This window comes from Daucus carota, chromosome 6, assembly GCF_001625215.2.
Source record: "Daucus carota subsp. sativus chromosome 6, DH1 v3.0, whole genome shotgun sequence".
NCBI lineage: Eukaryota > Viridiplantae > Streptophyta > Magnoliopsida > Apiales > Apiaceae > Daucus > Daucus carota.
Window position 1 is genome coordinate 29980427 of NC_030386.2, and position 110390 is coordinate 30090816.

The 110390-nt window shown below is 33.7% G+C and overlaps 14 protein-coding genes, 1 long non-coding RNA gene and 1 other non-coding gene across 24 annotated transcripts; 8 read left to right on the plus strand and 8 right to left on the minus strand.

The window, feature by feature from the left end:
- Nucleotides 1–1184: 1184 nt before the first annotated feature.
- Nucleotides 1185–6367, minus strand: LOC108193056 (zinc finger protein CONSTANS-LIKE 10). Of its 4 annotated transcripts, none has more exons than XM_017359625.2 (6): nucleotides 6195–6366; nucleotides 5683–5763; nucleotides 4754–5515; nucleotides 4060–4278; nucleotides 2324–2622; nucleotides 1185–2030 (listed from the first exon to the last, which is right to left on the minus strand). In XM_017359625.2, exons 3-6 carry the CDS (start codon nucleotides 5321–5323, stop codon nucleotides 1901–1903), a joined length of 1218 nt encoding a protein of 405 aa, XP_017215114.1. In that variant the 5' UTR covers nucleotides 5324–5515; nucleotides 5683–5763; nucleotides 6195–6366; the 3' UTR covers nucleotides 1185–1900. The 4 variants fall into 4 exon arrangements, with proteins under 4 accessions (XP_017215114.1, XP_017215115.1, XP_063935429.1 ...); XM_017359626.2 differs by having other exon boundaries at nucleotides 5645–5763; XM_064079359.1 differs by lacking the exon at nucleotides 5683–5763 and having other exon boundaries at nucleotides 6228–6367.
- Nucleotides 6368–19287: 12920 nt separating this feature from the next.
- Nucleotides 19288–21788, plus strand: LOC108225084 (probable glycosyltransferase At3g07620). Its single transcript, XM_017399897.2, has 4 exons — nucleotides 19288–19751; nucleotides 19875–20116; nucleotides 20286–20634; nucleotides 20921–21788. The coding sequence occupies exons 1-4, from the start codon at nucleotides 19542–19544 to the stop codon at nucleotides 21581–21583; spliced, it is 1464 nt and encodes a 487-aa protein (XP_017255386.1). The 5' UTR covers nucleotides 19288–19541; the 3' UTR covers nucleotides 21584–21788.
- A 2753-nt stretch (nucleotides 21789–24541) lies between these two features.
- LOC108227019 (heavy metal-associated isoprenylated plant protein 16) lies at nucleotides 24542–26745 on the plus strand. Its single transcript, XM_017402011.2, has 4 exons — nucleotides 24542–25056; nucleotides 25525–26041; nucleotides 26141–26222; nucleotides 26313–26745. Exons 2-4 carry the CDS (start codon nucleotides 26036–26038, stop codon nucleotides 26588–26590), a joined length of 366 nt encoding a protein of 121 aa, XP_017257500.1. The 5' UTR covers nucleotides 24542–25056; nucleotides 25525–26035; the 3' UTR covers nucleotides 26591–26745.
- A 263-nt stretch (nucleotides 26746–27008) lies between these two features.
- Nucleotides 27009–27920, plus strand: LOC108226224 (heavy metal-associated isoprenylated plant protein 16). Its single transcript, XM_017401172.2, has 3 exons — nucleotides 27009–27348; nucleotides 27440–27521; nucleotides 27594–27920. Exons 1-3 carry the CDS (start codon nucleotides 27343–27345, stop codon nucleotides 27896–27898), a joined length of 393 nt encoding a protein of 130 aa, XP_017256661.2. The 5' UTR covers nucleotides 27009–27342; the 3' UTR covers nucleotides 27899–27920.
- Nucleotides 27921–28040: 120 nt separating this feature from the next.
- LOC108227911 (protein DETOXIFICATION 14) lies at nucleotides 28041–30862 on the minus strand. The gene is made up of 7 exons (XM_017403303.2): nucleotides 30421–30862; nucleotides 29326–29870; nucleotides 29155–29241; nucleotides 28981–29037; nucleotides 28660–28898; nucleotides 28348–28553; nucleotides 28041–28264 (listed from the first exon to the last, which is right to left on the minus strand). The coding sequence occupies exons 1-7, from the start codon at nucleotides 30679–30681 to the stop codon at nucleotides 28208–28210; spliced, it is 1452 nt and encodes a 483-aa protein (XP_017258792.1). The 5' UTR covers nucleotides 30682–30862; the 3' UTR covers nucleotides 28041–28207.
- Nucleotides 30863–31578: 716 nt separating this feature from the next.
- Nucleotides 31579–34656, minus strand: LOC108227910 (protein DETOXIFICATION 14). The gene is made up of 7 exons (XM_017403302.2): nucleotides 34211–34656; nucleotides 33145–33689; nucleotides 32824–32910; nucleotides 32645–32701; nucleotides 32323–32561; nucleotides 32011–32216; nucleotides 31579–31876 (listed from the first exon to the last, which is right to left on the minus strand). Exons 1-7 carry the CDS (start codon nucleotides 34469–34471, stop codon nucleotides 31820–31822), a joined length of 1452 nt encoding a protein of 483 aa, XP_017258791.1. The 5' UTR covers nucleotides 34472–34656; the 3' UTR covers nucleotides 31579–31819.
- Nucleotides 34657–40927: 6271 nt separating this feature from the next.
- LOC108224415 (cytochrome P450 724B1) lies at nucleotides 40928–45093 on the minus strand. The gene is made up of 9 exons (XM_017399035.2): nucleotides 44741–45093; nucleotides 44304–44628; nucleotides 44013–44165; nucleotides 42881–43129; nucleotides 42689–42775; nucleotides 42491–42569; nucleotides 42275–42381; nucleotides 41762–41883; nucleotides 40928–41260 (listed from the first exon to the last, which is right to left on the minus strand). Exons 1-9 carry the CDS (start codon nucleotides 44947–44949, stop codon nucleotides 41161–41163), a joined length of 1431 nt encoding a protein of 476 aa, XP_017254524.1. The 5' UTR covers nucleotides 44950–45093; the 3' UTR covers nucleotides 40928–41160.
- Nucleotides 45094–51596: 6503 nt separating this feature from the next.
- On the plus strand, nucleotides 51597–57264 carry LOC108228012 (glucose-1-phosphate adenylyltransferase small subunit 2, chloroplastic). The gene is made up of 9 exons (XM_017403463.2): nucleotides 51597–51970; nucleotides 53107–53403; nucleotides 53972–54241; nucleotides 54350–54529; nucleotides 55274–55377; nucleotides 55490–55601; nucleotides 55846–55944; nucleotides 56118–56237; nucleotides 56633–57264. Exons 1-9 carry the CDS (start codon nucleotides 51725–51727, stop codon nucleotides 56747–56749), a joined length of 1545 nt encoding a protein of 514 aa, XP_017258952.1. The 5' UTR covers nucleotides 51597–51724; the 3' UTR covers nucleotides 56750–57264.
- A 2066-nt stretch (nucleotides 57265–59330) lies between these two features.
- TRNAG-GCC (transfer RNA glycine (anticodon GCC)) lies at nucleotides 59331–59401 on the minus strand. The gene has a single exon. It is a non-coding gene; the product is annotated as a tRNA-Gly (tRNA).
- A 1865-nt stretch (nucleotides 59402–61266) lies between these two features.
- On the plus strand, nucleotides 61267–66371 carry LOC108224821 (elongation factor Ts, mitochondrial). Its single transcript, XM_017399552.2, has 9 exons — nucleotides 61267–61374; nucleotides 61474–61739; nucleotides 61820–61992; nucleotides 62189–62275; nucleotides 62676–62850; nucleotides 63077–63261; nucleotides 63894–64019; nucleotides 64807–64895; nucleotides 65865–66371. The coding sequence occupies exons 2-9, from the start codon at nucleotides 61487–61489 to the stop codon at nucleotides 65908–65910; spliced, it is 1134 nt and encodes a 377-aa protein (XP_017255041.1). The 5' UTR covers nucleotides 61267–61374; nucleotides 61474–61486; the 3' UTR covers nucleotides 65911–66371.
- A 729-nt stretch (nucleotides 66372–67100) lies between these two features.
- Nucleotides 67101–68445, minus strand: LOC108226459 (DNA-directed RNA polymerases II, IV and V subunit 12). Its single transcript, XM_017401422.2, has 3 exons — nucleotides 68286–68445; nucleotides 68115–68207; nucleotides 67101–67371 (listed from the first exon to the last, which is right to left on the minus strand). Exons 1-3 carry the CDS (start codon nucleotides 68323–68325, stop codon nucleotides 67349–67351), a joined length of 156 nt encoding a protein of 51 aa, XP_017256911.1. The 5' UTR covers nucleotides 68326–68445; the 3' UTR covers nucleotides 67101–67348.
- A 3951-nt stretch (nucleotides 68446–72396) lies between these two features.
- Nucleotides 72397–79513, minus strand: LOC108227697 (uncharacterized). 6 transcript variants are annotated; one of them, XM_017402990.2, is made up of 9 exons: nucleotides 78326–79513; nucleotides 78072–78227; nucleotides 77843–77884; nucleotides 77639–77719; nucleotides 77425–77544; nucleotides 76457–76540; nucleotides 76300–76379; nucleotides 74386–76200; nucleotides 72397–74238 (listed from the first exon to the last, which is right to left on the minus strand). In XM_017402990.2, exons 1-7 carry the CDS (start codon nucleotides 79370–79372, stop codon nucleotides 76320–76322), a joined length of 1590 nt encoding a protein of 529 aa, XP_017258479.1. In that variant the 5' UTR covers nucleotides 79373–79513; the 3' UTR covers nucleotides 72397–74238; nucleotides 74386–76200; nucleotides 76300–76319. The 6 variants fall into 6 exon arrangements, with proteins under 6 accessions (XP_017258479.1, XP_017258484.1, XP_017258481.1 ...); XM_017402995.2 differs by having other exon boundaries at nucleotides 74386–76011; nucleotides 78326–79512; XM_017402992.2 differs by having other exon boundaries at nucleotides 74386–76048; nucleotides 78326–79512.
- Nucleotides 79514–81326: 1813 nt separating this feature from the next.
- LOC108224740 (endoplasmic reticulum oxidoreductin-1) lies at nucleotides 81327–86150 on the minus strand. Its single transcript, XM_017399456.2, has 10 exons — nucleotides 85620–86150; nucleotides 84886–85017; nucleotides 83934–84192; nucleotides 83489–83599; nucleotides 83054–83172; nucleotides 82674–82778; nucleotides 82370–82572; nucleotides 82011–82134; nucleotides 81691–81872; nucleotides 81327–81587 (listed from the first exon to the last, which is right to left on the minus strand). The coding sequence occupies exons 1-10, from the start codon at nucleotides 85794–85796 to the stop codon at nucleotides 81569–81571; spliced, it is 1431 nt and encodes a 476-aa protein (XP_017254945.1). The 5' UTR covers nucleotides 85797–86150; the 3' UTR covers nucleotides 81327–81568.
- Nucleotides 86151–94815: 8665 nt separating this feature from the next.
- LOC108203566 (uncharacterized) lies at nucleotides 94816–95978 on the plus strand. Its single transcript, XR_010284497.1, has 4 exons — nucleotides 94816–94965; nucleotides 95235–95289; nucleotides 95390–95476; nucleotides 95834–95978. It is a non-coding gene; the product is annotated as an uncharacterized LOC108203566 (long non-coding RNA).
- Nucleotides 95979–96084: 106 nt separating this feature from the next.
- On the plus strand, nucleotides 96085–102215 carry LOC108206281 (uncharacterized). Its single transcript, XM_017376530.2, has 10 exons — nucleotides 96085–96286; nucleotides 96389–96622; nucleotides 96735–96860; nucleotides 96960–97016; nucleotides 97107–97181; nucleotides 97282–98193; nucleotides 98552–99010; nucleotides 99097–99349; nucleotides 99447–100459; nucleotides 100576–102215. The coding sequence occupies exons 1-10, from the start codon at nucleotides 96085–96087 to the stop codon at nucleotides 102213–102215; spliced, it is 4971 nt and encodes a 1656-aa protein (XP_017232019.1).
- Nucleotides 102216–103630: 1415 nt separating this feature from the next.
- On the plus strand, nucleotides 103631–105553 carry LOC108208755 (uncharacterized). Its single transcript, XM_064080173.1, has 7 exons — nucleotides 103631–103635; nucleotides 103825–103965; nucleotides 104215–104374; nucleotides 104467–104621; nucleotides 104715–104835; nucleotides 104939–105389; nucleotides 105486–105553. Exons 1-6 carry the CDS (start codon nucleotides 103631–103633, stop codon nucleotides 105179–105181), a joined length of 825 nt encoding a protein of 274 aa, XP_063936243.1. The 3' UTR covers nucleotides 105182–105389; nucleotides 105486–105553.
- The last annotated feature ends 4837 nt before the right edge of the window (nucleotides 105554–110390 follow it).

A 110390-nucleotide genomic window follows, 5' to 3' on the forward strand; every position in this document is an offset into this window, starting at 1 on the left:
ATCAAACATGAAGCCATCATCTGCTGCTTCATTGGGATCGAAAAGGAATGCTGCTCCATCTGCTACTTCATTGAGATCGAAATGAAATGTATAATCCATTTCCAAACAAACAGAGAAAATAAAGTTTTTAGTTTAAAGGTGTTTGATGCTTGATGTTGCTGCTGAGATTTTCAATTTGGTTGTAAAATTTGGTTTTTTAAGTCTCAGAAAATTTGGTTGTATAAAATTTAACCTAATCTGTGTATATGTAATCATGAATACTGATTGGTGGTTTAAATTTATCCATGCATTCTAATTGGTTTACTCCATCAGTGGTGGATTATGCATATGTTTGAGCTGATGTTAGCACCAGTTAAGCGTTTCTGTAATCATTGTATGGGAATAGAAGTCAATGGTTAAGTATTTCTGTAATCATTGTATGGGAATAGAAGTCAATGATAGTTACTCTGCTAGAGTACTCATTACTCACACTATGATCACCTAAAAACCTGTGTCATTCAGGATTTCAAATAATGGGAAAAGTACAAAAATACAGAGGGAGTAATAAAGAACAGATTACATCTAAACATACATGTACAAGATTGATATTTTGCCATCTTGTGGACCCTTGCCCACAAGAGCATGTGTAAAATAGTTGATGGACAGCTACTAAATACAATGCTGTCTGGTGATTAATTTAAGAGCAGGGACTTGGTAGGCTTACATCACCTCATCCTTTAAGGTTTAAAAGCCTACACAGCATGTGATGAAACCATACGCTTAAATAGTCTTGTCTGGGTGAATTCTAGTAAACTATCGGACCATTTTGGTAGAGGTGTTCCTAATCCAAAAATTCACACCTGGTTGAGGTTCCGAGGTTCCCCCATGATTCCGAGATTCAGATTCATGTTAACTAAACTCACTAACCATGCATGAACCTTTATATCATGAAATTTACTATTGATAGTATATGTTATCTTAGCCAACTAAGAGCAGGTTTATGGAGTTGGATCGTTTCTAACCCCCTATCCGGGGCCCCATAGGACCTGTATCTGGGGCAGGTATTTACTTCCAGTCTACAGACACTGCAGAAACTGCTGTAAAACCAATGCCATATTATAAGTTGTATCGTTTCGCTAGGTGTATCATTAACATTGTAGACAATCACAGCCATAGAGAAATCTCCACACTCAAACCAGACAAGATAATAAAATGAATCTTGAATTATTTAATCCACTGTAAGTCTGTATCGTAGCTTACTTTCCTTTGTATCAAAATCAACTCCAATTCAGAAAACATAGATCTAGTTCTAAACTTCCATGACAACCTAATTCTGTTTTCAAGCAGATAATGCAATATGCAAAATGTTCCACACTTAATGGATGTTCTATACAAGACAAGCTAAAGGGAAAAAGTTACAAATGCATAGCCAGTATCGATCATCATGTTTTCGAATCCTTATCAGATCCTGCATACATGACATGCAAAAATGGATAATAAGAAAAGCAATATTTGACAGAACAAAAAATCTCATGCCTGACCTCACAACTGAATTGGCTGTTCGTCACACCAAGTCAATTAGTTCATAGATCTGCAACAAGTAGGATGTAGGGTTCATATGAACATGGAGCCACCAGAAGATTACAGACTCCATCGACCCTGACATTTCCCCTGTTTCCTGTATGGAGAAGAGGTTTCACCATGCAAACTTTACAGAGTCCACATGCCAAAATAACTCTTCTTTTTCCTGGTTATGACTAATTTAAGGCCTTTCTACATGAATCTGAACGAAAATTCTAAACGCCCACTTTTCCAGATTCCCTAGATAATGATCAATTTCATGCATTTCCACCTAATATTACATGTCTTCTAAGCCAACATTGATCATTCATGTCTCGTACTTATAGTAGGGACATCAGTTTCAGAAGCTTCGAGTTTGGCTCAAAGGATCATAATCAAAAGCATCACCAGCCTTCACAAAACGTCCTTTCACACGCTTTCTTACATCAGCTCTTGCCTTTCTTGTTGCATACCTTACTCTCTTTTCAAATCTACAATTATATTTATAAGAAAAATAGGAGTTGGCTGAGTTAGAGTAATGCAGAAACTGAAGAGTAAAATCATATAATAATTCTACAACAAAACAACTGGACGCTTGGTATGATTATTAAAAATTCACATGCTGAATTGAAACTACAGACAGACCTACTGAAATGTCAAAAACACATGACTGCATGTCACAGATATTGGCAATTTCGAAAATTGGTTTCTCTTGATAAAGTCAGTAAAAACTATGGTTTAGCTGTAAATATTTTGAAAAAATATTTGACAGTGAGTATCTTACTTGCGTGTTTTCTTCTTATCCTTGTAACGCTGGACAGCACTACTCCTGCTACTTGAAGCCAAGGAACTTTCAGGAGTACACCAAGGTGGTGGCTCTCCCATAACAAGCATTGGAGAGGCTCCACGATCTTGGTATTCACCACCAGTGCTGCTGTCTCCTGTAAGACCCGAAAATGAGAGATTGGAGGTTTGCCTAGCAAAGCAAGCAATTGGTTCAGTCTTACAGCTGATCATGGAATCAGCAGATTCAGCATTGCTGCCCGTAGGCTGCACTATATTTTCCAATCCAATTAAAGATCCCTGAAAAAGAAAAGATAAAGCATACATAAGAAGATCTTCGTTGAAGTGAGGCAGAAGTAATCAATAATCTGTTAAAAAATCAGGGTGGCGAACTGACAGGATGTTGTATAGACATGTGAAAGTCATGACATCTGTGACTGACACTTGAGCACATCTCTGACTGACAGCAGATATTCACAAAATATTAAAATAATCATGAACGAGACGGTGCTCTCAATACCTTTCTCAACTTGAACAATTGTTTTCCATTTATTACACCATTATGTACAAAAACAGGAGAACACATCTTCAAGATATTAAAATCTATACCCCAAAACATTATAATTATAGCTGCGAATGACAAGAAGAAATTTGACATATGACCCTTGCATGCTCTTGGCAGTAAGGACAAGTTAAAGGATTTATTAAGGTATTAGAAGCAGACAAATAATGGAGTGCAAAGGCCACAATACTACTCACGGGGTAAGTTACTAAATGATGTGAATGTAGTCCGCCAATGCACGAAGTTTCTGTTACAGTAAAACATCTATCTAATAATATCCTTGGTACTGAGAAAAAATTTACTTTCAAGAGGTTTTTCTTGAATAAAAGTTGACATATTAATTTAAAATTTTAAAAAATAATTAATGAAATATCTACTTTCTATCTAAATTACGTGAATTTAAAAGATTTATCATAAGTTAAAAAAATCACAAATATCTATTTATATAATAAAAACTTAAATTTGAAAGATATAGCATAAAATTAAACAAGCACTAGTCACTATTGGACGCGCAAGTTAAAGGAAACTGTTTTAATCTGGACGCAAGTTAAAGGAAGCTGTATGAATGAACCCAAACGATCAACATACAACTTCAAAACATGTAAACAAATATTTACGTCATCTTAAATTTTTATATAAAACACTTATATATTTTATATATATACGCAATTTTAATCTTATATAGAGGAAAATTTATAAAGGATGGACATAAGAAAAGTATAGAATATTACAGTGTGAAGGTTATTCTTAATTACAACTAGTCCAGACTGTAATTTTTTTTTATTACTATAAAAAGGTTATTCTTGTATAGAGTATTACTGTAGAGAGGTTTAATTTCGTGTATAGCACCTTTAGCAAAGTCAATCCTTTTGTCGTAACTATTAGAATTTGGTAACTGTCAGGTAAGAGATGAGTAAAGACATAAAGCAAATACCTCCACCAGACAATTGTAGTTTAAGCATACTATTAATTAACGTAAAGACAGGTAGAATCGGCTGTATTATTTTTTTTTGAGTGCTTCAGCAAGGAGTGAGAAGAGGATAAGCTAAGTAGCAAGAACTGAAAGGGAACCCTGAAACAGCTAACATGTAACGTATGGAACATATAAAGGCATAAATATGACAGATAAGGTGTATATAAGGCTATAAGCAAATGAGCAAGGATTTAAAAAGGACCTCGGCTGCATATGCATCCTGGCAGTTGGAATCATCACCAGTTCTCTTCATATTAAACAAACTATCAATCCCATCATCATTGAAAAGGTGCTGGGGATCGTTATGGCCAACACCAAAAAGTTCTTCATATTTTTCAATATTCAGTTCGAGCTCATCCATATTGAAGTCCTCGTAATAGTCGTCATCTTCACATAAATCTAGCTCTTTTGTCCCACCGACCTACATGTTCATCAAAATGTTTTAAAGAACCTTAAGGAGGTTAAAGGAGCATTTATAGTCCTGAACCTTGAAATAAAACTACTGAATCCTTGTAAGAGACAGGAAGACATTATAATAAGCTGCGGAGCTACAAATATCAAAATATCATCTTCTGTCAAAATCTCAAGGAGTTCATAGATGTCGCTCCTAGGATTATATGCACGAACTAATATTCACATGACAAAGATGAACATGCAATAAAGATGTAGTTTCATGCATGTCTCACTGAAAATAAAATAAAGTTTTCTGTTTGGCTGTCAGTTCGGACTAGCACAGGAACTTTAATTGATGATATACCAATTTACCCAGGTGACTGAGGAATATTAATTTGAATACCAGGAAAGTTGAACATAAGACACAAATTTTATTGTGGAATGTTAGCAACCAACATTAGCAACCTTAAAAGGACAATGTAATAAATTATCATCATTTTTACCGTTGTTGGTGTGAGTTTTGCTGATTCAGTTTGCTGGTTTCCTTCAGCTCTCTTTTTGTCAATTTCAGCCATTTTAGAACCTTTCCATAAGTTTGAGTTGACATTTTTTGAGTCACTTGCATCAATACATAGATCTTGATGATTGTTAGTAGGTTTTCCAAAGTCTGCTTGACTTTTATCATTGATGGTCATTGAACCTATACCCTGCTCACAAGTAGAATCAACAACCGAAGGAAGATCCAAGAGAAAAGACCAGATATTGGAAAGTTCAGCAGCAGATGGGCAGCCTGAATAGCAGTTGACCGGTTGTGTCTTATGTACAGAGCCAGAATTAGAGCCACTATGCGCCATCCAATCACAATTCTGACAAAGAGATAGGCTTTCCTCAACACATCTAACAAATGAGGGCTGTAAGTTGCACCTTTCACACAGAAGTGTCCTGGAATGGCGGCGTGAAAGTGCATTTGCGGAATGCACATTGCGATCACAGGACAAGCATAAACAGGCTGCATCAGAACGACAATACACCATTGATCTTTGTTCCCCGCAATAATCACACATATAACCCATGTTCAAGTTCAATCAAATCTCCCTCTAGATCAAGGGTTTGTTAAGAATGATATGATTTCACCCAACAATTAGAAAGCAGTTTCTTATATAAACAGTGATGGAGGAGTTAGTTCTTGCTGTACTGAACAACACCCAATTATAATACTACAGCAAGAAACCCAATCCAGTTTTGTTCCTTTTATGTAAACCAACCTGCATCAACAAGGCCGAAACACTCAATAAGATTCAAATGTAAATTGATGTCTTTTACAAAAACAATATGAGAAAAACAGGGCAATCAAATTAAATTCAATCTCACTCCGATTTTTGTAGAAAGCATACTTGTGTTGAAAGTAAAGGCTTTAACAGACAAATAGTACCGTAGATTATTTTTTTTTCACTACAACAAAAAGGATGCACGCTAGATTGAACCCTCCTACCACACTATGAGCATTTAGAATCTGCAAAAATATTATCCAAGATGATTCAAATACAGGCATTTTCTAAATCAGAAAGAACCATTATCAAGAAAGAATCTAATGCTGGGTAAAAATCTAAAGGATCAAATTAGGCAAATCTAATCCCTTTTCTTTAACAAATATATAATCCTTATTTTAACATAAAATCTCATATTAATAAAATTCACAACACTTTTGCAGAAGACTTGAGCAATAATGAAATATCACCCAAAGCATAGAGGAAAAACTAGACTTCAACATCCTAAAGTACCAGATTCAAAGTAAAGACTCCCATGTATGTAAAAAAATCAAGTCTTTAACATTAAATCTATAAACACAAAGCACAACAGAACAAATTCAAGCAAGCCCAGAAAAACAATGAAATGAATATGAACATAGCACATGTAAAACAACTCAGAAATATAAAAAGTTACCAAATTGAAACAGCCAAAGTACAAAGAAGGTACAGAATAATCACAAAGCTTTTCTTTTTCTGCAGCTTTCCCAAGAAAAATAGAACCCCTTAACCCCTGTTACGGAAGATGGAGCAGTACTGTTCAAGGTTTGCAACTTTTTTCTTGGCTCTGTGGAACTCATACCAATAAATATCTCAAGTGATTAAAAGCGCAGATGAGATGAGCTTGGCGGGTTGTGAGGTGGGTCCCTGTCACTTTCTTGATTGTGATATAGGTCCCCACCCGTTCTTTCTGCTGCTTGGCTTGGGCCCATCTCTTTATTCTTATATAATAAATAATAATAAACTATTGAATACAGCCGCGCTTCGCGGCGATGTTATAAATTTTGATACGAATTAATATTATAATAACACAAAAAACTTGAGTCATCTTTCCGTTAAACATATCACTAATAAAAAAAATATTATAATTAGTAAAGAAATTTGTTTAAGTGGTCATCTTGTCAAACACAATACTAATAATAATAAAATTAATTTGAACCGGCCTCTTGTGAAAGACAATATTAATTCATAATTATTATTTTTATGATAAAATTAAATATTATAATTTAAATCAAAATTAATTTGAGCCGCTCTCTCGTCAAACACAATACTAATAACAAAATGTTATAATTTAGATATTAGTTTGAGTCGCCATGCTGTCAAACACGATACTAATAAAAATTATTCTAATTATGATAAAGTTAAAAATTATAATTGGATAAAAATTATTTTGAGCCGCCATTTTAACAAAAAAAAAATATTATAACATAGATAAAAATTATATTAGCCATTTTCCCGTCAAACATAATACTAATAGGAAAATTATTATTATTTAGATAAAAATTAGTTTGGGCCGCCTCCCGTGCCCGTCAAACACAATACTAATTAAGAATCATTTACATTATTATAAAATTAATATATGATTCTTATTTTATATATCCTATTTTTTTGTTAATTATTTTTATTTTATGATTCCTATTTATTAGTTAAAAATTATTATTCTTTTATGTACCCAATTTTTTTGCTATCAGTTTTGTAATGATTAATATCTTTACAATCCTTGATTTTCTATACGAAATCAAAAATAAAATTTTAAGACTAAATCGAAAATAAAAATCGTACGTATTACCCAACAAATCCTAAATATAAATTGTATTTTATCTATGATTGTTAATTTAAATAAATATAGTCCTACTCCTTTCAGGATTCTTAAGTAAGAAAAAAATTGTATTACCTTTAGAATCCAAAGAGAAAAGAATTGTATCATCTTTAAAATTCAATAAGAAGTACTAAATAAAAAGAAAAAGAATTGTATCATCTTTAGAATTCAATAAGAAAAGAGTTGTATTACTTTTAGAATTCTTGAACCTTATTTTTGAATTATATCTTTTTGTATCCTTAATTAATGTCGTTACCTGTACAATATTATATTAATATTATATTAATATGTAGTTAAAAGTAAGAATTCTATTACCTTAATGATTTTTTTTAGATGGTAGGGTATTATCTTTAGAATAGGATAAATAAAACACTTTTATTACTCTTAGAATTCTTGAACCTGATTTTTTAAAATTATAACTCTATTTTCTCTCTGAAATTTAAGAAAAACGAGAAGACCGAATCGAGCAATTCTAAGGACGCCCGCATCCTCCTTTATATATATATACTAGTCGAGAAGCCGCGCGTTGCGGCGGCCTATAAAAATTATATTAATAATTCAAAATTAATATTTGTAAAATAAAATAATTTTGTGGCTGTCTGTGACAGTACACGAATCCGGGGGCCTGGATTCTGATGTCACCACATAAAAACCATTTATAAAACACTTTTGAAAACCTGTATTTTTTTCTTAAAGATAATGAAAGCAAAGAATTTAAAACTTCAAATTCAAAACCAGAAAGCCATAATAACATATTTAAAAGAGAACAGTTCAACCCCCTAAAAACAACAGGATCGCATCCAGGTTACAGTATTGAAATTAGAATCCACCACTAATTATTACACAACATCTCTTACCAAATCAGATCATCTTCGATAAGAAGAATCACTGTCAATCGATTCCAACTATCACCTACATCTGAATCTCAATATCACAACTCTAGCTAGCACCAACCTTATCAATCTTCCTGCACACTTCTCGCCCACTGGATCCTTAACACCTCTGACTTCTCGCCTAGCCTTAGCCTTACTCGCAATTATAGTCTAGCCATTCATCTTTAATATTTTCTGAAATGGTTAAAAGAGAATAGCAAGAGTGAGCAACAATGCTCAGCAAGTAATAATAACAATGAAATACTGAATAATATAAAAGGAGTTCATAAGCTCAAAATACTTCATCAACAGATTCAATATGAGATCACAAGATCAAAGTATTGTATAGAAGGATTCACAATACCTTGCAGCAATGGAAATTGAGAAATTCAATTCTTCCGAAAGAATTATTGAATTGGACTATCACATTTTAATTAAAACCAAGGTTAGGATGCTGATCAGTCATACCTAACCCCGAGCAGGCCCCGCCATGCTCTATCGCTAGATCCAAGGCACTCATTGGCCTAACATGACCACTCATCTGGTCCACATGTTTATATAAAAACAATAATCCAATTCTATAATTCCATTCAACAGGTCAGTAAATCAATAGAACATTATCACAATCAATAACAATAACTGAATAATTTCAAATCAACTTTCAATTCATCTTTTCATAAGCCACGATCCATCCTTTCATAAATCATAGTTTAGGAAATCCTTAACTATTCAGTATCCTCCATTATCGGCTAAGCAACTGAATTTAGCCTGCTAAACCAGCATGACAATGGCGGGTTGAATAATCAAGAAGATCCCAGTTCATTCAAATCTCTAACTATCACTGAGCAACACATGTTTCAATGACAATCTGAACTTCGAATTGATTTGTATAACTGAAATTCTTTGAATTTTGAGGATTAGAAAAGGATGGATAAAAATATTTACACTTTCAAATATGGAAAAAGAGAGGAACGAATATTTGCAACACATACGAAAAGAATGGATCAGAATAATTGCAAGATATCCAAAAGAAGGGTTTAGGATACTTGCCTTAAATCTGATACCAGTCTCACATCTCAATCTCATCTTTCAACTTTCACACTCTATGCATATCATAGTCTCTAGACCATCTCTGGCTATACTCTATTCGCCACACTGCTTCGCTTACTCGATTCGTTTCTTATTCGCTTTGCAATACCACTTGATTTTCTGAACGTCTTCGGTCATACACGTCTCGTCCAATCCTTAACGAGAATAAGATAATAATATAATCACTAATCAATTGACCGCATATACATATCACGTATATCGATACCCACTTATATATCCCTTTAAACCTATCAGATACCACGTAACACATAAGCATGCTTTGACTCTAACATATAGTCAATCATATTCCACATAACATGTCACAAATCAATTATCATATAAATCTTTATCGAAAATCCGACATCGTCTCGTCTATGTATAAGACTATCCACCTGTTATCCTATCTCAATCATTAATCAACCAACAAAATCCAATCACTATAATCCATATATTCTTATCTAATATCAATCAACTCACGACACCATATCATATAAGTCATTTATCACATATGCACCATATTAGGAGTACCCACGTATATCACGTAATCATCAATTCACAGCAAACAAGTCACATATTGACACATATTACATATTACATAACATATAATCACATTCTAGATTCGATCATATTATCTTGCCATATTAAAATAGACTCCATGAGCTTTCATCTCTCTTTCGTTTCACTCGATTCCGCCCTACGGATCAAAAGATATGATCAAAACTGTTTTCTTACTCTCCTATCAACACTACACATCCAACCAATAGCAGACAACACATTTCACATAAGGTTTTCCCACCCCAATTGATATCAAATCAAGTCTCGGGTTAAAAATGATTTTTCAGAAATTTTCTGAAATTTTTAAACATTTTTTGGAATTCAAACAGATAAAAGAATCACTTTTCGGTAAATAATCAAGTCCCAGATACTCGAAATTGGACTTGAAATCATCCATAAACAATTATCGAGCCTTGAAAATAATTTAGAAAAATATTTCGAAACTCGAAACTATTTTTCGAGATTTTTTAGTCAAAAAGAATAATTAAATCTAATCAATTAATCAATTAAAATCAATTAATAATTAATTAAATTAATTAATCAATTAATAATTAAATTAATTGACCAATTAAAATAATTAATTACTAATCAAAATTAATTAATAAACTGATTTAGATTTATTTTTTTGAATAAATAAATAATTAAAAATCATATTTGGAATTAAAATAAATAAGTAAAAACAATTATTGAAAATTAAATCAAAAGGTTTAAACTGTAAAATTTTAAAACTTTGTCGCGGGGATTAAACTGAAACATTTTGAAAGTTCAGGGTTTAACGTGAAAGAAATCAAACTTCAGCGGCTGGACTTCACCACCTCCAAACGTTTAGGGACGATTGCAGTCGCCGACCAGGCTTCGCCGGTGGTGGCGATTCCGGCCTCCTTCGGCCTCCAGATGCTCCACAATCAACCTACACCATACCCACAACTCCGTTCATCCATCAGTTTCATCAATCGTGGCCATATATGGCCGTAAAAAGCTATCAAAATCCCGTCGGTGGCGGTTCGCTTCCCACACTCCGGCGAGCCTATCCGACAGCCTCCACAAAATCTACACATACCTAAAGATTCCTTTTAACACGCTCCTTGTAATGATACCAACCAATCATCCCCAGAATCCCTAGAATAAAAACCCCTAATTTGAATTGAAAACCTTCAAGAACGCGTATGAATCCCAGTCCATATAAATCGAAAATCAAACCCAAATTTAAACATGTTATTAGGCTCCAAATCAGTCATATAATATATAAAAACGAATGGCAGGAGATGCTCTACAACATGCAATCACCAAAACAACCAAACAATATCATTTACGAAAATTCATCATTAAAATTATAATAATTCGAATTTTGGAAAAATAATAGTAATTTACCCGTTGAATCTGCACACAAACGGATGATTTACCCGTCGATAGTTTCGTTTTGAGTATTCATACGTCTCCATCGGATTCCAATAACTCCTTCAAATCCTCGTTTGATTATGAAGAACACGAAGAACACCGTTCGGTTTCTCTCGGTATTCGTGAAAAGAAACTGATGAAATGATTTTACGGGTGAAAATAAGCTATAGAAAGGACTATTTATATTTACAAATAATTGGTACCCCTTTGGATCGTTTATGACATGAAAATACGATATCTACTCGTTATATATTAATAAAGCGGGGTCCAATCGGTACCGGTTTTCGAGATAATCATCAAAACCGTGCATTTTAAATCAATCATTGGTCTGCGGGTCCCATTTGCACGTATATCGATAAAAAGTAGTATATTAATCAAAATATCTGACTTTCACGTATATCGAGACAATTAGATAATTATCGACAATTAAAATACCCGCAAGACTCCGCCGGACCGACTCCGGATCGAAAAAGTCAAAATACGAAAAATGTCCGGAATATTCAAATTAGGCTAAAGGTGAGTTTTCTCGAAACTTCCGGAAGAAAAATCGCTAAAACGTTACGAGTGGACGGTTTTACGAATAATCAAATAATTAATAGTCAAATACAGATATACGCAATTTAATCCGTAAATCAATATACTTATATAAAGGAGAAGCGAGGGGCGTATAGGTGGCGCCTCTCAGATGGCTCCGTCCTATTTTTCTAATTTTCTGGAATTTTTTGATGAAAAATATCAAAAATAAAAAGTATATCTTGATATATAAATTAATCTGATTCTGTTTCAGATTATTTTTGGAATATAGTAACTTGCAAGTTTTTTAATCTGATTTTGTTTCAGATTATTTAATTATGGAAAATATTAGCATACAAGTCTCTCTTCACCTATAAATTCCCCAATAGGTTGTGGGGTTTTGGATCATCTAAACACAACATGACCCTACTCGCTGGTGGTGCCGTTCTTATGCAGCGACATCGTAAGTTTTTTTATCTTCTCCATCTAATACAATAATGAGTTACACTATGATAGATGTTTGAATGACGATAGAGATGATTGATTGACAAGAGTAAGAGTTTGTCGGATGTGGGAGTAGACTACTATCTCATGAATTCAAGTTGATGTTTTCGCGGACAATCAATCCATAAAAATTGGAAGAAGGAGTCACTAATATACACCTGCATGAATTGGAATTCGACATGATTAATGTTCGTATAACTAGACCATAATGTTCATCCCTATTAAAACTAGGAATGGTTTCAGAGTTGCATCTCAATATCTTTTTAACTTTTACGCACTTATGTAATTATGTTCTTGCAAACTTACTGTCTGTTTTATTGGTCAATCAATGTATATGACTAAATGTTGATTTTTATTGGTCAATCAATGTATATGACTAGATGTCATCAATCAGTTCCGTTAAAGAGCCCTATGTTTTTTTTACATGTAGGACATGTTGTATATGTCAAAGAAGTAGCGTTTTGAAATTAATGACAATGTGAGCGAAATACATGACTATTTTAAAAAAAAACACAACTAAAATTAAGATTCGTCATGCTTTAAAACGTTAATTATATGTAAAAATTTATTTTCATTTTTTCACTCATGAATTATAGTCTAATTTTGTAATTTTATATATTAATATTGGTATTGTATCGAGATGTTTATAATATAAAATTTATTTTATTCTACAAATGTTATTTTGAATCATTAATATAATTTTTTTTATAGATTTTCACACATTTATTTTTTCTTACAAATACTAATTTATAATCGTTAATATAATTTTTATAGACCGCCGCAACGCGCGGCTTCTCAACTAGTTGATTATAAAATCACATAACAATCCATAAATCGATATGAAAATATCCAAATAAATCATATTTTATTCTGAGAATATAGAAATTGAAATCTCTCAAATACGAACTTATATGAGCAGTCAACCCAATAAATCAGATAACATAAAATTCACATAATTCATATAATAACCCCTTAATATTCATAAATCATCATAAACAATTAAACGAAGAATACCACAAGTATCACTTAATCACATAACACATATATTCACATAATGGTCATCTAGAATTCTCAAAAACAATATATGAAACTCAGTTTTAAAAATATAATCATATATCAATAACACAATAACCTGGGGTTTAATATAAAATTTTGAAAACTGGAATAAAATATTAAATCTTATTCCCTTCTTTAATGAAAATCACTTTTATAATTAAAAATAGATTTTAAAAATCCGGGTCATTACACTGTCTATAAAAAGTATATTAATATTTCAAAATTAATATTTGAAGGATAAAATAAATTTTATATTATAAAAATTTTATGTAATACCAATACTACTATATAAAATTGCAAAATTGGACTATAATTTATGGTGAAAAAAATAAAATTAAATTTATACACGTAATTAATAATTTAAAGCACAATGAATCTTAATTTTATTTGTGTTTTTTTTTAAAGTAATCATGTTCTTACATTTTCACCTCCCCCAATTTTTTTGGATTGATTGTGCACAAAACTATCTAACTCAAATCCGTGAGATAGCAGTCTATAACTACCCTTACTTGTAACAACCTCTATTTTTTAATACTGTATATACACAGGCTTCACTTAAAAGTTGCTTGAACGGAGCAAACAGATAATGCATGAATAATTTTTTCATGTAGACAAAGTAAATCATATAAAATTTAACAACAAACATGTCCGATGAATAAAACAAATATTATAAAATATTAACCAACAAACATACATCAATAACAGTTAATTTATTGATATCATCCATCAATATTATGTCAAGATTATATTCTTTTGCTGTGTTTGGATTTGTCGACTCCAACGTATTGGTCTATAACTACCTTTGCTTTCAACAACCTTTTTTTTTTTTAATATTGTATAAACAACCTTCACTTGTCGTTGTAGAAGAACGGCACCACAGAGTTAGAAATCGAGCAAAAGAACTATCTGGTGTTGTGGTATTGGGAGAGAGGAGGTTGTATTTAGACTTGTGTGCTACTCTTTCCCATAATTAAATAATCTGAAACAAAATCAGATTAAAACTTTCAAACTACTATATTTCATAAATAATCTGACACAAAATCAAATTCTGAAAAGCTACTATATTTCATAAATAATCTGAAACAAAATCAGATTCTGAAACTTGCTTCTAATATATTCGAAACTAAAAAAAGTAGTTCTAATTTCTGCTATTTTTCATCAAAAAATTTCAGAAAATTAGAAAAATAGAACGGAGCGATGTGAGAGGCGCCACCTACACGCCCCTCGCTTCTCCTTTGTATAAATATACTAGTGAAAAAGCCGCGCTTCGCGGCGGCGTTATGAATTTTTTATAAATTTAGATAAGATATTGTTTTAGCTACTTTCCCGTCAAACATAATACTAATAAAAAAATATTATTATTTAGGTAAAAATTAATTTGGGCCGTCCTCCCCTTAAACACAATACTAATAAATAATCTTTTTTATAAATTTTGATACGAAATAATATTATAATTCCATAAAAGTTATTTTCAGCCGTGTTCCCGTTAAACATATCTTCAATATATTATATATTATCGAAAATAAGAATTGTATATATTACTTTACATAACTTAAATATAAATTGTATTTTATCTATTATTATTAGTTTGAATAAATATAATCCTATTTCTTTTAGGATTACTAAATAAGAAAAGAATTGTATCATCGTTAGAATTCTATAAGAAATACTATTGTATCATCTTTAGAATTTAATAAGAAATACCAAATAAGAAAAAAACTGTATCATCTTTAGAATTAAATAAGAAAAGAATTGTATTACTTTTAGAATTCTTAGACCTGATTTTTTGAATTATAATTATATTTTCTCTCCGAAATTCAAGAATTCTAAGGACGCCCGCATCCTCCTTTATATATATATATTGATTGATGATTGATTGATGATTAAGGAGTATATGGTCAAACTTAAATAAATATAATTTTTAAAAAAAACTTAAATAAATATATATAGTATCTTACAGTTAAATAAATATAATGAAATAGTATTCAAAGTTAAGTATAAATTATGATGTATTACTAAGTGTAATGTTCTCAAGATGATGTTTTAACTAAAATTTGAAATAATTATAATAACGAGTGTTTTCACAATTTATTTGTATTTTTAAGTATTAGTAATATTGTTGAAAATTTTAAATTAAAATAATATATTAAATCATTAAAAAAAATTTAATCATATAAATATATTCATAGGATAGAGACATAAAGAGTATATTTTGCAAGTAAGTTATATTAGAAATAAAAGCTTGTTTTTTGAAAAAATTCATATTTTTTCTGTTTTCAGAGATATATTAAAAAAAATTAGGGGAATCTACAAAACTACCTATCTTTTCTTTTATTGTTTTCAAAAATACTACCTTCCAGAATTATTTTTAAAAATATCTTTTCATAAATTTTTTTTTTCAAAAATACTGTTTGCAACTTTTGCAACCTCATTTGCAACTACAGGCGGCGCCAGCCGTGTTGCAACCTGATTTCAAGTTCCAGTTTTCAAATGTCATTTTCGACCTCATTTTCGGAATCGATATCTCATTTTCGGAATCGATATATATATATCGATTCCGAAAATGAGGTCGAAAATGACATTTGAAAACTGGAACTTGAAATCAGGATTTGTAATTGCATATATGGTTGTATTCAGTTGCATATGGTTGCATTCAGTTGATTCTATTGTAATCTAATGGCCCCGCCAGGGGCACACCATACATCTGTTGTTACTTACAGTTTTCAGTTGCATTTAGTTGCAACTGAGGTTGCAAAAGTTGCAACTGCAGTTGCAACCTCATTTGCAACTTTTGCAACCTAATTTGCAACGATATATAGTTTTCAGTTACATTTAGTTGCAACTGAGGTTGCAAATGAAGTTGCAACTGCAGTTGCAAAAGTTGCAACTGCAGTTGCAACTTCATTTGCAACCTCATTTGCAACTTTTGCAACCTCATTTGCAACTTTTACGGCTGCGCCGCCCAAGGTTGCAAATGAGGTTGCAAAAGTTGCAAATCGTATTTTTGAAGAAAAAAAAATTTTATGAAAAGGTATTTTTAAAAACAATGAAAAAGATGGTAGTATTTTTAAATAACTAATTTTACAGATGGGTATTTTTAAAAAGATCCCAAAAAATTATTGATATTTGTTACTTAGCAAAATAATTATCTATTTATGAATTTATTTTATTTACTGTTCAAAAAAAATAAAAAACTTGTTTGTGAAACACTAGCGTTGCTTTTAAGTGCTTTAAAGTATCATCCGGCAAAGTGACGGGATTTTATGCCTGTGTAAAGTTGTTCACCATTATTGTTGATAATGTTCCAATATGTTAAGGTGGGTGTATCTATAAATATCTCTGCCTAGACTATGCGCAAGTGCTTAGGTGGGCTACATTTGCTGTCTAAATTATGTTGATTCAAGACCACTCCTGAATTTTACTAAGCACCTTTTTCAAGCTAGTTACGTGTTCGTACCGGATTGTCAGAGATATAAAAGTTTTCATGTTTCAAAAAAAAAAAAATTCATTTCTAAATAAAATATATAATTAAAATTTCAAAAAAGTTAACTATAATTTTTATTATATAGTTAAATTATTCAAACTTACGTGTTACAAATTACTAAAATAAATTAAGCGCCAAAAATTAAATATCAAAAAGGTTTGAAAAAAAATATTATATACTCCTTCCGTTTCTATTTACTTTTCCTGTTTGAAATGTCGGGACTGTTCATAATATGAGACAAAATACTAATTTACAAGACTAAATATAGTCATGAATGATCTTGTTGTATTCGTATTGTTGTATTCGTATTCATGAGTACTTTAATACGGTTAAATTTTTATATTTCATACTAATACGAAATTAAAGATATTAACGATCAAAAATGTGTGTTGACTTCGTGATAAAAAGAAACAGGTTAAGTATTAGGAGACGGAGAAGTACCAACCAAGAAATATATTTTGACTGATGATTTGTCTGGCAATTTTAGACGTGAGTTTGGTGTCAATCACTCGAGGTTCTTAAAAGTAAATGACTAGTTGTTGGACTTGGGAGAATGTAACCAACATTTCAGTTTAAATATGAAGAAATGCACTAATTTTGTATAGTAATCTGATCATTTTTAATTCTCTAAAATTTTTAATTAAAATTTTAACAAATCATATTATAAATAAAAATTATATGTGATATATCAAAATCCATTCATTCCAACTACTCATTAATATTGTAAGATTCATATAATATATTAACATATTAACTCAGTATATTTTATTTCAATAACTTAGAATAACAATAATAATAATATATTATTTCTATATTTTATCAATATTGTTAAATTCCTTACATGTTGAGTGAATTTTACATATGTTTTACTTGTTCAATTTAATGAAACATCTTTAGTCAAAAATTATTTTTATATTTCTTTTTAATCATCTGAGTCTTAGAACTTAATCCTATTTGATACCATTATGTATAAATAGATAATATAGTCAAGAATAAAAGGACGATAAAGATAACTTTTTTGAAGTAAATGATAAAGAGATATATATTTACGGAACGGTATTCATTCAGGATTTTAAATTGTATTTAAAAATCTGATGGTATTCAATTATAATTGTTAAAAGTTCATTAAAATACGATGATATTCAAATGCTGATTTTTTTTTAAATTTCACAAAATGATGAATTTTATGATATTACCGTGTATTTCAAATTTTTGAAATCCGACCAAAACCCATGAGATTTTGAACCATTATGTTTAAATCCAGAAAAATCTGTATCAACTCCAACATTTTATCAACAATCTGCACGCAATCAAATTCACATATAATCCATTAAAATACATATATTAAAAACAATCTATTAAAATTCTAATGAAATACACCTCTTCCTACTTAATGATATGATTTGAGATAAGATGTTGTAACAATCTACAATTACAATAATGATCGGAAGAATTTATGCAAAGAAAAGAAGAAGACTTGATTTTTGAATTTTATTTTGAGTTTTTTTAATGACACACTAATCATACTGTATTTAGTTGGAATATTTTCATCGATATAAATTTTTCATTTTTTTATTAAATAATGGTGTTAATATAATAAAAAAATCAATAAAAGACATCTCGAGTCAAACGAACACTAAATTTTAACCGTTCATTCTCACAAACAAATAATTAAATGATATTTTGCAGATGATGTATATATAAATACAAGTACTCACTTCATGTATTCTCGTTGAATTACTGCTACCTTTTTTATAATGTCTAGTGAAGCTATCGTTTAAGCTATCAATCAGAATTACGATTTCATACAACATTCTATTACCAAATCAAGACCCTCGCGCTTACAATCAAGTAGCGAAAACAAGCCTCTCATTAAAAATATAAGCTAAAATCTGAAATAAAAGCAAAACCGAAAACAAATAGAAATGAAAAAAGTTTGATATGATATTCGAAATCATTAACTCTCGACTCCGATAAGCTATTCTTGGATCAAAGAAAAAAATAAACCGAAAACTCCAATGATATAAATTAAAAAAACAAACCAAGCCTAATGAAAAAGAAAAAAAATCCCTTCCCTGAAGATAAAGACCGTTGAAGAAAATAAATTGAATAAAACAAATAATAAAATTTGAGATTTTCCATCGATAAAAGTCGGCCGAAGCAAGACGGCTGCTCTAAGAATATAGAAAATTTTAGGATTTTTGAGAGACAGGGTTTTAAGTTTTTAACACTTTGTTTTTTTTTTTTTATTAACACTTTGTTTTATTAATCGTTAGTATATGTCGGTAGTCGGTGGGATTAGAAAATCTGTTTTATTTTTGAGAAAGCAGTATCAGATTAAAAAGTAACGGATGGGAAAAATAGAAAAGGTTGCAATTAGATGATGTAATGCATAGAGAAAAGATAGACTTTTCAAACTAGAGAAAAGTAAAGAAGACAGAACAGACAGAACAGACAGAACAGAATAGAACAGTTTCATCCATCTATCTCTCTCTCTATGCAGATGCAGAAGCTTCCTAATTGCATGCCGAATATATACAAAAAACTCATGTAATTTACACATCTACCACCAGCCGCAGACTACCCAACTCATAATTATCACTTACGAATCTCACTGTCATTTATATATTTATCTATTATCTATATATATATCAGAGAAACATCGTACTGATCAGTGATCAGCCTAGCCTAGACATGAGGGAGATTTTTAAATCAAATCCTTCATGCTTAGCTTTTACTCTTTTCGGATTTCTTTTTCTCGGTCTCATCACTGTTTTATTCTCCGCTGGTCATTCAAATTTTATCTTGTCGTTTGCTTCTCTTCCTTCTTCGACGGCCTCCTCTAGTTCTAATTCCACCTCATCGAGGCCCAATCCTGATACAGCTCTCTATCCATTTTTCACCGTAAGTTACATTCAATCCGGACGAGAATCGAATCCAGGACCTGTCATATATCGACGGATGATAAGTCGTAATTAATTTTATTGATTTGTGAGATTTATTATTGTGTTGGTGACGGTCGTGCAGGATAAAAAGAAACAAAAGGCGGTGGAAGAAATGATAAAACAATTGGAAGCTGAATCATTGTTGAGAAGAGGCAAGACTAGAGATGAGAAACTGGAGAAAATTGAATCCGGTTTGGCGAGAGCAAGGGCTTTGATCAAACAAGCTGCGGCTTCTAGGCTAAATCGCAGCCGTTCATCGCCTCTCAAGGATCCTGATTATGTTCCTCATGGTGATATTTACAAGAATGCTTACCTATTCCACAGGTACCAATCTATTTCTGTTCTTTCAATTCAGGAACTTAAAAGTCAATAATATACATGCATGACAATTGACGTAGTACATTGGCCTTTTGTGTAATTTCATTATGCATGATTGGAAATTGATAATGGGCCTGACAGGCTGACACTGGGAAATGGGCTTAACTTTATGCAGGAGTTATTTGTTGATGGAAAAGCGGTTTAAAATATATGTGTATGAAGAGGGAGAGCCCCCTCTGTTTCATTATGGTCCTTGCAAGAACATTTATGCTATGGAAGGACTGTTTCTCAACTTCATGGAAGTGGACACTCGTTTCAGAACGTATGATCCTGATCAGGCTCATGTTTTTTTCCTTCCCTTTAGCGTTGTCATGATTCTGGAGCACCTTTTTCATCCTGTTATTCGCGACAAAGCGGTTTTAGGACGTGTCATTGGTGATTATGTACGCATGATTTCGTCCAAGTATCCTTATTGGAACAGAAGTCTTGGAGCTGATCATTTTATGCTTTCGTGTCACGATTGGGTAATTTTTTATACTTTGATAAGTGCTTTGCTAGTGTCTCACTTGACACAAATTGATCATTGATGTACTTTATGGTCCGTTTGGAAACCTGGATTTCATTTAAAATTCTGAATTTGAATAAGTAACTTGTTTGGGAATATGGATTTGGATTGAAATACATGATATTCAAATATTAGTATAAACCTGAGAATTTGAAATGACCGCCCAAACTGTTATTTGAAATGAAATACACATTTTCCAAACACCCTTTAAATGTATTTCTGAGCACTATTATTGTGAAATTCAGGGGCCAAGATCGACATGGTATGTTCATCAACTATATTTCACATCAATTCGAGTGCTATGCAATGCAAACACATCCGAGTTCTTCAATCCAAGAAAAGACGCATCCATTCCTGAGATCAATATCCGATCAGATGATATCAGCACACTTACTGGAGGGTATCCGCCTTCTAACCGTACAGTCCTAGCATTTTTTGCAGGACACTCACATGGTAGACTGAGGCCTATACTTTTCCAGCATTGGAAAGGGAAAGACGAAGACATCCTCGTGTACGAAGAAGTGCCACAGGACATTTCCTATCAAGAAATGATGAAGAAGAGCAAGTACTGCCTGTGCCCGAGTGGTTATGAAGTTGCCAGTCCAAGAATCGTAGAGGCCATCTATGCAGAATGTGTGCCCGTGCTGATTTCGCAGAGCTATATCCCTCCTTTTAGTGATGTTCTTAACTGGGATGCCTTCTCCATTAAAGTTTCAGTGAGTGACATACCAAATCTAAAGAAGATACTAATGAACATTTCTGAGGAAGAGTATATAGAAAAATATAAGAGAGTGAAACAGGTGCAGCAACATTTTTTGGTGAATGATCCTCCCAAGAGATATGATGTTTTTAATATGATTATTCACTCAGTTTGGCTTCGAAGGCTAAATTTGCAAATATTGTATTAGCAATTTAACATTGTTGCATTGGGGAGCCTTACTTATTTGGGCTCAACTTGGACTTGTAAAGAGAGTTTGTATGTAGGTTCACCTTTGTTGTATTGTAGCCTCAAAAGTGAATGCTTGGGCTAATTTATTCCTTGTACAACTTTACATTAAAAAAGTAGCAGCAGCATTCAGAGATTGAGAAGTTGACCTGCGATTGAGGAATAAATCATCGGTATATCGTATATACAACTGCTACTCCCTCCATCCCAAAAAAATTGCGTAAAAAATGAATAAAATTAGATGAAAAGTGGATATAGTGCTATGACCCATTTATATTTAATAATAGATTTGAGATTGTGGAGGAAAGTATATAATAGTGTTTATATTATTATAAAATGGAGATAGCGAAAGAATGTAGTTGGTGTAATGATGTTTTATATTATAAAAATTTACTATTTTTGGAATGTATACAATTGGTGGGACGTTCCAAAACGAAAACTGTATACGATTCATTGGGACGGAGGGATTAAGTAAGTTGTTAGCCTACTTGCCTTGGTAGGCCAATGATGAATATTCCAACGGTTGACTATTTGTTTGTATATCTGCTAGTAAGTTGTTGGAACGGTATAATAGTGTGATTACTGATCTTAACATTTAGCATCATTTCATTTGTCTACGCTTTAAAGTAACAAGAAAACGTAGTAATAATGCTCTGAGTGATAACACTTAACAGTATCAATTTATTAATTTCTCATCCTAATTTTGTGTTAGGCTATATGGAGACCCAATTTTATTGGAGATTTGGAGAACACATCTCTCACCGTTAATTTATATATCTATTCAATGGACACGACTAAAGATACAATAATTTGTTTTTATATCAATGATCACATCACGTGCATTTAATATAAGTATTTAGTCGACATTATCATCAAGGGGAAAGCATAAACTAAATTACGAGAGAAGGGAAGATGAGAAATATATATTACGGATATCCAAAATCCCGCGCTTCCGTCAGCACAATGAAAAATTGTAAGTTATTACAAACTTATTAAACAATAAAGTAAAAGAGAAATAAAATGAGAAGATGATTATGGAACATATCTATACTCCCGATGAGTGCAGTATGAAGTTAAAATTAGATGAGAAGAGTGAATAATATCAAGTTGGGAGACAATGTGAATTTAAATTAGGAGAGGGAAAAATACAGGACAACCAAAGACAAATTAGAAGGTGGACAGGACAACCACAACCAAATTAGGTGGAAGGATAAAATTTTGCATTCAACAAAAAAGTTGTAGAACAAAGAGATGATACCGTGTTTGTTTGTGGAACATATTTATAGTTTCAATTGGTGCAAGATGGAGATAAAATTAGATGAGAAAGGTGAACAATATTATAATGGGAGACAATATGAATTTAATTCAGGAGACAAGATAAAAAATGCTAGACAACGAGGACAACTAGTTTCTAGAGAAGATAATATGAATTTAAATTATCTAAAAAGGGGATGTTTAAATTATCTAAAAAGGGGATGATAGACAAGCAGTGCGGCTAACTCAACTGGCAATTCACAACAAGGTAGAAGGATAACATTTTGAATTCAACAGAAAAGTTGCAGAACAAAGAGATGGTATAATATTCCAACAAACAAAAGATGTATTTATACGATTTCTATGATAAGAAAACTGGTCAAGGCATGATGATCATTTGTTTCGAAATCGTGTAATATTTTTGGTACTAACTGCCACCATCAGATATGCCATATATACATTTTGTTGTATTTAATTGAATGTTATTAAAATAATTATTGTTTTAATTGTAGACCGCTAGATTAAAGATTGTTGGACAGTTTAGATGATGGTCTCCAATACTCAAAAAAAAAGTACTCCAAAAAAATTTACTCATTTTGATATAATGTATTTTGAATTTAACATGCAATTAAATATTATAAATCAAGTTTGCTAGCTACATATCAACTATGAGCAGACCAAAACTAGATAGGTGGAGAGTTAAGTATCATTATGTTTAATATTCAGATTTGAAGACCGAATATGAGGCGAATGCATGCTCATTTCTTAATTACAACAAGCACACTGCAACTTGTAAAGAGTCGTTCCTGATGTCGATTTATGACGGGCTATATTATTCTCTACAGCTTTAAATGATTTACGTACGGTTTCCAACCATTGGAACTTTTAGTTTATAGGAGAATATGTGGGTGTTGGGCGGGGATTTTAAGCCCCGCTTCTGGAGTTTTAAGTTAGAAGCACTTATTCGTACTGTTTGTGTAAAAAGTCGGGAAACACTTATAAAAAGTTAGAATTTCTAGTTTTTGTTTCGATGACTTCTACATTTTTTTCCAAACACTTTAATCACTTATAAGTCTTAACTAACTTTTAATTTTTACTTCACTTTTTTTACTTTTAACAAGAAGCACCTATTTTAATGTCACTCAAACGGCTCCTATATATATTCCTTTTCAGTAGAAATTAATTACAGTACCAAAGACTGTAAAAATAAATGTCTAAAAACGTCTGGCAACAATGCTCGTTCAAGATGACATTATATTTATATTTATGAAAGTATAAAGATTAACAGGAAAAAAGTTTTGCGGCGATATTCTACAGATGTCTCACATTTCGAAGGGCAGATATTCTGAATTACAGAAAATAAAATATACAAATACACTAATGAATGTAACTGCATTGTCCTTATTCAAGAAATTAAGGTTTGCAACATGTAATTAACATTAGGACCGTGCTTTGATATTGTAATATTCCGTAATTTTTAGAATAATATTAATTGATTAATAATAATAATAAAGGATTAAAATTGAATTAGGATTTAAAATTGACTTAGGCTAATGGGCATATAATATGGATCAGACTTGTATTCGGATAACGGGTAGGTATAGAGTTAGGGTTTGCAGACTCTTTATATATTTATTCGTTCCCTCATCATTATTTAATAATCTTGTGAGAGCCTCGCAACCTTTTCTTCGTTTTTCTTACAAAAATTAGCAGGCCTTTATTCACACAAATCAGCTTTCTTGTAAAATTCGTAGAAAATTCAATTCTTATCGGATTTCGATGATTCTTGATGTTTCGGAAAGCTCTTTCAATTTCCTACAACTTCCGTTCACGATGTTTTCTTAGATTCGTTTTCGAACTGTTCTCAAAATCCCAAAACATATTCAGGTCCTGTTTTCGCTCTGAATCTGATCAGCAGACGTTTTATTTAATTCCCGATTCGTAATGAGTCCGTTTTTGACGATCCATACCTTTTCGGAAAGGTCTTTTCGTCCTCTACATCTTTTGTGTTTTGAGTTTTTCTAGAAAATATCGTTTAGGGGGTCAAAACAGTATATTAGTGATCTGGGCAGATTGGATTCATGGAGGCTTTTGGAGTTTTAGAGGAGATGATTGTGGTTGGTTGCTAAGGATTGATTATATGATCTAAGATGATGTTAATTATTGGTTTTCGGTGTTGTGGTAAGTTTCCGATTGATCTTTCTAGTGTTTTTAAACAGATGTGTTATATGTTTATATTTGATCTATAAATTTGGGCTAAGTGATTATATTTGAATTGATTTGTGTTCTCGTATATGTGCGGTGTTGACGATGATTTCGGAACTCTTATTTATGCCATGGTTTGTGAAAATAAGAATAAGAATAAGGACCGAGTCACCGGGTTATAGTGACAGTTTTCAGAAAATTCAGGACCGTTATCACCAGGTTGTAGTGGTCGTGGTATAAATTATGAGTTCTGGGTTATTGTTCACCATGTGATTGTGGCATCGAATAAGAATATGAAAGTGTTTTGAAAGTATTTGTTGCGTATACTGTTATCGTATAAAAAAAAGTATATTTTATCTTATATGTATATTTGTTACTTGGCCTGACTAGCTGGATCGATTAGTTGCTTGCTGGGCTGTATAGCTCATTACTTGCAATTTTCAGGTCTGATTTAAGAGCAAGTTGATGTGCATTGGATTTGGAGTTCGGTGATGTTAGATTTGGATTGACTTTTGGACTTCCGTTAGCTGCGCCTTTGTAATAGTCACCTTTGTAATAGAATTTTGGATTAATAAATTTGTTGTATTTTAATTTTGGATTTAGTTTTAATATTCCGAAAAGTCGGGATGTTTCAGATATTAAGGAGCAAGATACTCGAGACAAGTTAATTTGTTTCAGTCTAAAAAACATGTTCCTTAATATGTTCATCTAATTTCCGGACTTTCTAAGTCACATCCATATTATTCAATTTAATTCAGACCGGTGTTTTTTTATGTTGACCATTTCAGTTAGTTTGACATAATATCATTGTGCATGATTGCATCCTAGCCTCAACCCCTGCTATATATCTAGAGTGTACAAGACCACAGCAACTCCCATTTCGATCAGCATATTCAAGTAGTTCGTTATTTATATTTTTAAGAAGTTTCTCAGCACGCTAGCCACAACTTAAACGATGAAGGTATGTATGATCGATTTTTTTTTCGTCTCAATATTAACCCATTGATCAAAGTTTCGTAACACCGTTTCCAATTTGTAATTTTCTCAAAAAAAAATGCAGCAGAAGGTGGTGATCAAAGTGGCAATGTGCAGCCCCCAGAAATCTCGTGTTAAGGCCATGAAGATTGCAGCTACTAGTTACGGTTAGTCATAAATATCGAATAATGCTGCTTAATTGTTCCATTTATTTAAATTTTATTATCTGCTGATCATCTCAGACACATGTTTTGCAGGGGTAGAAGCAGTGGCATTGAAGGGGGACGACAAGGATCAAATAGAGGTGATCGGAGAGGGAATCGACACGATTGAGCTCGCGAAATCACTGAGAAAATACGTCGGACGTGCAGACGTGGTGAGCGTCGGTCCGTTTAAAGAAGAAAACAAGAAAGAAACGGAGGAAGAGAAGAAGGATGTGGTGGTTCCTATAGGTTATTATGGATATACTTGCCCTCCCTACAATTATGCTCCGCTGCCCTGCTACTATGATGAGCCTTCTTGCTCCATTATGTAATCACTTTGTAAACACGATCATCAGCCGATTGTGATCCATGCATGGATCATCGCATTTGAATATTTATTTTTCAGTCTCTTAATTTGTACATTTGAAACCATTGCAAAGGCAGTGCCTGATATTTCTGCGACACCTCTTAATTCATAAAAGCTCATTTCTGTAGTTTCAAGTCAAATTGTTAGTAGTGCAGTACAGGAAAAATAAGTAAAATTGGGAATTTAATATTAATTACAAATCTCACTTGACAGTTGACACAGTGAAAATGATTGGCGTTGATTAAAAAACGTCCATGTGTAAAGGAAGATTGCGACAGGCGAGCTGCTAGCTACTAAAATTTACAAGTGCAAAGAAGTTCTGCAAGCAACACTTCTGCCAAAACAAAATTTGCAAGTAGTGATATTAGTACATATGAAGGCCATAAAAAATGCGCCGGATCCAACCATTTGTCTTGTGAATATTCCTTTGTTTGGATGTGTAATCTATTTTCTGGTATCAATTCATCCATCATATGAATTAGATTAAAGGATTCAATAACAACGGTCTGCAACAGTGGTCTCCAAATTGTGGTTCTTTCTTTGCATGTTTATCCAATTTTCAAGAAATTGACACAGCTACTCTCTCTTAACATCTAGCAACAATCAATTGTCTTACTCATTTCCTCTATATAAATGTTGCAGATACAAACTCTGTTCAGTACAATAACTAACATCTAACTCCAGCTTTATTTTTCTGAATTATATCATACCAATACAATGAAGGTATAACTTAGCTAATAACACTTATTATCATTCAAATATATATATTTATCTTCCGAATTTACATCTGAATTTCTATGAATTATATGTGCAGCAAAAGGTGGTGATCAGGGTGGACATGTCTGATCCCAAGAAGTCTCGGGCTAAGGCCATGAAGATTGCAGCCACTTTTTCTGGTATGCACTTTTTTTGGTCATTGTGTTCTAGCTGCTGTTACATTGTCTGATATTATGTATACTCTTAAACAGGAGTAGAATCAGTAGCAATAAAAGGAGACGACAAGGATAAATTAGAGGTGATCGGAGAAGAAATAGACACGGTTGTACTGGCCAAATTGTTGAGGAAGAGCGTGGGGCGTGCAGATTTGGTTAGTATTGGTCCGGTTAAAGATGACAAGAAAGACAAGAAAGATGAAGTGAAGATCAAGCCTAAGCTCCAGGGTTATGGTTCAAATTACCCTTACAATTACTATTACTGTGAACCGGTTCCTAGTTACCAACATGTTTACGAGACGAGAGACTCCTACAATGATCCCAACTGCTCCATCATGTGATCAGCTCATGATCATCTGTAGTTTCTGGTTCTGTTTCTAATACTATCGCCTATTCGGCTTGCTTCTTTATAAAACGATGATCGGATGAATACTGCTTTTACAGATTATGTTTATATGTTTATAAAACTAACACAAGTGGAACTAAGGGAACAAAAGTAAGCTGTTGATTAACTATTTGTGTGTGTCTTCAAACATCTGAACCACCTGTTTCTATGTAAATATACTTGTAGCAGCGCCGAAAATTACATATAGACATTACAATAGCACTCAATATGCATTTACAGCTGAGGCTAATCACAAAACTTCTTCTCACTTCGTCTCGTCAGAAGCTTTCATTTCAAGCACCCGTTCCTTCGTGTCTTCAACCTGTAACATAAATTATATATTTAGCAGCTGAAATTCTCACTTCAATATATGCTAAAATGTGTTCTCAAAAGACAAAACAGAACCTCTTTTTTCCAGTTGGTAAAACTTGTTATAATAGCAAGCAGAATACTTTGCACCAGAGATCCTATGACTAGACCGATCCAAAGACCCTTGGCCCTCATATGCACTAGGAAACCCAAAAGTAGCGCCATCGGAATTCCTACTAGATAATATGACCCGAGATTCACATAAGCCCCTAGACGCTGCCATCCTGTTCCTCTTGCAACTCCTGCAAATACATCAATGTAACTTATTATACGAGGAAAATGGTAACACTCTTTTATAGAAGAGTTTACATTGCTTGAATAAAAAGAATAAGTTATGACATTAATTACCGGAAAGTATTCCTTGCACGCTGTCCAAGATCATGGTGAGACATATAAATGGAGCCATCCTCCTCACATAGTCTATAATATCCTTATCGCTCACAAATGCACGACCCAGAACATGGCGAAGGGAGTAAAGTACTACGGCTGCAACACTCACCTCTATAACTCCAAGTACCATAACTACCCAGACCGTCGTCCTAACAGCCTTTGGATTTCCAGCCCCCAGTTCATTTGAAACCCGAACACTGTAGATATTCAATATATTTTATTGATTTAGTGAGACAAAATAGTTGCATAGACACTTTGGCGAACAAATCATACACGCACCTTGCAGCAACACCAAGAGAGAACGGAGCAAAATAATGTAGCGCAGTCACTGTGACACTGTTGAAGATAATATTATTGATCATCAGAAGAGAGCAATTTTTTCTATTATACAATCATTGCAGTAATATATTCAGATTATCATTTTGAAAGTAATCCGAAAGAACGAAGCATTGCCTGATTGACAGCACTGAAGTCTGCAGTTGGGGATCTTTCATTACTCCAGCCAGCAATATAATTATCTCATATGCCCACCATTCAAGACTGCATACATTCACAGAAGCATTTGCTAAAGAACAAAAAAGGAAAAATGATAAATTTCATCGTTAGTGCAGGAACTGTAATTACCAAACCATGAGAGCAGACGGGATCCCAAACCGGAAGAAGTCCTTGATTGTACCAAAGATTTCCCAAGATAATGGAGCACGAGTATCAGCACATTTGGGTGAATACATGGCATAAAGGCCAAGAAAGATAGCATTAAACCAATACGATAAGCCCATAGCATATGCTGCTCCATCGCTTCCCATATTGAACTTAAACACAAATGCCCAACAAACCGGTACATGAAATAGCAGAGTTGCCACTGAGCTTGTAAGCAGAGGAAGAATCAAATACTGAGACTGCAAGTAGCGGACCAATGGCTGGAGAATAGCATAGGGGAACAAAGCTGGTATCATCCTGATCGAATACTTTCCAGCTTCGTGTGAAATCAGGGGATCTTGTTTCATTAGGACCAGGAGTTTCTCCATGAAGATCCACAGAATACCTATTGGTATGCAAATTATGAGGAGAGATATTATGGCCCCATAAGTATAGTGTGAAAGTTTTTTGTGCTGCTTCGCGCCATATGCTTGTCCACATAAAGTTTCCAGTGCACTAGCCATTCCAAACTGTTTTTAACAGATCAATATCTAATTATCAATAACATGAAACTCATCAATTTGGAACTGAAAGTACGTCATGGTGGCTGGGAGTTTATGCCTTTTAGCATCAGACCTTAGGCAGGACAGAATTAATCAATGCAAAACATGGTCTGATAAAACATGAAACACTTTCCTAAAATACAAATATTGCTTAAAGAATTTGGAAAGCAAAACTTATATCCTTCTAAATTCTGGGAATAACATCCGTATGATAAACATGAATAGTCAATATTTGTCTGTACCAGCACCAATAGGTCCGTTGACGAAGTGTTCTTGAAAAGTTGACTTGGATCATACCATTAAAAACAATGAGCTGAATCTAATCTTCAAAATTTTGTTACTAATCCTCAAAAGTTTTGTAATAACACTCATTTTCAATAACAGACCCTTCTCTACGAGCGGGATGTTTACAGAACAGAACAGACAAGTCAAAAATTCCCTTAAATAAGACCTGAAAACTTGTTTGCTTATGTGCTACTCAAATCTTTAAGAAAGAAGAGAAAAAGTAGAAACTCACAAGAAAGCTGAAGCCGGTGACATTAGTGAAAGACATGGAGACCACAGCACCGGAGAGTTGCAGTTTTCCAACATGACCAATCATTAAAGTAGACACAAATCTCAACATATACTGTGAAGTTGTCACAATTAACATTGGTGTGAAAATCATATTGATCTGCTTAGCCTCTGCTTTAAAATCACCCCATGTTGACTTTTTAAGCATCTGTTTCTCTTTGTTTTCCGGGGTCTTCACTGCCACAGAAGCCTCTGAGTCTCCCATGGCTTCTCCTTCTTCTGCTGCTGTAGCTAACAAGTGTTACTGTAACTAATTCTCTAGCAAGAGTAAAATGAGAGAAGGATAAATTGTCTAGGACAACAGATTGTTAACTAACTAAATTCTTATATGTCAACTGTTGGTGAGTCCATCTCCTGGCTGCGCTCATATGTGTTTGAATTGTATTACTATATTACACTACTTCATTTTCAACAATTATTAGTATTCGTTATCATTGTTAAATTTCCTAGTAAATGCATTGACAGTGACTCGGGGCCGGTCATAAATCAAACGTGTTTCAGGCTATAAATTATATGTGCAGCAAAAGGTGGTGGTTAGAGTGGACATGTCTGATCCAAGAAGTCTCGGGCTAAGGCCATGAAGATTGCAGATACTTTCTGGTATGCATTTTTTTCGCGGGAATTGTGTTCCTTGCTGTTGTGATCACCGTCTGATGTAATGTATATTTGCTCCATCATGTGATCAGCTCACTCCTGAGGATATATACATGATCATCTGTAGCTTCTGCTTCTGTTTTGACAAATCTATAGAAAAGCTAATGATAATAAAGATGTCTGATGCACCTTATATGTAACCGGCTCCTTGTCAATATTATTATTATTATCAGTTTGTATTGTGATCGCTCTAAAATTAATGTAGCCACAGATTCAGGTTCAGATAAACCATCAGTACTTCGGTACAGACTCAATTCTTGCTGCAAAAGCTTGTTATCGTTAAGGTGATATAAGCTGTTTGAATCGCGAATGCTGAATGATAAAGTATCTGTATCGAAAGCCACTAAGCATATTGGCTTGCTTCTTCATAACATGATGGTTGGATGAATACTGCATTTGGCTCTCAATGAGAGAGCTATACAAATTATGTTTGAAAAACCAACACAAATTGAACTAAGAAAAGGTAACAAAAGTAAGCTGTTAATTAACTGTTTGTGTCTGTCTTTAAACGAACATACAATCATTTATCCTCATTTGATTTCCTTTTAGCAATCAAAATAGGCATCTGAACCACCTGTTTCTATATACATATACATGTAGGAATGAAAACGACATATAGACATTACAATATCACTCAATAACTGGTCATCTCCTCTACTGGCACTCAAGGCTACTTGCAAAACTTCTTCTCACTTCTTCTCGTCAGAAGCTTTCATTTCAAGCACCCTTTCCTTCGTGTCTTCAACCTGTAACAGAAATTATATATTTATCAGCTGAAATTCTCACTTCAGGATCTGCTAAAATGTGTGTTCACTGTTTTCATATATTGTTTAATTAAATGGTTAAATATATGTTAACAAGTCGGTTAAAAGAATAGAACCTCTTTTTTCCAGTTGGTAAAGCTTGTTATAATAGCAAGCAGTATACTTTGCACCAGAGATCCTGCTACTAGACCGATCCAAAGACCCTTGGCCCTCATATGCACTAGGAAACCCAAAAGTAGTGCCATTGGAATTCCTACCAGATAATATGACCCGAGATTCACATAAGCCCCTAAACGCTGCCATCCTGTTCCTCTTGCAACTCCTGCAAATACATGAATGTAACTTATTATACGAGGAAAATGGTAACACTCTTTTATGAAAGAGTTTACATTGCTTGAATAAATAGAATAACTTATGACATTAATTACCGGAAAGTATTCCTTGGACAGCGTCCAAGATCATGGTGAGACATATAAATGGAGTCATCCTCCTCACATAGTCTATAATATCCTTATCGCTCACAAATGCACGTCCCAGAACATGGCGGAGGGAGTAAAGTACTACAGCTGCAACACTGACCTCTATAACTCCGAGTACCATAACTACCCAGACAGTTGTCCTAACAGCCTGTGGATTCCCAGCCCCCAATTCATTTGAAACCCGAACACTGCAGATACTCAAGATATTCTATTAATTAAGTGAGACAATATAGTTGGATAGATACATATAGGTAACAAATTTCACACGCACCTTGCAGCAACACCAAGAGAAAACGGAGCAAAATAATGTAGCACAGCCACCGTGATACTGTTGAAGACAAGATTATTGATCATCAGAAGGGAGCAATTTTTTCTATTGAGTTGTATATTAGTACAATAATATATTCAGATTATCATTTTGAAGGTAATATGATAGAAAGAATCATTTGCCTGATCGACAGCACTGAAGTCTCCAGTTGGGGATTTCTCATTACTCCAGCCAGCAATATAATTATCTCATATGCCCACCATTCAAGACTGCAAAGATTCAAAAAGCATTGGTTAAAGAATATAAAGCATATGCCTTGTGAACTAAATAACTACAATTGGAGCCAAAACCTGAAACTTATGGAGGATATAATAAAAACTCTAGGCTAAATAGGACAATTAGTTTATAAAAAAGGTACTACTTTGGAAATGTTAGGAAGTATGGCACTAGAACAAAAAAGGAAAAAAAATTAAATTTATCGTTAGTATAGGAATTGTAGTTACCAAACCATGAGAGCAGATGGGATCCCAAACCGGAAGAAGTCCTTGATTGTACCGAAGATTTCCCAAGATAATGGAGCGCGAGTATCAGCACATTTGGGCGAATACATGGCATAAAGGCCGAGAAAGATAGCATTAAACCAATACGATAAACCAATAGCATATGCTGCTCCATCACTTCCCATATTGAACTTAAACACAAATGCCCAACAAACCGGTACATGAAATAGCAGAGTTGCCACTGAGCTTGTAAGCAGAGGAAGAATCAAATACTGAGACTGCAAGTAGCGAACCAATGGCTGGAGAATAGCATAGGGGAACAAAGCCGGTATCAACCGGATTGAAAACTTTCCAGCTTCGCGTGAAATATCCGGATCTTGTTGGATTAGGATAAGGAGTTTCTCCATAAAGATCCATAAAATTCCTACTGGTATGCAAAGTATGAGTAGAGATATTATGGCCCCATAAGTATAGTGTGAAAGCTTTTTGTGCTGCTTCGCCCCATATGCTTGACCACATAAAGTTTCCAGTGCACTAGCCATTCCAAACTGTTTTTGACAGATGCAATATTCAATTATTAATACCATGCAACTCCATCAATTTGGAACTAAAAGTACATAATGATGGCTGAAACTTTATGCTCATTGCTTTATTTAAAAAGAAGAAATTTCAATATCTTTTAGCATCAGACCTTAAGCAGCACAGAATTATCAATGTAAAACATGGTTTGCTAAAAAACTAAACACCTTTCCAAAATACAAATATTGCTTAAAGAATTCCAAAGCAAAGATCTCCATCTTAAAAATTATATCCTTCTAAATTCTGGGAATAACATCAATATTTGTTTGTTCTAACACCAATAGGTCCGTTGACAAAGTGTTCTTGATAAGGTTGACTTGTATTACACCATGAACCCAGTGAACTGAATATAATCCTCAAAAAATTTGTTACTAATCCTTAAAATTTTGGTACTGGCACTCACTTTTATTAACAGAACAGAACAGACAAGTCAAAAATCTTGTTTGCTTATAAGCTACTCAAATCTTGAAGAGAGAAAGTAGAAACTTACAAGAAAGCTGAAGCCGGAGACATTAGTGAAAGACATGGAGACCACAGCACCGGAAAGATAGAGTTTTCCCACATGACCCACCATTAAAGTAGACACAAATCTCAACAGATACTGTGAAGTTGTGACAATCAACATTGGTGTGAAAATCATACTGATCTGCTTGGCCTCTGCTTTGAAATCACCCCATGTTGACTTTTTAAACATCTGCTTCTCTTTGTTTTCCGGGGTCTTCACGGCCACAGCAGCCTCTGAGTCTCCCATGGTAGCTAACTAGTGTTACTGTGACTAATTCTCTAGCAAGAGTAAAAAGAGAGAGAAGGATAGATTGTCTAGGACAAGAGATGTGTTAGTGTAGATTCATATGACAGCACATTATATATTGTTATGTAGTTGTCCTTTTTGAATATAATGCTGGGGTTAGCCTTGGCCATGTATAGAAATTGGTGAACCCATCTCCTGGCTGCGCTCATGTATGTTTCAATTATACTCTCCCTTCCACCCTCATTTCTTTATGTTATTTTCTAACCAGACTCATTTAAAATATATAACAAATTTAGAAAAATATTATGAAATTATATTTTATCAGATCGTCAAAATACGTGCAAACAGTGAACATAAACAATTACAGCAAGCGAGTATTGTTTTATTAATTTTAGTTTCTTTGTCATGCATTAACAGAGACAGAGACGACTCGGGCGGGTTATAAATCAAATATATTCCGTATATCTGATTTTATGAAAATTTAATTATTTTATACAATGTGTCCGAATATATTGATAAATTCCTGATAGATTCTTGAATTGTAAAAAATGTTGCGTAAATATTATATTTTGATAACTTAGAGAATAATCAATTGGCAGTACAGAGTAGAGGCTCCAGTATAGTAAACGAGTGATAACGTGTGATATGAGAAGATCGAGTCATGTTACGACTTGAGAGAAAGCGTTTCAAACTCGTTTCCTGATATCAATGATTTTGACGGTAATGAGAAGCGTTGAATACTGGGTTTTACATTTAATTATTGTAGTACTAGTAGTTAAATAACGAGCTCGACAGCCTACACATTTCGATAATTGTCCTCATTAATAGTCTTACTTAGCATAGGACAATTGCATGTACGCCGGTTGCCTTTATAGAATGAGACTCATGGGTGATGTGTTTATATGAATACATAAAATAATTAATTAGACTAATTATTTCACGAATATATCTCTGTGAAACATGCCAAGACTGATGGAATAAAATAATGCATATAAAAATATGTTATCACAAGATTTTGCGTATATACAAAAGATGCGTCACATGCGCCCCCACCCGGTATGCTGCTTTGCTTAATTGTAAGTTCTTGGAAGTAACAAGCTGGACGTGCACTTGACCTTGATTAGGTGAGAAAAGTTGGTTTGAAATTTTTTACGCTAATTCGACAAGATGTTTGGCTTATTTTTCTTGAAACGGCAGGCACAAAAGGATATTTTTTATTTTTATTTATCAGAGGATACAAAAGTATATAATAATTATATCAACATATAATAGCCTACATAAAGAATTTTCTTTTCTCAAAAGAATTACCCCCTCCGTCCCCTCATTTGTTTACATTGGGGACGGGGGCTCGGCATGCGTTCTAATATTCTCGTAATACATAGTTCGATAAATTACTTAATTTTTTTCTACTGAATAAAAATTTGATATTTAAATTTTTAAAAAACAAAAAATTTAAAAAATAAGTTATAGAACTATGTGTTATATGCGCCTTACAATGTGTGTCGAGCAGTGTGAAAAAACCGTAAAGAAACGAGAGGATAGAGGATCTAACCGACTGGTCATGCAAGATGATCGCGGATGTTTAGAAAATAAAATTTTAATATTTAAAATAAAAAGTTCTGAAAAGCCGTACATCCCATATATCCTTGATCAAGTCAAATTCTACAACCATACATAAAATCATTAAAATTAAATCTAAATAAAATCTAGTCCAGATAAAATTAAGAATATTAAATAATACTTATATTAACAAAAAATTATATTTGAAAACAACATTTCCAATTATGTGATCAAGATATCTTAAAATATGTGCTAAAAAGTTAAATATCATATATTCAAAAACGGAAGAAATATTGTGTCTGCCTCATGAAAACTCACAAATTCATATTGCATACTAACAAACAGACTTTTAAATCAAATTATTGACAAAATTATTTAATATATTTAAAATAATTTTTGAAATATTAGATTATATCCTACTCCTTCCGTCCCAATCAATTCTATACAGTTTCCTTTTTGGGACGTCCCATCATTTCTATACATTCCAAAAATAGTAACTCTTAATAATATAAAACACTATTACACCTACTACTTTCTTCCACTATCTCCATTCTATAATAATGTAGTAAACACTATTACACCCACTACTTTCCTCCACTATCTCAAATCTATCCTTAAATATAAATGGGTCCCACCACTTTACCCATTTTTCCTCTAATTTTACTCATTTTTTTACATTTTTTTCTTGGTCTCCGTGTCCAAACCATTTGTATATAAATATATACAAATGATCGGGACGGAGGGAGTAAGAAGTAAGAACTGTTAAAGGGGAGTGCATTCTTCCCATTAAATTTTACTCCTCTACACAGTTTTGGATTTGGACAAGATTTAGGTTTTACTGTCCTCGCAATGTATTTGTTTATGAGGATGTCAATTGTCAGGGATAAGACAACGAAAATAAGGAAAATAGGAAATGATACAAGGACAGTAGGACCGTTAGTAAAATATTGACCTTCATTATAAAATGTGACATGTGTATTATTATTATACGTGAATAAGCCGACCAGATATTATTATCAAGTTGTTACTGAGAAGAGGTCGTGGTCAAGATTGGAGGCCTTTCCTCTGGTTGTCCTGCTAAACATTAGTGTCATACCTAAAAGTATTTTGTATTATTACTGTATTATTCGTCATCGTTATCGTATTATCTTTATTTATATTATATTATATTATATTTATGTTATGTTTATATTATTATTATATTACTATATATTAATTAATTAATTAATTAATTAATACAACGCTGCATACTCTTTTCCCATTAGATCCGGTGTATCTAGGCAAGAGCGATATCAGGCCATAAGCCATTGGATGGTATTGTGATCTTCAAAGCTATAAAATATATTTACTCAAATTATGATGTTTAAGTGTGATATTCGGATTGCTTAAAAAAAAAAAAAAAAGAGAGTGTGATATTCGGATTTGATTTTCAATTTCTTATTATCTGTTTAAGTATGATAACAAATTATGATGCATATAATCAATATTTTAGTTTAAAATTTGAGAACGAATTATATAAGAAACTTTTATATATCAACCATTTTTTATATTAATCATGACAGACCAAACGAGGGAAACCATTATGAGCCCTGATGCAAAATAAGAAAGCAAACAATATATATGTCGGCACACCCAAAAAAGAAAAATCAATTCTTTAACCTAATCTAATCTAAACCACTTAAATTTGATTTTCGTTTTTTAGATTTGAGTTTCAAAAACTTACGAAACTTGATCTGATTCTTCGTTTTAAAGACAAATGAAACATAGCATGAATACAAGACATATATTTATTCTTATCAATTATCATGCACACATTACTAGCTATAATATAAAAAGGGAAATTGGCCTTGTTTGGTAGGCTTTGATGTCTGCTTGATTTTGGTTAATAGGATATTCTTTGTGAACAGGTTTGATTTATGCGGATTAAATTCAAGACCCATGTCAATTTCTGAACATGTGTCTTTTTTGTTGACTCATATTACGTGTGTTACATATGTGGCCTATGAAACTTGGTTTTGTGTTTTGTTTTCTCAACCGCTTCATTTTTTTCTGTTAAATTCACATCTGGCTTGTTTTACGTGTATCTACATATGGAAAATGCTCGTTTTTAAAATTTTTAAATCACTCCGCTAAAATCAGTCGTTTATTTAGAATCATAGCATTAGTAGATATCATGGAAAAGAGGAGCATTTAAGAGCATCTCCAACCTTGCAAAATCCTTAGGTAAAAAATGAGTTGGCCTACCATATATAAAAAATATAGCCAATCTGTTGAAAAAAGCACACTCCAACCACATGAAACTGTAGTCTATAATTTTAGCCAACCTCCTATGGATGGCTATATTTGTCGAACCTCTATAGGTCTGTAAAAAATCTGTAGGAAGATTACACATCATTTATTATCATACTGAACTGATATATTCTATTTTAACAAACTAAAATATTAATAACATACTATTTTTAAATTATAGCCAACCAATATAGCCAATACCATTGAAATATAATATCTTAGAGCATCTCCAACCATCTAAAACCCTTGGCTAAAAGATGAGTTGGCCTACTTAAAATAAAAAGATTTAGCCAACAGCTCTAAAAACTCAACTCCAACCATGATGAGCTGTTGTCCATAAATTTAGCCAATCTCCTATGGATGGCTAAATTTGTCGAACCTCTACAGGTCTGTAAGAAAATCTGTAGGAAGATTGTACATCATTTATTACCATATTGAACTGTTATATTCTATTTTAACAATTTAAAATATTAATAACATACTATTTTTAAATTATAGCCAACCAATATAGCCAGTACCATTGTAGCAAAATGTCTTACAGGTTCAGCAAATTTTACATAATGTCTTACAGGTCCAATTTAACCAACGATTATAGCCAACGCCGTTGGAGATGCTCTTACAGGTTCAGCAAATTATACATAATGTCTTACAGATTCAATTTAGCCAACAATTATAGCCAACCCCGTTGGAGATGCTCTAAATATAAACGTACGATAGTATTTGTGGTAACTTTATTCGAATTCTAAAGCTATTTCCCTGCAGAGGGATCCAAATGTGTTAGGTGCAATAATAACCAGACAAGTTCTAGGTGTCTCTGGCTGCCTGGATTAACATGCATACATTAAGATGGTAATATATGATTGATTAATAGGTTGTTTAGGCATAGTTTTCATTAATTAGTAAGAGCATCTCCAACGGCGTTGGCTATAATCGTCGGCTAAATTGGACCTGTAAGACATTATGTAAAATTTGCTGAACCTGTAGGACATTTTGCTTGAATGGTACTGCCTATATTGGTTGGCTATAATTTAAAAATAGTATGTTATTAATATTTTATATTGTTAAAATAGAATATATCAGTTTGATATGGTAATAAATGATGTACAATCTTTTCTTACAGACCTGGTTCGACAAATTTAGCCATCCATAAGAGGTTGGCTAAATTTATAGACAACAGCTGATCATGGTTGGAGTTCAGTTTTTGGAGCTGTTGGCTATATTTTTTTATTTTTAGTATGCCAACTCACCTTTTAGCCAAGGGATTTAGATGGTTGGAGATGCTATACAAATCTTATCCTTGTTTTAACGTGCTTTAGGTTTACCTGCTCCTCAATTGTTTATAAAACAATGGGGCTATTGTTCCTTTAATAAACACGTGGTTTCCCTCGGTTGTTATACGTACAAATGAATTTTGATAAATTAATATTTCATATTTAATATAAAAAAATTACAGTTTTTTGGTTTAATTGAAATATAGTTAAAGTCTTAAAAGTATATTTAAGTTCTACAAATTAATCATCTTGATATATTAGGATGTAATATCATTGATACATGCTTACCAACCTTAATCATCTTTTAAATTTTGATTATATTTATATAAATAATAATTCATGACATGTGATCCTCTTTTATTATCGTAATCTTTAAATATATGGTTGACCAAATTATAAATTATACCAGTTTTCACTCATAACAGTTTAATATACATTTGATATTTCAGACAGGTTTATTTGTACTATCCAGTGTGTTTGGTTTTTATAATTTTTGGGGTTTGCAATGCTGTGAGAACATGTGTTTTTCACAAAGTAATGTACACAGATGAATCGTTACAAAGTAATACACATTGATGAATTGTATTAACCTGACAAATTTCTTTTGTTTAAGAAAGTTTATCATATCAAATTTCTTTAACTAGACACCTATTCAAACAAAATTAACGATATAACTATAATTATTAGTCTAATTAAACTGATACTCACTATTAAAGTCAAAATCAGTTACTCGAAATGACACAAAATCAGCAGCTTAATGACGCATAATCACAGATGTATATGATAAAAACGTTATCAAATACACCAAAATATGTTCATCAATATCACCAAGTCATTTTAGATATTCATTTTGGAAAATATTGATTTGTGTTATAAAATTTGGTGATTTCTTTTAAAAAGGTAATGATTTCTATGCAATGTTGATAATTGGAGATTGATGATCTGGTTGTGATGAGGAATTAAAGAGAGTGAGTCGGTGTAATGGAGGGTGGTTGTTCTTGGTAGCTGTGGAGAAACCGCAGGGCTGTTGGTGACAGTTCAAAACAAGGACCGCTAATGGTATGTATGGGAGGCTGCCGCTGCAGGACGGAGAGGATTGATGCAAGGAAGCTAGGGGCCGTTGATTCTCCATGTAAAAATTAATGATATTCATTTTAGAAATTAGTGATAGTAGAATAATGAAATTTATAGTAGAATAAGACTCTCTCTGTATATATGTATAAATATATACGTATAGTAAAATAGTAGTGTTCACTAATATGTTTGATATGTATGACCTTATTTCTGATATTGGGAACTCTCAACGTATGGGATTTTTCTAATACTCATTAATCAATGAATTCCACTGATTTAAAACAGAAATCATATAGAAATTTTGTCTCCATATGTTTACACAGATAAGAAGACTTATTAAAAAGTAGTTGGCTTAACCAACTCAAAGAAATAAAATTCGAGGGGCAAATATTTAGGAAGCATAATTCAGAACAAGTGCACTTTGTAAATTATCAATGAATGAAATCTCTCAAACTATTAAGAGTGCTTTCATGGTATTCAGCCATTTACCGGTGGCTAGTCAGTTTTGTTGAGTGATTCCACTGCAAGTGGTAAGCCCTTCTGGAAATCAACATATGGATATGCAATAGGCTGATCAACATCTTTTGCTTCCCACCTGCATTCATGAAAGTTAATATACAAACCCAGTTCAATTGCCATGAATTAATACTCGCATGAAAGGTTGTAAGAGAGACAAAACTGTAAAAAAGCATCTTGTGGCTAGGCTCTGAATACTTAATAATTAGTGGCATGTCTAGACTACAAGAATAACTCGATAGAAACTCAGCTGCAATTTCTGTCATGAAGTAAAAATACAAAATTGACAGAAAACATTGCTTCCGTCACAAGTAAGATTATTCGCAATGAATACCTACGCCCTCCGGTATTAAATGAATATTTTATTTATTTATTTCATACGTGCCAATACTTTAATCATGTAGTGGCATTATATTTTGATTTTGGTAATTTTATATAATTTTCAATTCCGTATTTATTAATCTATATAAATGTTCAACTTATCGGTGTACGTGATTTCCATGATTAGAATATTAATCAAACAAGATTATGAATTTACAGAGGGATAATTGAATAATATATGTATTTACAGAGGGATTACCTGAAATTGTGGACAAGATGGTGGAGGAACACAGAAAGTTCTATCCTACCAGCTTCAGAACCTGGGCAATATCTCACGCCTCCGCCAAATGGGAAAAAGTTTTTGCTTTTTTGTTCTTGGTCCTGATAAAATACGCACGTTTGCATAATAATTAGAATATTATTATTATTATTATTATTATTATTATTATTATTATTATTATTATATATTATAAAAAATAATAAAATAATTAGTTTGTTGATGATGATATTTTAGATATAACGATTCAGGAAAAGAGGGTTCAGAGAGCTAGTGCAGTTAATTACTCCCTCACTTCTTGTAACTTTGACTTTTGCATATATGTTTGTATGAAGAAAAAAAAGATAGCTGCAAATTATATTTTTGAAAATTTTGGTTTCATATAAGAATTTCAGGATTAGTTTTTGTTTACGTCAAATAAGTCAAAATTACAAATGCTATAGGAAGGAAGGAGCACATTACAAGAAAAGTGTTAATCGTTGTTGGATTACTTACCTCCCATCTCCAAGGATCAAATTGGGAGGCATTTGCATGGAGAGAGTCATCTAAATGTACTGCGCTAAACACTGGCAGCACCTGCCAACCTGATGGTATTACATAATCTGTACAAAAATATAAGAGTATGTTTTAAAGTATACTCATTACTCAGGTGATATAATACTTCAAGAAAGCATATACGCGCATGACAGATTAAATATTGATTACTTATACCTTTAAAGCGTACATCACTGAGAGCTTTTCGGTTTAAGTACTGGACAGTGTTCCCGTATCTTATAGTTTCATTGATGACCTACAAATAATAAACTCAGTACTTCGGAATCTATACTTCAGGAAGATCACATTAAATAAGATGCCTTATACTTGGTAACCTAATAAAGTAATATATATGATTTGATTTATCAGACTCACATTTTGGGTGAATTCCATTTTCTTTACGTCTTCCAAAGTGAGAGAAATGTTATCTTTCTTTATGCTTCTTATGTTCCTATGCTCCACCTATATGCAGAAAGAAAAATGTGAAGCCGCTTACATTTGAATGTAATTTATTTTAAAGAAATGATAGACTACTTTCCACAAAAACAATGATAGACACAACATCACCTTTAATTTTTCAAGTGCGGCAGGGGACTGACTAAGAAAATGAACCAGCAATGACAATATTTTAGATGTTGTCTCATACCCACTGATAAGACAATCGAGGGCAAAACTAACTTTTTCATCTAAAGACAAGGCATCAAGATGTATCAGTTTCCCCAAGATATCGTTCTTGCCGTATAATGGATTTTCACTCTTTTCCCTCGTCCTTTCCTCTATGGTTGCTTTAATGATAGATGATATTCTTCTTCTACCCTGCACATAAGTATAAATATGTATATCAAATATTTTTTTGTACTTGATAGATAGAAATATATATTGCCTACCTAGACTCCTCATTTTATAACTCAGACTACACTACTACTGGTATAGGCACCCATATACATGTGTAAACTTGACACTGAACAGCTAGTCCACTCATAAGCTTTATTTAGAAATTAAATTTTCTGATTAAGGAAATTGATTACATCATCTTTTTTGAGAAACAAGATAATCTTCACAAACAAAGTATTATTTTAAAAGTTACCAAATAGTTGGTTAAATGCAGACAGGAGATAATTTATTTGAAAAATTCAAAATATAAGTGGAAATTACTTAATTTAAGGTCCATTTTGATTATATGCAGGACAGATATATCAAGATTCAATACACACATGTTTGTGTAAACATATATAAATTGTAGAAATTTACAAAGAAAACGTATATTGCATTGTTTTTAATACTCCAAGCCTCGGAGGCCAGCATAAAAATATTATCACAGATTCCCCATGCACGCCAACATAACAATGTTAGCATTTAAAGAAGTCCTGGCTATCAAATCGTCATCATTTATGTATATATGAGGAATGAACATCAAATGATATATAGTCTACTGTATATATAATATATTGCAATATTTGCAGCTAAATATTTAAAATTATATAAAATTATGGTGGTAACTTTTGTCTATATATATATATATATATATATATATATATATATATATATATATATATATATAGACTCAAACCCAAGTATAATTTCTTTATTTTGAATAGATAGCAGTTATTGTAATAAATAATTAAAATAAATGAGCCAGAAAAATTGAAATATTGCAAATGACTAATTCAAACAAAAAAAGCCTAAAACAGGAAGCAACCTTAACAGCTCTCGCATAAGGGGTCCCAGGAATGTTAATGGGAACCGAAATGAGTCCTCTCAATATAGGATGGAAATCTGTAAGTATTCTTGTTGTTCGAGGGTCATCTGGTGACAAACCTAGCACCTGCTTCACCATTACAAAGAAAGTATACTGTTGGGAGATATAACAACCCCCAACTTTTATTAGTTAAAGTAAACTGCAAAGGAATAGAAGGGTATATAAAAATAAAACATTGTCAGATATAATAAACATAATTCCTAAGATACACCCATAACCCCCGAAAAGTACCTTTCTTGCTTCTTCACAGAACCGGACTTGTTTTTTGTTTTTCCAAGAATCCAGAATCTGAATTGCAAAAGACTCAAGGTCTTTAAGAAAATAAGGATTTGCTTTAAGGGGAGTGACAAGAGAGAGGAAGGCACCCCTAAGCCTCTTGTGGGCGTCACCCACTGCAAGTGCCACTGAGTATTTCCCAAGAATTCCATAGAAGGTCCTTGGAAAGCTGGCCTGAAATAACTTCCCCTCATTTTGTAGAATGAAATGATTCAATTCTTGGTCACAAGAAACTATTGTGGGGGTAAAGAATAGATGGGACCTGAACACCTTTCCGTACCTGAAAAACACCAAGTAGATATACAAAGATACATTCATGTATAATTTATAAAAATAAAATCGTGTGTGTGGGTGTGTGAATGGTACTACATAGGTATACAGAATCCACTCACCTAGAGGAATGGTGCTGAAAATAGAAGCCTGAAGCATTTGAAGGATGGGGTTTAAGTAAAGAGAGGGTTTCACCGATTAAAGGCCAACTAAAACTCCCTTTAGGAAGGACATGTCCTTTAAGCTTGGCTATGAACAAAGGCAAATGATGGTTGAAGATCAGACCCACTAAAAAGCAAAGTAAACCAACAAGAATTGGATATTCAGTCATGGTGGCTTTCACGGAAGTATCTGGAAGTATTATTCTATTATCAAAGAGAATGAGGTCAACAGACAATCTAGCTTTTGACTCTCTCCAAATATATAGTGCTCAAGGGATATCAACCCTGCTACATTTTCGGGGTGTATTCGATTGGGATTTTAATGGATTGTTTTTAGTCTATGGATTTTAATGGATTGTGTGTGATTTTGTTTTTGTGCGGATTCTTGATAAAATGTCGCAGAGTTTATAGGACTTAAGCACAATGCTTCAAAATCCCATTGATTTTGGTGGGATTTCAAAAAACTTAAAATACACTGAAGAATGCTATAAAATCCATCATTTTATGAAATGCAAAAAAAACCATCAGCATTTGAATACCATCAGATTTTAATGGATTTTAAAGAATCCCAATTGAATACCATCGGATTTTAAAGCATAATTTAAAATCCCAATTGAATACCACCGGATTTTGTAGCATAATTTAAAATCCCAATTGAATACCTCAAGATTTTAATAGATTTCAAACAATCCCAATCGAATACCCTCGGATTTCATGAATGCAAAAAAATGCTTTAAAATCCCAATCCAATACACCCCTTTTATGTTAATTATACTCACAAAATTTATATTTTATAAATAAAATAAAAATTCCCAAGGATAAAAGTCAAAAGAGAATAAAAAAGGAATCTCAGATACCTTCTGATTTCACAATATCAACATTAATTCTATGTTTCTATATATGTCTTCTACACACTGGCTATGTAGATACATACTCTCAACTGTGATTTACTTCTATATATATGCCTTCTAATTAATGAGAGGTATTTATATTAGCGCTGAAGAGGTATCTGCCCTGATTCTTTTTTGTTAACAATATCAATGAATTTAATATTTTATAGGGAAAAAGATCAAAAGAGGATAACAAAGGAACCTCTAATAACACATGGTTCTACTTTTACCATATATAAATCTAATTATATATTCCTATACATGTCTTCTATATACTGGATACGTACGGCGTACCCCTGACTGATCTTCTTCTATTCAAAATACCTTCTCATTAATGGGAATGCTATTAATACTGACACTGTTTTTCCTTGTTAGAGCATCTCCAACCACGAAGACCCCTTGGCTAAAAGTTGAGTTGGCATACCAAAATTAAAAAATATAGCCAACCTCTTCAAAAAATCACACTCCAACCACGGTGACCTGTTGTCTATAATTTTAGCCAACCTCTTATGGATGGCTAAATTTGTCGAACCTCTACAGACTTGTAAGAAATCTGTAGGGAGATTACACATCATTTATTACTATATTAAACTGATATATTCTATTTATAACAATCTAAATATTAATAACATTTTATTTTTATATTATAGCCAACCAATATAGCCAATACCATTGAAGCACAATGTCTTACAGGTTCACCAAATTTTACATAATGTCTTACAGGTCCAATTTAGCCAACGATTATAGCCAATCCCGTTGGAGATGCTCTTATTACGTCACCATAATCCTATCTGTATTTCCCATACATAATCTCTAATATCATTATATCAAGGTATTGATTAGAGCTTCGTCAATGCTAGCATCTCCAACTATATAGAACTCTTAGCTAAAAAGTAATTAATATATACTATAAATTAAAAATATAGAGATTATGTAAAAAAAAAAAAAAGGAGAAGAAGTTCAATTTCAATAGGACATTCCCCTTGTCAATAATTTTAGTCAACCTCATGACGTTGACTATATTTGGTCAACCTCTAGAGACCTGTAGCAAGATTTCACATCATCTATTACCATATTATGATAATATATTCTATTTATAACAACTTGAAATAATACTAACATACCATTATTAAAATATAGTCAATCCATACTAATATAATGTATTGTTTTAATATGCTAACTGATGATGTGACATTTACCACAGATTTGTAGTGGTTCGACAAATATAGTCATCCATAGTAGCTTGGGTAAAATTATAGATAAGGGGGGTGTATGGTTGGAGTGTGAAATTTTCATGAGATTATCTATATTTTTTATTTTTGATATGCCAACTCCTTTTTCAGCTAAGAGCATCTCCAACCATAGAAAACTCTTGGCTAAAATGTGAGTTGACATACCAAAAATAAAAAATATAGCCAACCTCTCGAAAAATTCACACTCCAACCTATCCGTTGTTTATAATTTTAGCCAACCTCCTATGGATGACTATATTTGTCGAACCTCTACAGGTCTGTAAGAAATCTGTAGGAAGATTGCACATCATTTATTATCATATTGAACTGATATATTCTATTTTAACAATCTAAAATATTAATAACATACTATTTTTAAATTATAGCCAACCAATATAACCGATACCATCGAAGCACGATGTCTTAGAGCATCTCCAACGGCGTTGGCTATAATCGTTGGCTAATTTGAACTTGTAAGGCATTAGGTAAAATTTGCTGAACCTGTAAGACATTTTGCTTCAATGATATTGGCTATATTGGTTGGCTATAATTTAAAAATAGTATGTTATTAATATTTTAAATTGTTAAAATAGAATATATCAGTTCAATATGGTAATAAATGATGTGCAATTTTCCTACATATTTTCTTACAGACCTGTAGAGGTTCGACAAATTTAGCCATCCATAGGAGGTTGGCTAAAATTATAGACAACAGCTGAGTGTGGTTGGAGTATTAGTTTTTAGAGAGGTTGGCTAAATTTTTTATTTTTAGTATGCCAACTCACATTTTACCTAAAGGCTTTTGATGGTTAGAGATGCTATTACAGGTTCAGCAAATTTTACATAATGATTGGAGTTGTTTTTACAGGTGCAATTTAGCCAACCATATTTAGTCAACACCGTTGGAGATGCTCTTAGCAAAAAGTCTACGTGGCATGTGATAAATAGGAAATATAGATAATAGGTAAAAAGATGGGCACTCCAGTAGGACATTCTCCTTAGCTATTGGCTATATTTGGCCAACCTCAAGAGACTTGCAGCAAGATTCCACATCATTTATTATCATATTAAAATAATATATTCTATTTATAACAATTTGAAACAATAATTACATGCCTTTTTTAAAATATAGCCAATCAATATAGCTAATCCCATCAGAGCATAATGTCTTACACGTTCTAATCAATATTTTATATAATTTAGCCAACCATTTTTATCCAACACCAGTGGAGATGCTCTTAGAGCAAGTCCGAGAGACGCCTTATATGATGTCCTAAGTAAAAATTTAGGGCATCTAACAAACAAATTTGATCCAACAATGTCACTAGGATAACATCTTCCAGCCTTATTTTTTATGATTAATTATTACACACATTCTCTTTCTCTCTCTACTTTATATTGTCCTTTAATAACGAAAGAACATTTTCAATAATAAAATATTAAATATATAGTTGAGATAAGGCACTTAGGCACATTGTTGGAGTTGAAGTTAGTTAACTATGTCCTAAATCACTAGGACATCATTTTTTATATTATATTTAGGGCTTGAACTAGGATATTGTTGAACTTGCTCTTAGCCCTGTAACTGGTGGATTTACTTTTTTTGTGGATCACTTACTTGGATTTTGAACATCAATTTCATATGAAATAGAAGGTGAACATATTCATTATATTAATTCAAAAGAGATAATTAGAAGAAATGTTCGTTGGCAAAATCAAACAGAAGTGTTAAGCCCGTGTGTGTGGCTGTGTGCGCCAGATTATTGATAAAATCAATATATCAAACCCCACTCTATGTAAGAAGAAAGAGTATAATCTACAATCTATTCATTTATATATAAAAAAAAAGATCGCCACAAAAATGGCGAAGTCTCGTAGTTGATGGACTAGGAACTAGGATTACTTTCTCTGTCAAAGTTATCATTTATTGAATTTGATGACGCTTATAAGAAAATAAATCATTTTATTATTAATAATTTAATGCTATTTATCAGCTATATGATATGTGAACTTCTATTCCAGATAACACAATGCTACTCTATCTTCTTTTAACCATAAATGTGTGTTTTTATTGAGCAAGCAATAACATTGCGCTACAATAAACTTCTCATAAAGAGAAATCGACGTTTGGCCATGTGTCAAACATAAAATTTTGTTTTCTGATGACCCTTATAGTAATAGGCAGATTAAGGAAAAAGATCAATATCTAGGAACCTGCTTTATCGATTTAGAGAGGACACCATGGACCTCCAAGAGCCATTGAGCATCCGATCAAAAGCAACCGAGATAATTCTTTGAGCCCAAGAAAGATCCTTCTAGCAAGTTGTGAAGACATCATGCCTTGCTCGTCTTTGCAACAAAATCATCAAGAGCAGGAGTCGAAAAAGCATATGTCAGAGCAGCAAGTCCCGAAAGTTTGAGGCTACAAATATAGAGAGCAAGAGGCTTGAAGGGGCCGTTTAAGAGCATGAAATCTTGGATATTGCAAAGAAATTACACGCTTTTTGGATGGCATGCAAAAGATGGTCCATCTTCTATTTCCATCTGCAAAACGTAAACAACTTAAGGCTGGTCTCCATCCTTAACTTGAAATAAACAATGACAAAAAAAATTTACTGCTAAAGTAAATGTACATAATCTGATATATAATTAAAACTCTCACCCAATAATTTGTACAAGGCGGTGAAGAAAGAAAGATATCATTAGCTTTACCAGAGTCAAAACCAGGCAGTATTTCTACCCCGCCAAAAGGAGTAATTTCTGGTCTAGGTCCTGTTCAACTCAATAGAAGAACTGCTAACTACTGCTTTATTTGCACTAAGATCAAATAAAGGTAATTAAGCAAACCATTTATACCTAAACAACGGTACCATCCATATGGTAGATATGCTGTACAAGATTGTTTCACAAAATGTTCAAAGCCCAAGGCCACACTTAACAGAATTTGGAATTCATTTACAATTTAAGTTCCAGCATTAATATGCTAAGACTAGGTCAATTGTTCACAAAGGAATAAACAATAATCATGGTAACAAAACTATTAACTTCATGAATTTTCGTGGAAATTTAACAAAATTCAGGGAGCACAACATAAACTTTGTATAACAAGAGAAAATAACAAAACTGTAGTGAAAAAGAATACTTACAGAGCAAGAGTCATTAGAATTGATGGCGTGGATTTACTTGCTCGAATACAAACTGTGGAAGCAGCGTGTCATCGGAGAGGGAGCTCAGGTGGTTTTTACAAGAAGTAGGTAGCTTGTTGTTTCAGGTGTCATCAGACTGATTATTGATGGTGTAGAGTTGAATTCAAGTGTAATAAGTTCAGGGGATTTGTTGAACCCCTGAACAATGATGCCCAGGAGTTTGAAAGTTGAATGCGGGTTGGATTATTAGTTGGATCGGGTCGGTTTGCATATGTTTTTCTTATTGGAAGTTTTTATTTTTTGTGCCGATAGTGAGTTTTTATTTTGTTGCCGGATTAGAATTGACTAGCAATTTTTTGAAATTATTTTCCCAACTATGTGTGCGCTTAATCAGAGGAACGTTATATCTATATTTTACTACCTCTATTTTAAAATATAAAAACAGGAATCATTTTGATCTTGTTTACATAATTTGAAACATCTCCGACTATAAAAAACCATGAGCTAAAATATGAGTTGTCGTGTCAAAAATGAAAAAAAAAAATGACCAACCTTTTCAAAAACTCACATTCCAATCATACATATCTGGTGTCAAAAATTTTAGTCAACCTTCTATAGATAATTATATATGTCGAACATATACAGATCTGTAAGAAACCTGCAGGTAGATTGCACATCATTTATTATTATATTAAACTGATGTATTCAATTTTAACAATCTAAAATATTAATAACATACTATTTTTAAATTATAACCGATCAATGTGGCCAATATCATTGAAACACAATGTTTTGCATGTTCAACAAATTTTACTTAATATCTTGCTGGTCCAATTTAGCCAACGATTATAACCAACGTTATTGAAGATGCTTTTATAATTTGAGATGTAAAAAAAAAATTTTATTCATTATGTTTTATTTTTTTATTAAAATCTAATAATTTTAAACATACATTTAAAATATAATGTACGAAAATATTTTTTCTTATATATCAAAATAAAAATTTTAAAATAGTTATTAATTTAAAATAGAGAGTGGATTCTATGAATTCAAAGCAAATGTTTCGTTGTTCAAATATAGATGATACAAAATTTCATCATTACGGGTTTTTTACGACTCAGATATACTCTTCTTTCCCAAAATAAATATCGGTTTAACGTTTAAAGTGCAAAGAAAATATATGTCCACACATTATTTTTCAAATTTTTTTTCTTTGAATAAAATTTAATATCTGTATTTATTTAGAAAAAAAATTTGAAAAATAATTTGTGAAAGTAAATTTTTTTTACAACTCAATTTACGTGTTGAAAGTCAAAACGACACTTATATTGGGACGGATTTGAAAGTACAGAAGTAATGACACTTTAATGATTAAGCAAGTAAAACTAAAATAAGTAGTAAAGAAAATGGAAAAGATAGCCATGAAGTTAGGTATAAAAGCAGCATTATAGACTGTCACAGAGATCTTGCAAATGCACGTGAAAATTATTAATCTATCACACCCGACTATGATCCCTAGAAAATGATATCCTCCAAATTTCATTAGTATCCCTAGATTTTTACATTCCCCAAACTACCCCTTCCTTTCTCATAACATAACCTTCTGCTTTCCTTCTTTTCAAACAAACTCTTCTGTAACCAACTCTTCTTCTTCTTTAGTGCTTGTCCACAACAACAATGGCTGCCATTGGAACGTTGAAGCCACCTCAGAGCTCCTCCGCCGGGACTTGCTCATCTCCGGCGAGAGATTTTCGGAGGACGACGTCGTTGAGGAAATTGTCGTTTTCGTCTCAAGTCTCCGGCGCTAAAATCTCGCATTCTGTTCAACGACGTCGTTCGAGAGGTGCTGCGGTTGTGGTGTCTCCCAAGGCTGTTTCTGATTCTCAGAATTCGCAGACTTGTCTCGATCCTGATGCTAGTCGTGTATGATATAGTACTATTTAGAAATTGTGATGATTATTTGTTTTTTATTCCCACTGATATATTAAGCTAATTTTATTTTTGATTAAATGTTGTTAATGGTGAAAGTTTGATTGCAGATCTGAGTAGATGTTTTACTTAATTACAGTAGCTAATTGATAGAATTTAATTAATGAAGTTACTGTATAGTGAGTAGTGGCTGATCATACCACACTAAAACCGACACTAGCGCTTTCTCACTGCCTGTTGAACTTAATTTCAAGACTGCGATCCGTTAGAAATCTATTTTTTGGACTAAACCGTAAGTTGTAACACCGAAACAATGTACTGATCAGATGTAGGTGATCCGTGATGCTAATATCTCTGATATTTTGCACTTTGTGCGGTAGTATGTTTTGTTAGTCTCGACCCACTCTAGGATCAATTAAAGTTATAAGAACTTTACGTATTTGTACCTTCTATATCTGCGTGCATTTCTGGACTTTGTGGCCAGCATTAATGAGGAAATTGAATTTTGTTCGGTACTTGGATATATTACGAAGTTAAATTTGGGAGTTGGCACCTTAAGCAGTGTTTCCCCCCGATACGAGAAGTGAAATGATGAGAGATTCATGTGTTCTTTACTTGAGTACTAATTCAATGCATATGAACTGGTTTGGAAATCAGGATGAGGGAAGTGACATGTACATAGATAGCTATCCAATCCTTAAAGATGTGTGTGCACTTCAGTTATGATAGTAATGTATGAAAACATGACCTTGATGCATGCAACATACACAAACTGTGATAACTTACAGTTGGATGATCTGATGTCTTGAAAGTATAGAGGAAAATTGTTTAGCAGAAATGTTATTACATATTCAATGAGAATTCATGCTCTGCTGGCAGGCTTCTGGAAATTTGTTGGCATATTCGTAGATAATTCTTAATTAAGTCACTCATATGATAACACTCTACATTATCATGTTACTCATATGGTAACACTCTCTATATGGTTTTACATCATGTTTCAATTTTTAGTTTACTTGTATGGAAACAAGTTACATTATTATGTTACCTTCCAGTTTTACCCTATGTTCTAAAAAAAGCTTTTATGAAATAAATCTGAAATCTATTGCCATCTATCTTATTTTCTACAGAGTGTCCTGGGAATTATACTTGGAGGTGGGGCTGGGACCCGTCTTTACCCTCTAACAAAGAAGAGGGCAAAACCAGCAGTTCCCTTGGGAGCAAATTATAGGCTTATCGATATTCCTGTCAGCAATTGCTTGAATAGCAACATCTCAAAGATTTATGTTCTTACGCAATTTAATTCTGCATCTCTCAATCGCCATCTCTCCCGGGCTTATGCAAGCAATATGGGTGGTTACAAGAATGAGGGGTTTGTTGAAGTTCTAGCTGCTCAGCAGAGTCCAGAGAACCCCAACTGGTTCCAGGTATTCTTAGTCTGACCCACTTACAGTGTCTAATTATCCAAGTTCTGCAGCATGCGCCTGCAAGCACTCCATGAGTCCAATATTCTTCACTAAATTGCGATTCCATTGCTGAGATTAGAAATTTTCCAAATCGATTTCTTTGTACATATCATGGTGCAACTACTTTGTTGGAATTGTGTTGCATATCATCTGGATATATAACTAGAATTAGATGTTACTATGACAAACATGAAAGTTATATGCACCAATTTCCTTGCATGCAATGTTCCTTTTATATTTCTGCAGGTTATGGCCTTCCCTTCTTTTGTGTACTAAGTACAGTTATCTTTGATGCATCATCTCCCTGCTAGTCTTCTTGCAAGACAATATTAGAAAATGATATTCTTATTTAAAAAAAATTCCAAGACATGTGGAAGTAAATAAGGTCATTTTTTTAAAAAAAATCAAGCCCTCTGGGTATTCCTTGATTGCATGCATGTAGAGAATGAAATTCAAGCATGCGTCTCCTCTTCATATGTTCTGATTTATAATGAAATCCTTTTTGACTTCCATTTGTAATTTGTTTTAGGGTACGGCTGATGCAGTGAGACAGTATTTATGGCTGTTTGAGGAGCACAATGTTCTAGAATATCTGGTTCTTGCTGGGGACCATCTATATCGTATGGACTATGAAAAATTTATTCAAGCGCATAGAGAAACTGATGCTGATATTACTGTCGCTGCCCTTCCAATGGATGAGAAGCGTGCAACTGCCTTTGGTTTGATGAAGATTGATGAAGAAGGACGCATAATTGAATTTGCAGAGAAACCCCAAGGAGAACAATTAAAAGCTATGAAGGTGAGACAACTTCCTAAAATTTATGTGCTAAATTTTTCCGTCCAAGTGTTGTCTAGGATTGGTGATTAAACTTTAATCTGTTAACTTCAATTAATTTATTTGTTTTAGGTTGATACAACAATTTTGGGCCTGGATGATGTGAGAGCTAAAGAGATGCCTTACATAGCAAGTATGGGTATATATGTTGTCAGCAAAGACGTGATGATGAGTCTGCTCCGCGACAAATTTCCCGGGGCAAATGATTTTGGAAGTGAAGTTATTCCTGGTGCAACATCCCTTGGATTAAGAGTAGGCATTGTTACCATTCTCTAATATGATTTACTGTTATATATTTCAATTTCTTGAATAGATTAACGCTCACAAATACACTTCTGCATCAACACTGTTTATACTTGTTTTCTTTGTACCATCTCTGTCTGTTAGAAACAGATTTATAAGAACTAAGGCTGAGTTCACTTGGATGGAATGGAATGGAGAGAGAATGGAATGAAATTTGTACTTAATTTGGGGGAGCTTAGAGAAAATGTTTATAACTTTCATTCCTTTCATCATTTTATTCTCCTCTATTTGAACTAGAAATCTAACCCACATGTTTTGAAAGGAATGCTCCATTCCGTTTCTTCACTATTTTCCCAACAATCTTCATCATAGAAAATTTAGACTCATTCATGTTTTTAGTTCACTCATGATTTTTCTCTAAACCAAAGATTTGTAGTGCTGAAATCTTGGGCAAGCTCTACTGCGCATAGCATACCTATTTAAATGAGACCGTCTTCAGTTAAATATTTATGGATACCCAAACTGTCAAGAGAAAGATGGCTGGCGTCAATTTATCAGCTGATTTATAAACTAGCAAGACAGGAGTATACTTTTATACCAACTGTCAAGAGAAATATAAAAGAATTCTTAATTTGATTTGTTTATAAGATTCCACATATCTAATTACTACTAACTACTCAGGTGCATATAAAAGAATTCCTAAAATGATTTGTTTATAAAATTCCACATATCTAATTACTACTAACTACTCAGGTGCAAGCTTACCTGTATGATGGTTACTGGGAAGATATAGGTACGATTGAGGCATTTTACAATGCCAATTTGGGAATTACAAAGAAGCCAGTGCCAGATTTCAGGTAATATTTTCCTGGCGAGGAAGATTTATATATGCTGAAAATTTTATGTGCTGGAGAATTTCGAGTTTTGTTTGGTACTAATGGAATATAATGCCTGGAACTCATTGTGCAGCTTCTATGATCGTTCATCCCCAATCTACACCCAACCTCGATATTTGCCTCCGTCCAAAATGCTTGATGCTGATGTCACAGATAGTGTTATTGGCGAGGGTTGTGTGATTAAGGTATAATGTCAGTAATTAGCTTAGCTTTCTACGTGTATCTTGGTTCTATACAATAGAAACGAATGCCGGAAATTTATCTTGGTTAACCAAGTGAAATAAATCTAAATAATAGTATTATTTTCATATAATTCCAAAAAAAATAAGTTGCAATTTTTTGCCAGCAAAACTCACGACAAGTATTTAACCACCAGATATGAAGGTTTTGTCATCGTGAAATTTGATATGCATATTTATTTCTGTGCAGAACTGCAAAATTCACCACTCAGTGGTAGGTCTTAGATCTTGCATCTCAGAAGGTGCAATTATCGAAGATACTCTTTTAATGGGCGCAGATTATTATGAGGTAATATCTTTAAAGGGGAAGTTGGTTTCCCCCCCTTTTTAAAAGAAGCTTCTGTACTTTCATGATCTGCTTGTATCATTTCCCTATTACAAATTGGTGTGACCTAGAGTTTTCTGTTCTTGATCTTGCAATCTCTGTAATCATCTTTCTAAACAAATTTTGTTGCCATACAGACGGATGCTGACAGGCGATCACTAGCTGCAAAAGGTGGTGTTCCGATTGGTATTGGCAAGAATTCACACATCAAAAGAGCAATTATTGACAAAAATGCCCGCATAGGGGACAATGTGAAGGTAATATATAAGTTGTTTGCTTTTATCATCATTAGTTAAGATATGCTACAACCTTGGTAACAACCATAATAAATTGCCTTGGATACCATAGGTAAATTTGTGTCCAGACAACTATACGTCTTAATCTGAGCTTAATTAAAAGATAGAGGTTTTGCGATAAAATTGGTGTTACAACCACAAATCAAAATATATTTGATGCTTTTTAAATTAATGGAGGCCCTCCTCTCTCTCCTCTTCTCAAAAGAGACAGGTGGGTAAGGATGGATGAGAAAAATTATATATAAGCTGATGTAGCTTTGGATGTACATGCATAATTCAGTTGCAATATTCATTATTCGCCTAATTTGCGTACATAAGGTCTGTAGGGAGCCTTATGATAAAATTTATCATTTCAGATAATTAATAGTGACAATGTGCAAGAAGCAGCAAGAGAAACAGACGGCTACTTTATTAAGAGCGGAATTGTGACAGTGATCAAGGATGCTTTGATTCCCAGTGGTACTGTAATCTAAATGTCATTCTTCCATATGTCACAGTCAACTTTTGGGATCAGTCCCCACTTTTTGGTTAGATGAGTGTAACCATAACGATGTATAATACCATATGTTAATCTTCTAATAACACAAGCACTGGATAGCGAAAAAGGGGACTCATCAAATTGCACTTTAAAGGTGTTCTTCAGTTGCTAAATCACTGTAAAGGTTATCTTCAATCAATAAATCATAGTCTACAACTTGTTGGGAACGACCTTGAAGTCTTTGCTGATTGCTTGAGTGGGTCTGTGCGAAGCTTGGTAGATATTATAAATGTTATGTTGTCCATGGAAATTTCGTGTATAGACTTGCGCTGTATTCCCTCATACGTATCCAGAATGTCATTTTCATTAATTCCTTATGAAACTTCAAAACCTTATCACATAGCTATGTTTATGTTTATCATTTTTATGTCTTTTGTAATTTCTCAGAACATATCTTTGTAATTTTTTACTTTGAAATTTCTTATCTGCTAAGAGTGATTCTTACTTGGATTTCCTTTTGTTAGTATTTGACGGTGTAATCACGTGTATTTGAATCTTCAAAAACTCATCACATGGGAACCACGATGCTATTATCTTTACATCGTCTTTTGTAAATTTTCGGAATATTAGTAATTGATATTCTTACTTTAAAATTTTGATGTTATCTGCTGTCAGTATTGACTGTATTAATGCTGCAGATTTACTATTCAAAATGATATTTATTCAAACTCATAAATTGAAAAATTAGGAGAGGATGTTTCTTAGAGCTCCCTGCAACTCTTAAAAGGCTCTTTGATAATTTAAAGTTTGAACTTTCACATCAATTTTATAGGATTTGTAGTCTTAAAAACAGATGTTTTATGATGAGGTGGTTTAGTTTGAGTCATTTAAGATTTCAGCTCTTGGCATATTATTTACTACGTCTCCTTTTACATGTTTTATTTTAGCTTTTATGCTTAATTAACGATCTCCATCTGCGGAGAAAGAAATAATATCTGAGACACTAATCTTAATAAATTCGAATGCCTGACCTTCGATATATGACAAAAAAGACAATAGAAATATCATTCACAGAGAAGGTTACCAAGTGTGATTCTTTAAAATTTGTATGTAGCATATGACTTATGCTCTACATTTGCGGGAGTAAGAAGAAACATAGAAATTTACTACGTATCAAATATCACAGGATCTTCCAAAGGCTTGTGTGCACGCAAACATTTGTGTTTTGACTGAGAAGAGTAGAATGAGAAGGAATAAAATAAAATATTACAGGTATGAGGGATGAATAAAATATTATTTATATTTTAGTCTATGTTTGGAACTTCCTAAAATTCTTAAAAACTGAATAAAATTAAAATTCCTATTGTATTTTAGAAATCAAAAGCCAAACTTCCTCATCAAAAACAATTTATATATTCTCCCTTAACTCGTATGGAGCAAGGTGTATCATTACACCCTTACCGTTCTCTTAAGATCCTAAATTTTAATTTATGAAAATTATACTCCATAATTCATGATATTTTGTAAACAATAAAAAAAATACCAAGTGAAACATGTGCATCCAGAAGTCTCGGTCTTAAGCTGAATTACTTGGAAAAATCAATAATAATATTACAGTATTATTATTGTCCAACTAGTTTGTTATATATAGCGGAGTCAATACTGCTGAGGCCTGGAGGATAATATAAATAGCGGGCCATTCATCAAATTGTAAACATAATCACCTGTAGACTTGTATTACAGAGAGTAGTAGTAGTGTATGAAGCATGAGTAGACTAATATACCTAGAAAATGTCAAGCATGATGCGAGTGCAGCATCAGCAGGAGTTGTCCTTATGCTTTTTATGATTCTTGTGTCCGTCTCAATCATCTCCATGATCATATTTGCATGCGGTGATCCCGGTGATTCCGGAAAACCTCGTCCCCGCAGAGGTGGTGGTGGAGGTTGGGGTGGCGGTGGAGGAGGAGGAGGAGACTTCAGTGGCGGTGGAGGAGGAGGAGGCTGCGGTGGCGGTGGAGGAGGAGGAGGCTGCGGTGGCGGTGGTGGCGGAGGAGGATGATGAGCTACTTGACAGCTAGAACTAAGATCACTTGTATACATTAGAGTGTCCGTCTACGTGCATGTATCTAAGACCAAGTTTCAGTTAACCAAAACAATAAAGATTCAGTGTTTTGATGAAAATCTATTCCCTTATACTGTGTTGTACTAGTATGTCAATTGTCAAGTGATGCAACTTATAAGTGCCTGTTCATTCTGTTTTAAACAAGAATGCGTTGAGTGTTCGTTCGTTTAAACTTATTTTCCGGGAATAAGAATTTATTTATGAAAAAAATATATACAAACTCTACTTTTTTCAATAACGAATATAAAACACATTCTTAACATTTTTATATTTAAATATATGCAGTTTACTATTCTCCTAAAAACCCCACACACACAGCCACACGTACTCCAGGTCTTGAAGTCAAGCAGCAAAAAGATAAAGCTCAGAAGCATTCTCGTTTTTCTGAACAGATCTTCAGAATAAGCAGCGGACCCTATCCAACTGCGTCAAATGCAGGTTTCATCATAGCTTTGCACCAGCCGGGAATCGAACCCGGGTCTGTACCGTGGCAGGGTACTATTCTACCACTAGACCACTGGTGCTGTTGTGAAGAGTGAACAAGTTACTCGGGTTCACCGAAGACAATAAACTTCTGTTACTTAAATTCAAACTAATTACTTAAATTCTGTATCACAAAAGACACGGGTTAATGCTCTATTTCATCACTCTACTCGACTAAAACTTTCAGTTGGCCTACCGAGTCAAAAAAGTTTTCAGTCAACTAATTGTACTATTAAAAACTTTCAAATAGACCACTCCGTCAGTCTCCGTTAAGTTTCTAATGCGTTAATGTTCTATTTCATCACCATACTCAATCAAAACTTTCACTTGGCCTACTGAGTACATGACAACTATACAAACAATCTGGAAATAGATGTTTTTTCTTATAAGCTCGCCAACATCTGCAGTGCAGTTCATCTCATCAGTACATATCAGGTGATAACATGCGTAGTACACAATCTTCTTGAACCAAATTACCCACTGAATCCAAGGTAAGCACATGTCGAATAAGTTTTGCTCTATCACAAACCATGCAACCCATGAAACCTAACCATCTTAAGGCAAGATCAACATAAGCATCCTTGATATAAACCATTAAAACATCACTAGCACTTACATAAGTATAAGTACCGGGTTCCGGTCTTAGACCAGCACACTACATCGAATTATACAGCTTCATGGCAAAATCTATTTGGCCAGTAGCAGCATGCATTTCCAAGAGACAAGAATAGGTAGATGGAGTGGGCAGATTAACGAAACAAACATGGTTGCAGATGGCCTGAGCCCAAACCCTTGCATTTCCATGTACACTTTCATTAACTGAATCCCATCAAAATCCCGGCTCCCATGCAACGTATCAAACAAAGTAGCATTTTCAAAAGTTTTTACATGTTTTATTATTTAAATGAAAACTTTTTTGATTCGGTAGGTCAACTGAAAGTTTGATCAAGTAGAGTGATGAAACAGAGCATTAATCCTTAAATTCCGTTAAAGTTAACATTTTCCGTTAAAGTCAAAGACATGTTTAACGGCGGTGAAATATTTTTTTTCTTAATCTCGTGATTGAAAGTTTTTACGTACTTTATTATTTAAATGAAAACTTTTTTGACTCGGTAGGCCAACTGAAAGTTTTAGTCCAGTACAGTGACCAATTAGAGCATTAATCCCAAAAGACACAATCCAATTTCATCGGAGGTCCTCAATGACATCCGATAAAATAATCATATTCAAATTATAACAACTTAAGTACGGTTAATGAATATAATCCGTATCATAAAATTAAAATGTCTTACGAATTCAATAAATTTTACGATATATAGAGTACTTTTTTTTTCTACCTAATATTTATACTTTCTATTTATTATAAGCAAAATATTTTATAAGTTCAAAATTTTTCACAATATCACGAGAGTGCTTATTGTTAGGAAAATTATTAAAACTATCACTTCTTCTAAATCTTTTTGCGATATTATTATCTTTCGAAAATATTTACAAAATGTTCACCGATTTATTTTTATTTTTCAAATTTGATTTTCTAAAAATATATAAATATTATAAAAATTAATTTAATATGTAATTTTTATATTACTGTTTCTGTACCCAGTAAACCGTAAATTTCAAATACAGTTAAATTTCTTTAAGGTAATAACTTTGGGACCAACGAAAAAAATTATTTTATCGAGTTTATAACTTTATTGAGAGTAAAATTACACTATTTACATTATGTTGGGACTAGAAGAAAATATTATTTTAGTGAGAATATTAGTTTATCGCTTATTACTTAATCGAGGTAACTGTCCATCAAAACAGATTAGTTGAATTATTTTTTCATTCGTAAGTACTCTTTTTATTTATAAACAATAAATTTAAAAAGATTTTATAAATAATAAAGAGGTTTTTTAAGTTGAGCTAAGTGAACCATTGTGCGTAATTTTGTTAGACACCCTCTTGTTGCTCTGAACTCATTCAAGAATCACTAAAAACCCTAGACTACTTCACACTTACAGAGTAACAGGTCAGTATGTATTCTTCATTTTCAGAACGAGTTATGCATCCTTGACTCACTTGTATCTATTCTGTAAGTATCAATTTGTGTGTTTTTATGTTTCTGTAGGTTATATTGCAAAATGATTTATTCTCAATCTGCTAAGCGTTCAATTGACATATTGTGTAAGAGCCTGAGAAATCACGTGCAATCTCCACATTTTAGAGCTTCAATTGTCCCTCAATATGCCAATCAAAATAGATTTATGGTTCGAAATTACGGTTCTGAAGCCCCGGTTTCGGAACAAATGAGTTTGATTAAGCAGTTGAGGGAAAGGACTAGTGCTCCTATTAAGGAAGTTAAGGCTGCTCTCGTTACCTGCGATTGGGATATCGGCAAGTCTTTTTTTGTTTTGTGATTTGGTTTATGAGTTTAGTATACGTTTTGCGGTTAAGAATGTGAGTGTTTAATGTAGATGCTGCGCAGAAGGATTTGAGGAAAAGAGGGGTGATTCTTGCGTCTAAGAAATCGTCGCGGACGGCTGCAGAGGGGTTACTTGCGTTGGCACAGAATGAGAATAAGGCTGCTGTTATTGAGCTTAATTGTGAGACTGACTTTGTTGCTAGGAATGATATTTTCCGATGTTTGGTTAGTATTTTGATAGTAAAATGTTAATTTTATATTTGAGAGTTAATATTGTTATTTGATGTAAAATGTATTGCTTACTTGTAAAACATATCTAAAACATATCTAGTGTTCATGCCTCATGCGTGTCATGTCCAAGTAATATACTAATATGTGTATATTTGGTTAAGACATTTCTTAGTAATTATTATTTATTCAGGCCGCGTCCTTGGCGAAATTAGCTCTTTTGGTGGACAATTCTCAACAACTTTCAGGTGCTTTTCCTATTGGACCAGAGTACTTTGAGGTAAAAGGTTTATAAATTTCGGTACCTATTTATCTTCTATTATACTTGTTAGGGTGCTGTGCTGTAATCCATGAAAAATGTTAGGGACAGGAACTATAACAATATACCTTGTAACTTGTTCATGTATAAACCAATATTGAAGTTCTCTTTACTATTTTTAATTTTAGCTTAATTAATAGCACTGACCCATACAATCTTGATAGATTTTTTCCAAGTCATTTAAATAATCAAAACCGCAAATTATACAGTTGTTTTTTGTTACTATTAAGTATTTAATTCCACGGTCCGTCTGTATGAATTTTTTACTCGGCAAAAAATGGTGAATTTAACATTTATAATTAACTCAACAGATCAGGAGTCATTTGATCGTAAGTATCTCTTATGTTGTCGTCTTCTTTAGGGTTTGAAATTAGATGTTGAGCATCCAAAATTAAGTGGAGAAAGAACAGTTCAAAATGCTATTACAGAAGTGGCTGCCATGATGGGTGAGAATGTTAAACTTAGAAGGGGGTACGCAATGTCCATGTCTTCATATGGAGTCATGTCCACGTATCTACATGCAAGCCCACAACCAGGTAAGGTATTGTCAAATGCTTTATTATTACAGCTAGAACTCAGTCTTACATTTACATAAAGATGATATTACATAATGCTTCTCTGAGCTATTTATCATTTTGTCAGAATCTCCACGTTGTTCTTAGTTCTTACATTATAATATTTGACACAGAGGATCTAAGTGTTTTGCTGGACTAAGATGATATTAATCAATAGTGTAGCTGATTGCGCCTAATTGTGGTGCAGGTCTGGGACGAATTGCTAGCATTTTATCTCTCGAAGTGGAGGATCAGAATGCTCCACTTGATGCCGTGCAACGTGTTGGGTCGGAACTGGCAATGCATGTAGTAGCTGCAAAGCCATCATTTTTAACAAAAGAACTTGTTTCATCTGAGGCAATAAATAATGAACGAGAGATTCTCAAGTCTCAGGTAATTTTATTATATCAGTGCTTTACAAATTAAAGTAGGGAAACTGTGAAATGGATGTCCTGATGCTAAGTTTCTTATTCCAGTCAATGGCATAGATACTCAAGGACATGTCTTTGGTTAGCTGAAGAATTTGAGTGATGTTAGTGTTCGTAAGAATGACTTTTTGGGTTAACTTGCTTAGGCAATGATAGGTATCAATCATGAATAATTAACAGATGATATAATTTTCTTTAAGCTATATGTATTTGCTCCAAGAAATTTTTTTAATTGTGAAGTTTATAAATTTGGAACAGTTGATCCCTATTTTTAGAGGGATTTTAATCCATGAAATAGTTGCTAATGTACACTAGTTTTAAAAGACCTTTTTAATGAACATTTTAGGGGTTTAAGAACTTGAATGAGGGAGGGAAATAGTTAGGTCTATTGAGATCGATCAGCAGCTTTATTATCTATTGTATGAGTCGATCTTTTAGCCTTTTGATTGATATGAAGTACAGACTGATGTGATTGTCATTCAAGGAATATAATTACGGAAATAACTACCTTAAATTATTTCACTGGTATGTTAGGTTTTTGAAGTGATAGTTGTGTTCTTTGCATACCTTGATCAACCCATTTAACTTTTTCATCAGGCCGAAGCTAGCGGGAAGCCTCCGATGGCCATAGAGAAAATGGTAGAAGGTCGTCTCCGGAAGTACTTCGAGGAAGTTGTATTGATGGAGCAAAAATTTGTTGTGAATGACAGTGTAAACGTGAAGGTATGCTGGTGTCATATGATTTGACCTTTTACTACTTTTATAGTACTGTGTTCATTTGGATATTAATACATGATGGTTTTGCGCATGCATTGTATAATTTGTAGAGTCAAATATTTTACTTAATTGAGTCATTTTTGAAACCAAATTCTAATAGTCACCGACGCGGTTGTTTATAAAAGTCCGTTCTAATATATAAAGTTTGACTAAGCTTTGATTTGCTCCCAAAAATAGCACTGATAGGCATTTGATTGATGTAAAAGTAGAAATGCTTCCAAGTGAAATTCCATATTAACCAACTTACAGTAATTCAAATAAATTAGATCTGCTTTTCGAACTTGGTTTATTGATAAAGTTGCTGATTTGTTAGATTTCCCTAAACTTCTGAAGGAGAATATTAGGCAATAGTTTGCAGGGTAGTTTATGTATCTAATAAATACTTTATTATATTAATTACATTTACTACATGTAAAAAATTCGACGCGTCATCCCACTCTGAGGTTGACTTCATTGTTAAGCATGTCATTTTCTCAAGTCTGTATATTACGTAGGAAATGCAGTGTTACCTTTGGATCTTAAATGTTAGTTTAACTGAAAGTTGTAAAGCAGCTTTCATAACAGTCTCTGTTCCTTATTTTCGTATATATCTGGTTCAAACGCTAACATGCCTTTAAGTATGCTCTGCCAGGCAATTTAAGTGTCTTTTAATGACTAATGTTTTCTAATATCAAGCAACAATGAATGTATTGGTAGTGTAATAAAATGTGTTGTCCTCTACTAACTTTTGCAGACGCTATTGAGCAATCTTTCCAAAGAAGTTGGCTCTCCCGTGAAGATTGGTAATTTCTTAAGAATGGAAGTTGGAGAAGGCCTTCAGAGGTGAACACTTCAAACCTGCTCCACTTTATCATATTCTAGCTCCTTAAATGTTTTGACTTTTTATCTCGTAAATAGGACGTTATACCAAGTTTTCTTATATATTAATTTGTTTTTTTTATACTAGTGAGTGTTTGTTTTCCCATCCTGGGTATGCATTTTGTACCAGGGGTTGACATGTTGTAACAAACCACCATAATCTCTTTAAACTGCAGCCTGCAATTTGCTAACCTGCGTGATGGTTTAAAATAAGTTTTCTATAGAATTTTTACCCCTTTTCTTCTCTCATCGTATCATTACACTCTAGCTTGTTAAATGTATAGGTTACAGTGACTTCTTATTAAAAAAAATCTGTTTAACTTTATTTCTTGATTGAAAATGAATAGTATATATAGTTATGTTTGTTTTTTACTTATTTTTTTATTATAACTTTGGTTCATGTGTTTGGTGATCTACTTAACTAAACCTGTTGCGGAGTATTTAATATTGCTAACCAATAAATAGATGTTTCCTGCCCTCCACAATATCATGCAACACCTCAGTTAATGTTCCCTTTGTGTGTGTGTGTGTGTGGGTTGGGGGGGGGGGGGGGGGGGGGTTATGCTTCACCGCCATTATGTCATTGCTTTTCTGCTTAAGTATCTTGAAAACGGTAATGTCCAACTCTGCATAGGCATCAGTATATTGCTCAAAGCCTCATACATACTTGTGTTTAAGACTTCAAGAAGTGCAAATGTGAGATTACAGATTTACAGTATAAGTTTATTAAATATGTACAATCTGTGGTAGGGTACTTTTTTGATGTAATCTGTGGTAGGGTACTTAATATCCCAGTTCATTTTGCCATGATTTTAATATAATTGATGATCATTTATTTTTACCTCAGCTAACATCTGTTGTAGGCTATTCTGATTTCTTAATTCATCTTAATACTATTCAAATTTTATTGATGTTCATTTACTTGTACCTCAGCCTTGAAGCAGCTGGTGCACCTGAAGATTTGGCCCAAGCAGCCTGATTCTAATATATTCTTTATCCCGTCTCAAGGAGTTTATATTTGTACTCCAAAATTTTGTACGTTGTGTTTCTCTCAAAGTGCTTATTCTTGTACACATGCACTGATGTGTAACTATAAAGCGAAGTTGGGGCCTCTCAGTAGGTGACGTTAGGCATGCTTGGATTCTAGAGTTTTACTATTTATTTCGTGACAATAATGGAACTTTACTCCTTTGGAGAAGATAGATGCATTGTGATATTGCATAAAATGAGATACAGAGTAACAGAGGACAAGGAGGATGGGCGTATAGTAGTGTATTTAAAGAATTATTCTGGAACCAATATTAGTTCTACTGAGGTTAGGATGGGCATAACCCATTGCTGTCTACCAAGTTTGCTTACAGTTTCTGAAAGACTGTATTACACTTTGGGTCCCTTTGGTTTACCCTTGTTACACATCACACTCTTGAGTTTGTGGATATGTACCTCACATCTCAATTTTTTAATCCGGTCAGACTATTTCTCCCTTTAACAAATTTTGAAAGCTAATATCAGTCAAACAAATAGGTATTTCAATTTTTAGGAAATTAAAATAACTAAGCTAATGATGTATATTTTATACAAATAAATGTTTTTCATAAAGATTAAATAACATTTGTAAATATAATATGACAATAGATATATTTTTCTCTAAAGAGCAAAAGTTTTCCATTTTTTAAGAAGAATCTTTTTACTCAATATATTTTAAGATTCAGAAAAATAAACATTTTTTCTCCTACGGGTTCTTTTTAGAAAACATTTAAATATTTCTTGTTTTAGGTCAAAAATTAAACGAACCATTAAAATGTTTATTAAAATGACTGTTGAAATAAGAATACCAATAATTACCCCTCACAAGGAAAAAGTTAACAGTTAACTTTGAAAATTTTTACCCCAAGGGCTGGAACATGTGCATCGGTTGCAATAGTCGCAGGATCTGACATGTTAATTTCCGACCATCAAAACCAAAGTGATTATCCACCAAATTATAGAGATGCAAAATGTAAATATGTCTTTCCCAAAACATATACTCTATATGAAACACCACAAGTCCACAACATCTTTTACAGATCAGGTGGGCAAATCAGCATCATGCTCCAAGAGTTAGATACTCAGATGTGCGTTGGTTATATAGCCAAGGAAAGATAGCACATAAGGTCAATGCAACCATAGTAATCTTGTAAAACCCATGAAATTACTGCTTCCAAGGCAAACACGACTTCAAAGTATCAATGAAGACAATTAACAGAGCAAACATTTGTCATATCAATCAAGTGAACACTGAACATCCACATAATGCTAAGTAAACAATACATAATATATTGTCTTGAGGTAATAGAAGACATGACATTAGAATTTTTCAATCCCCTTCATATGTAGCACCCTTCTCATCTTCTCAATGACACTCCCCTACCTAATCTTCAGCGGGCTTCATATTGAACAACTGCAGTGAAGAACAACAAAATAAAACAATTGTCACATGGTCAATTGCAACCACTAACTAATGTTCAATGATTGAACAGAAATGTAAGCTCGGTTATGATACTAAAACATGTCAGCAGCCACCAAAGCCATTTATGTGCTACAAGTAGGAATACCACAGAACACTTGTATCAGATATACACATAAAAACCCATAAGAATAACTATAGCGAAGGCACAAGTAAACAATTTATTTGTTGGAGCAGAACAAACATCGGTTAAAACATCCTAATTTGACAGCTCCACATACAAATCTCATTTCTAAAAAACCAAACCTTAAAGAAAGGATCAACCCAGATATTTATTTATTGACATATATTCTGTCAGAGAGCATCATCGAAGTTCGAGTGCAGTTGTGCAACCACAAAATACAACGAAAGACAGTAATCATCAAAAAGAATCCGAAGTATGAATGAAGACCTAAAAGCTCAACAAAGAGATAATCAAGTCTTAACATTCATTCTAATAAAATCATAAGATAAGAATAAAAACAGAAAACCGCATTCTGTTTTGTCCCGCAAATCTGGTATGAAACAACAGACAAATCTGAATTGCGAAGTAAACATTAACATATACTATATGACTGGTTTCAAAAAAAAAACGTATACTATATGATTAACATTTCTATATTCCGAATAGAAAAATAAGAAAGGCAATCAATTAAAATGTTAAGTAAATAAAACAGAAATTGAGGGAGAGAGATTACTTCTGCGAGTACGTTTTTTGTATAAAATACGGTAGCCACACTCGCGGCACTGAATAACATCGCCAGGCTTGAGCGTATTCTCCTGCCCACAATCTAGAAGCAACAACAATAATGGAACCTATAAATTAAGAGTAGTCATGTAGGGGGAAGGAAGAGCAAAGCAAAGCAAACCTCCGCAGATGTAGTTGACGGGTTCCGGTTGAGTATCCATCTTGATTGATTTCAAAGATTAGAGTCAGCAAAAACCCAACCCGAAAACAACAATTACTCCTCAGGAGTCAGCCGCCCCTCTTTTAAGTTCATACTCCCTCTGTCCCTATGTGACCCTTATTCCTTTTTGGGACGTCCCAAAAAGGATGAACCTATCATATTTACTATTTTTGAACACTACTTTTCACTATTACACCCACTATTTTCTTCCACTATCTCCATTCTATAATAATATAAACACTATTACACCCACTATCTTCCTCCACTATCTCAAATCTATTATTAAATATTGATAGGTCCCACAACTTTACCCACTTTTCAACTAAACTTACTATCTTTTTCTTAATCTCCGTGAAAGTCAAACCAGCTCACTCAATATGGGACGGAGGGAGTAGTTGCTAAATACACTTCACTTTTGCTTTGTGCAGTTCATAGGATTACTAATACGGTTTTTTTGTGGTGTGCCTATGGGCACACAATAACCACTAAATTTTATGAGTTTGGTGCATCTAATCATAAATAAGGATGACCTTGCATTTACACCAAGTCCACCAATCAAAATCCACTAAACTCCTCAAATTTAGTGTATAATGTGTGCTCATGGGCACACACTAGAAAAATCCTTACCAATATATCCTTCATTCCTTCCTAAAGTTTTATGCTATATAAAATTAAATTCAGCCATAGTTTTTCGTGTACGTGAACAAGATGAATGCATGCAATAAATACATCTATACACTATCTAACAATATATTTAATTATCTTTTTCAATCTATAAGTGTTTACTAATCATTTATTAATATATGTTGATTATATCTTTTATTGGTTTTTGTTAAAACATTGCTTATTCATTCTCAACTTTAATTTAAATAACTTAAAATTTTGAGGCTATATTAGATAATATTTGATATTTTTATATTATAACTTTTAACTGGCCTAGAACCTTTAATATGTATTAAGAAAATAGAAAGATAATTTATATATATAATAGTTATTCATATAATTTTATTTGACTATATATATATATAATTTTATCACTAAAATATGTGATTATATATATAATTTTATCCACCTCTTTGATTTTTTATCGATGTGTTAGTTTTTTTTTACTTTCTCATTTAATCGAAAAAACTTAAAATTTTGAGACTATACTGTTAGGGCCTGGACAGATAATTGGGATGGGCTAAAATCCCAATAACAAAAAATTTAGAAAGTTAACAGTTTCTTACTTTATATATATTTTATAATCGAATTAAAATCTAAACATTTTAAAATTAAAAAAAAGAAGTAAGAAACTGTTTTAAGTTTACTCTGCAGTTGTACTAACGGATGCTACAAATATACATGATTTTATTACTTGAGAGTCCAAACACATTGTAATCCCCAAAAATATTTTGAACGCATTTAATAAGTTAAGGTTATACTTGTAATCTCTGCGAAGTGCACCAAGTAGATATGAACTGTATTTAGCAACACCCTTTAAGTTTCATCAAATAATTAAAGACCTCGCAAATAATTCGATTTATTTTTTTTTTAAATTTTCTTAAATCTTTAAATTGTAAATATGAAGACCGAAACTATTAACAAAATTTTGTAATACCAAATTATATATAAATATTAATATTTTGATGTAACGTTTCTCACATAATTTTGATCTTTTTTTAAATTTTTTGAATTTAAATATAAAAGATAAAATTTATTTTTTTAGGAATGAAAATAATATTATTTTCATTCCTTTTTTTTTACTTCAAAAAAAAAAAAGGAATGAAAATAATATATGGGGCCTGGGGTTGTAATTTTACTGCGTGCGATGACATCAAAAAGAATTAAATTAAATTTATTTAATAACTAATGTTCATTTAAAATTTATTTTGGACTTTTATTTAATCATTTGTCTATATATAATAAATGACATGAATTATAAAATATTTAATTTGATAACAAAGGTTAAAGTTAGGAACATTTCCATGTCCTCCTATCGACTCTACTAAAAGATGGAAATTGTATTTTGGGGAGTCTGAAGTCTGAACTTTGAAGACTATTCGCATTTTATTCAGGTTTCTCGTGATGGCATGCCACTGCGCGTCAGCTTGTATGAGATGAACTGAGATTACCCAAGCTAGTTTATCAAGTATTGGATTCATCTTGCTCCGATCTCTAAAGTTTTCCCTGATATGAAGAGTGATTTCTGCTGTTTTATAGGATAATACTCAGTGGACTATTTTCTGTTTAATATTACTGCCATGATATTGTTATCAAGGACAAAATAAAAATATTTCGCGAAGCAGATTAAAAACCAAAATCATATATACATCTAAACTCATCCGCTGCCCAGTATTATACTCATTGAAAATTAGAGAGTGTGCTTATTTTTCTACATAAGAACTGAGGTGAAAAAACAAATGACAACCACTGTTTCCCCTACCAATAATAAAATGTAGAAGAACAGGGTTAATTGAAGCTTCTGAATGACTCAGCTGTATCATGGTCTATAAAATATAGAAACTGAGTAATCATCCTTGGTTTCTCACAAAATCAGCACAGCATCTTGTCTTGTTATTTACTTGCTTGATAACTGGAAAGAGGAGGAAAGGCTTCGGATGACCATCTCATTCTCTTCCTCGTCGATAGTGGCCATTTTCTCCATTGGTCGCCTAACAAGGGAAATGAAATGTGGTGGAATAACTTCCGTCACAACCCTCATTTTTGGTACATTAGTCATCGCAGATTCTAAGACTGATGGGAGATGCTGGAAGCTAGAAACGACGGGTGTTTATGAGTTATTAGAACGAGGGGGAAATGAAATGTAAAGATACTGAGGAGCCATAAGGTTTATTTATAGGGTGAGAAAGGAAAGTAGAAATGCCTGGTACATTAGTTTGCTGCAAAGTAATGAAGTGTATTGCCGACCTTTGGCTTGTGATAAAATTGATGGAATGTGTCATGTCAGCGACAAAAACAAAAACACGTGTAGCTACTACAACGCCATCACTCGTCTACTTGCCCAAACGTGTCAGACATCTTGTGGAAATAGATATTTGATTCGTCGTATGCACACTGCTGTAATAAATATCAGTAGAAATATCTGCCCAACAGATATTTCGTACAACGTTGGAGCACTTGTAGAAAGCAGAGATGGGTATCATGGGCACCATGAATGCAAAAAGCCTTTTGTGGTAGCTCATTCATAAGCACCAAGTGGTGAATTGCAACTTGTTAGCATACAAGTTAAAAACCAATTCACGGCAGTGCTCTATCCACGTTGTAACTTTTTGTATGAACCTCCAGATTCCAGAAATTTGGCTACAGCTTCTGGTCCCTAGTCATGAGTGCTCGACTCGATTGACCAATTCAAATGTGGTCGATTAACTGTCAGTAGAGCCTCTTTGTAATGTTAACCTATATCCTCAGGCTTGTTCTTTTGCACCTTATTAGTAGCCATGATAATTCAATTTATTTCCGGGGCCTTTCGAGTTTGGGAAGCATTTTTGTAGTTGCTCGATCTTTTCTTTCCAGACTGTCAACATAAACAAAAAAAATATATAATCATTCATCACTCATTTTCCACAGCTCTTCCTCCCATATGCTAGCAGGTCATTACCAGCCTATTATTCCCCTCTCGTTTCTTTCTATTGAGTAAATTTATTATTAAATATAAATTGATCCCACCACTTTACTCACTTTTCATCTAATTTACTCATTTTTTATACATTTATCCAAATTCAATGTATATAATTCAACGGGATAGAGGGAGTAGCAACTCTCAGCTAAATTATGGTCGGTATAAAAGATAGAAACCGAAGAATGGAACTTGTGTCCTAAAAGAAAATCAACAAATATAGCATGCAGGCCAGGAGATTGTAACCGTAAACTGCTTGGCCTTGTTTATTATCTCGAATTCTCGATATATAGATAGAGCCACATTTCCTAGTCCATCAAGTTATTTCGCTGAGATTGTAACTTATGGTTGGATGGCGTTCTTTTGTTATACAGGACTGTAATACATAGCTAATTTCGTGGACCACCGGGAAAAGAGAAGTAGAACAGCATAGCAGAGACCATACATACAGGAGATTAAAAACCAAATCATCATTATTTATAAACTCATCCACTGCCTACTAGGATGTCGAAGAACATTACAAAATGTGCTTAATTATCTACGAAAGAACTGAGATACAGAAACAAATCACAACCACGGTTCCCCTATCAATTAAGAAATGTAGACGGGAAGGGTTAAATGGAGCTTCTCATGACTCAGGTACAACATGGCCTACAAAATTTAGAAACTATATAGTCTGACATATTTGTAGTCACATGAAACTAACAAGGTGGTTGCAACAGCAAACCGCTGCTTGTTATTTACTTTGTTGATATTTGGAGAAAGGCGGAGAGGCTTCCGATTCCCATCTCAGTCTCTTTCTCGTCGATGGTGGCCATTTTCTCCATGGGCCGCCTGATAAGGGAGATGAATTGCGGTGGAATAACTTCTGTCACCACTCTCATTTTGGGCACATTAGTCATTGCAGATTTCTATGGAAAAAGGAAATGCTGGAAGCTGAAAATGATGTATCTTATGAGTTTAGGAGGAATGAATTGTAAAGATACTAAGGAACAATACTTGTGAGGCTTATTTATACAAGTGAGAAAGTATTTGCCTGCTAGTCTGCTACTTACGTTGCAGCTGCTGAGTCAAATTGATGGATTTTGTCCGTGTCCAAAAAACGCGTATAGCTACCAAGTACCGGTACAGTCCACTTGCATGAATGCTTTATAAGAATGAAAAAGGGGGCACTACATCTTTCGGAAAGAGATTCGGTTCATGGTATGTTAGGTTTCTTGTCTGTATAGCAGATATTTTGATATACAGAGGAAAGGTGGTCTCATGGCCTCAAGTGCATCGACCTTTTGTGCGGATTCATCTGAACCAAATAGCAGGGCTGCAACTTGGTAGCATACAATTTTAGAACCATTTAATAGCAGTGCTCCTGTCCACAGTTCAACTTGTTGTAAGAATCATGAGATTCAAGAGATATCACCCTAGATTCTGGTCCTCCTTTACGTCCGGACTGATACATGATAGTAAAGGGTCGAATAATATATGATCTTAATAAATCTTTTTTCTAACGTCTTAAGATTTTAAATTAATTGATTACTTAATACGGTATAATAAAGAGTTGGGTATTACTAGTGTTTAGAAACATTTGAAGGACATGGCACAAGGTTAAAAATCATTTCGTGGTGATTTTTCAATATTTTGACTTCTATAAATCCAAATTTGGTCGATTATTAAATTACAAAATATACACCGCTGCCTTTTTGGCCACCCCCTTGCTTCCAGTATCAGCAAATGATTGTGAATTGCAGTGAATATAACTTTTGCCTAATATGATGTAAAAGGTTATAGTTATAATTTTGCGTAATACTGGCAAAAGGATGGTTACATTTCTGGCAAGATGCATTACATAGAACATACAGCAAAGCACGATCCAATATCCATACATAATATACAAAACCAAGACTATCATAAATATAAACTCATCCACTGCCACTAGTATATAAAAACTTAGGTGTTCTTATTATGCTACAAAAGAACCCGATCGAGGAACAAAAACGGATAATATCCACTGTTCTGCCTACTAACAGAAAACCTAGACGAGAAGGGTTATATGAATCAGGTACATGATGGCGCACAAAGTATAGAAAGTAAAGAATGAAACTTGTATCCTTGAAAAAAGTTGACAAGGATCGCATGCACACCAGAAGATTGCAACCGTAAACCGCTTCTTGAGAATTGGAAAAACGTCAAGAGGCTTCCGCTTACAATCTCACGTTCTTCCTCGTCGATAGTGGCCATTTTCTTCACGGGCCGCCTGATGACAGAGATAAATTGTGGCGGAGCAACCTCTGTCACGACCTTCATTTTCGGTACATTAGTCATTGCAGATTTGTGAGACTGAATGAAAAACTGGTGGAAGCTAGAACTGATGGAATTTTAAGACTTGCAAGGATAGTAAGGAACGATTGTTAAAGGTTTATTTATAGGGCGAGAAAGCAGAATTACCTGTTTCATACGTTGCTGCTGCAGAGTGATTAAATGTACTTGCAGCAGCCAGCTTTGCCTTTGCGATTCCAATTGATACACGTATACTAGTCAATGAAAAAGAAGGGCCCATAGATCTTCTGTGACTGGATTTGATTCAGTCATGTGCTGGTTTTCTTTTCATCATATGCAAAATGTTGAGATTAAATCAGTAGAAACTTCTGTACAGCAGATATTTAATATACACAGTACCGTTTAAAATAGAGGCCACCAATGCATAGAAGCCTTTTGTGCTAATCATTCATAAGAACCAAGTGATGATAGCAACTCGGTACGATACAAGTTCAAAGAAATTCACGGTTCTACTTGTGTCCACGTACAACTTTTTGTGAGAACCATGAGAGACCAATTGACCGAGCTTCTGGTCCCTATTCATTAGTGATGAGAGTTGATCTGCTTTACCAGCTAACCTCAGCTTGCTTACCAATTGAATTGGTGCGCATAATCTTCACGTTCTGTTTCGGGTTGTAATTTCGATTGAGATATTAGAAAGTACACGTTGAAAGGGCAATATTAATTTTCGCAACTTCCTCCACCTATACATTGCTGCCATTTAGCCACCTTCGTATCATGCAATAAATATTATATACAACTCTGCCTTATTAATAAAATTAAAAGATAAGTAACATGAATGCAAATAAAAAGTGGATTGCAATATCCGAGTCCGCCTCTTTAGCAACACTAAATTAAGTTTCCACATAGCCCAAGACAAGTTCTCTGCTTCATGATTGATTTAAATTGCTTCTACTTGATCATTAACACTCACTTGGCTTGAACAAAGGCGAAAATATAAGGTAAATAAGAGGTAGCACAGAATGATGGTGACAGCAAATTAAGAAGGTAGCAGAGAATGATGGAGGTGGTGACAGCGAAGAAATTGACAGCATAAATTTGATAAAGTTTGTAAAGAATGCGAATGGAAGCAGGCATGACCTGTAATATGAATGAGCTCTGTTTGAACTACTGAAATGGGATGGAATGTAAATTGTGCTAGAACCCCACTGAAAATAGCTAAAAGTTCCTTCTGTTCCCTCCTAATTTGAATCCTTCCAACCAAATTGTGTGCGTGGGTAACTTGGTGATATTATCATTCAGAAAGTATTTCATATACGAAGAAACAAAAGATCCCAAGTCGCCAATCTAAACTGAGAACACTTAAAGTGTGGAAGGAATGGCGATCTCTTTCCCCTGCATTCTCGATTTTCAACTACACAAATAAATAAACAAAGTACCACGTAAATCGGAGCTTAGCCCTGCTTCTGAATATGTCATTTCCCCACTTGCAACTGGTGGGAAAATTAGTATCTATTCCGCTGTTTCCGCAAGCAACCTCTAATATGGTCATTCCTCCCTTTCTTCTATTTTTCAAAAAAGACAGGTTTTTACTCCTTTTCGAGCCCTTCCTGCGTGCCACAAATGACACTTCTATCCGTTAAGCGACGGCCCTTCCACTCGAAGACCTCACGAACCAAGTGCTACTGTCACATTGAAAAAGTCCACCGATAATTACATGCAGCCTACCACTGCTGCTGATGTGGGTTCCACGTGTAACTGGTGTGGAACTATTAAAGTCTACTTTTATAGCCTCTGCAAACATCAATTAATATTAGCCATTCCCGCGGACCTACCACAAGAGAGGGAGAGTATAATCACAAAAAAAATCAAAAATATTTCTTAAAATGGATATGATTATAACTAGCATCATTATGTAACAGATCATAAGAACATAACCTTTTTTCCCGAATGCATTCTATGGTTTCATCTTTCATGAGCTAGCTAAATGATTACAAGCTTAAATTTAAGATTAATCATCAAATAGAGCAACGATTATTCTATAGGAATTTAAATTACTAACCACACTGCTTGCAGTTATACCTGATTCAGATATCTAGCAACTAACCAAATGGTTCTGAAGTGTTTGTACAAACCTCAACAGTCAACTTCTGTTTGAGTACCTGCCACACATAAAATACGATGGTAACACAAGTATTTGCGGACATCATGTCAAGATGTTTCATTTCAAAAAACTTACAACTTTAAAGTGTTCCAACTCTTTCTTTGTTTGAACCTTTGCATCTATCATATCTGCAGACTGTAGAGACTGGTTTTTGATCTCCTAATGAGCCCAAATACACAAGAACCGGTCACCAATGCACAAAAGACAGAGAATATTACAAAGCAATATTATCATCATACCAACAATTCAGGGAGCAATATCAGCACACCGACAGATTTAAGGAGCAATATCATCACTTTGTTAGTGTTTTGCTAATTAAGTCTTTGTACATATTAATGCTAAGACAACAATAAAGGACAAACAACCATCTGTTACACAAGCACTACAGATAACGATGTGTTACACAAGCACCATATGCGTGGACAAATATCTATTGTACTATTGAAGCAGAAACATTAAAAATTTTGGTCGGTCTGTCAGTTGGAAGGTATTGGGCCGGTACAGGAGCCTCTTTATTTTAAAACCTATTTAATGTGTCTACTTATTTATATTTTTAAAATAAATATTCCCATTAAAACATACTTAAGCACTCTAACTCAAACACATCACTAAGGCCCTACTTATTTTTACGCATATAATTATGAAATACTTATTTTGACGGGTCTAGTGAAAACATATTAATTTAGACACATCTATAGGCCTACTACTTCTGTACCTATTTTAACATGCCTGATTATTTAAAAAATCTATTTTTATTAAAAGACACGTACTATTCTAATACACCATATCTCTTGAACATAATAAATACAACTAAAAAAATAAATATCAAATAAATAATAAAAGAACAAATATCAAAAGTAACCCTTGCAACGGGATTCAGATATAAGCTAGTGTAATACTGTAAAGCAGGAAAGTAATAATTAATTTCAATTTTTTTAAGGAGATCAGGCTTCGTACGGGACATGAGGGACATAAGCTAGCATAATATAAGCAGAAAAACATTGATAACTATTTCAAGTTTTTAAGGAGATCAGTCATCTTACCAGTTTTAAACCATCATGGCAATGTGAAAGTTCTATGTCTTCAACGTTTATGGGCATGGATTGCGTTATTAGTGCTGATAAACGCAAAATTATACAAAGCACTCTAAACTTCTCTGCTGCCTGAAAATATTGTCAAAGACGGCAAAAATGAGAGGTTCAGTTTCTGCTGGATAGTTTTATTACTAAATATTCACTAAAAAAACATTGTATATACCTCATTTGTAAATCCTTCAAGAGAATTATGACCACGTTTTGGAAATTTCTTTCTGTGATGCCTCGAAAGTAATGCAATTAACTGGAAACTAACAATATCAAAATCAACACAAACAATCATCCTAATATTCCATCAACATTTATTTTAATTTGTCTGTTTTAATATTTTGAATAGAAGTGCCGGAGTACAAGTTGGACATAATACCTTAATCTCTTCGGTGTTATATCCATGAAGTTGCCCACCATTCTGTTCAATAAGAACGAACTCAGTCAAGAGAAAATTAATGAGTTATACATCTTTCTGGACTCCTGTGTTTAAGCATCGTAACATTAAAAAGTAAGTGATTTAATAAATACTGTATAGTAGCAGGTCAAAATGTTGGACAGTCTGTGAAAAAACCAACTCATTTCCAGTTCGCTTTATGATTGCTTACCATGATTATTTGGTAAGAACGTTTATGGTACCCCTTTTTCCCGGTGAACTGCCCTATTGTGTGAAGCAAACAAGCAGCTTCAAGATATTCAAGATCCTTGTCATTTAAGGAAGCATCACCTACTTCAGTCAGTTTCTTCAAACCTTCAAAGATTTCCTGCATAAAATTAATATTAAGATTGCATCTAAAGCAACTTGGTCTAGTAAGAACCAGAAACTAATAAATTTCAATAACGATTGAAATGGACTACACACTTTTGCAATAGCTGCACATAACGCAGCACACTTCATCCTCTCCTTGTTATTAAACCTCGTAGCAAGCTGCATAACAGACCTCCACCTCACATTAGCATTTAAATCATAACCTTCAAAAACCTCAGCCAACATCTCCGCAACCACACCTTCTCCTAAAGCATACCCCGACACCTCCATTTCCTCAATCCCAAGCAACCCAAAAATCTCCTCCAACAAAACCGCACCGGCGACAATAAACCCCGACCGCCTCTTGAAAAACACATCTCTCACCCCCTCCACCTCACCCCCCAGCAAACTCCCAACCACACCCCTCAACTCCTCCTTACTAAACCTCCACTCCCTCCTAAACTCATCAAACTCCGCAAACACATCACTCACCTCACTACCATACCTACAAAACACGGCCTTCTCAATCGCCTTAATTGTCCCCGATGATCCAATCACAACATCAAAACCGTACCGCTTAACAACCTCGACTAATCCAGACTCACGAACAACACCTCTAACATAATCGCGTAAACTAGCAACATCATCAACACTCCCAAACCGCTGACTCAAAGTCACGTGACCTAACTTCAACGAAGTCGAAAAATGAACACAATCCGATTCAGCAATAACAAACTCAGTTGATCCACCACCAATATCAATAACCAATACAGACTTGCTATTTACAGGATAAAATTGTCGAATACCTCGGTAAATAAGCAGCGCCTCTTCTTGTCCAGTCAGCACTTGCACCTGTAACCCTAGGGTTTGGTGGAGGTGATTGAGTAAAAGTGCTTGATCAGGTGACTCACGGACGGCTGACGTGGCGACGATGCGGTAATTGGACGGTGGGATGTGTTTAGAGTCGATGATTTGCTTGAATTGGCGGAGAGAGGCAGCGGTGGTGGCGGCGGAGAGGGGGTGGATGAGAGGGTGTTTGAGACGGTCGACGGTGAGGAAACGGCCGGTGGTGGGATCGGCGCGGATCACGAGGAGTTTGAATGAGTTAGTTCCCATGTCAATTGCTGCGAACAGGTTCGTGTTTGGGGGTGTGCTTGCCATTGTTTTCAACAAATTGAAATATTCAAGTAAATTGCTTTTTATAGTTGGTCAAGTAGACAATAGTTGCTGCTTTTCTACAAGATGAGCTGGTCCCGGCAATCGTATGCCTGGAACGTCTTATCAGCATACGATTGTCCGGATACTTGCTCGTTCAAAATTAATTATCTTTATTTTGGTGTTCGTGCGATTATCCGGGGACCAGCTCTTGTTTAATATTAATTATTTTTAAGTAAGAATTTCCGCGTATATATTGTGTGAATTTGATTTCGATGGGAAAACTAATTTTGCAAGAATGATTAAAAACATCAGTCATCGCTACTATGAATGTTGAAGTTTGAAGGTGTGTAATACGAATCTTGTCACTTTTTGTTGGAGATTGCAGACAAGCTGAATTGCTCAAGATGATGGGATATCTCTTGGATACCTGGTGATTATGTAAAAGTGGTGGTGTTTCCAGATTTTTTGTCTTCGTAAATAAATTGTGGCGAACAATTCTGTATGTCCAAATGTTGTGTTTCGGGCAAATGGGCAAATTAGAACCCAAATGTCAGAAAACCAGGCTAAATGATTGTCAGCATAATGGACTTATCTTGGAGGCTTCAGAGGGAGATTAAAGAGAAGACCGAAGACAGCCAAGAAGCTTGCAACTCATTGTACGTGGGAGATCTAAAATGAGCTCAAGTGGAAATCCACGCAGATTCAACTCCATGCCTGCAAGCATTGATTTTCAATAGATTACAGATGCAAAGTGCTGATTTCTTTTTCTGCTGCAGTTCAGGGACATGTATAAGGGAAGAACAGACGGATCTCATCCCTGAGCAGGAGGAACCGGGAATAGAAATAAATTGGGGCTAAAATTTTGAATAATAGTTTTTACTGATTATTAGAGATTAGTCACGGCTCATATGAAGGAATATATAAATTTTAAGAACAAAGGATGACTAATATTTAAAAAGATCATTGATTTTTCAACTGAACCGGGACTTCAGCCTGGGTTAGCCTCCCACTGATTCACCAATTCTTTTTTTAAAAAGTTCATTGGTTTTTTCGTCTGAGCGGGACTTCAGGCTGGGTTAGCCTCCCACTGATTCGCCAAACGTCCCCGAGAGACTCGACAAGAAAACTAAAAGGTGGAAATTGTGCAAGACTCTGGTGCATCTAAAAACCTGATATAGCATAACAATAACAAGATCTACGGATCGGTATCTTTGGGTTCCTTGATACATATTGCAAGGCGTAATTAGATTTACCAGAGAAACATTGATTCATCAGAAGTATTTAGAAGATGTTAATGTGACGAGCTATTGAGCTCTATATTCATGTCCAAATTTGCATGCCATCCGATTTATCGTCCTGCTCTATGTCCATCATTAGCATCATGTTTTCTGACTACACCGTGACTGTTTAAAATGTAAATCATGTTCATGTCCCTGTGCTTGCTGAAGCAAGCAAAAAGAACATCTGCAAAGTAAGGGAAGTTCTACATGCTGTAACCTGTAAGTAATGCAAGGGTAGTTGGTCCACAAATGCCACCTCGCACAGTTCATCTCATTGTCGAGTTTTCACTCCAGTAAGAAATACTTTGATATCGACAACTTTAAAAGAGAGAATGCTACCAATGCAACATCTGTATACAAATAAAAGCAGCAGAAATTCACAACTGCCAGAAGAGGCAATTCTATCATCTGGTTGAGACCGCGGACTTGTTTTAAAACAAATACCTAACTGATAGTGCACATGTATCTCCTAAAAAGATACTATTGCGATCTAGTTCTTCTGATGGCTTGTGTAAACTTCAAAGTTACAAAACTAATTTTCTTAACAAGTTCTCTCCTAGCTTCTGTCTAATATAGTGTAATAATTTTCAAGTGTGATAAAAAGAACTGTTCTATTAGGTAAGCATCAACGTAAAACTTATCAGGTAAAGGAAATTTTGATAAATTTTCCATGGACATCAACGTAAAACGTATGCTTTCAATCTAATTGTATTGTTCAGAACAAATAGTAATCATAATATACATCCCATCTGTCCCTCGGTGTGCATTTGTATACCTTCAATAATATAAATGCCAATTGTCTCTCAGAGCGTGCATTTGTATACCTTCAATGGCAGGTCTGTTTTCTAATATCTTGGTATAAAGCTCTTACACAGTCTACATTGATGTACAAAATGTCTTAAAATTAAACACAGATATGCTATCTGAGCTTGTTCAACCTGAAGAACAAAACAAAACAAAACATTAGAACAGCATTACAAAGCCCTCGTGTACGCAGTAATGTATTTTAAGGTGGTCACTGTGACAGATCAGTGCACATACCGGCCAAGTGTTAATTCCCACAATCTTTTCCATACACTCATCTGTTGAACAGAACTTTCCGAGGGTAAATGCTTCATCAACCTTTCAACCAAGGGGCCCCTCTCATGAACAACTTTGATCGATTCTGAGAGTCTATTAAGTAGATTTACAAGTGCAATCACTTCATTTCTATGCAACTGTAGCTGCAATACCAATAGCACAAAAATTGACATATTTGATGGGAAGTGTTGTAAGTTCACACGTAACTCTACAATTTCAGAACCAATGCTTTACATAACTTGCCAGCAGAAGATATCCAAAAACCATAAATCAAAACTCACCCGTTGAGCTGGGTCATTTTCATTGTTGACTGAAAAGAGTATATTTAAAGCAGTCCCCAAACCAAGAACCTGTAGCTTTCCCCAAAGGCGACACTTCTCACATCCTACACAGTCCATCAGGGCACTACAACAAGAGAAGCCATAATTACAAGAAGTTTGACATATAATACCTAAAAAGAACCGTAAACAGACACGCAACAAGTTGGTATCATATTAAGCATATAGCGTATCACAGCTGACATATTATTTTCTGAGTTTCTGTATAATTAAATATCAATATAACGAGTATGAATTTGTTCAGCAGTTAGTTAACATGTTTACAGAGAGTTATTAATTTGTTTCTGGTATTAGATAAGAACCTAATATTTCTGAATTGGTTCTGAATCTGCTGCTTTAGTTCAGGGCCATTTTGTCCTTGCCACAACTTGGCCTCATCAAATGGCAATGGACATGCAGCTTGCAATTTTGGATTGTTAAGTAGCTGATGCATTAAGGACTGTGCTTTAACATCCTCAGCATGGTTGCCAGAATCATACTCAGCCTGCTCCAAGTAATCTGATGCCTACAAAAGTTAACAAAAGAAGTAAATGATTTTTGAAAATTTGATCTGTACATATGTATATATGAAATTCTGAAATAAGAATAACATGCAGTATTACTCACTTTCGTTACAGCTCTGAGAACAAATAGGAAAGTGAAATACAGGTTTCTGACACGATCAGGATATCTCAAAATACGATTATACATCAATTCGAGATTCTCACCCCACTGAAATTGCATCAAAGAAGTCATCAAAAATCAAGTTGATATACTGATGAACAGTATAATTATGCCTAATTGGCAAAAAAATCAGATTGTCCCACTTAGAATGAAGTGTGGTCATAGCCATAAGATAATCAAAACTCTCAACAAATTCAGTACGACACAGCATTTTGCATTGTTTAAAATGTCGGTTTCCGCTGACCTATTTTTAAAAACTTAATAATATACTGATATGATATATACAAAGTGTAAAAGTACATATAACACTAGTGAAAACAAACCATATTGGTCTTTTCGTCAAGAAGATAATCAGCTGCAATGTGAATTGAGATTGAGGAGTGAAGGCCTGATATCAATTTGTATAAGACTTTCTTTTCCTGGCAAATCTCGCCAGATCTATCTGCAAACATAAAATAATGTCTTTAGCAATAATATAATATATGGTTTATTCGAATTAGAAAGTAGGGGAGGGGAAATCAACCAGCTATACTTCACTCTCTTTGTTCCCAAACAACCATCAGTTAATGATCGCTGATGTTTTTCTTTCAACATTTCATTTTGTGGTTTTGTAAGAGGGTTGTTGGGTGATAAACTGATAAAGACTTTGCAGGTCCAAAGTTTTGTTCGAGTTCATACTCATAATTGATTATATATTCAAAATAACAAATAATTATTTTATTTTCTATTAGTAAGCTGAATGATAGGAAGAGGCTCACATTTTGGACAATTTTCTGAATATATAGCCTCCCAGATCCTCCTGGCAGATGGGCCGGTGTATCCAGTGTAACGTTCGGGGTTCAATAAGAGATTTACGTATGTCATCTCACCTGCAGAAAACAAAGTACAACTTTATAATTTTCACTCAAATTTAATCTTTACATCACAAAATGCAGAGTGTTAAAACACAAGTCGTGAACTAAATAAGACGAGTAAATATTATTACTAAGTATTTAACCTGGTCTCAGTCGTAGAGTTTCTCTTGTTATTCCAAATCATGTATATGAAATTCACGTTAATATATATCCCACTACTTATTTATCAAAAAGACTAGTAGTCCATACATGTTTTCATATAGGGTACATATTTAGATTGAAGATCAATTGATTTAGTCAGTAAACACAAAAAGCATGAGACATGAAATTAAGAAAGATCTTTAAGTACCATTATCAGTTTCATCATCACTGGTCCATGGATTATCTATCTCCACCCAGCCTTTGAAAACTTTGGAGTCCAGTGTGCGATCAACAGTACCCTGGGGTTTTCCCTCTTGACATACCAAATGATCAGATGAAAGACTACGATATGATGGCTTCTTAAATGACTCGGGAAATTCATTATCGGGACATTCACAGACACTGCAATCACGTAACCGGCACATACCATCATCAGGCCAGAAGGGACAGTCACACCATAGTTTAACCTGAGGAAGAAAGAAGTTCTATAAGAATCATAAAACGACATAACACAAAGTGCTTTTGCTAAACAGCTAAGGGCACTTAATAAATGGCATAACTTAGACCTTTAAAGAGTTAAGTTTTCCCTTTGAATTGCACGTTAGTTTTATGGATAACAGCAATATGAACTTATCGAATGCAAAACAATGTAATTTCCTTTGGTACCTTACCAAGCTTATCCGAAGGTGCATATCATGTTGATAGAAACTATAAGGTTGCGTTCAGTTAGATGGAATGGATTGAGGGGAGAATGGAACTATAAAGAAATTTTATGGAGAAAGAAGAGTGTATGAGAAAATAGTGACTAAATATGAGTGAGTCTAAATTTTTTTATGATGAAGATTGTAAGGAAAAATGATGAAAAAGTGGAATGAGCATTCCTTCCAAAACATGGGTTAGATTTCTAATTCAAATTATTTCAAATGAAATGATTGAAGGAATAAATATTATATACATTTTATTCAATCACCCCTAGTACAAATTTCATTTCATTCTCCCACCATATCATATCATCCAAGTGAACGCAGCCTAAGTCTATAAAACTAATACTTTTCAGCAGTGGCTTATAACAAATAGGATGTTTAAAGACAATAATAGATCAATCATGTCAAACCACCGAAGAAGTGCTGGCCTAATTGAAATTTAAATATGTACCAGACCTTAAAGTATCGGAAGAATGGAGTAGTAACGAGCTTTTGTAACAAAGGGTTCAACACTGCACCATTAATATTATCTACAGTCTCATAATCACAACAACAGTCCTCAATTATGCCAGAATACTTGTGAGAACCCTGCACGAAGAAAAACAGATATATATGAGACAAAGAATCAACACACACACAGGGAGACCTTGTCAAGATCCTTTAAGTTCTAGAAGTGTGTTCATTATGAATGCAAATTAACACAGCCAAATGCCAAGTCAATAATTGAAGCGCAGGCAGAAAATTCAGAAGGAACCGACCCCAGTGTCTTGATCAAAGAAATAACAGAAAAGAAAAATAACCAAGAAAAATGATTTCATTTTATACAAATAGCAAAGCAAATTCATAGATTCAACAAGATTCAACAGCATATAGAAGAATTTAAGTTTCTTGATTTTTAAGTTTCCTTTCTCTCTAACATAAATTGAAATGTTTCACCTGCTTCTCGCAACACCACAGTTCCCTAAGTAATAACTACTCGATCCGTTTTTAAGAATAAAAGAAACTAGAGTATAATAGGACTAAGATCACAAGTGGAAATCATCACCCAAATCCCCATATTCTTCAAAAACTAATGCATTGGCAAATTCAGAACATACCCACATACAAAAACAGGACATACAAAATGGGGGCACAATTTAATTATTAGAAATAAAACACTCAAAAAAACAAGAAATGGAAGGAGAAAGAACCTGGGAACAGCTGCAGATCTTGTGATTATTGAGAAAAGTAGAAATCTTGTGAGAATGTGGAGAATTCATTGCACTAGCAGCTAAAACCACAAGAAAAGCCCCAATCACAAAACCCCATTTCAATCTCCCAGTATTTTCATTCTTCTTCACCTTCTTCCCCACCTCTGCTTCCACCATTGATAATTCTATATCTATCAATTTTTCAACCTAATTTCAACCCAAATTAGCCCCTTTTAGGCTTCTATATATAAACCCTAAATTGCTACATAAATAATTTATAATTCAAATGCATTTATGATGGTAGGTTTGAAATCTCGGTTACATCTTTGATTTGTCAAGCGTACCAACGACCGGAGAACTCACAAAGTTCGTGGAATGACGTAGAGACTTACGCGCTTTTGGGAGAGCGTGTGAGCCGCGAGGAAGTTGGCAATAGCGCGTGGGTGTTAGCGTGGGATGGTGCGAATGGGTGGAGGAGTGTCCGAAGAGGATCTGGTTATTGGATTTTGCGCGCCGCAGGTGAATATGTGTGACGCTCTCTTGACCAATCACAACGTTTTCTTGAGCTGACTCATTTCCTTTTTTTGTTTATTACTGCTTTTTACTGGTTTTAAAGTTTATTGTCGAAACATGGACTGATTATGGCTTAACTCGGTGATAAATCTCCATAACTCGTCTTAAATTCTGATTAATTCCTGATCAATCCCACTAATACCCAATCAATTCAATTAATTCTGAACCAATTCAATCAATTTCTAATTAATTTTTATTCTCTAATTTTATCGATTAAGTTTGAATTTCTCTTTTTACAACACTACTTCTAATGCACGATAACATTTTTTTTTTAATGTTAAACCGGTGTTCGGGCCAGGTTACGCGCATCTCGACTAATCCGGTTAGTCTACCAGCACACTCATACTCCCGACGTAATAACTTATTTTACCCGCTTCTGAGTTATAAGTCGTAACCAATTTATTCAGATGCATGATATTGAATATTTATATAAAAAAGTTATTAATAACTTATAAATCAGAATATGAGAAATTGGGGGAAAAAATTACTTCTTTCTTAAACTTGTTTTTTTTAAAGAAACTTTTCAAAAATATAAAGAATCATTTTTAAAGTAATTATAATATTTATTATTAAAATAATAATTCATATGCCTAATAATTTTTAGATTTCTAAACATAAAAGTTAAAAGTTATTTTTTGGTTATAAATAATTTTTAACTTATATTTAATAAATGCTTCTGTTAGGTTAAAACACAAGTACCATAATGAGCTTTCAATTTATAAGTCAGAATTAGTTTATTCGTACTGTTGGTGATCTGAAAAATTAAAAATCCTAACTTCGATCTCCTTTCTTTTAAAATTTGATATGACAAAAGAATATTTTTAAAAATAGTTTATAATATTTTTCATTATTATATTAACAGTTTTTATACTAATAAGTTGCAAATGTCAAAAACTTATCAAAACAAATAAACTAAAAATTAATTTCCGCTTGAAAGAAACTTCTCAATTATAAGTAATAAGTACTTATTTTAAAGCAAGTCAAACGTCCGTGATATATTTTGAATTTTATTATTTAAACTTCATTTTTACAAAATAAACGGATTCTAATTTATAAATTCAGGAGTGAGTTGGGCTTATAGGACCGGAGTAGCGCCTGATACGATCAAAACTAACATGGCTTGATAGATTGGGACCTTCGTTGATATAGGCCTTGGATCCAGTATTTATAAGATCGCACACAATCGAATATGTACCTATGTCCAAGTCCATAATCAAATATACAAACATCCAAGTTACAGGACTGAGCCCAATTTGAATTGAAAGGTTCGGACCATTCTTAATCTAACTGACGTCAAATGTTAGAATATCTCTTCTAAACCCCTTAAATATAATATAAAATAGAGTAAAGTTCACCATTTTTATTGGAGACCATGGAGACCACTTATGTTCTGCAATCAAAACACTATAAAATACATTATTTTGTGAAGTATGTTCAACAAATATCATGTATTCATTCAAATTGCTAAAAATCATATATGTTTCATATGTATATAATGTATGTTCTGCAAGTTGAACAATGTCCTGCAAACTAAATATATTTCGTAGAATATAACATTTTGTAATGTTCTACATGCGAAACTTATATGATATTCAAGATTTTAAAGTGAAATAACGATTTTGTACAACATGATGTGCAAAACTATACGTTTTGCAATGTTTTTATGCAATATTTCACTTGCAGAACATCAGTGGTCTCCACAGTCTACAATAAAAATGGTCTCCATAGAACTTTACTCATATGATATCATATATTTAAAAATTTCAATTTTAACAATACTTTTTATATTACTTAAAAAAAACAATACTTTTTATATATTTTTCACTTTATATTTTATTAGTATATGAACTACAAAAGAAGGAAATGTAAATGGTCCTTCCACCGCTTAGGACCGATTTGCGCTTTTCACAATATTGTCTCTATAATATTATCTATAATATTATAAAACTATATTTATAGAGTCTCGCATGTCAAAAAATAATGTAAAAAACTTGCAGGGACAGAGAGAGTATTAATGATTGATCATAAAATAATTTTTAATAATTAAAATATACAATAAATATTACTCTCTCTGCAGAGAGTATTAATGAATGATCATAAAATAATATTTTTAATAATTAAAATAGATAATAAATATTACTCTCTCTCCTCGGATTGTTTATACAATACTTTGACACCTATTTTCAAAGAAAAACGTTAGGTACCCAAAAATTATCTCAAATTTTTTTTAACGATGTGTTCTGATTGACTACATTCACTCCAATAACAATGAGGTCCCTCTTGTATATACATCAATCACCTAATCACAATTTTCCACTTATTTGTCACATCATTTGGTAAAAAAAATGGAATTTTTTTGAGATACCTAACATTAAATTTTAATAAAATGTAAATTCACAACTTATTTTATTTTTAAATATAATACCAGTATTTAAAATACAAATATTTGTAAAATAAGATATGAAATTATATTTTAAATATATGCCAATCCTAAATATCGTAAAAACATGATATAAAAGGATGAATCGAGTGCCATGATCGAATTATCACCAGCAATCCAACACATATTTACCTAGCTGATCTGCACATGCTCTTATAAACATGTACCACATGTTTTCACCAAAATACATACCCAAATGTATGCAGGTGAGTGTGGGTGCAAGTAGGATGATAGTGGGATCTCACCACAGTGAGTATCCTCAAGCTCCCACTTGTCAATGTTACAACATGGGATGTCTTAATTTTTAAGACTCAATGTTTAATTATTCCATCCAGAGATTACATCCCTTGTTGGAACTCATATTTTATCAACTTCAACTAGACTTTTCTAATCATCTAACTCGACGGCATCTTCTCTTCTGCTAATCATGGCTAATTGTCTTCTTCATATATTTTCATTTGAGTAGGCCACCAGACAATCACAACTTACATCCAACATATAATAATGCAATTTATATATGTTGTTTATATAAATAAATGGCATTGAGGTCGGCATCTTTCTAGTTGGAATTTATATAAAATGTTGGATAAATAAATAAATATTAATGCATATAATGATTAGGAGCTCCTAAGACTGATAAAGTAGTGAAAGGTGATGCATGTGAGTATAAGAGAACATGAATAGTAGTATTGAAAGCAGAAAAAGAAGTAAGCACAGTGAAGCATAAATTATTTGGTTCGGAGCATAATGTAAATTGGAATTAATTAATGTGGAGTACAATTATTGGATTATACATAGGGATGGGGTACATACATTGCATCTACCAAAGGTGGTTGCCTCAATACCTGCCTTGTGCATGCATTTGTTGTTTCAGTAATAGTTTGTTTGATGCAAACATTAATACAAACATATTATTCATTCTCAGCAGCAGCTATTGAAAACAACACAGTTGCCCAAAACAGGGGCGACTCAACAGTAAAAGCCCATAAGTAAAACGTTGTCATGTCTAATTTAGGATGAAATTCCGACTAAATTTTTGAGCTCTCATATTATACATTTGGAACAAAAACAGGTCTTGGAATTAAATGTACTAAAAAAAAAAACAAAAATTAAGATAGTGGCCATTCTAATATTCTATGTAAATGGCTGATAGTGAACTTCCCTGCAAATTATCAATGAGATGAGTTAATAATAATTCGAAAAACATATAAATATGCTCAATATAGTTCAAGATCTCTGTGGTTGAGAATACATCGACTTAAAGCTATATATAAACACATAATGCACAGTTGACGATATGATGTCAACAGATGAACCTGAAATTTGGTGCAACAGGGACGTATCTGACTCATATTTTGTTTTATTTTCGTTCTCCTTTTGCCATCTTCTGTATTTCATTTTCACAGATTTGAAAATAGAATGTGAAAGCTAGTCAAACCTGATAGACCTAGGCCCATATACATGTGAATGATGAGTCCGGACTGGAGCCCAATTAGGTTACGCATATAGTATCAGATGTCGCTAGGGTATATATATCTGAAACGTGACAGACATTGTGGCATGTCTAATTAAGATTAGTGGCACTGTGGCACATGGATTTGCCATCTCAACCTCCTGCTTTATTTATTATTTTTTAAAAAATATAATGTTAACATGTTGGGCACTTCATTGTTTCTCTTACCTTTTTCTTGGAAAGTATTTACAGCTTGCTTGTCATTTGATCATTTAGATGCTTCCTGTCATTTTGATGAAGCATAAACAACATAAAAACCCCTTTTCGAGATGATCGAATATAAATAAAGTATATATATATATATTAGTTTTCGAGATTTGAAATAGAGGTATACATGAAATTATAGAGTTAGATATAATAAGTTGGACAAGCTTCCCCGTAAATCACTACCAACATATATATCACATTAATTTCCGATGTGTTTGAAACAAAAATATACTAGATGATATATTAACAATTGTAGGTCGCTAGAAACAAAGGAGGACATCCTCCAAGAAGAAGAAGAAACAAAGCACACAATTTTATTTTATTTTTTACAGAAACAAAGCACACAATTAGGATAGAAAGAATAATACATTCTAGTTAATAATATTTATTTATTCAATTTTGATGTCAACTAATCTGCTATTCTATTAATTTTTCATATTTTTCTGAATCTCCTAGAAAACACAAATGTTGATGACTAGATCAGAGGGAGTAAATAATATTGTTTTGAATTAAACTAGAACTTACTAACCTGAATTGCCTCTAGACAATGCACCATCGGTATCTCCATCTACAAGAGTAAGCCCCATGATCACGTGACATGGGCAGAACATAACTTATTTTATTTCGTCCTTTTTTATTACGATAAATATCAGGTTCATTATTTAGCATTAACTCAACAGGTAAAGGTATTATTGATGAATTATAGAAGGGGTGCATAAAATATTTTATGTAGTGTTTTATTGAGGAGCGAAAAGAATCAAACGAATAAATAGCTCCGACAATGTAGGGTCACGGTTGACCACGTGGCAGACAGCATCGTCTAACGTCCAACGTGGGACCCATCAACTACAAGAGACAGTGAGGGGAGAAGCCGGTTAAGTAGGCCCCAGCACATGGGTCCATCTACCTTCACCATCCTTTCATTTTAATACCATGTATGCTCTTCCATAATGCAGTATCCTGCAAGCATCCATCACGATTAATCTTGTTGAATGTTGTTCAATTAATTTTAACAGATAATTATTCTCGTTAATCATGAAATAATTAATTCATATATTCTCTTTACCTTCACAAATTATATAATCTCTTGAGAGAATAAATTGACAAACTTAACAAAACAAATGTATCAATAAGTACTAATACAGTCTTATAATATGATGACTAATGATTTTTTCAATTATGATTAAACATGTATGTATACTTATTTTGTTTTGGACAATTTTCGATTTTTATTATAATTAATAAAACATACTCATTTTATCTTCGAGTCAAGAGTTTGTTGACGGTAACTAATGTCGATATCCTGTTTTTTCTTATTTTAATTTTAAGACATTAAAGGAAAAGGACCCGATGAATATATTATGTAAAACTTTATATTATCCATATTTGATTGACAGATTGAATATATTTTGAAATCAGCAAATGCAAATGTAATGCATGTACGTGTAGGATGCAAAGTAATTTATCCGGTAATAGTCGGCTACATGGTGCCGTTATCGGCGGCTCCGGTAACTTTCGGCTTTTAGAATAAGTTTTCTGATTAGACGCACCTACCAAATGTACATGTTAATAATTTAATACATTTAATACGGCTCCATCCCTCCATTAATTCACTCTAGAATAGTCATAGATAGATTTTTTTTTACCCTTGCAAGCTGTATAATGAGTTCAGAGTTTAGGAGAGAGAATATCAGAATTTAGCCTCTCTAAATATAAGAGCTTGATAATTTTATAGACACAAACTAGTTGAGGAGCCGCGCGTTGCGGCGGCCTATAAAAATTATATTAATGATTCAATATTAATATTTGTAGAATAAAATAATTTTTTGGATGTCTATAAAAACTATATTAACGTTTTAAAATTAAAATTTGTAGGTTAAAATAATTTTATATTATAAAAATCTTGATGTAATACCAATACTAATATCTAAAATTGTAAAATTGGACTATAATTCATGGTGATATAATGAAAATAAATTTATACAGGTAATTAACAATTTGAAGCACGACGAATCTTAATTTTATTTGTGTTTTTTTTTAAAAGTAATCTTGTTCTTACATTGTCACCTTCCGCCAATTTTTTTGGATTGACTGTGCACAAAAACATCTAACTTAAATCCGTGGGGTTGTAGTATTGAGAGTGAGTAGGTTGTGTTTAAATGATCCAAAACCTTACCATCTATAGGGGTATTTATAGGTGCAGAGAGACTTGTATGCTACTTTTTCCCATAATTAAATAATATGAAACAAAATCAGATTAAAACTTTCAAGCTGCTATATTCCGTAAATAATCTGAAACAAAATCAAATCCTGAACTTGCTTCTAATATACCCGAAAATTGAAAAAGATAGTTCTACTTTTTAATATTTTTCATTCAAAAATTCCAGAAATTAAAAAAATTTAAACGGAGCGATGTGAGAGGCGTCACCTACACGCCCCTCGCTTCTCCACCATATTTTCTTGTATACAAAGTAAATCATATAAAAATTAACAACAACAAACATGTCCGATTAACAAAACAAATATTATAAAAGAATAACCACAAACATACATCACTAATAGTTGATTTATTGTTATCAATCATCAATATCATGTCAAGACTATATTCTTCTCCCTTATTTTAATTTGTCGACTCCCACGTAGCGATTTATAACTATTTTTGCTTGCAACAACCTTTATTTTTTTAATAATATATAAACAGCCTTTACTTATCGTTGCAGAAGAATAACACCACAAAGTTAGAAATCAAGCAATAAAATTATCACCAGAGAGAGGTAGAGTTCTAGTATTGAGAGAGAGGAGGTTGTGTTTAAATGATCCAAAACCTACAATCTATAGGGGTATTTATAGGTGCAGAAAGAGTTGTGTGCTACTCTTTCCCATAATTAAATAATCTGAAACAAAATCAGATTAAAACTTTCAGACTACTATATTCCATAAATAATCTGAAATAAAATCAGATTCTGAAACTTGCTTCCAATATACCCAAAATTAAAAAAGATAGTTCTAATTTTTGATATTTTACATCCAAAAATTTCAGAAAATTACAAAAATAGAACGGAGCGATGTGAGAGGCGCCACATACACAGACTACTATATTCCATAAATAATCTGAAATAAAATCAGATTCTAAAACTTGCTTCTAATTTTTTGATATTTTACATTCAAAAATTCCAGAAAATTAGAAAAATAGAACGGAGTGATGTGAGAGGCGCCACCTACACGCCCCTCGCTTCTCCTTTATATAAGTATATTGATTGATTGTGATGAATCTAGTAAGAGATATCGTTCTAAATAAATTATTTTAACTAATTTTATTTTTGTGACATTTTTTACAACTTAGATCTTATAACTCAACCACATTTTTCCAGTTGAATTTTCTTATGGCAGTAATTAAATGACTATATAACTATTCTAAATGCAAAAGTTGAAATTCAAAGCGATCACCATGTTGTTCTTGAACGTTTAGCAACTTCTCAAAAGAAGCATTACTGGGTACAGATGGCAAGTCAGTGTCTTTTTGACATGCATGCACAAAATAATTTACTAGTGTCGTCCATTAAATTGGAATCACCCAACAAAAGTGAGTGTCACCTGAATATTGGTACGTGTGAAGATGATTAAAAGGCGGATACACAGGAATTGCATTGTTAACACTCGTCCATGCCTGCCTAATCTCGCAACTAAAAAGGTGATTCCATTGTTTTTAATCCAAGCATATTTACTTCATTAATGGGCGATTCAAATTCAATGTCCGAGTGCAGTGCTTTCCCATGGCCGATTCAGCATTGTTCTGTGTCCAAGCTCATTAACGTCGTTGATGGATTATCAAACCATTCTTCTAGAATCACAAAATTTGACCACGCTTAAATTTGTAGTGACACTAATCACATTTTCAATACTAATACCCCCTCCCTATGTCTCCTAATTTCCGAAAACGAAGAGCTCGATACTTATTTCAAAATTTCTATAAAAATATAATATTTTAATTTTTGAAAAAAATAAAAATTAAAGAAAATAAATTATAAAACTATATCTTACGGGAGATTCAAAATACATGTTAAGTAATAAAAAAAGGATAATTCCTATGTTCGTACAAAATTTTATACATAATGATATGTGATGGATTTTAATTGAATTGAGCTCCTGGAGCAACTCAATTAAAACCGGCCACTTGAATTGCTACGTCATTATGTATAAATTTTTCTATACACAATTTTGTCCACCTAATACTATTCATAAAAAAAAACATATCTAAAAAATAGAGAGCGCAAATAATCCCTCTAAATAATAAATCCTGTTACATAAAATGCCTCTTTTTTCCATGGACTACCCCAAAACTTCACATGTAATTACACAATATGCCACCGGAAAACTCCTACGCATGCCACACTTACTACTACAGTATTATTATAAAATTAAAAGCTTTAAAAGCTTTCTAACATATCACGTGTCACGTGTCCTAACTTTCCTAAATTATACTAACATTCCTCACCCTCTTTCTCTTCCACAGGATGAGTCCTTCCTGTTTGAAGATAAGCTGCAGAGTCTAGCTTCGAAAACCGTTCAGGGATGCTACAAGAAGAATGAATTTGTCCTGTGCGTGTTAAAGTGTAAGTCAATCCTTTCTCCTACTGCAGAATAACACCAAAATCGTACACAGTTTTCAACTTATGGACTGGAATTTCATTTCAAATCTCGATATTCAATTTCAAATTTTAGACAGAGCTTATATTGTGTTTTGTTGAGAACTGGTTCCACAAGAATACAAGAACATTTTTCAATTGAAGCTTTGGAGGATGAAAGAGGTTTCTGTGCATAAGAACTGTTTAAATATATATCTCCTTTGCATAGAATTCATGATTTTGTGTTTTCATCTCAGGTTAATTACAATCATCTCAACCTAGATAATTTCAGTTCATTTAAATCTGAATTCGGTATGTTCTCTACCATTTTTTTGTGTATTGAATATCCTGATAGTATGGTATTGTTTCTTTGTTTTTTTGGTTAAACAAGTAATGCTTTCCAACACATTAGGAAGCACTACAGGAAGAAGGAGGAAAGCTGAGCCTCCTAAACCAGACAAAGAGAATGTGGCACCTGTTCAGATTAATACTCTATCAGGTCCATTCTTAATAGAACTTTTCAGCTTATGTTGTTTAGAAGGAAATACAATGTTTGTTGTGAATCAAAATCTGTGGGTTTGTTGTTTGGATTCTATAAAATGTCATGTTATATTTTAAAAAATCTGTGGGTTTGTTGTTTGGATTCTATTAAATGAAATGTTATATTTTTAATATTCAGACATGGTGCGTGCAAGTTTTCATTTATGGTGGTTGTAGAGAAAATATAGAAGTTTGTTGGCTGATAATATGTTGGTTTGTTGTTTTGGTTTCATGAACTCTGCTATCATTTGACACTACTTAGGCATCCATAATAGAACTGTTTGTTGTTGGGGTTTTAACATAACTTTTACTCTAGGCTCTGGCACTCTCAATTCTACACAGAATGCAGGGATTCATACTGCTACTACTACCACTCCACATTCTCAGACCTGTCACCGTACGCTCTCAAGTACTCAATCCATTCCTATCAGTAATGCTGTCACACCTCTTTCTAATATATCAAACCAAGGTACCTCTACTCTGTTATATTACAACTACTACTAAGGAGTTCAGATTGTATGAGTAGAACTAAAACCATTCTTTATGTCTATTTCAGGGAGTTCAAAAATGTCGAGAAAGGGTTGGAGTACAAACAAAGATGTTGTCCCATTCTACTTGAAATCTCCTACTGTTAACTTGAATGAAAGGGATGCTTCCATAAGTCCTGGACCTGCATTTAATTCTGGTACCATCCCTGTATCTGCAGTTTGTAATACTCCTTTCAATTTGACAAATGTTATGAAATTGAATCAAGGACTTTGTACCACAGGTACTTTACAATAACTTCTCCTGTATTCTTAATTATTTTATATGAGTATTGCATCTCCAAGTTAGGTGATAATTTGTGTAATATAAACATAATTAACAACAGGGACTCAGAAGAGGAGTGCAAAGAGAAGGAAAGGTGGTGACGAAAATGTGCTTCCACAACACCCTTCAAATTCATTAAATCATTTGAACTCTCCAGTTTTGAATTTCGAGGAAAGATCGGCATCATGCATGACTGATCAAGCTGCATCTATTTCTACAAGGCCTCCACTTTCCGATGTTTCTAATACTGCTGTCAACATTCACAGTAGAATGGATCTGAATGAAGGAGATAAAGGTACTTTCTACACTCAATTTCACAATCCATTAATTGTTTTGTTGTCTCTTAATTGTTGTTTATCTGTTATCTATATTTAAAGATGACTCACCCTCTCCAAATACTATTTCAGAGGATTATGGACCCATGAGACAAGTTAAAGCTAAAAAATCAAAGACTAGGATCCCTCCCACAGACAAAGAAGGGACCAGCAGACAATTATTTGGTATACGTCAACTGAACGATGATGCCACTATAGGTACTGGAGCTTTGTTTTGATCAAAACCTAATAAAAATTAATCATATTCTGCTCTCCACATTATCCTTTGCTGATTGGTGGTTTAAACTGTTTTAACAGAGCATTCTGCAATTGCATCTGTCTTGGAAGATGCTGATCAACTTTTTAATCAAAATGGTTAGTTGGTATCACACAAATTATGCTACTGCATTATCATTATCATCTAATCTGCACACAACAGTTTTCTTATATTTTGCATTTGTTAAGGTTGTGAGACTGATTATGCTGAACCTGAAGTGGTAGATAATGTTGTTTTGCCTGCCGTGCAAAAAGCTCTCAGATGTAAGCTTCCTCGACTCTTATAATATTAACACTATTCTGTTTGTCACATTTTTGTCACTCATTTTTTGTATTAGTAATGACTCTCTCATTTTAATGACAGGTAACACTGGATATGTGTCTTTGGGGCCACCTACAGAATGTTGCTCCAAATGCAAGGCTCTTATGTGGAAAGAAGAACGTGTGAATAAAACTGTGAAGAATGGTACACCTGAGTTCAGTTTATGTTGTTCTAAAGGTCAGATCAAGCTGCCTGAAACACCTCCAACTCCTTCATACCTGTTAAATATTTACAATGATCCAGTGAAGGGCAAACGCTTCCGAAATCAAATTCGTTTGTATAATACCATGTTTGCATTCACTTCTATGGGCGGTAGAGTGGACCACTCTATAAACAACGGCTCATCTCCTTATGTATACCGTCTTAATGGACAGAACCATCATCTCTTTGGTTCTCTCATACCTAATGAAGGTGAGGACCCCAAGTTCTGTCAATTATACATATACGATACCGATAATGAAGTGGAGAACAGGCTGAAATGGGTCAGTGTTTCGGATGGTAAAACTGTTGATGTGGAGATTGTACAAGGTCTGTTGGCTATGTTGGATGAAACAAACGAACTCACAAAATACTTTCGTATGGCCCGGGACAGATTCAAAGAACAGCCTGTGCAGGATCTGAAGATCGTCATGAAAGTGTGTCGTAGTGTAACTGGCCGTGAGAATTTCATAGGGCCATCAAATGAGGTAGGAGCAATTATGGTTGGAGACTTAGAAGACACATGTGGTGAGCGAGACATCATTGTTGAGACAAAGAGCAAGGTTCTTGAAAGAATATCTGACATACACCCTAAGTTGATGGCCCTACAATACCCTCTTTTGTTTCCTGAAGGTGAAGACGGATACCATGATGACATCCCTTATGTGCAATCTGGAAAACATGTTGCCAAAAAGCGTCAGAGGATAACAATGAAGGAGTTTTACTCATACAAACTGCAATGCCGACTAAATGAAGGTAAACTATTTATTATGATCATTTCTAAATACACAGTTGTATTCTGATCATGGTGTTCCAACTAATGTAAGCAGATATGTAGTTTACCAAGAACTTTTCTACAATCTACCTAAGCTGTAATCTAAGCTGTTCTTCGCAAATTAAAATTTTATATCCTAAGTATTGAATGTTAAGACATGATTTATTAGACAATCCAAGACAAGGCTCATTAGACAATGCCTATTAATTTCTAAGCTGTTAATTGTTTTGTTGCCTGTTAGTTGTTTTTTATCTCTTATCTATGTGTAAAGAGGATTCTGATACCTCTTCTCTGGAATAATTAACTATTTAAACATAATTAACTACTTCATTCTTTCAGGTAATACCCCTCGCTTGGGTGGAAGACTGTACCAGCAATACATCGTGGATGCATTTTCGGCCATTGAACAGTCGCGCCTTTGGTGGTTTCGTACACACCAGACCACTCTCCGTAATGATTTATACAGCAACATTCAAAAGAGCATACGAGATGGTCATCAAGATACTTCTTCTGTTGGGAAAGGTTTCATTTTGCCCGCTAGCTTTCTTGGTTCGAAGAGATACATGCAACAAAATTTCCAGGATGCACTTGCTATTTGTCGCTACATTGGTCACCCGGACATTTTTTTGACTATGACATGTAATAGTGCTTGGGATGAAATCAAAGAAATGATGAAGCTATATCCGGGTTGCATGGCTGTTGACTCCCCCGATGTCATTGCACGCGTGTTCAAACTGAAGTTGGATCAGATAGTGGAGGACATCAAAAACAAACATTATTTTGGAACATGTATTGCAAGTAAGTATGCTATCTCCTCTAAGTCAACTGCATATGAATGTCCACTTCCATATCATATTAATTTTGTTTTATCATAATATTTGTAGTTATGTATGTCATAGAATTCCAAAAACGTGGACTACCTCACGTCCATATGCTAATATGGCTCGACGCTGCTTCGAAGAGGAAACTCAATGATGATGTTGATAGTTTTGTAAGTGCTGAAATACCTGATCCAATAAAAGATCCAGTTGGTTATGCAGCTGTTTCCTCATTTATGATCCACGGCCCTTGTGGTTTCCAAAGGAAAAATTCCCCCTGTATGAAGGATTCAAAGTGTACCAAATACTTTCCAAAGAAGTAAGCTGTTCAATAACATCCCATCACTCTTTTTTTAATGCATAATTTCCCATAATTTGCTTCTGACTACAAATCCACATTCTCTATTTGATTTTAGGTATTGTCCGGAGACATATTTTGACCAATCGGGATTCCCTGTCTACAAAAGGCGCGACACTAAAATTACTGTCCGGAAGAACAATGTGGATCTTGATAATCAATTTGTCGTGCCTTACAACCGTGATCTCCTGGTCAAATATCAATGTCATATGAACATTGAAATTTGTTGCCACGCACGAACTCTCAAGTACTTATTCAAGTACTGCCTCAAAGGACATGATCGTGCTACTGTCGAATTGTCAACCAAGAAGAAGCAAGACACTGATGACTCCAAGCCTATCGATGAGATTCAATCTTACTTTGACGGGAGATACATATGTGGATGTGAGGCTGCGTATAGAATTTTTGGATTTGATATACATTATCGATCCGTGTCTGTCCATCGCCTCTCATTTCATTTACCAGGCAATAAAAACTGCACTTTCAAGGAAGATGAGAATCTGCAAAAAGTTGTGCAGCGTGAAAAATGGAAACTCAGTCAACTTGAGGCTTTCTTCAAACTAAACAAGGATGATCCATCTGCTAGGAAATACACTTATGATGAGATTCCACAACATTATGTGTGGAATGAAACTGATCATGTCTGGACAGTGAGGAAGAGAGGCCAGCAAATCGGACGTTTGTTGTATACACATCATAATTCTGGAGAGATTTGGTATCTCAGGTTGTTACTGACCAAGGTTAGAGGTCCAACTTCTTTCAATGCTCTTAAAACTGTACATGGTGTGGTTTACAACACTTTTAAAGATGCGTGTAGAAAACTGGGATTGCTTGACGATGACAATGAATGGGACGAAGTAATGGATGAGTGTGCCAAGTGTGGATTTCCTCCTCAAATAAGAGAGCTTTTTGTTCATATCATGATCAACTGTCAAGTGACTGACCTAGGAAGTTTGTGGACAAAGCACTGGAAACACATGGTCGATGATATCATTCTTCGTAAGAGACAGCAATCTGGTAATACAAACACTAATTTCAGTGACAAGCAACTACAATTTTATGCATTAGCAGGTACTATTTTTGGTAGCCTCATCAAAAGTTTTCTAATATTCACTCCTGATTAGTACTGACATTTAAATATTTTTCTTAACTCTGTTCAAACTCTAATGATCTGTTGTATTTTTCAGAAATAGACAAGATCCTAAGAACGATTGGAAAATGTTTGAAGCAATTCAGCCAATTGCCACAGCCACCAGTGAGCTATATTCAAACTGATGCAAACAATTTGATTGTTGATGAAACCAGTTACGACATAGAGGAAATGGAGAGAGAGTTTCTCAAACTTCATTCAAATTGCAACCCTGAACAACTATCAGTCTATGATGCCGTTTTTCAATCTGTGACTGAAAACAAAGGAGGTGTTTTCTTTGTTTATGGGAGCGGCGGCTGTGGTAAGACATATGTTTGGAAGACTCTAATTTACAAGTTGAGATCACAGGGAAAGATTGTTCTGCCAGTGGCTTCCTCGGGTATCGCAGCTACCTTAATGCCTGGAGGAAGGACAGCCCACTCCCGTTTCAAGATCCCAATTGTATTGGATGAATATTCCTCATGTGCAATAAATCTGAATTCGGATATTGCTAATCTAATCAAGTGCACGAGTCTGATTATATGGGACGAGGCTCCCATGCAACACAGGTACGCATTTGAATGTCTAGACCGATCACTGAGAGACATAATGAAAACTCTTAATCCGGACAATTTCAACAAGCCGTTTGGAGGTATCACCGTTCTACTCGGTGGAGATTTTCGGCAGATATTGCCAGTCATCAACATGGGAGGTCGTGCTGACATTGTGGCTGCATGCATAACTCGGTCAAGAATATGGAAAGAGGCAATCATTTTCATCTTAAAGCAAAACATGAGACTTAACCAAGGACAGAATGCTGAGGAAAAGGAGAATTTACGCAAGTTTGCTGAATGGGTACTTCAAATCGGTGATGGCAAGTTATCTCCTCCAACTGATGAATTAAGTGTTGTTGATGAAGATTCAATCATGATTCCAGCAGATTTTTGTGATCCAGAAACTGAAAACTCTGTTAAAAATATGATTGAGTGGACGTATCCCAGTTTTACCACAAACTTTCAAAATCCTGCTTATCTTAGTGAGAGAGCAATATTGACGCCGACCAATGTCACTGTTGCTCACTTGAATTCCAATATTGTTGAGACAATTCCGGGAGATCAAGCTTCTTACTATAGTGTTGACAGAGCGGAGGATTTTGGTGGCAGCGATTCTGATCTTAGTTTTGCATTCCCCCCTGAATATATCAACTCATACAATATTCCAGGTCTTCCGCATCATGAACTGAAACTAAAGGTTGGCGTGGCTGTTATGTTAATGCGAAACTTAAACCAGACGCTTGGACTGTGCAACGGGACCAGAATGATGATCACAAAGTGCCTGAAGCATTGTGTTCAGTGTGAGGTAATATGTGGAGCATTTGCAGGTACGAAACACTTTATTCCAAGGATGGAACTCTTTCCAACCGAAACCAAGCTACCATTCAAGCTGATTCGCAAGCAAATGCCGCTGCAAATTTGTTATTCCATGACGATCAACAAAGCTCAAGGACAGTCTCTACAAAGAGTTGGTCTTTATCTTCCGAAGTCAGTTTTTACACACGGACAAATGTACGTGGCTGTAAGTCGGGTTACCTCACCTGAAGGTTTGAAGATGTTCATTGATTCTGATCATGGTGTTCCAACTAATGTTACCAGAAATGTAGTCTACCAAGAAGTTTTCTACAATCTCCCTAAGCTGTAATCTAAGCTGTTCTTTGCAAATTAGAATTTTATATCCTAAGTATTGAATGTTAAGACATGATTTATTAGACAATCCAAGACAAGGCTTATTAGACAATGCCTATTAATTTCTAAGCTGTTAATTGTTTTGTTGGCTGTTAGTTGTTGTTTATCTCTTATCTAAATGTAAAGATGACTCACCCTGTCCAAATTCTGTTACAGAGGATTGTAGTCCCAGGAGACAAGTTCTTTGTCTAACAAATGAAGGAGTAGAATTCCTCCATACAAAAACAAGGCACCACCAGACAATTGATCCAGTGTTTAGATAATCTTCTTCACCTAATGTTACTTGAAATTTTTCTGTCAAATTTATATTCGAAATGTCTCTGTCAAATTTAAAAAACAATGTGGAGGAGATAGTACATCTCAATACATACAGTCTGTATTCTTCCAGTCAAACTTCCTAATATGGAAAGCAATGACCACATAAACATGCACACTCCTTTTCAGGACATGTACTATAGTACTCATTTTTGACATGTAGTACTTCTTTTCATCAAAGTAGTGTTCCTCGGTTTTAGATTATTAAAATCTTATATCTTTCTTACGATTTACACATTACATCTTATCTTCCCCACATCATAAAGACCCCCATCAGTTATTACACATCTTATAGTCTTCATTCTTCACTACACCTACCAGATCTGAGATCCCACCAAGGTATGCACATCTATTTCAAAGACTACCAACATTGTAGAACTTATAGCTAGCTGTAACTCACAACTGTACTAACTACATACTCATATTTATTACATTTCAGATCTAGGCATCAAGATGATGTTTAACAAATTCCAGAAGCTGCAGAATCTTCACACAGACAAAACTGAATGGACCATACGCGCTCGAGCTCAGTCCATCTGGGAGGGGATTAATCGTACAACTAATGAATTTAAAGGACTGAATGTCATGTTAATTGATGATTCGGTAACAACAGAATACAATATCTATTTATACCCTCATTTATGTGTTCATTCCTATTGTATGCTAAGCTATAACTATGTTTTGCCTGTAGAGTACTCGAATTCATGCTTTTTTGAATGCAAAGATATCTGATTTTTTCAAAGAAGATCTGAAGGAAGGCAACATCTATCGTATATCTAATTTTCATGTCAAAAAGTATGAAGGACCCGAAAAGAATAGGGTAGTTCGAAATGAGAAACACATATACTTTGACAACTACACAAAATTGGTTGCAGAGAAAACAAATGCCACCTTTTTCCCCACCTATGCTTTTGATTTATATGATCTTGAAGATGCTTCTAGATTTGTCACTGATGAACGTTTTCTGATAGGTAAACGAACCTAACCGCTACATTGCTACATTTAATGTATTGTTCATAGATTTCTTGAAATTGAATAATAAATTTGTTTTTATAGATGTGGTTGGTGTGATAACAAACAAAAATGTGGAACGTGTATACTCAAAAGATGACAACACTAGATCGCACATCCGATTTGTCATTACTGATGGAAGGTATTTGATTTCAATACAGTGAGCCCTGAAATGATTAAAGTCACATGAAAATAACTTCAAAAACTAATACAATTTTTATCCTTCATTCTGTCTATAGTTGTGAGTTGAGGGTGACTTTCTTCAATGAACTTGCTGAGCAACTTGAGAAACAATTGAAACATACCGCTGAAGAACAAGTTACCATCATAATTGCAAGTGCGAAAGTGAATCAACACGAGGGTAAAAACTCTGTTAGATGGCATGTTTTACATAATACGAACCACTTCTAGCCGCAAAGTCCTGTTTTAGCCTTATATTGTTATTGAGTTTCAAATAAATTATTTTATGTTGCGGATTTCTTTATGAATAGGATTGACATGTCTGAACAACTATCCAGCCACCAGATTTTATCTAAATCCAGACCACTACAGTGTCAAAATTCTGAAGACAAGGTTTAGAACAACCAAATTTACCCAACAAATTTATATCCTCTGCCTTTATTTTTTAGGATAATTACTCACTGTCATGTAATTTATTTGTTTAGATTGGCTGCTTTTCCACTAAACACAACATCTATAACTGTTGAAGAAGAGTACATCGAAGAAGTGATAGATGACAAAATCTACACAATTTCAGAGATAAAGAAGTTTACTGCTCAATGCATTCAGGTATTTCTTCAGTCAACAACAAATCTTGCATAACAGCATGACTTCTTCATATAATAAACAGTATGTAATTTACATTTCTTGCTGATGTGCAGAAAAAGTATAAATGCCAAGTTAGTGTGAAGAAAGTGGAGGAGAAGACAAATTGGTATGACAATGTCTGTACATCCTGTGATGAAGAGGTTAATATTGTTGAAGGGAGGTATAAATGTGACAACTGTAAAAGAAATATCCCTTTTCCTGATAAGAGGTATTTAAATTTGTACATTGTTAGGATCAAATCTCTTCAATACCAACTTATATACGATAAAAGTCCTACTTATTCTGACATTGTCTTGAACAGATTTCGATTGGCTACCGTCTGCAACGACTCTACTGGCTACCTTGGGATTGTTTTTCCGGATGAAGAGATTCAACGAATCACTGGCAAAAATGTTTTTGATATTGAAAATGACAGCACTCAAGTAAGTACAAGCATAACAAGTATTTAAGAGTTTATTTCATCCACTTCTGCAAATTTAAAACCTTTACACTTGCTTACTTTTAAATTCTCAATACTACTCTTAGGTTGGAGACTCAATATCTTTTCCTCCACTGCTAAAGGCTTTCGAAAAGAAAGAATTTATTGTTACTTTGATCATAGGGGAAACCAATGTGCATAATTCATGTAATGTTTACCTCGCTCATGCAATTGATGAGCCTCCTGAAATGCTAGGAGACCACGTTCCTGGTGAAGTGGTTCCTGCGAACTCTAAGCAAGATTCCATTTCCATGGTATCAATCTACTACACATTTTTCTACTTGATATAAAACGTAATGTAATATATGGTTATCTATTTAAGAGCTGTGATTGTTTTAATTATGTCAACAGAATTTGGAAGAGACATTAAACCGTGCATCCGATAGTCCAGCAACTGAGAAGTCCACAAACAAGCAGAGACCACGTAAGAAAACTGAAACTGTGCCATTTGAGACTGAGGAAAATGTTAAGAAAAGAAAGACAGTGAAGAAAGACATTGTACGTATTGATTAATTGATATATAATAATTGAAATAATGTAGGCATTTTGTTTTTACAAAACAAACAACTAACATATATCTATTGTTTATTGCAGGACTAAAATCGGAATCTCATAGCTTACAATTTCTACAGAGGAAAGAATTCATGTTTTTGTCATGGCCCTTCTTTGGCTCCTCTTATGTCTTCTAATATATTATGCAAACCTTTATTTTTGGTGAACACAGAACTGCAATTCATATCCCAGCTTATGTTATTTTGCCAGCCTCTACTGTAAGAAATATTGTCGCTACAATTAATACACTCCAATTCTATGAATTGTTGTATCAAAACCATGTCAGTACTATGTGCTTTAATACTATTATCATCAAATTGGAAATTTGAGCATTTATATGGACATTTCTTCATTGTAATAGAGACACTAGGTTGGCAACTATTAAGTACAACAGTATCCTGTGCCTCAGTCATTTAACTGTCTCACATTCAAAATTTTTTCAACCGCACCAAACCTAACAAACGAAGACATTTAATTACAACTTAAACTTACAATTGGAAAGAAGACATCCCATCTATATTGTATATAAATAGCACCATTATCCTCAACCACACTCTACTATTACAAAAAAAATGTCTAAAACAAGTACGATAGTTTCAAGATTTGAGGAAGAGCAAGTATGACTGAAGGTTCAAGCGAGAATACTTCATTTCTGGAGAGGTTTCTCAAAAACCAAGCAATCTTTCAAAGCTTCAACATTTTACTTGTGGATAGTAAAGTAAGTTTTGACACCTAAATTCTTTTTAAGCCTACCAAATTTAAATTTCTGGAGTATATTTTAATTGTTCTGCAACTTCTTCAAGCGTGTACGAATCCATGCATTTGTACCTGGAACTGAAGCTGATGAGCTTGCTAAACTTCTGGAAGTGGGCAAGGTATACTTGATAGAGAATTTCACAGTAAGTGATTACACCAGCGATGACAAATTCCGATGTGTAAGGAAGGAAATACAAATCGTGTTTGATAATCAAACTAAAATCACACCTTTGGAAGAAAAAGCTGTTAATATTGAGAAGCATGTGTTTGATTTCTTTGATCTGTCTGATCTCAAATCATTGGTAAACCAACAAACTTATCTTGCTGGTAAGTTCAATTATTACATTTCTCTTATTATGCATGTTGTGAGCTCTGTTGATTCATACTTCTTTCCAAATTAGATGTTATTGGAGTTATGGAAAAACCAAAACCTCTTGCTAAAATAAAAAACAGACATGGCATCTTGCAAGACCAGATCAAATTTCGAATAGCTGATGGCAGGTTTGTTTTCATGCATCTCACAAATATTACACATTACTAACAACTGCATTGTTCACTACCTTTTACAACCTAAGTAAACACAATGTTTTATTTCTGTGATGTGCAGTACAATTGTCAAAGTTACTTTCTGGGATGAGTTTGCAGTTAGATTCTCAGCAGCGTTGAAACATAATTTTCAGTGCCCTATTATCATTATCATTGGAAGTGCTCGAATAACCGAGTGGTCAAGTAGTCTAAAGTTCAAACCTAATTGCTGATGTATTATGATGCTTATTCATATATTGTAAACATTTTTTTCACGTAGACGAACCTACAATAGCTAATGCTTCTCCTACAAGTTTCTATCTCAATTGTGATCACCGAAACGTTGCTGAGTTCAGGAAAAGGTAACTTGCATTTCCTACGGTTTCTGTAAATCACCAGTCAAGGATAATGATCTATTCCTACACACACTTAACATATTTCAGGTTGTCTTCCGAATCTTTTCCTGATATGAACCTTGATTATTCAACAAATGCAACTCTTGATGTTTATAAAGTCAATCTATTAAAGAGTTTAAAGAAGATCAGATTCTGGTATGACTCTATCAATATGTTAAGTGATTTGTACTTCTAAAGTCAAAAAAAGTAACTAATATCAGTTCAAAATATCATGCAGAAGGAGGTTTTATGCCAGGTTAAAATCAGAAAAATACAAAATATTAGCTCCTGGTTTGTCAATGTATGCACTTCTTGCTATAAGAAACACAGCTTCTGGAGAACAGCTACCAGTGCAAGTTCTGTGATAGGAAATGCTCATATCCAGATAAGAAGTAAATCCATCACCAATCAGCACTTCCTTTTTATTATAGTGATTAACAACTTTAATGAAATAATACAGGTTCCAAGTTTGTATTTTTGCTTCTGATGATACTGGTGCAATTGATATAATGCTTGAAGATCGTGAAGTGCGTACAGTGATTGGAAAATCAGTTTTCACATAATTGATGAGGTGAAGATATGCCCACGTGTTGTACAACTATGTTCAATTCTACACAAATGTTTAACAAAAAATTTGTTGCCATGTCAGGGACAAAGCAAGGAAAATCTACCAGTGATACTGAAAAGCATGGAAAACAGGACTACACCATCAAGTTGCTTATAAAGAAGGAAAACATAACTGAGGATTACCCGATCTATAGTGCCGAAGACATAATGGAAGGATTTAAATTGAAACTGACAGTGATGATGAAAGTACTCCACATCCAATTGAACAAATGCAAACTCAAGTAAGTTTCAATTCTAAAAAATTATCCTATTGTACTTCTTAATACTGATCTATCACCAGTTATTCTAAATTAATTTTTCTAAACAGCCATCTGCATCAAGCTACCATTTGATTCTCTATCTGGGATAAGTTACACATCAAAGAAGAGAGAGAATGAAGTACAAGGTCACAACAACACCGCCTTGGCTATTATCTAATGTTCTTAATTAAACTATGTTTTAACCTAAATCCAGTAATATTTTTAATGCTGTAGAACAGTAATATTGAGCACTTGAAGACACTACAAGTATTATTGTTATGTAATTCTGTTGTGTGCTTGATAAGTTTTATTGCTTTTGTTGAGTATTTTTTTCGGCTTTATCATTGCATTCATTTTATCCTGCGGCATATCAGAATAAATATATCATTCATCACTACAAGATTCAATCCAATAATATCCTACATAGATGAAATTTAGAGTTAAACAGCAACCCAAAACTACAACATATCTCAGTTTTTAGAGTTTAAAACTTTCAACGATGACAACTTAACCAAACATTTAGCTTAGACATCATTCTCTCCTTTCTCAACAACAAGACTGAAATCTTTATACGAAAGCTTACAGCACTCGAGATGCATCTGTCCCCACCAATCAGCTGTAAGTCATCACGTAACTGCAACCACCCTTTGTTAATTGTTGCACGTTTCGCAATCAGCTCTGTGTTTTATTTCGAGCCTCCATGATCGGTCTCCAACATAAACATTTAATGTAGTCAGTTTTCCCCCCAACATATACCATGTCTCTCCTGAATGCAGTTGTATGTCCTAAACAAATTGAGAAACTAAATTAATATTATTTCAAAGAATAATACTGAAGTCTGCCTATTGTATATTAAACATCTACTTACCACTCCATGACAATATTTCAGCATATGAAATGGTTTGAACTGTGATTTACAAAACGAGCAGCAACATTTGAATCATCAGATAATTCTCCTAAAATCAAATCAATAGCTTAATATTCCAAACAACACAATAACCAACTGTTATACAAAATATAAAGGAGAAAACTTATACTACCTGAAGATACAGGTGTTCCAGTGAATATGACTTCAACATATTTCTCATCAAAAGCAGCTATGTGAAAGCTAAAGTGACCATCATATGTGAACAACAACACATGAAAGCGATTCAAAGAATCCACCCCAGCAGTTTGCACATACCAATCAAACCTGATAGCTTATTAGATTTCACACAAAAGGCGACCTTCAAATGATTTCCCATATTAAATGAAGTGCAGGAACTGGAAATATTCCCACCAACAATTTCCACAAACTTGGGAGGTACGGACTGTCCAAAAAATGGAAACAAATGTATTACTTTGCACTGTAACAATCATGTAGAATCATGATGAAAGCATAGATAACGAATGCCGTCACAACATACAATTTCATTTGAAGGTTGGTCAAGATTGTTAATGAAATGCACAAACTTCCAACCACCATCTCGGATCTTTGCTGAATATGACAATAAAAATCAGTTTCCAGAGAAAAAGATACCTTTTGCTTTTGACAGAAAATAAAGAGCCTTACGCTTCAGAGGATTTCCACACTGCGAAAGATGAGTGATCATTGGATAATCAATTTCACAAGAGTGAAGCCCTAAAACATAGACATTCATATCTGACTGTCCATAATACTCAAAAACCAGCACTTCCCCGCCCTTGAATCCAAAATCGCTATAAAATGTGGACATTCCCATCATTATTCCTGTTATCTTATCAAAATGAACGGGGAGACGGTATCCGGTTCTCAGATTCAAACCAAACTCCTGAGGGAGCATGTTTGCATACTTTTGCTGGAAATCAAAGGGAAGTTTCTGCAACAAAATCAAACGAGAATTTAATCAAACTTACTAAGCATAAAATTTTTTTTAAAAATGGAAGTTACTAGACAGAATACCATCACATCTGAACAAATGTCCTTGCGGCTCAAAGCTTTAATAAACTTATGCGCCACAAACCCTGTGCATTCCATTTTCAGCTTACTAATCTGTAAGCAATATTAGTCTGTTACATGCAATCAATATTATCGGGGCAAAAACTATCAACACTATTTTACAAAAGCAAATCAGAGAAAGATTATGAACAATATGTAAGAATCATTAAAAGGGTTTTCAAAATCAAAACATAATCTTTAAAAGAGAAGATTATTATTGCATGCAATTAAAAACTGGGTAATGAATACAAATTTCAACTGAGGCAACCATAAGCTTAACGATTCTCATTACCTTCAGAAGATCAGTTTTGTGAGGGATGCTCTGACTATGCCTTATTCTTGAAACACAAAGTAGAAAATGTGTACCTTTTACAATACCAACATAAACCTCAATAAAAACAGCTTTAATGCGGTGGAGTTAGTAGTTGGTTTAATTTCGGGAGTTACA

Coding starts and splice junctions, on each gene's coding strand:
- LOC108226224 (XM_017401172.2), top strand. Junction 27,522..27,593: donor GATTGCAGCCACTTTTTCTG/GTATGCACTTTT, acceptor ACTCTTAAACAG/GAGTAGAATCAGTAGCAATA.
- LOC108208755 (XM_064080173.1), top strand. Junction 104,622..104,714: donor ATCCCTTTTCCTGATAAGAG/GTATTTAAATTT, acceptor TGTCTTGAACAG/ATTTCGATTGGCTACCGTCT. Junction 104,836..104,938: donor TTGAAAATGACAGCACTCAA/GTAAGTACAAGC, acceptor TACTACTCTTAG/GTTGGAGACTCAATATCTTT.
- LOC108226459 (XM_017401422.2), bottom strand. CDS start 68,325: ATGGATACTCAACCGGAACCCGTCAACTACATCTGCGGAG. Junction 68,208..68,285: donor CGTCAACTACATCTGCGGAG/GTTTGCTTTGCT, acceptor TGTTGCTTCTAG/ATTGTGGGCAGGAGAATACG. Junction 67,372..68,114: donor CAAAAAACGTACTCGCAGAA/GTAATCTCTCTC, acceptor TCTTCACTGCAG/TTGTTCAATATGAAGCCCGC.
- LOC108227019 (XM_017402011.2), top strand. Junction 26,223..26,312: donor GATTGCAGCTACTAGTTACG/GTTAGTCATAAA, acceptor CATGTTTTGCAG/GGGTAGAAGCAGTGGCATTG.
- LOC108228012 (XM_017403463.2), top strand. CDS start 51,725: ATGGCTGCCATTGGAACGTTGAAGCCACCTCAGAGCTCCTCCGCCGGG. Junction 53,404..53,971: donor AGAACCCCAACTGGTTCCAG/GTATTCTTAGTC, acceptor AATTTGTTTTAG/GGTACGGCTGATGCAGTGAG. Junction 54,242..54,349: donor AACAATTAAAAGCTATGAAG/GTGAGACAACTT, acceptor TATTTGTTTTAG/GTTGATACAACAATTTTGGG.
- LOC108224415 (XM_017399035.2), bottom strand. CDS start 44,949: ATGACTGAATATCCAATTCTTGTTGGTTTACTTTGCTTTTTAGTGGGT. Junction 44,629..44,740: donor TTTCAGCACCATTCCTCTAG/GTGAGTGGATTC, acceptor GGTGTTTTTCAG/GTACGGAAAGGTGTTCAGGT. Junction 41,884..42,274: donor TTGATCCTTGGAGATGGGAG/GTAAGTAATCCA, acceptor GTATTTTATCAG/GACCAAGAACAAAAAAGCAA.
- LOC108227910 (XM_017403302.2), bottom strand. CDS start 34,471: ATGGGAGACTCAGAGGCTGCTGTGGCCGTGAAGACCCCGGAAAACAAA. Junction 33,690..34,210: donor TCTCCGGCTTCAGCTTTCTT/GTAAGTTTCTAC, acceptor TGTCAAAAACAG/TTTGGAATGGCTAGTGCACT. Junction 32,911..33,144: donor CCATCTGCTCTCATGGTTTG/GTAACTACAATT, acceptor GAATCTTTGCAG/TCTTGAATGGTGGGCATATG.
- LOC108225084 (XM_017399897.2), top strand. CDS start 19,542: ATGAGGGAGATTTTTAAATCAAATCCTTCATGCTTAGCTTTTACTCTT. Junction 20,117..20,285: donor AATGCTTACCTATTCCACAG/GTACCAATCTAT, acceptor AACTTTATGCAG/GAGTTATTTGTTGATGGAAA. Junction 20,635..20,920: donor TGCTTTCGTGTCACGATTGG/GTAATTTTTTAT, acceptor TGTGAAATTCAG/GGGCCAAGATCGACATGGTA.
- LOC108224821 (XM_017399552.2), top strand. CDS start 61,487: ATGATTTATTCTCAATCTGCTAAGCGTTCAATTGACATATTGTGTAAG. Junction 62,276..62,675: donor TTGGACCAGAGTACTTTGAG/GTAAAAGGTTTA, acceptor CGTCTTCTTTAG/GGTTTGAAATTAGATGTTGA. Junction 63,262..63,893: donor GAGAGATTCTCAAGTCTCAG/GTAATTTTATTA, acceptor CTTTTTCATCAG/GCCGAAGCTAGCGGGAAGCC.
- LOC108206281 (XM_017376530.2), top strand. CDS start 96,085: ATGTCGAGAAAGGGTTGGAGTACAAACAAAGATGTTGTCCCATTCTAC. Junction 97,182..97,281: donor CGTGCAAAAAGCTCTCAGAT/GTAAGCTTCCTC, acceptor TTTTAATGACAG/GTAACACTGGATATGTGTCT. Junction 99,350..99,446: donor ACCAAATACTTTCCAAAGAA/GTAAGCTGTTCA, acceptor ATTTGATTTTAG/GTATTGTCCGGAGACATATT.
- LOC108227697 (XM_017402990.2), bottom strand. CDS start 79,372: ATGGCAAGCACACCCCCAAACACGAACCTGTTCGCAGCAATTGACATG. Junction 78,228..78,325: donor TATGTGCAGCTATTGCAAAA/GTGTGTAGTCCA, acceptor AATTTTATGCAG/GAAATCTTTGAAGGTTTGAA. Junction 77,885..78,071: donor GTTCTTACCAAATAATCATG/GTAAGCAATCAT, acceptor CTTATTGAACAG/AATGGTGGGCAACTTCATGG.
- LOC108227911 (XM_017403303.2), bottom strand. CDS start 30,681: ATGGGAGACTCAGAGGCTTCTGTGGCAGTGAAGACCCCGGAAAACAAA. Junction 29,242..29,325: donor CCGTCTGCTCTCATGGTTTG/GTAATTACAGTT, acceptor GAATGTATGCAG/TCTTGAATGGTGGGCATATG. Junction 28,554..28,659: donor CGTGCAAGGAATACTTTCCG/GTAATTAATGTC, acceptor ATGTATTTGCAG/GAGTTGCAAGAGGAACAGGA.
- LOC108224740 (XM_017399456.2), bottom strand. CDS start 85,796: ATGGTGGAAGCAGAGGTGGGGAAGAAGGTGAAGAAGAATGAAAATACT. Junction 82,573..82,673: donor TTCTCAGAGCTGTAACGAAA/GTGAGTAATACT, acceptor TAACTTTTGTAG/GCATCAGATTACTTGGAGCA. Junction 81,873..82,010: donor AAAATGACCCAGCTCAACGG/GTGAGTTTTGAT, acceptor TTGGTATTGCAG/CTACAGTTGCATAGAAATGA.
- LOC108193056 (XM_064079359.1), bottom strand. CDS start 5,323: ATGGGTTATATGTGTGATTATTGCGGGGAACAAAGATCAATGGTGTAT. Junction 4,279..4,753: donor CAAAACTCACACCAACAACG/GTAAAAATGATG, acceptor ATGAACATGTAG/GTCGGTGGGACAAAAGAGCT. Junction 2,031..2,323: donor GATAAGAAGAAAACACGCAA/GTAAGATACTCA, acceptor ATATAATTGTAG/ATTTGAAAAGAGAGTAAGGT.